This window comes from Periplaneta americana, chromosome 6 (genome assembly GCF_040183065.1).
Source record: "Periplaneta americana isolate PAMFEO1 chromosome 6, P.americana_PAMFEO1_priV1, whole genome shotgun sequence".
Classification (NCBI taxonomy): domain Eukaryota; kingdom Metazoa; phylum Arthropoda; class Insecta; order Blattodea; family Blattidae; genus Periplaneta; species Periplaneta americana.
The window spans coordinates 137,691,397-137,813,292 of NC_091122.1; the positions used below are offsets into that span (position 1 = coordinate 137,691,397).

Genomic DNA, 121,896 nt, shown 5'->3' on the forward strand with positions numbered 1-121,896 from the left:
CATGTCTGGAGAATTTGGATGCCATATAATTAGTTACCACAACCTCACCAGTTATGTCGAATGTTATTTGCCAACTTCCTTTCCTCAATGAGCCATAATATTGGAACACCGTGTCCATGTTTTCCTGTTGCAGCTGTGGTATTAAAAAGCAAATGTGATCCATTTCTGGAGATCCACATCACATAATGCCTGAATGCATTGCATGTGGTAGAGGTAAAGTTTCAGATAATGTTGAAAAGTTGTGTTTAGCATAGCTATTTCTGTGGACAGTCATCTCAGACTCTCCTTGGGTCTTGCTGTCATACCAGCACTAACAGGAACTTCTGTTTCGAGAACACACCTATGGCCGTCAGTGTATGGCATGTTAACAGAGTCACTTTCTACAAACTTGCGGCACTTTAACCTTATTGATTTATAATTTGGAGCTCTCCAAACATAATACTCATGGTTAAAATGATATTACACTTTCAAATTTTGCAAACTGCAACACATATTTCGCTTGTTGGCTTGAAGTAAACGGTCTTATCAGCATATAGGGAATTACGTATAACTATGGACACTGTTCGTCGGTACCTTTGGTGTAGTAGTGCCTCATTTCAGTGACCTTCAAACCAGCTCTATCTGCATCAGCGGGAGGTTCTGCTTTTTTCTCTAGAGTTGGTGCTGATATTGCACCAGCAGTCGACAGCAGAAATACTTTTTAGCAGACTTGCCAGTGAATCAGGATTGCTGTTCCACCATTCACGGGTGCTCGATTATGCTGACCTCTAGCATTTGAAAGTGAAATTACATGCTAACGGAGTGCATGCACACAGAAAAATAGACCAGGGAAATTGCTCAGTGTCCATTCTGTATCATTCCTATTCGCTGATGTTTTGTTTATTCAGTCATTGCTAAGTAACAGTCTGACTTCTTTTGTTCATGAAAATAATGATACAAAAATCCCACGTGTTAATGTCATATTGGAATTAAAATAACTTTTGTATCAATCTTGATATAATTTTGTAGCAATTTTATTTTATATCTTCCCAAATGAATCAGACTGTATAATATTAACATTTTATTTGAATGTAATATGTAATCTTTCACTATAGTGATCAGTATTTGATTATTGGTACATTCTGTAATAATTGTGTGATTCATAAAATGAGGCTGTGAACAGATTGAAGGACTAGTTCTTAAGTTTTCTCTTCCAATGTAATTACACCATTATTTCTTTATAATTAATTACAACTAAGTATGCAGCATGTTTTAGACCTAAATTCAGCCGTAAAATAATATTGGACATCATATCTATGTTATGAGGCTCGATGCAGAATAAAAAACGATATATGTACATGTGTTTGTGTATCTGCCTGCCTCTTCCTTTATATATAATTTTAAACAGTTCTTAATAATAGTAATATGGGCCATATACGAGCACTGTTCATAAAGTAAACCTCCATTCGGTAATTTAAAAATACGCAAATAAAGGTACAGAATATTTTATTATAACAACTTGAAGCTGCAGACTTACACTACTTTTCGACATAGTTGCCCTTCAAATTGAGACACTTATCATATCTTTTAACCAACTTTGAAATCCCCTCTGCATAGAACTCTGCCTCCTGAGACTTTAACCATCCTTCAACATTACTTTTCAGCTCTTCATTTTCATCAAACCATTGAGAAGCAAGCCATTTCTTCATGTGTGTGAAGAGATGGTTATTACTGGTAGCCAGATCTGGGCTGTAGAGAGGATGATCGAAAACTTCCCACTTTAACTGCTGAAAAAGTTACTGAGTGCGAGCAGCAGTAGGGGGGGTAGGCATTATCATGCAAAAACAACACACCCAAACTCAGCAAACTTGTATGGGTTCTGTATAGCACTTCTCAATTTCTTTGAAGTTTCACAATAGACTTGCGAATTGACTGCTATGCCTCTCTCCATAAAGTCCACCAACAGTACCCTTCGACTGTCCCAAAAAAGAGTTGCCATGAGTTTTCTCGTGGAGAAATTCTGTTGACACTTTCTTGGTTTCATGGTGAGAATGTGCGATCCCATTCAATTGACTAGCTTTTTTTTTCATCGTTTACTTACGAAACCCACGTTTCGTCACCAGTGACAGTCTTGCTCAGAAGTACCTACTTCTCCTTCAATGTTGTAACACGACAGGAAAGTTAAAGCAAATCCTATCCAATGTGACTTGCTTTGTTCAGAAAGCAATTTCGGAACGTAATGAGCACAGAATTTCCAGTACCCTAAATTTTCTGTAATGATCTCATATAGAAGAGGTCGAAAAATTTGAGAAAATTGTTCGGAAAGTGCTGATATGGTGAACTGACAGTTTGCACGAGCTTTTTCATCAGCTTTCTGAATAAGATCATCATTGACAACACTCGGCTGGCCACTTCTTTCTTCATCGTGAATGTTTGTTTGTTCATTTTTTTAACATGACACCACTGTCACAACACCCTCATTCATTATGTTTTGCCCATAAACATTACAAAGTTCACGATGAATATCTGACGCCTTTAAGTTTTCTCTAGCAGATATTGTATCACTGCTCGCACTTCACACTTGGCGGAATTTTGTATTGCAACTCATTTTGAATGACACCAGCAGACGATTGGCAGCACGACCTTCTCCCTCATACTGCTGTATGCATAGTGGCATCACTTCCTCCACTACTTTACACACTACACGGAAACGGAGGTTACTTTATGAACAGCCCTCGTAAATATTTGATACCTGCATATAATGGATAAGAAAAGTGAATTGTTAAAAAAATATTAATATTAAATATTTTGAACTACTGTACTGCGAACTGTAAATAGAATAAAAAATGATACCGGTAAATCTTGTTCCAGATGTAACACAGAATTTCGATTGTGTTTTCTGGTGTGGAGATTTAAACTTCAGACTGTCACAACCTCGAGATGAGGTGGTTCAATGGGTAGCAGAACAAAGATTTCCCCTTCCTCAGCCTCTTAGTTTACAGAGTGACCAATTACGCAATAGTCGTATTGAAGGTAAATATCTTCATTATATACGATTTTTTATAGTAAAGTAGGACCAATCTTAAATCATCTATAAACTTGAATCCTGGATAACTTCAGGAAAAGACTTGAAGAGTGCATGGAGAGGGACTTAATTTTGAAAACAGCCTAAATGTATGTACAAATATTCAAATGGCATACATAGCCAGATTTTTTGACATTGATAAATTTTTGTTCTGATATACATAACCACTGTGTTATTTCCATTTGAAAACCGTCCAACACCTTCGCCGCACTTTGTATGATAATGGTTGGTCTGGTGTAAGTGAGTAATTATTATGTTGAAAACATGGAGTGTTCTAAAAGTAAATAAATTAAATAATAATTGACAATAATTTTAGGGTCAGTGTTTCGTGAATTTGAAGAAGGGCCGATCACATTTCCACCTACATATAAATATGATCCTGGCACTCAGCGATTTGACACCTCACATAAGCAGCGTGCCCCTGCTTATACTGACCGCATACTGTTCAAATCTAAGAGTACTTCTCACCGTCGGGATTCAGCAGGAAGCACTAGTGGAGGGCCTCTGGAATGTCTAATGTATACATCTGTGCCCTCCATATGTACATCGGACCATAAGCCTGTGTGGGGGTTGTATCGTAGTACAGTGCGTCCTGGAATAGACACGTGAGTTCTTTCTGTTCGATTTATATATGTATATATTTATTATAATATGTTCTTCTTTGCACATAAAAACAATGAACATAGCTTCTTGCGTGCAATTCTTTGTTGCTTTCTCACAATATTATGTCATACTTTATCTTAGGTAAGGTTATTCCTCTTGTAAACACTTGCTTGATATTATTAAGATGTACACAAGTGTTCAATATATACAGCAGTCTTTTCCAAAGTGGGGGTCGTGTAAAGAGCTGAGGGGACTCGCGATATGATTTACAAAACAAAAACACCTTATTAACATGTATTTGTTTTGAATTTATAAACATGAACAATGTTGAACATAAATATAAAAAAAAGTTTCAGTATTTATAAAATAAAAAAATGTTTAATGTGATAAATGTGCTAGTTTTTCAGAAAATAGCTCCTCAAATCTGGATTCTCTATTCAATGCACACACAATGATATATTCAAGTTCAAGACGATTTCTCGCTTTTATTTTATACTAGCCATATCCATGCGCTTTGCTGCACTTGTTATAAATAAACACCATTGACTTAAATCTGTTATATTTCCAAATACAGCTTTGTTATTGTTAGTGAATAATTAATTTCTGGAGTATGCCTTTCTTAATTCTAGTTGCCTTATTGTACACAATTTGCCTTAATCATCTGCTGTAATCTCTAGTAATTCATTTCCACGTTAAATTTAACTTACACTTTCCTGTTCAACAAATTTAATGTTAAAAAGTAGAATCGTTTCTATGTTAAATGCATACCTTTGTACTGAATCTGACGTAGCAGTACAATACCTGTCTGCTACTAGGTGAGTCCATCACAGTGATACAGTACCGGCACTAACTTCGATTAATATAGTTTTTCTGAAAGGAAATATATTTTTAGAAGTTGAAAAATGTGTTTATAAATAAATTTCGATGTTTATAGAGTTTAGAACATGCCTCTTGAATGTTATTCTATTGAAAGTAGTACAAATATTTGTTTAAACTATATCTATGTCATTGTATTGTGTAGAATTCCTCTGGCAGCTGGACTCTTTAATCGTGAAGTGTATCTGGAAGGCATCAAGCGTCGGGCAGCAGCAATGGACAAGAGGAAGGGAACATCAACAATTTGCTCTCTTCAGTGAGAAAAAGCCTTTAGATATTTATATTGTGGTTTTCTTCTTTTAATAGAGTAACAAATAAGAAAGGTAATTTTATAGATGAACCTCTTGCATTAGTTGCTTGTTTGTTGTCTATCTTTTGATTTGTAACCTGTGTTCAGTGACAGTGCCAACATTAATCCATAAATACTAATAATTAAAGTAGTTTTATAATGGAGATAATTGAACTATCTGTTCAAGTGTATGGTATATTTTTTTAAACTTGCCTGGTTTCTAATAGGTGTAATAGACTTTAGTTACTTTTAAATTTGATTGGAAAAATCAAACTCTTTGAAAGTAAACTGTCACATTTGCTGTTGATTATAAAATTAAATTCTATATAAACTCATAAATGAAGAAATGCATTCTGAGATTATTAATAGAAAATATTTTAACATTTGATTTCTCATCCTTCATGTTCTCTTCTACAAATCCAATTAAAAGAGCCTTCTGAGTCAGGAATTATCAATAAATAGTAGAGTCAGCATGTGCGTATACAATTGCATATGTTCGCAGAGGTTGGAATTGAAATATGTAGTCATTAGCACTTAATCATTAACACAATTCACTGTCATTTGTCTCGAATGATAGGTCTTTTACCCTTTCCATACCCACTGTCATGCGATTTGTTAATTTATAACAAATATTCAAGAATTGCAGGCCTCCTTGATCACGTGGTAGCATGTACAAGGCCACTCACTAGTTGAGCCAACATAGTGCAATGCAAGACGAAAGATACCCAAAACCTAATGGGAAGATAATTTTCATTTTCTCGCTAGGATTCAATGTGGGACCATGGTGTGTTTATTGGATGATAATATGAATTATTATCAACGCTTATATACATATATACTAGGCGTTAGTAATGAGAGAGGGAACATTTTATAAGGGAAGTTGAAGTTTTTATGAATATGTACCATTTCATGAAAAAGGCTGAAGATTAGAACTTCATACTCTCATAATCTTGACATAAGATGGTGTTGAAGTATTAGCATAACTTTAAATATAAGAGTACTGCAGCGAATTTAGAATAATAGCAAAGTTAAAGAAGTTTTGACTCTTTATATTATAGAATCAAATACGTTCAATCTGAAGCAAGTCACAAACTAATATAACCTTTGAGTAGTTGATAGAACACAAATAATGATACATTCCGTAATCCGTTAATGTAGCCTACTGATAATATTCTATAGTTTTAATTTGAAATGGAAACAAGTGGTATTCACTTCATTATTCATTTTTGTATAGTTATATACCACTATGTGATAATTTTGTTCACAAATACCTATCATATTGCAAGAGATCAAATTGATTTTATTTATATCAGCATAAGTCATAGGCAATGTATTTCAGTATTGTTCAATTGCTAGAGTCATAAGTCAAACTTGTTTATTTAAATAAGTATGTGTATATCCAATGCCTAACCATTTCACTTACCTGATTCAGGTTTTTAATTAAGTATAATTTGAGGCTTTTCCCAGTGTTTATTGTGATGAGAGACTTCAATTTTTCCACTGTCATAGATGCAAAAACAAAGTTTCGGAACTTTGTATCAGCTCCATATTAGGGAAGGCAGAGAAAGGAGGACATATCTGTTGGATTCGCTATCAAAAACTATTTTCCACTACCATATTAGAAATGATCCATAAGGGAACAGAACAGTTTCACATATTGCATAATAACAGTTCTTAAACAAATCTACAAGTTCGTAAATATCAAAATGTTAGTTGCATCAGTAATATTTTTGGTTATCATTTAATTTTATTAAAAGTAGACTGTCTCTTCTCCAGCAACAGTTTTAAGTGATGTACTTTATTTCCTTTAAATTCAGTAAGAATTTTGTCAAATTGAAAATTGCATTGGCATGTTTTTTTTTTCAGTTGTATATGCAATTAACTAATACAGCATACTGAAGCACTTAACAAATATTTTGAGGTGATGCTGTACCAAAAATAGTATCATACATTTTTATTGAAGTTCCCATTTAAGAACCCCTTAAAACTTTATTTTTAAGATGAATATTTTTAGTTTCGTTTTACATTCAAACGTTCATGATTCGTAAAACAATCTATAACATAAAATATAAGAACAGGCATAAACCTTAAAAGGCACATTTCCAATATTTATAACACATTTTTGTATATATTAAATTTTTAGTTTAGTTTATTCTTAGATATACGCTTTTTTATTGCAGTGAATTCTCGCATTTTTCTAATTTATGTAAGTTAAAGTTATTAACACGTAATATTTGTATTGATACAATGTAGTCTAATTGTCCCCTAAATTAAGCATTTGCAGTACTTCAGGAGACATTAGGAAATCAGTTTTAATGCCTTCAACTAATTGAGTTGGAAAATTCTAATGTTTCTAAACGGTGTGCAATATCCCATTAATTTTATTATCATCATCTTCATCGTTATCATAATAGTGATATCCTTAGTACTGTGTTCAGTATTGTCTTCAAGTATAAACCTTTTAGAAACCAGGCTTTTGTATTATGTGTATATAATTATAGTCTATATATACATACACTAGTGAATTGAAAGTTTAGTTACATGTAGGCCTACTTCATGTGTACAGTCTCTTTTACTGTTTCTAGGAGATATATTTCTTTTTCTTCAGTGTGATTTTTTATTACAGACTTATTTATGACAGTATTTATAAAATACTGGTACCTAAATGTTAGGATTTTATTAGCAAACAGAACAATAAAGTATTACATTATGTAGAGCGAAGTACTTACAAATACAAGAAACAATGAGTATTCGTGTATGTATGTGTGTGTGTGTGTGTGTGTGTGTGTGTATATATATATATATATATATATATATATATATATATAAAATACGTGTTCTGTCTAAAAAGTTCAGTGAATGCTATCAGAAAACAAACAAAACAGAAGATACAAACAAATTTCCTTTATTGCCTTCAAAATAGTCACTATCCTCTACAACACACTTTTGATACTGTACAGTTTCTGAAACTGTCAGCAAAGGGCTCCTAAGTTATCAATCGCTGAATGGCTGTTACATGATCTTGGATGGCTGCCATGTCCGCAAAACGTGTACCTTTGATGACCCCCTTCAAATGGGGAAACAGGAAGAAATCCCAGGAGCCAGATCAGGGGAGTATGGTGGATGATCAAGCACAGGTACACTGTGCACATGGATCGCACTGTGTGCAAGGGCATTATCATGTGGCAGCATCTATTTTCCAGTCCTGTACAACTGGCCGAACACGCCTAATGCGCTGTAGCAATCTGTTCAAAACTTGCTCGTAAAATGCGGCATTAACAGTTGACCTTCAGGAACGAATTCTTTATGGATGATTCCTTTGTTGTCGAAGAAGGATATCAACATTGTTTTGACCTTGGACTTTTGCAGATGATTCTTGTTTGGTCGCAGCCAACACCATGCTATCGATTGCCGTTCGGTTTCTGGATTGAACTGGTAGCACCAGTTCTCATCCCCGGTGACTATGGTTTGCACATGGTAACGAAGTCTCCATCAGTTTTGCTTTCTGAGTCAGTCGCCAATCTTGTCCCAGCATTTGTCGCATTTTCTCGATCATTTCTGGGGTTCTGCTTATCAATGGCCGACTCGAACGTGGTTCTTCCTCAGTTGTTTCCTCCCCTCCGCAAAAGCATTTGAACCTCTCATAAACACATTTTCCACTCACGACTTCCCTTCCGTACTTGCACCAACATTTCATGTGTCTCCGTCGCCATTTTCCCCAATTTGTAGCAGAATTCGATGTTTACATGTTGCTATAATGCACTGTGACGCCACCTCTCACACTGACTATGTTCAACTGGTCGCAGCGTATTTACACTGCTGGTCACATGCAGTGTATGCTATGTGTCGCTTCTCCCCATGTCTCCGAATAACCATGCACTTGCGCCATGTTGCCGTTCAGATATGGCATCATACACCGAACTTTTTAGAGATATATACGAGGGCGTCCATAAAGTAACTTTCCCACTCGTCCCGCAGCTAGAAAATCATATATTGCGCGAAGCGACTGCGTATACATGATAGAGTAATGTCCTGGCGCATGCGCTAGCAGAACTTCCCAAGTGCTCTCAGTAGCTTCGTTGCATTGGTCCCGCCGCTTGTGAAGTGTGGTCAGTGATAAAGTTATTGAATGCACAGGGCATAGCGCCGATTGAAATTGATCGTCAGCTGTGCCAGGTCTATGGGCTTAACGTCATGAGCAAGCAGATGGTGCGTTGCTCCACAAGGTCGTCTGTGATTATGGTTGGCCTTCCACTGAGCTCCTCGTCATGCACATTTTAGCGTCCTGCTGAAAACTGTCTACAGCAGCAACGCACCATCTGCTTGCCCATAGACCTGGCACAGCTGACGATCAATTTCAATCAGCGTTATGCCCTGTGCATTCAAAAACTTTATCACTGACCGCACTTCACACGCGGCGGGAGCTGGAATAGGAACGTCCATCCTCAACCAATGCAACGAAGCTACTGAGAGCACTCGGGAAGTTCCGCTAATGCATGCGCCATGCCAGGACATTACTCTATCACGCACACACAGTCGCTTTGCACAACGTATGATTTGCTAGGTGTGGGACATGCCTCGTGTATATATATATATATATATATATATATATGAAACATACATACACATACACACACACACACACACATAATTGAAGAGTGTGATCCCAAAACTCTCTCAGTTCATTTGGCCATTTTTATGATGTATACATATATACAGTATATGATTATAGTTTAGATCTCTATTATTATATTTGAGATCTCTATCATTATATTTTAGCGGCCGGGTAGCTCAGTTGGTAGAGCAGCTGGCTACGGACTGAAAGGTCTGGGGTTCGATCCCAGGTGGTGACAAGATTTTTTCTCGTTGCCAAACTTTCAGAACAGCCCCAGGGTTCACTCAGCTTCCTATAAAATTGAGTACCGGGTCTTTCCCGGGGGTAAAAGGTGGTCAGAGCGTGGTGCCGACCACACCATCTCATTCTAGTGCCGAGGTCATGGAAAGCATGGGGCTCTACCTCCATGCCCCCCAAGTGCCTTCATGGCATGTTATGGGGATACCTTTACCTTTTGTCATTATGTTTTAAGCTTTGTTTCTTCCAAATCAACGCACATTCTTGTCTAAAAGTTTGTTATTATGCATACCACTTGAAAACTCACTCAGTCCGTAGACCAGTGAATAAAAAACTAGCTCAGTTCTTTCATAAAAATGGACTTAACGCATTTTGGGACCACACTCTTCAATTGTTTTTATTACAAACTCACAATGGCGCATTCAGGCTAAACTTTTAATTTTGTAAGAATGTGATACTGAAATAATAGAGATCTATAATATGGTATTATGACAGACGTTTTCCCTTTTGTGATGCTAAACTGGCCTTATACTTCATATGTATAAAATGCTCATACTTAACATGTTTTCTACATACTGTCTTTTTATAAATCATTATCACATTGTTTCTGGATACTGCTGATGTATATTTATGACAACATGGATTTTGTCGGCTTGATATTGCAGTCATTGCCATGAACATTTATTTTTAACCTTTTACATTTGTCAGCACTACAATACTATACATGTTGTTATCTATTCATATTTTCACAGTGAAAGATTGGTTGTACGATTATTGTTCTTTACGATAGGCACATACACAAGAACTTGAAAAGACGTGTATTGGTCTTTTCACCATTCAGAGTTGTGCATATTAAGTATTACAACTTTTAATACTCTATAGAGTTTTAGATGTTTAGTCTTATAATCCTACAGCTTATTCTTAAGAGTCCGAGTTTTTATTCTGTATTAGTATTTACTGTGTGACACACAATCAGTTGTACTGTTGTCTGAGCAAACCCAATTTTCTAGTAAAATCAAATTTTACTATGATATTAATTATTTATTCAATGTAACACACATTATTTATTTAGTTAGTTATAATTAGACTATATAAAAATGTCTGAACTCTTCTTATCATTAGAAGCTGAATATTTAATTGCAATTAAAAAACTATATCTATATAAAACTGAATTCATGCTGGAAAGTGAAGTTTTTCGTTATAATGCGAAGAACACCAGACACACTTGTTTGTTTAGATTATTCTATGGTTCACAGACTTGGCGATTTAATTTGGATTTATTGGATTTGGAAAGTTAAAAATATATAATCCTGATGTTCCTTGAGTGATGGATGCTATTTGATATGAGAAAAAGTATCATATTCCGAATTCTTGTAGTGTGTGCAATATGTTGAAATGCTGCACAGTTTATTTACTATATTCCAAGCATGTTTTTCATAGCCTTTCAAAAACAGTAATATATACGTATTTTACTTTATCCTGAAATTAAAGGTTAGTCAGTTTTGTATTGTATCAACTGTACGACATGGAGATAGGTTTTACATTAAGAACACATTGTTTTCTCTTTTCTTAATTTAAGACACTAAATGTGTAGTTAATCGGTATTTAATCTTCTATTAGGTATTTTCATTGAACTTTTCCAAAGTTCTGAGTTTATACTATGAATCAAAAGTTTTACTTAATTGTCACAATAATTCTTAATTCTGTTACAGTGTTCCAGTATTATAACCTCTAGCCTATCTAAAGCAAAAGTTCAAAGTTGTATTAGATGAGGAGACATAGACGTGTTGAAAATCATAGTATTTTTTAATCTCAACTTGCGGTCATGAAGACAAAGAATTAAGTTAAATATAGCATCAATATTATATTAACAGTCTGGAATCAATATTTCTACTGTTTTTAGAAAAGAAAAGTTGCGAATTAGTCAGCATCAGAGATGAGACATTTTATTATCAAATAGTTTAGGCTTTTGCGTAAAGCTCCGGATGTATGTGCATCATTCTCTTCTCCTTCCCCCCCCCCCCCACCCAAAAAAAGTCTGCATTTAAACACGTCTACTAATTTATTCATACTTTTCGGGCATTATACATGTATGAAAACATGGTTTCGATTTTTCGGCATCTTCCTTCAGGCTGTCTTACATGCTGCAAGAGATCACAGTGATAATATAATCAACACCTAATACGTAAACTACGAGTATAATAGAACTATTCTTAGTTTGAGCCATTGCAGTGCTGAATCTACACGAACATACTTTTAGATAGATTTGGATTCAGTTGCTTTACCGTCAGGATAGCAGGAGTGAATAGCAGATGTTACATTGTTAGTCCATATTCATACAGGGTCTCCATTTTCTTTTCTTCTAAAAACTGTATGCATTAATGTTTCCATGAAACTGGTGGTGCATTGTATTACTTTCCGAAATCTCTCATCTTTGTCCATATATACCCCTAGTTTATCTAGTCATTGCATATCTAATACCCCTGAGCCCCTATCAATATCGTTTATGTAGACAAAACATTTTTACGATCTAGATGTCAGTAATGCAAGCTGTCATAATTGAAATGTATATTTCAGTCTAGTCAAAGAATACGCATATATACATATTAATTTATTTGTATTGTGGAAATACAAGAGTTATTCGTATTTTATATACCCATATTTATTTTCTGTATTTTGTACATTATGTATCTGTTTCTTTGTTCATGTTTAGTTTGTAATTTATTTCTCTCATCCATGTTAAAAGGTTAATGCATTGGTACAGAAAGTAATGAACCCTGAAATTCTTTTTCACATTAGTAACTTTAAAATAAATTTACATGTTAAAAGATAGAATTACCTGTTTCATAAACAGGTTTTCAGGCGCTCACATCTTACTGAACTGCATAATACAGATGTACAGTAAAGTTACTTCCATGCTGTCTTACAGCCAATAGTTTCTGCATGCCACCAACACAGCTCATGTGGTAGTGTATTTGTCTGCTATTCTGGAGTTACATTCAGGCGAGGGTTTGATTTCCACTTGGACTGATTACCTGGTTGAGCTTTTTCCGAAGTTTTCTCCAACTGTAAAGCAAATGTCGGATAAATCATGGCAAATCCTCAGTCTCATTTCACTATTGGCAATTCAGTCAATGCTAAATAACTTAATACTGTGCTGTACAGCATCGTTAAATAACCGACTAAAAAATTTCCTGCACAGCTGGTAGGTTGATCAACACACTCGAAAACATCAGCTGTGTATTCCTTGAAAATTGAGAACATAGCCTGCGTGATTGACACTTACCTTTAGATTTTGCTGAAAATTTGCACATGTGCTGTTAGTAGTTTTGTAAAAAGTTACTTACAGTGCAAAGTTCATAATTGAATATTGATGCTTTAATTCTCTGAATAATATTGTTTACATTTCTTCTTGATACATAAAAATTACAGAGAGTTGGATCAGGGAGCATGGGTGGCTATAATCCAAAGCTAATAATTGTTTCTCCAAACAGCGTTTTATTACCTTAATGTGTGCTTAGAGATTATCATTATTAATAAAAAAATTAACTCTTCAACAAATTAACATGTGTAATAAAATTTAATGACCTGTAAAGATGAGTTATGGATAGCGCAAGATAGACAAGAAAGGAGAGGCCAGAGCCCAACATCATGCTATCACACCAGAAGAAAGATGGGTTATGATCATTAAAGGTTACAGACTGCAGCGAATCAAAGATATGCAGTATTGCTAAGTCAGATTGTCGTGTCTCTTACTATTAAAAGCAAACACTTGGCACTGAAGCATAAGCATTGTATTCTGAAATAATTTGTAGCTTACCAGATGTGAAGAGGATGAATTTCTAAGTAAAAAAAAAAAAAAAAAAAAAAAAAAAAAAAAAAAAAAAAAAAAAAACAAATTTTAGCTTAAACCATTTCTTCTTTACATTTATTATAAATATTTTTTTTTACATACGATGGAGTGAAAGAACTCAGTTTGTGACGTAAAGAATCTTATTGTGCTCTAATGTACGTATCATTATCACCACAATAGTCAAAGCACATTGCCGTGAATTTTTATTCATATGCTTCAATATAATGCTAATATTCATGTATCACATTTCAAAACGAGAGAAGTGTTCTTCAGCTGTTCTGAATCTTGACATTGCCCAGACACATGGTTATTAGAAATCAACACACTTGATCGTGCTTACTCACTGGTGCTCTCAGCTTTCCCTTCTATTTTATTGCACCACAAGAAGTTCTTGATTCTTTAGATACCATATCTGCTTTTCATTATAGTGGACTAACGATTCTTAGCATGGACAGTGGAAGAGATTTATCTTCTGTTCAAGGAACTGGGTGTTCGTATTTTGTTGTGTGCTGTCCTGTATTGTTTTAGCGTTGGCTCTATGTTGAATTGACCACATTACCAGGAGGCCCACGATGTGAACTTGTCTTCAGTAATAGTCCAGAAATACTTGCTATTTAATATCCCATGATTGAGAAACGTGTTTCATATGAATTCACCACGAATTAAAATGTTAAGCTACTTCAATTCATTTATTTATTTTCTGGTACAGAAAAGTTGTTCATAAGTCATGTCATTTATGTCATAGCACATTCAGTTTTATTTTTTCCTGGAATAACTCAGTTTTTTCTTGTTTTGGTCCTACAATTTATTATCGATTTATTAAATTTCTGATTCATTATAAGCCACATCTCTCTTTCACGTTTTCATTTTATTTTATTTTTATTCCCGCTCATTTAAATTATTGTAAATAATTGTAAGTTAAACTGTTCATTTATATTTATCTGAAGAAGGTTCTTTGATGGGCATCTAGCCAGCGTAATACTTTCATATGAGTCATAATAAATAAATATCCTTCCCTACACCACAGTGGATTGTAAGTTATCATTAAGAAGAAGAGGTAAAATAGGCAAAGAAAGAAAGATAATAATAATTATTTCCAACATGTATGAATGAAATATATTATTGCATGAAATGAATGTGTTTTACATAGTGGCTAAAAATTGTTCAACCATCCAAGCTAAATTCAACCCTACATTAAAGGATAAATCACAACTTTGATTCCATTCACTCGCTTAAGAAAAGTTGAATCACTATTATGTGCATAGTAGTGTTTGTAATTATTTTCTGGAATTTTTTCTGTTGCGGTAGTTATGATGAAAGATTTCGACAGAAAATTCCAGGACATTTCAGTCAGTGTCTAGAACTCGGGACAAACTATTCCATTCCAGGAAAATCTCTACCAGTGTAGGATGGGTGGCAGTCCTATATGATATCCCATGTATCCGAATTTACAACTTCATATCAACATGTTTCAGCACATCATTACAGATGCTTTCAGAATGTGATGGCGAACTGACTTCTCTCTCTCACTCATCAGAAACAATGATATGGCTATATCACTACTCTGCCATTGGCTCTTGCAATGTGCAGGGGATTTGCAGTATAGTTCAATACAAAATTACAGTTTAGATATCTCTTAATACACATTGCAAAAACACATACAAACTTTCTTGGTCAGCATCCTTGGGAATATTAACTGTTGTCTGCAATACATCATGGAAGTAACTTGATTGTAGATAGGCAAGTGAAAATATCTTTGTTTATCAAAACCTAATACACAACATAAAAGAAATTGAGATGATAAATTAATTTGGTATACGATATTTTATCGCATATGTTCGTCCCTCGTGTAATTCTTTCCTTAAGTTTTTAACTTTAAAGAAATTAAATCAAATATGGTATATTTTCCTCCCCTAGTAACATACTATTAAAAAAATACTGAATTTTTCCCTTTAACCAGTTTGTGGTGACAAGTTTTCTGTTTGTTTCTCATCTTATCTTTTTCGTGCACAAAGACCCAGGGTCAGCAAACTCACGTCTAATAGTAGACATTTACCTGGTCCGTCTAAATGTTTCCATCTTTTATGGAAGACACTGAAGGCTGAGTTATACCTGTTTGATGGTTTCAGTGTGTTAATGTAAGTCACAATGGCCAAGTCTAAGTACAGTAACTAAACACTGATGACTGCTTTATAAAAATCCCTCAGGAAAAACACTCTCATTATTGTCCCCATAGTGCTTTTCAGTAAAAAATTTCAGAAAAAAAGAGGAAAGTATTATGCAAACGGTTTCCACTTTTTACTTTCAATGTTTGAGAAGATTGCAATGAATGTATGTAGTTGGGTTGCACTTCAAGTGAGAGTTCAAGAATATATCGCTTTTATTATAGTTCAAGAATAGGTGCATTGGTATTTAATGTAAACATTTTGAACAGTCACTTGTTATCATAAACTTCAGTGTAAAATCAAATGTTTAATGAGAATCAAAATTGAAGTATAGGAAGGAGTTAAAACGTTGTTGTGAATTATTTTAATTTAGTCTGTCCATTATTCATTGTTTATTATGCACTAAGATTGTTTTTTATGAATACTTTGAATTTTAGTTTCAAACATTATTATGTTTTGCTTTATGTTTTCATTCTAAACTCAGATATTAATGTATAAAACAGGGGTTCTCAACCTTTTTAAGATTGTGAGGACCACCCACATGTAATACTAAGTGAGCGAGCACCATGATGTCAAATAGGTTTAATATATGAATACATAAATAAATTTAGTAACAAATAAAACACAAATTTTTAAAACACTCATAAGGGTAATGAAATCCTTGAACTTCTTATGTTATTCAAAATGTCAGTGATGTCCAAAGAGAAGACGCTTAGATGTGAATCAATTAATCGTAATCGTGCTTTGTTCTTAAGATACCTGTATTTCATAACTGATTTTTTTTTTTTTTTTTTTTTTTTTTTTTTTTTTATAGGTAGGATGTTCCGAACAAAGCTAGATATTTGGTAGAAACACTCCGCAGTATTTGGAATCTTTTTATATTTTCTGCTTCCCAAAGGTTATGAATTTCTCCTTTTAAAGCAAATATTACATCACTAAAAAGGATTTGAGATCTATCAATTCAGTTTCTCACGAGAGTCATATTATTCTCTTGAATAGCCTTGTTTTTTTCTAAGTCCACACTTAATTGAAAAGAGTTATACACCATGAAATACAGAAAGGTCTATTTGACGCTAAAATAGTATAATACATGGATAGGAAACTATTTCTTCTAGCTCGTATAACGAAGTTTACATTGAAAAATGGACCTCATGAACGTTCGTGCTCGCGAACACATTTTTACCCGCATAACGAGAGTACTAGATTGAGAATGCCTGGTTTAAAAGGTATGCACCCAATAAATGAAAATTATGTCTACTTACCTCATTAATGTAGATGATTTATCATAGTCCCATACTCACTAGAAAGTTTGCAACAGTTTGTCTCTTAATAATACCTGCGTAAGTTTTCTCACAAATCATTATACTCGTTTTTTTTTTACCAAACAATAGAAATGTGTGATAAGGTATTACGCTACACACCTCCATAATAGCAATTCCATTACTCCTTCCACGACTTTCTCGTGAAAGAAGAGCCCTAAGTATGTTTCATTAGATGCAAGTATGTCGGTTTCAAACTGCGTATTTAGAATCCCAATGCTATAGAATAAAGAAATGTAGTTGAGATACGATTATTAAGTTTACAGAATGTGAATATTGAGGTGATAATATTTCGAGATTGCAAAACTTCCCAGATGTGTCATCCAGATTAATACTTTAAATCCGGAGGTATTTAAATATCCAGCAAACTCCTGTGCAGGCACTTTTAAATGTTCCTGCTATGAAAAATTTTTGTGAAATGGAAGCATTTGACACCGAGACATCTATTTTTACCATGATGAAATGGAGTGTCGAATGGTTAAGAATTCACATCACTATTATAGATAGTTTTCTCGAAAAAAAATTGAATATGGGTGTGCTGGTACTACTGCCGGGTTCTTGGCAATTTAAATGCCAGGGATACTAGTACTACCATCGGATTTAAAGTGTTAATTTTGTTTGTTTGTTTGCAGTGATGATAGCGTGTATTATTTAGAAGGGAACTTTTTAACTTGAATAAAAAAACTTTGGAATATTGGGCTTGTGCTTATGTATAGTAAATTGTATAATGTAAGTGATATTATGAATTCTGTTCACAAGACGTATTTATGAATATTGACTAGTGACTAGATAAATATTGTAGTTTATAAGTTAATGGGCTGACAGTACACCATCTCTGTCTAAATGAAAAGCCTCACAACTTATGTCTTAGGTTACACATGGCTATTTCTGCACATAAAATTGGGCTGTTACTCTTCATGATTCTGGGATTTCCTGCCTTTGATAATGTTTTTATTTAGAACATTATTATAAAATGTATATACATATATATATTTAGTCATGAAAGAGTTGAAATATATATATTATTCTTTATCAGCATTTCCTTATATCACAGTTATTAATATAAAATTAGTTCTAAATGTATTAGGCATATACATCTTATCATAGTAGAAACTTTAATTTTATGCTGTGATAGAATTTCAAATAATTTTATGATATGTACAAATTGTAATAACTGATCTGTTATGGTCGCAGCTCATCTTTGTCTCACTATTTATAAGAATAAGTCCTTAATTTTATTATTAATGTACTTATTTTATGTTATTTTTATACCAGATATTTTGGAAGAAAACAGCAAATTACAACTACCTATTATTTTAAAATGGCATCATAGCATCATTTCACTATTCCACGTATGCTAAATTCTGAAAACACAAATCATACATATATAGGGTTCATATATATTAAAAAAAAATACGGGACACTTTCGGTTTGAATAAACCAACCAAATTTTATTGCTTTTCTTATTTACTAACATCAGCAACGGGAAAAGAACATACATTATTTATAGGGTACCAGTACCGGTATAGCAATCTTAAAACTGAACTTTAAACAATACTAAATCATTTATCTTTCTCTGCGATATACTTCTCAGATGAATGTATTTTCCTAAGTAAAGAATGATTACGTTGTACCAAGTTATAAAATTCTACACAGTCCTTAATTAAAACACTTTAACAATGAGCATAGCTTTCACAGTTTCTACAGATAACCTGACCTTTTCTTTTGTCCATAAGAAGTTCATCCGGGAAAACAGACTTTCAATACTAACATTGTTATTACCACGTCCACTAGTGGTACCAGCGTATAGATTACCAATTGATAATACATTTTTATGAATGAGAGCTATCAATTTCTTGGCAATTACATGTTTTAAGTTTGAGAATAAAAATGTTAAACACAAATTCACAAGTTTATCAGGATGCTGGGACAAAACCTCGTAATAAGGGATGATCCTGTAAAATACAGGACATATACAAACCCTATGCATATAGTATTCTAAAAAAAAAGACATTTTAAATAAACTAATGTGTAATTTGAAGGAAAAAGAAACATATAAAAGAATGTTAGATCAGTACAAAATTAGTAGGAACTTTTTAAGATATCCAGCATTATAGTTACCAATAGATTGGTCTCATAGTGATGTAAGATATGTGTATGAGGTTTTTCTGGGTTACTTCTGCTTGTCTTTTGATGATTCAACTAATTATTCATCATATTTACAATAACAACCAGGAGGAAATGCCGAGTCTTACTAGCCAGTACAATTAATATCTTTATCATGATAGTATTATTTTTTTACTTCTCTCCATTTATTTAGAAATGGTATGTAGAGTCCAAATCATATATTGTTAGAGAAAATTATATTAATTTTTCCTGAAATATTTCCCATTTTCTGTTGAATACACTTCGAATAAAAATCAGAAACTACTAATTTAAGTTTCTTATTCCTCTTCTTAGTTTTTATTATTATTTATTGTATAAGACATTGTGACACTGCAGTCTGTTTCGTAATTTTCACGAGAACACACACTCTCCATCATTATGATATGGAATTGTTAATTTTCAGCTAACTGTGTGTATATTTCCACCCAACAGTCCAAAATAGTATCATTATCATGATACTTCCAAGCATTAAGCCTTTTGACCTGTTACGATCACTACAAAGAATTTTCTTTCTGTCTTTTCTTTGGACGATCTACTGATCTTCCAGCTGGGCGATAATGGAACATGGCCTTCATTATTCTGTATAAAGACATTCTGTATAGGTAACTGTACTAATTGACTTGATATTTCTGGATGTAGTTGCATTATGTAATCAAATTTTAATTTTTATAACACATCCTCATTCTTTTTATGATCCAACTTTGTAGATCCTGCTGTTCTTCTCATGTAGATCATACTTTGATGATGACATGAGGGCGATATAGTCGGCAAACAATACTATCAAATTGGAAACTCAAGATAGTATAATAACATAAAATGCTGAGTTTCTCAAATTAGTAAGTCTTTTAAAAAATAACAAATCGGTATCAGTTTTAGATCGTTTTAAACTTTGTTAACTCACCTTTATGACAAATGTCTTTCCATTGTAAATTTCAAAATTACCTGTCTACTTCGAAATAACAAATGTAATTTTAATCCTTAAAAATTTGTTTTTTAGTTGTTAAAAGAATACCAATGTTGAACAACAACAAATTCCCCTCCCCCACCACATTGGATATACTTTCCTGTATATAGAAACCAGTCACTAAACCAACTCTGCCACTTCTTCTCAGGTAGATTTCCAAAATCTCCTCATCAAATGTAAAGTGTCTACCTTTCAGCTTAATCTTCACTTTTGGGAAGAGTCCTAAATCACACAGGACAAGGAAGGATAATCAAGCACACTCAGCCCTGACCCTTCAAGAAAGCTTTTTGTTTGATTAGCATAATGAGCTGGAGCATTGTCGTAGTGAAAGAACCAAGTGTTGAGCTGTGAACTTGGAGTCCCTGAGAACCTGTCTTGTGGCAGACAAGTCTTACTGTATCACTTGGCAATCACTGTATGCTGAGTTTCTACCATAACCTGAGTCACAATGCCCCATGCAGGAAATAATACTGTGATAATCCTCTTCTTCACCAATCTTGATTTTCTCACAGTTACAGAAGCATACTCATCTTCGAATAACTACACTTTGTTCTGGGCTTTTGCTGTAATGTTATAATAATAGAGCGAAGTTTCGTTACCTCTAACAATGCTCTTCCCGTTGCAGGAAGTTCCATTCTCAAACTGCTTTAGCATTTTCTGTCATCATTCCACACAGTGTGCCCTTCGTTCCTCCGAAAGTGAGTGGGGCACCCAAAGACAATAAACCTTTCTAACATGGAGATGATCATGTAGAATTGAATGAATAGTTGTTGCAGGAATGTGCAAGGTCTCTCCTATCTGCTGATATATCAGCCATCTTTCCTGCTGCAATATTTTCTCACTGCCTTAATATTTTCATGGGTGACCGATTGAGAAGGATCATCTACAATCTAAAATTTTCCCTCTAGAACTCTCTTTACCAGCAGAAAACTGTTGTCCAATGTTGAAGTCTCTCCTCAGCTAAAGAGTCGTTTCCTCCAAATACTGATTGACAGTTAATTTGCGAGCAAAATTTTAGTGGATAATTGAACGAATAAAAAATAAATTATGGTTTATTTAATGACGTTCGCAACTGCAGAGGTTATATCAGTGTCGCCGGTGTGTCGGAATTTTGTGCCGCAGGAGTTCTTTTACATGCCAGTAAATCTACTGACGTGAGCCTGTCGCATTTAAACACACTTAAATGCCATCAACCTGGGCCGGGATCGAACCCGCAACCTCGAGCATAGAAGGCCAGCGCTATACAGACTATGCTACCGAGGCCGACATAATTGAATGATATTCACTTTGAACCACTCTTGTATTTTAACACACTGACTGCCAGTGCTTCACAAGAAATGCTGTCAAGGTCGCACCTTATTATCTACAGAATCAGTTTTCACCTTCTTTTTCATCCCTCACAATGGCAGAGGTATTCGGTCACATGTTTCTGCATATTGCGAAACTTTATCAGTGACTTTTATAACTTTTGGTCGTCATCCACCTCCTCCTCCTCCTCATCATTATCATCATCATCAGGGACAACAAACTCACAACAGAAGCTTGTATATTCTACTCACTCCAGTACATCTTGACCACAACTGAAGTAAACACTGATTCACTGTGCATACCTGTTTATTGTTGCATGCCACTAATGGGTGTGCGTTATATTGATAGTACTTATGTCAGTTTATTTCAGTCAAGTATTGTAAATGATATTAATATTAAATTAAATGCACATTAAGATCATCACACTAAGTATTATGTACCTAATTTAACTAAATTATTATTTCATAGCTTTCATCTCATTCAAATTTTAACATATTGTTTCAGTTATTGTTATTAACAATAAAGAAACAAGATTTTCCTGTGAATTTGTAAATGAATAAATAAATAGATTAGATGGCATGCTGAAGATTTCTATCATAATCTCCTCTTTGGCAGTTTGGCAATGTCCAGTTGAAGACTACATGAGCTCACTGTCAAAACAATATTTTATGCCATTCATTTTATAAAATAATGGCTCACGTGAATAGATTGAGCCAGACATACAAAGTAGACGTCTTGCAAATGAATGCAGGTCAAGAAAAGCCTTGTCTCATTAAAATCTATATAAATCATAGAAGTCCTACCTTGCCACGATACCTAATTAATGTATTTATTTTGTACTTACTATTACTTTTAAATGTGGGGAATAAGGATTTTCTGCAGGATTGAATGAAAGAATGCTACTAAAAAGACATAGTTTTTTCTCCATAGATTTTAATTGAAGAAACCTCTCATGAAAGGCCTCTTAAAGTTGTTCAGTTATTTGTTTATATTGATGGTAAATGTTCATATGTAAACAAAAAAAAATAATCTTCCCATTTCTTGCGGAATTTATAAGGAAAAACACTCATTTCAATCAGAATGTAATACTACCACACCAGTGAAATACAATATTAGAATGCAATGTTGAGATGTTTGTTCACTTTGCTCACAAGAAGTTGGTAGGTGTGGTTGAAGACATATCGCTCAGAATAGCGACAATTTTCCGTCCCTGAACATCATCATCATCATCGTCCAGTGTTTGTGTTATGAACCACAACCATCAAATTCTGAGCTCCATCTGGTCAGTACGGAATCCACAACAAGATATTTTTACGTGAGGTGAGCCTCATGCTCAGTCCTCAACCTGAAGGATCGGTTGACCATAAGGATAGATCCTAGAGCAGAATAACCCAGATACAGCCTAGATAATGAGTACTTATTTTAGAAGCTTCTTGCTACATGAATGAGTTATGTTAGGGTATTCTTGTTTCTACTACCACACGGAAATATCTTTGTTATAAATCTGTAATATTAAAATTGTGTATATTTTTCATATTAAATCACATTAGGCATATTCTCAAGTCAAGTTTATGATTTCATCAGGTTAGCACCAACATTCCGCATAATTTAATGTATTTATATAACATTAAAGGAACATAGTCCAGTTGCTTATAATTTAAAATGATATTAAAAGCTCTATTTCAGTATTCAAACATTTCATTTGATATGTCTCACACGAAAAACAATTACAGAGTTTATTGAGAAAGACAACTATTTTAAGACAGAGATGATCTGCACCATGTAACTTCACTTCTTGTAATATATTAAAAACATCTTACGAATCAATCAATATTGAGCAAACTTCAAACATGAATGTGAATGTTATATTTAACGATGAAACTAAAAAAATAAGAATTGGAGCAATATATTATTATCAGTCAAAATGTGTGACACAGTGTCTTCTTATCATGCCTTACATATGACACTTAAATCTGTGCCATGTTGTAGCCACATTTCTATTTCTCATTGCCTTACTAGAATTACAAGAACAAATGGGCCGTGGCTGTGACTTGATCTCATTTTAATCCCACCTTAAGGACTGATTTCACAAAATTTATATGCACCATGCCATACTTCGTAGTAAAAATGAAGTGTTTGTGTTCCAAATTGAATTCAATGGATTTGTTTTATAAACATAAGCTATTTCAGAGTTAAAATAGAGTAGATATTCTTTTAAATATACGTCATTTTAAAGCAATAAAGGTGAACAATATGTTCTCCCTACTCATGTGATAGTATTGGTAGACTTACCTATTTCACTAGAAATTGTTATAGAATTTTTGTTTCTCCACTGTTGATGTTGGTTGAATGTTTGTGTTCTTTAGTAGACTTAACTTTAATTCACTGTACTGGCCAGGGTTTCTTTTTTCTTCGTTTCAGTTACGCATAGACAGTATAATCACATTCTGTACTATGGATTCATAATATAAATCAACAGTGTTTCAGAATTCAACGCATCTGATAACGATTCATATTTACTAATCCTTTGTTGTAATACTAGTACTTATGAGGGTCACAAAAAATAATTTTGAGAGGAACAAAATCTCTACTAAGCACGGTTGTTATTATTGTTTATAAATTCCGAAACATAGAAGGCATTTTGATTCTCGTTTATTTTTTTAAAGGGCTTCTAGTCTATACAAAGCTAACAAAAGTAAAGAACCTCGGGAAAATTAATTTTTTTGGGAAGAAAGATTGAAATAAAGTGACAAGTTTTAATTTGTGTAAAATACTAAGAAACTGGTCATTTCCCATCACACTTAGAATAACCCCACTGGAAGCCTACATTTGTAATTTTAACTCAATACAATTTGAGAATAGACCAGTTCATGAGTATGCATTTAATACAAGAACTGTTATATTTCACAACACTGTCTAGATGTTGGGCAAATTGAATTGGGTGTGTTTGTGCATTGTATCTCTGAAGATGCATATTCACTCATTGAGGTATCCATCTCACTCTACCTCCCAGGCAGTTGGTATGCACAATAGAAGACGATATGTTCAGATTGGTGAAGGACTAGAGTCCTCTCTGTTGCCAAAAAGAAAGTACGCATATTTAAAAAGATGAAAGCTGTTTCTTGTTAGTATTTCTGGGTTGTATGAAGGATAATAAATTTGATGTGCTGACAACAGTCCCTCTAGAATAAGACCTTTAATCTTACATTCAAGGAATTGAAAGAATTTGTTTCAGTATATGACCATAAAACAATTAAACATATAATTTTTCAGTATTTTTAGGTCAGACCGTAAAGAGTTATTGCTGAAACTATTTCACACAAAGAATCACTCTATTAATATTTTATGTAAGAACACTTTCTCCTTCTTGCTGTACCCTCAGAATCCCATGGCAGTACTGGTATCATATGAAATGCAAAAATAAGCAATGATTATTAATCCATGTGCATATAACACAACTGTGGTTGTGAAAATAAATATTAATGTTGTTATTAATTAATTGTACGCATTATGTTAAAAACAATAAGCGAATATAAATATTTCGACTACAGGTGCGTAAATTAGTGAAAACAGTCCTTTATACATGACCAAAAACTAACTACTAGACAATTTGATGGTATTCTTTTGAATGTTTTATGTTAATTTACCCGTGTGTATATGTCTCTCTGTTATTATACTTAGTTTCTTTTTACAGCTTTCATATGAAATTATTTTATTTTAGAACCACATTTGGAGATAATATCTTACATACATATATATTTAACTTGTTTTCCTTCTGCTGATTGTACATGTCTTTATTCTGTGATAATTGTTACACTATTGTGAAACTGATGCAATAATATGCTATAATATTGCCTTCCAAAATGTTCTTAGATTATTCGGATAGGTATGGTATGAGTTAATTTTGGAATTAATTTGGAAAGAAATATTTCATCTCAAAGCATAGTTATATTACCCATGTGGTACTGTATTATACTATGTAATGTAATGTTGCATCAGTGGAATATAATTGAATGTAAATCTTACAATTTTCTTCTTTAAATAAAACCTATGTTTGCAATAGAAACTGTCAAATTATTCTGCATTTCTAAATGTACTTCCTACAAGAAGTGATATTTATAATGTTGCATGGTCATATTTCGATGCACAAATTGATAACAAAAGTAAAGATATCGTATGTACGTAGTTGCGAGCTGGAGAGATCGAGATACATGAAATTCTTTTGTTATTGGATGAAGAAGCAAGTGGCCAAGCAGTGTAGTTATTGTGCTTTCACAAAGCATTCTTCGTAACATTAATTTATTTAAAAACAAATAACAAGAAACAATGCTAAAGAATTAAACACACTACACATATGACTGAACAACACACCTGTATGTTGCAGAATGATTAGTTGTGAGCTAATGATGATAGCTAGATGATTGTTGATTACATCATTGGTAGCTAGGGTTGCCAACCCTCAGTATCCCGGGATCTCCCATATTTGCCCTTAATTTGTAACAGTCTCCCAGCTCCCATATTATTCTTCTCTTCAAGCATTTTTCTATCTTATTTTTGCATAATGTAAAAATTTTTATTTTAAACATTTGATTTTGCTGTGAATGATGATCGATTATATGATGAATTATGTTATTCAAGAGATGCATTAAAGTGTGCAATCTTTATAGAATGAGTTTTAGTGCTCACCCATCTAAAATCAAGCCGTGTTAATGTTGTAAATTTGAAAAAACTAGCTAGTTTTGTTCTAAACATACCAAGTAATAATGCTCATACAAAGAGGGTGTTTCACCTCATGAACAATAATTGGACAGATGTTCGAAAAAGGAACACGACACATTTAATGAAATCAGAGCTGAAAACTGCAGCCGACTTCAACTATTACGCAAGACAGAATCTGTCTCAAAATACTCTTAATTTAAGCCTAGCTACCGAAGTGTAGAATAAAGTTAATTTTTTGTAACTGAACCGAATAATTTACTATTTTATATTTGAAATTTTGTCGATTCCTTAGTCTCCTGTATTTGCTTCAAAAAAAGTTGATAACCCTATTGGTAGCAATAAGCTTACTCTCCTTACTCCACATTTTGTCTCAGACTAACAATTTCTTCACCTCCCAACAGTATAGAAATGAAAGCTCTGTCGGAATAAGGTAGGAAAAAAAGGAACGAACCCTAGAGTCATTCTGTGAGTTGAAAAAAGCAAAGATAATTTTTTGCCTCCACCAAAAATTGAACATGCATCCAAATTTGGTATGTAGCTAGCTATTGTGCCACCTACGCTATCAATAACAAATAATAGAAGAGGGATATCATCCTCAGACTGGACGAATGCCATAAAGATGTCCACAAACATCGCAGCAGTACTATCTGTGCCAGGTTGTTCCTTCCAAGATCAAAACTGTCGTCATTCAGGATGCAGCGAAGTAGAAACCCTTGGGCATATCTTGGGTTATTGCCCTAAAGGAGAACTACTGAGGAACAATCGCCACCATAAAGTGAGCAGCTCCATCGCAACCACTCTTCGGAAGGCAAAATGGGAGGTTTACGAAGAAGTGCACTGTTTGGTTGAGAATGTGTCAACCAGAAGAGCAGATATTATAGCCATTGATCCCTGGAATCAAAGAAGCCTCATTCTTGACCCTACTGTCCATTTTGAGAAAAATGATTAACAAGCCAATAATGTTAATGATGAAAAGAAGTCTATTTACAATCCATGTATTCTTCATTTCAGTGCACATTAACAAAATTCGCCTAATGTTATTGAGAGATTCATTATCCATTTTACACAATCACTTGTATAACACTACGTAATATTATTTACTTCATTTCATTATTCTTCATTGTACTTTCATCTCATGTTTCTCCAAAATCAAATTGTACTTTATTTTATATTTATCATTGTTTTGTATTCTCTCCGCAAATCATATTGTATTTTATTTTTAAGTTAACCTCTGCTTTGTATTCTGGATCCTAGTGGTCAGCCATAGACGTCGGCCAGATGTCCCAAATTGTGGAATTAGTAGTCTAAGAGACGTATTCATAGACTTTATGTTAGCCCATGCTATGAGCATGCTAAACTAGCCACAGTTATCACCACGTTACTTTACATTTATCAAAAACATTTTCTTACTTTACATTTATCAAAAACATTTTCTTTTGATAGTTTTCATTTTCTTTTAATACTGTTTTATACTATTTGAATGAATCCAGTGTTCTGTAAGAAGATTCTTTACATCTTGAAGTTTTACCTCTTTCATGGGGACACCAATTTGTTGTGGGTTCACTTCTTGAAGTTTTCTGACTTTTGTTATAGGTCTGTCTACATCTGTTTCTGTGTTGCAAGCGAGCTCACCTTTCACAGCAGTGCTACTTTTCCTAGTCTTTCTCAGTGTTGTTTTCTTACATCCAGACAGTTTGAAATATACGTAGCTGATTTTTCTGCTGTTTTCCAGTCAAGTGGAACTCAGTCCTTAATAATCACTTTTAAGGAGCCATGTTTTAAACAATTTCATGGTATTATTTTTATATATAATAAGCCTATGGCTTTTCTTTTCGTGAACGTATTTTTGGTGAGCCCAAAAATTCTATCAGAGGGCAAGAAGGAATGGTAGCCTATATGACTGGATAAACAAGTTCAACTTTGGAAATAGATGGTTGGCTTGATCTGCCAACCAATTGGTAGACATGGTTATGATGCTGACATTTTTATTTTGTTGTTTGCTTTCTGGGTCTGTCTGCCGGCATCCCCTCTATTTAAATATCAATATTCAAATGTAAATGTATTAAATAACTTAATACTTTTTAAGATAAAAAATCAACTAACATCAAACGTTTCCATAGAGATCTCAATATGTGGAAACTTCAACAACAGTTTTGAGCTTTGATCACTTGAGGAACATCTATTGGACCACAATTATTGTCTGCGTTTGATGTAAACTTACTATTCACATATCTGATAATGAAAGACATGATAACTTTTAATTATAAAATTACTAGAATTTAAAATTTCTCATTAGAGATCTTTCCTTCTCCACTCTGTCCTAGAGTAGTGATCGACAGAATTTTTGTCATCACATTCTCTAGCTGAAGAGGTGAATTGAAGCCGAAACAGAGAAAATGCAAAAACAACAAATAGAGTTTACACTCTTTAACACAAGTTGATACACCTCCACAAATGCTACTGCTTTGCCTTTTGACTTTGCTTTGCAAATGTAAAAATTACTAGCACATTATTTATGTGAGCCCAAAAATTCTATCGGAGGGCAAGAAGGAATGGTATGCGACTGGGTAAACAAGTTTAACTTTGGAAATAGATGGTGCAGTGTAGCTTGATCTGCCAACCACTTGGTAGACATGATTATGATATTGGCAGTTTTATTTCACTGTTTGCTTTCTGGATCTGTCTGGTGCAAGAGGAGTAGAAATATTCTACTCCTCTTGGTCTGGTGGCACCTCCTCTACTCCTCTACTACTTGAATATCCATATTCAAATGTAAATATGTTAAATATCTTAACTTAATACTTTTTAAGATAGAGATCTGAATATGTGGAAGTTACGTCAGTTTTGAACAGTCACATGTCAGATAATGAAAGACATTACATATTTTAATTATAAAATTACTAGTAGGCTACATTATTTATGTTCATTTTTAAAACTAAAATAAAAAATCATTGCTTTCCGAGCAAAAAGCTCTGTAAGATCTAGTTAAAATCTCATTTTTGACCAAATGTATCATGTCTTTGATCTGAAGGTAGGATTATACAGGGCAATTCACGACTAATAACCCGCGCTTTTTGAACAGTTCTATAGACCATTTTGAGAAAAAATTGTCATATGGCCATGGGTCCAATTATCGACTGTTACAGAATTACAGCTGATTGAATCCTACAAAAGTAGCAGTGGTTTTGAACAGAACTAAGAGTTATTCACTTAAAATACACGGACATATTAATTCAAAATAATTTATTAATCCTTTCATTCACTGCGTCCTCTACAGAGGACAGCAACTTCAATGCTGCTTCATGTACAATGAGTTGTTGAGAGTGAGTCCCCTCAAGTGGACAGTTCATATCTGGAAATCCAGGCATCATGTTGTAAAAATGAGACTGTGGGCAATTCACAAAAACTTAAAAGGAGTCAAAAACAAACAATTAGACTTTTCCAAACAAAAAGATAATTCGTGACTGAAAGGGTTAATCATAAAGTAAGCATACTTCAGTTTGGAAGCAGATTTTAAAATATCCCTCCTTCCACTTCAGTGCACTTGGCTGCACTAACCCACTTGGCCCGCACGGATGTGAATGGTGCCTTGCCAAGGGTGTCCCTGAGAAGCACAGCTGATAATCACCAGAGCTATCTTCCCCTTCATCCCCATACTTCACGTCACAGCGCAACCTCGTTTTGTACGTAATCAGGGACTTAGTTTACGTTCCAAAGTTTGTATTGCGATGCAAGCAACTCCAACCAACTTCACAGTAATGATATTTAGATTTTTACGAATAACTTTCAAACTAATGCTAATTGGACCTAGAGCTTTTCTACTGGGGGAAAAGGTGGGAAACTGTGTAGAATATATTATAGTAAATGGGGAAATGATTACTGTCTAGTGCACGGGAAAATTTGACGTTTTTCATTTCATTTATTGTAAGTGTTCCATTTTTATAGATCTCAAATTAGCATTCATCAGACTTTCCAAGCTTAAGCAGAGTTCAAGAAAAAACATAATTATTAACACATTTTTCGGTTCTATAAAAATATATAACAAAAAGGTGTCGTTCTGTCGCGATCTGCCAGAAAAACAATCACTGATCGGACCCATGTTCATATGAGATTTTATGTTCAATGGTTCCCAAAGAGCAGATCATTAGTCGTGAAGTTATGTTATGTTTTATTTAACGACGCTCGCAAATGCCGAAGTTATATCAGTGTGTGCCGGAATTTTGTCCCGCGGGAGTTTTTTTTGTATGCCAATAAATCTACTGACATGAGCCTGTCGCATTTAAGCACACTTAATGCCACAACCTGGCTCGGGATCGAACCCACAACCTCGGGCATAGAGGGCCAGCGCTATACCAACTGCGCCAACCAGGTCGATATTAGTCGTGAATCAGCCTGTATATAAAATTTTGCATGTGCAGATCATTTAACCCGCATATTCGATGTAGAAAGCTGAGACAAAAATAAAAGTAAAAATAATAATAAAAAAAATATCGTATAAGTAGAAAGTAATTTATGAAGAGCAGAAAACATTCATGATTTTAAAAATATATTTTTAATTTCATATAATGCTGACAGAATTATATTATTTATTTCAATACATTTTAATGCATATAGTACATAATATATTCATTTCACATTCTGCAAAATTCCCTTCTTTTTCCCTATATTCCCACTTTATTGAATATTCCAGTGCATTCTGGGATATACATCTAGCGCTGTCTATGGGCGGTACTAGCATTTACATTAAAATGTTCACAGCAGACTTGATAATTAAACGTTTTTGATCCATGTAAACGGAGAGCGAGTCTAACCGTTGCTATACGGCTGCTATCCACCATTTTGTTTATTTTCCTGTGAAATCGGTGGATTGTGATTCAGTGTAACTTTTAAGTTTTTGTATATTTGAAGATCTGAGAATATATAAATTACTTGTAATATATATGGTTCGGTTGTTTCCCCTGGAAACAGGGGGTGAAGAAATCCGCAGACATTGGGCGCATCGCGAGTAAACACGTTAAAGTGACCGTGTCCGGTAAAAACTCCTACAATACAGGGAAAGATCGTGCGGTCACTCTCAGTCTCAAAAAATCAAAAATTCAAAGTCAAATCGCTGCAATTGAAAATATGAATCACGTGAATGACAAAGAAAATCAAAATAATGACGTGGAAGAAATGGACACTCAGGAAGGTAAGAGTAATGTTCACATTAATTGTTATATACGGCGTCCATTCTTGTGAATTCGCATGGCGGTGACTAGTTTTGATTAGTGTATATTGAATGTATTTATTTCTTTCTTGACAGTGAAGTCTGTAGTTTGTAGTGTATTCAGTTTTATATGTAAGAATGTATTTGTAGTATCTTAAAAATGCTGTTGTTTTCGAAATGTCGTTCAACATCGTAAATGTTACATATGGTGTAGTATTTTTGACATTTTGTTAGTGTGTTGATTTTGTTAATAGTTGAGACTGTGGAGACGCCAAACGATGCAGGCGGAGGGGACGGTGGTGGAGAGAATAGACAAGTGAATGGTGAAGCACAGGATCAGTGTGTATCACAAGACGCAGACATGGAAGAAGGTAGGTAAAACGTCTGTTAGGTTACAATAGATTAGATACAATCATTTCTTGACCCATTGCCTTACATTTCAATGTTTGTTTTAGACGAAGCTCGGTCGGAAGCAACATTTCGCTATACAGTGAATGGCTTCAGCAAGCTAAAGGAATCTCAGTTATCTCCGTCGTGTTATGTGCGAAATTTACCATGGAAGATAATGGTGATGCCTCGAACCAGCCAGACACAAGATAGGCAAACACAGAGAAGCCTAGGTTTCTTCTTACAGGTCAGAATAATTGCTTAACATTTGTGGATTGTAGGTGCTTTTTAAAGAAACTTGTTTTAAAATATCGCGTTAATATTCCGCACTAGAATTGCATTATCCTTTATAATGTAGATCATAATGTGTACTTAAATTAGGCTACATGTACGCATTAATGGATCAAACCATAGATTTATATACAAGTCAACGGACACTGACAAGAGGTAATTACTGTGTATACTGTGGAATTTGTGTTGCACAAAGCGTCTTGTGTTGCATGTTGTGAAAACATTTTGCTTACAGCCAGACAACAGGCAAGAAGTTTTGATGTATCATGTTGACGTCATTGAATGCATTCCGTGTAGCAGATATGAAGATAACATTTGTTTATTCTTTCTGCCTCAGAAAACTGAACAAACCCATCTAATTCGGTATTCATTCATTTTCGCTCGATTAGTAATTAAAGTACATAAATTTCTCTAAAACTGTTCAACATTATGTTGTTATCCTTAACATGTTTATTACAGATGCATGCATTTCAGTAGTCTTTCAACAGAGTGATAATCGGGGGAGTACTATACGTCCCATTGTATAATGTTGCGTAATTTTTATAAAGCTGATACTGTGATTACAATACATTTTATGGTTTGGTAACTATTTAATAAGAAACGAGCATACTTCATGATTAGTAGTATTAGAAGTGGATGGTTAGTATACGATAACGATTCAGATAGATCAGGGGTGCTCAACCTTATGAATACTGCGGGCCAATATTTAAAAAAATGTTCTTTTGGAGGCATCCTTCAATAAGAAATAGAATTTACATAAATGTCTTTCTAATTAGTGATTGCTGTAATTTATTGTAATTCGAAACTTTACTATCGGGCCACAGCAAACATAGTGGCGGGCTGGGGCCCGCGGCTGCTCAGTTAGATTATTAAGGTCATTTGGAAAGTAATATATATCAGCATTTTAAAATTTGACGCGTTTGTCTAATTCAGTACTATTTTGTTATGATAGATCTTATGTTACTTTAGTTTATGTCCACACTAATACTTCGGTATTTGTTTCTCATATTGTGACATGAGTCTTCAGCATAACTTTGTTTTGTCTATTTAATAATTTCTTGACTGCATTCTTCAGTAGGCCTACTTAATTAATCACTTCAATATCTCGTGTGCAATCCAAAAATGTCTTCAGCTCCAGTGAAGAGGTAAAAATTATTTATTGATTTTTTATCTTGGTATTAGCATGCCTGTATGTATCATACTGCAGAAATTCCACACTGTAAGCTTTGATACGAGTTTTGAATAGCCCTCTATTGTGTTGTGTAATATGCATATGGATTAATCATTGTGCTTTGAGACATGACTCAGCAAACAAAACGTTAATTTGATATCAAATAACTGTGGCGAAACTTTCTGACTGAAAAGTTTATTTAAGCTTCCCTGATCTTGTCGGGGAATTGAGGTTAGTGCCACTCCAGTGATTGACACTGCCAGGGGTGTAATACGAAACCCAAGTTTCATCCCCTATGATAATAGGCTCAAGATCCCCCCCCCCCTCCCGTAAAGTTCAAATAATGTCAGCATAGCCTTCATGCTTTTTAATTTTTAAAAAAATCATCATACAGCATCTGTGCACTCAAAAATTTTCTCATGCAGTCTTCTAAAGCTAAGCACAAGCACCTGTCATACTCAATAAATTCCTTAGTACGGCACTTCAAATCTTCAGTAATGAGATAGAGATGCTCAGATTATTCCTTGTCAACCTTTATCATCCCCATGTTAAACATTTGACACCACCATGTTGCAGATAATTGTTTCATTAGGCCTATATCTTTTTCATGTACTGGTGCAATTTGACAAATGTCAGTAGACCTACATTTTGTTTTTAAGAACTGAATAACAGATCATATTTTACTGTGATGGGATTACTGTTTCTTTTCATGTTAAAATGATTAAATGTTAGTGGAATGAAGAGAACTTCGTATTTAAGAACTTCAAACTTTCTGTGATGTTAGATCTTTCAAAGACATTGTAATAACTGAGCATTTGGACTGAAAAAGATGATGAGATGAGAATATCCTGTTGAGAAGACTTAAACGAAATTGGAGAGATAACATTGTCAGAAGTTGGAGATATATAGATTATAAACGCAATTTGGTTCAGTTGTATTTGAAGGGTCTTGTTTGTGAGTATTGGTCCTTAAAATAGTTCATTATTAAACTGAGACCTTGTTTGATTTTTGCCATGAGAAAAATTGTTTGGCAGTCCAACCATTTTTCATGTTACTTATTTCAATTTTTTCCCCCCATTTTTTTCTTGCATAAATAATGTCAAAACAATATAATTCACAAGTCATCAGTAGAACCCAAATTTTTATGTAATATCAAATTGAGAAATATGTAGTAAAATATAGTGAAATATGTAAGTAAATAGGCCTATTTAATATTAAATATGTAATTAATAATTAGTAATTGGTAATTACATACAAATCCGGGCTCTAACAGTTATTATAAATGGAAAATATTAGATAATTTCACTCACCAGTCCTCGTCTTTATAATATTTATTGCTCCCATTTCTTCAAAATGTGCTCCAGAATAGTAATTTCCGATTATTAACCATAGTTTGATGTTTTAAGCACTGCACAAATTTCACTTTCACAGTTTTTATAACATTTTCTGAATTTTTGAAATGTTGTTCCTAATACACTTATAATGTTGCAGAAGCTGCTATAACTTTATATATACATAAACAAAACAACACAACAAATCAGTTTCTTTATAAACTATTAAAGAAATTAAGAAAGAGTAACACACACACATTGTTTACTTCGTAGCACAGTGCATTACGAGATACTTTCTCGTATTTTCTGGTGTAAATGAGAGACATTTATCAGATAAAATGTTCTTGTATGAAGAAAATGATCTTTCGACATCGCAAGATGTCACAGGACTGTACTTAAACAAGACCATTTTTCCTGGAGATATATCCTCTGGAGATTATACCGCTTTTCCTTTCAGGATCTTGCATACAGTGAGGAAAGTAGAGTTTTTATCAATTACTGCCTGAAACTTTTCGAGAAATGTTGATTCTAACTTCTCCTTTTACAGTAGACAGTTTTTGTTTCACATCTTCCATAATGTCTATGGATTCCTGCAGGGAAAGTCCTGAAGATTCCAATTTTGTAATCTTCTCTGAGAGTCAACCAAAATTGCTTGTAATATTTGCAAGTGAGCACTCCATTTTAGGTTCCCTGAAAGCAGCTTGAGCTTCATGCACTGAAAGAGTAGACTATGGTGAGAACATTTCAACTACAAAGTTTACAGATTCAAAATGTTCATTGTAGAAGTTCACGGCTCATATCCAAGTATCCTACCTCGTAAGTACTGGCTCCAGAGGCAGAGACACATCAGACAATTGCTGTTCGTAACTGAACTCTTTGAGGAGCTTTCACAAAAACCTTTTTTTGTGGATGCAGTAAGTTTATTAACTGGAGGAAAGTTGGTTCTTATTTCTTCGGCCACACATTGCAGAGCATGAGTGAGACATGTGAAGTGTATTAGCTTCTGATAGAACACTTTGAGAGCACTTGCAGCTTTCAACATATACGTTGTAGATCGGAGAACAAAACTAGTACCTTTTCTTCTTGGACTCTATTGGGCCACAATACCTTCAAATCATCGTTAACGAATCTGGCTACTGTAGAATGATTCGTATGTTCTAGGGTTTTGGAGGCAATCAAGAATGGCTTGGTGGGGGCTTCAGGGTCTAATTTTCCCATAATGAGATTCGCTATATAGCAACCTATTATGTCTGTCGTCTCATCAATGGCGATCCATATGCAGGAATCTTCTATTTCGCTTTTTATTCTTTCCATTGTTTCTTGATAACAGACATCAAGGTAGTTCTTCCGGAGTGTAGAATCATCTGGAATTTATTGTTGGCAGTATTTCTCCAAGAAAGAGCGATATTCTGGTACTTGCAGTTTGTACCATGGTATTTCTGCAGCTACCATCGCAGTTCATATGTCTTTAAAAAACATTTTTTGGAACAGTAGGCTCATGCTGCATTTGCGTCAGTAGGACTTGCTTTGTAGAAGAATGACACTGTTTGTTTCTTTGGTGTAAAGCACTTCGTGTATGTTCCAGTTGCAACTTCATTGAACAGCCTATCTTTTTCTCACATACTTGGCATACTACAATTTTACCGTCGGCCGTTAACCCCTCGTCTATCGCAACCCATGGTTTTAATTTTTTGGCTAGTGAAGATGCTATTGATGCCATTATAGAATCACTTTCACTTGAAGTAGAAGTTAAGATTAAGCTTCTCTGGTCTACAGTGCACAACAGACGACTTCTCAGAGAAATCTAAATAAAGTAATTATTTCAGAACACTTGTGCAGTCTTCCCAATGCTAAAACAAGGTAGTGCACCGGTATAATTGCGTCGCTATCATCAGCAACATTCAGGAAGCAAAGACGACCTACAGGCCTTTTAAGTTCTCCCGCACCAATCACATTGTTTTCCAATAGTCAAAGTTTAATTATGTATGTTACCTACAATTTCATTTCATCTCAACTGTCGCCCACGATATCGACACAATCACGACATGTCAACAATGAACAGAAACAGGAAGCGACGGACCTCAAAGGTCCCCAAAATAGCGAAGTGGAGATCATGTTTCTTAAACTGCAGGGTACGATTATTGTATCACTCGGATACTTTACAAAGAGTAACGACAATATCAGTTAATGTCAACTAACACATCACAGCTATGCAGAATCAACAACTTTTACTTTATTTCAATACTAAAGGGAAAAAAAATAGGTATAGATGAATTTATAGAAAGAAAGAAAAGGAAAAGAGAAAGAAATTGAGCATAAAATGGCAAAATATTTATCTTTATGTAATATTGTGTACGAAATATTTAATATAGGCCAACACTGAAATATGTAAAAATACATAAAATGAAACTTGAATACCGCAATGTCCATGCTTCAATTTGTAGACATTTTTTTTTTTGTTTCTGTGTGTCTACATATAAAGGAATAGAATATGTAATTACATAAAAATCCGGGCTCTAGTTATCAGTAATTATTTTTATTCTGAACAATCAGTTTTAAATGTGAAAATACCATAACCTAGAAACTTCTTCTAAAAAGTAATAGCACTTAGATGTTTCTGTGTGACTGATTATTCATTAGAGAAATAAATAATGGTTAAATTATTAATACAAGCAAGAGTTGGACAAGGCTTGATGTCCTGCATCATCAAGAGTAGATTAGCTTTATATTACACTCAATTTAGGAAGAAAGTAAACAGTCCTAATTTCTGTTCGGCTTAGGAATGAAACTGCATACAACTACATGAAGCAGTACTTAGCATAGTTACATGATTCTCTGCTTCGTTATGGTCGTGAGATCATTTTTCACTGAAACAGGAAATGGTGTGACATTGAATTCTCTATGGTTGTTGTATAATGGTTCTTGTCAGTAAGAATTTATGATTACAATTAATTGTATTTTAATTTATAATATATAAAATAATTCTACTTTTATTAACAAGAAAATAAATATCAAATAGAAAAAAAATAACATTCCTTTATCGTGGCAGCACCAGATAAAATGCTAGGCCAGTCAAGCAAAAGTTGGGAAAACTATTTTAGGATCTCTGGCTCAGAGTGATATACCTACAAAAAATACTTCTTTGTGAGGTTTCATTTTAGAACTGGGCACATAATAGTTGCTTCATGCATTTTCTTACATATTTGCAGTAGTCATGTAACGTTTATTGTTGAAAAAATAATTCTGAATTTGCAAAGAAAAGAAAATTTAGAAAAAGATGGTTTTCAGCAATTCATTTTTCACATGTAAGGAAAATAGTGATTTTGTAAGAACTCTTAACATGAGTATGTTTGAATAACCTTACTCCAACCTGTTGTTATTGCAACTTATTTAGTTCAGATGTGTTTTTCGCGTTTGCATACCTCTTTTCTGTTCGTGATATGGAATACTACATCCGAATAAAGAATTGACAACACATTAAACAAAAGTCTCAGATATTCATACATTTTTACAATTGCCAATTTATTTTACAAACACAATATTACTGTGTGTACTCAAATAATTCTCGTATTTTTTTTTTGCAAAAATTGGCAGCTGAAAGTTACAGTGCTGATATTAATTGCAGCAAGCTTGGTATTGATTGGTATCCCAACCTTGGAATGATAGTGTGCGTTGCACATGGATCAGTTAAGTGGAAAGTGCTGAGTTAGGTGCTGTAGGGTGTTTAATCTTAGCTTCAAGAAGTTTGCACTACAGATCATTCACCGCTAAAGAAAGGTTCCAAATTGTTGAAGAAGTGGGACAAGTTGGTAACTGCACAGGAGGAAGAAAGTACCACATAGATGAAAGCTGCATATATGTGATTGGCATAAAAACAAAACACGTCTTGAACAGATCAATTTTAATTGTCAGACATTTTGCGAGCAAAGTTTCCCAAAATTGAGAGAATGCTTTGTAACTGAAAATACACAGTTCGATTGCGCCATTTCAAGTGAAATATCAACTTAAAGCATTGGCTGTTGCGAAGGAACTTGGAGTTACAGGATTCAAGGCCAGCCGCAGATGGCCCACATGAGCATTTCTGTGTTGTTTGGGCAAAGGGATATGTCATAAAAATGAGTTTGAAGATAAATGAAAATTAAACTTAGAACCCTTATTGCAAATAATTTTCTACACAAATAAAACATATCAGCTGTTAGTATTCTTTCGATTTTTGCACACTCACTTGTATAATTTAACTTTCGTTCATTTGGGAACAAAATTTCATCTGCACAAAAAAAAAAATGACTTATTCCCCTTTACCTGAACACCACAGATTTAATCTCAGTGGATTCAGCTTCTGCAGAAAAACCATCGTTCAATGGCTGCCAAGCAATTATGAGGAGGTGATGACTAATTTTCACAGATATATGATCAGTTTGTCAGAAAAATGTATATTTACTGTTACAAATTGGTTATGCTGATCAGACCCGAGTGTATTTTGAAATGCCATTTGACTATACGGTTAACAAAATGGTGAACTCTAGCATGTTAATGAGAATGAGAGGTTGTGAAAAACAAGAATTTGTGTAACTGCATGTGGAAGTTGTCTCCATATGTGATTTTTAAACAAAAGACAATCTCCAAAATTGATGTCCCAGACATTATTTTGAGAGTGCAGCCGAAAGCTGGATGGAAGTGACCTTGTACGAGATGTGTTCAAATTCTAAGGTCTCCTAATTTTTTTCTCAGGGCTGGGAGCAGATAGGAATATGAGATACAGCTTAAAAGACACGGGAACTCTTTGTGAATGTGTGACACAGATGACAGCACCATACAGCTTACTGAACTCGAGTGGCTGCAGTGAGAGTTAAATGATGTTTTAAATACTTCAAATGGCGACGCTCTCATTAAAAGATAAGCATGTTATCATCCGCTTTTATCAATATTCATCAGTTCAGTGAGACACCATCACCACATATAAGTATGTCACCCAACTGTCAATGGGTGTCACACCACATAAATGAAGAAACCGAATGATATCATGCTGGTCTTGTAATCAGAAGTCGCCATTTGAAGTATATAAAACACCTAACTCTCACTACAGCCACTCAAGTTCCGTTCGCTGTATGGTGCTGCCATTTGTGACACCCATTCACAAAGAGTTACCTCATCTTTTATGTTCATCATCACATGTTCTATCTCCTTCCAGTCCTGAGAAAAAAAATTAGGAGTAGGAGAACTTGAACACACAACGTACTGGACTGGGTTACGAGAGTTTGGCAACATTGCTCTGGAACACTGCTAAGCTTGTGGAACATACTTGTCCTGGTGGACAGCTTCTGCAGCCACACCACAGAGGAAGTCTGAAAATCTTTGAACAGGGGAAACATGGACCTGGTAATAATCCTGGGATGTCTGAATGAATGAATAGAAATGAGTTGGACCCTTTCGGTTCCATGCACTTAGGCCACTTAAGTGGGTCCATTGTGCCCCAGATATTTGGAAAGTTTACCCAAGTCCCGAAGTCTCCTTGAAGGCCAGGATTGCTCTTGGGTCTGCTTTCCTTGTATCCTCTGGCCCTAGCCTATTCAAGCCCAAGAGGACATATCTTATTGTGGACAAAGGCTCATAGTCACATAATATGTGTAGAGAAGATTCCACTTCTCTTCCACACTTCCTGCATGTCGGGTTTGTAGTCAATCCCATCACATGTAGGTGTTTCCTTAGAGTGTTGTGTCGTGTAAATAGGCCCACTACTTCTAAGCTGTGCACGGTTAAAGGATGATAATATCCTACCAATCTTACTGCTAGACCTTCTATCAATGTTCGAGCTTGTCTAGCGTTAGTGAGATTTCTCTATAGTGTGTCATGCTGTTGAATCACCCATTGTTGCATGATCTCCCATCTGGCCCTCCATAGAGTGATACAAAGGACAGGTTCAATTTCGTAATCCCCGTATGTCCTGGTATCCAATATAGTGTTACAGGACATCGGGAACTGAGAAAATCCAGTGTCCTCTGGTATTGCCATACCAATTTGGACACTGCTTTGACTGCACTTATTTGCCTTTAAAGCTGCCTGGCTATCATAGTAGATACAAATCCGACCCTTAAGCCAAGGCATTTCTAATAAATTATATGCACAGGCGAATATTTCGACCTGGAACACTAGTGTAGTAACCCAGAGAATAAGATAGGCTTGTCTTGGGTCTATGAATGCCAGCCCCGGTCCCCTCATTAGACTTGGAGCCATCCGTATATCAGTCCAGACCCTTGGCATGGTTAGGAGCCCTTGGGCCATGAGTCCACTTTTCCCTGGGTGGAAAAGCAACCGTGTATAACTGCTTAAAATTATATTTAGGCCCCATAAAGTCACATCTCATCACAAGAATTGGCTGTGACTTCTGAAGTCTTGTGAGAACTGCCAAATATTCCTTCAACGGATGTTTAAAGGACCAGCAGCCCAAAGTCCAGAGTCAAACATGCCAAGTGTTGGATTTTATGTAGCTTATTTTTGGAGGCCTGCCACACACCAGGCCACCAAACTAAAGATGCAAAGGTGGTAGAAGGCCTAATGATAGAGATATAGTCAACACACCACTTTCAGCCTGACACTTACCAAAGGTTCTTCGACATGCCCACAAAGAATTGCAGGATTTAGTCATCTTGTACTCATTATGCTCTCTCCAAGTCAGTTGTTCTTCAGCCTTTGAACATGTGCATTAATTGCCCATGTAAAGTGGCAATGGAACATTTTTACAAAATATGGATGCCAGAGTACTCCTGAGCAGTAAAATTAAGTGACTGGAATTAGGGTAAATCTGCATGTGGATCAAGAGTGCCTGATGACACTTCTGATGGTGGAGAAGAGCTTCAAAAAGTGTGGGATTTCTAATTCATTGGATAGAACAGAACACGATATGCTGTGCAAGATGGTGATGGTAATGATTGTGACACTGACAACTCTTCTGCCAGTGATGATGAATGAGTTATTGGTAAGTTATTGATGTATCAATATTTTGCTGTTCTCATTTACTTTTCTTGTAAAAAATATTTTTACAAGGTTTCCTTTCATAAAGTTAGGGTGTGGTGATTAGTTGATGATGGGGGTTATTCTAGTATTGCTATTTGCCACCATATTAATTTGTTTGTCAATATGGACAATAAAATTTCACATTATATGAAGCATTCTCTTGCATTATTTTAAGACGAAATATGGGTATGTTACGTCTTTCCTTTAAATTGTGAAACACAGTTCATATATACTGCGTGTTCAGTTCAAAGTGTGTCATGGCTCGCTGTATGTCGTCATGTGGCTAGCCGATGAGCCTAGAGAATTCAATCTTCCTACATTTCCGCAAAGGCGTGTTACCTATGTGACAGAGAAGTTGCCTAGCAAGTACGGTGTTCATTCAGAAGAGTCCTTACCGATACGTACCGTAACGCCGGTAGTGGCTGGAATGTGAACTGTTTGGAAACACATACTGAGGAGAGTTTTTTTCTTACTGACGGGATATGGGGAGAGGGTTAAGACGATTACTTACGTACAGTATTTGTTGATATTAACTTCAACGGTCAACATGGACACTGAGCATTTGATTTGTATTGTGGAATGTTGCCGTACGCAACCGATAACAAATACCCTGGGTACAACTTGCCCGCACAAAATACAGTTCGAAAGAGGTTATGGTAGCACACAGACTGTACAGACCACCATCTGTTGCTACGATGTTCAAGTTATACCGTACACGTTCTCAAGTTCAGATTGAATGCCTTGAATAATAGGCAACTTCTCTGACATAAAAGCTGGAACTTGCTTCAAATCGCTGACTCACAACAGTGACGTCATGACACACTTTGAAATGAACACCCAGTATAAGAAAACCTGAAAAGTAAAGATCTCTTTTCTTCCATTCTGCTCTGAGTGCTTTGGTTAGTGTTAACATTAAGGGCAGGGTCTGTTTTGGAGAGACTATAGTTATTGTAACAGTTCATAATGACAATGTATACAATTCTACAATGTATTGAAACTAGTGACCTAACCACATGTACTGTAACTGGACCAAATTCCACTGTACAGTCATACTGTTATACATCAATTTATTGATAGAAGAAACTCGGATCAATGCTGGAAACATTGGAAAGGCCAAATATAGGAAAACTTGGAAACTGAACAGTCCAGATGGCCTAATCTAGTACTTGATTTTTTATTGTAGATATGTTTCGTGTGATTTATCATGGGGCATTGATTTGGAGAGAGGACAAGTTTATTTTAAGTCTGTAAAACATTCATATTTGTAAGAAATTGTTTAATACAGAAAGGATTTTTATTTTCAGATTAATTTTTTTGTATAAAGTCATAACTTTGCAGATGCAGTTGGTTTTTCATAATTTATTTTTAATGAAAATCATATATCTAGACCAAGGATGTATTGATATAAATAGCCTTGAACATTTGTTACAAACAGAAATAAAGCTAATGTTGGAATATAGGCTTTCATGGCTGGCGTCATTAGGATTGGTATTTTCTGGGCTAGAGGACCGTGGTCTGTCGGTAATACAACCAAACGTTTCGTCCACTACTCCGGTGTACATCTTCAGTGACATGGTACACATGAGCGGAGAGATCTGCTGTATATATCAAGGACAACTGGTACTGAGACTGGTGGTAGCACATCAATATTTAAGATGTGGGAGAGTTGTGGCTTGTCGTCGCCGCAGTCCGCACCAGTGGCTTTGGTGTTCTGATTGGCTGTCATAGTGTCCAATTGTCGGAGAAAGGGTTTGGTATGTGTGCTTCTGAGGGTCGGGTACCAAGCTTTGTTGACCTTGAATCCTTCTTCCTTACGATTAAAGTTGTTTTTGTGTTTGTGTATTTGAGTAGCCTCCCGATGTAACCTGGCATAGAAGTGTTGCGTACTGCCTAGAATGTCAGTGTCCTCAAACGTGATGTTGTGATCCCCATCTTTAAAAGAATGCTAGGCTATGGCTGACTTGTCCACATGACCTAGACGGCAGTTCCTTCTATGCTTGGTGATTCAGATCTTGAAGCTACGCTGTGTTGTACCTATGTACACTGACCCACAGGAACACGGGATTCTACATATTCCAGCTGATGAAAGTTGGTCACGTTTGTCCTTGGTCGACCGTAAGCAGTTACAAGTCTGCCTAGTAGGAGTGAAGATTGTCTCCATGTTGTGTTGCTGTAGTATCTTGCAGTCTGTAACTTGTCTGTAGTATGAGAGAAAAACCTTGCCTTCTTTGGTTTGGCCTTGTCTCGGATCAGGTGGTGTTTGCCGTGATACTACAGTTCACAGCTTGTACCCGCACACACAAGATCATAGTCTTCTATCTGGAAATATGCCCGAAAACTTCACAATTCCAATAATACGACTTTATCACAGTTCATTCACCTCAAAAAGAAAGTTCAGTCACTTCATACTCTTCTGTTAGCATGTCATATCTGCGATCAGTGGAAATTCCAAAATGGATACAGTCCCAATCAGTGCACTTGAGAGGATGAAGCCCACTATACAAAGACAGATGGAATTCTCTGTTAACCATTGTATTCAAAACAACAAAAGACTAAAGGGGTAAAGACCGCAGATTGGATTGGTTTCTCTAGTGCAGAAGTGGATAAAAGTAACTTTCCTGAGGTCTCTGTGCAGTCTGTCTTATTCTGGTGTTAACAGTGAATTTGTATATTTCGTGTTTTGTTAAGGTATGCCAAAACAAATGAAATCACATTTATTACGACAGTGGATTGGAAATGATTCCAACTTTACCACTGAGGGAAAAGTTATGTTATTTAAAACTGACTGTAGGCATACATTTTTAACAATCAGGCAATTATAAGATGCGTGCATTGAAATCTCTTAACATATTTATATAAAACACAGAAAAATACATATTAAATATGATTTAGTTCTTAAGGTCTAAGATAGCTTTTTATAGGTTTAACAGAATTTACATATATGACTAGAGCCCGGAATTTTAGGTACTAAAAGTTAAGAATGACACTGAGTGTAGATGAATAGATGTGGTGCCTGTGAAGAGGGTTTAAGCCTAGTTCACAGGAGTCTGATATGTAATAATGACAACAGAGTCACAAGGATTGGGTAATGAATCTTGTAAACCGTGCGCAAATTTGTAAGAGGTAGTTAAGAGGATTAGAGACCTTTAACGGTACCAAAAGGAAAATACTGAATGACAAGAATGATGTGTTAAAGAAGTGGGGGCATGGCTTCTATGTTATAAACTATATCAAGAAACAATATTAACTTTTAGCATCAAAAATTCCAGGCTGTATATATGACTTTTGACAATAATTTGGGAAAATATCTAAGAAAAAAAAGAGAGAGAGAGAGTGTGTGTGTGTGTGTTTTTTTTTTTTTTTTCAAACCTGTCTCTGGACATTTGACTAAACCACAACATACCCTATTCCAATGGATCCAGTGATGCTATTAGAGATTTTCTCACATTTTTCAATTTGTGTGTCTAAAACATTAATATTTATGGCCCTGAAACCATACATGTAATTCTTAGTGGTGTTATGGTTACCATGCTGGCTGTATCTGAGGTTTGCAGATTCAAACCTGGCCTAGAGTGATTGCTCTTAAATGATGATAAAATCTTTAGTATGTCTTCTTCCAGAAGGAAAATAAAACTGCTAGTCTCCTTCTGCAGATTTATAGCATATAAAAAAACCCTCTCTCTTCCTCTGCCATTTGTCACCAATATTGAATTTCAGTGCAAAACAACCCCTTCAGTTGTGAAAGCATAATTAAATACTGCTGTTGTTGCTGTGACTATTACAGGAAATTATCCCAATATTGTTCTGGCATCCCGATACAACTTGCAAATATTTTCCTGTTTTTGCTGTGTTGTCGAGTTCTCACAATGGAGTAGATGTTCTTCCTTCATTCAGAGAAGTTCGGTAAATTGGGCACTTATTAGTCTGATAGATGTCTATTCTTTGAAAGTGTTCGGTCAAATAATCATGCCCACTCTTCATTCTGAATTTCGCGACTGCTTCCTTTCTGGTTTTTTCTTGTTAGCTTCCCAAAATTCATGGATGTTTTCTTATTTCTTTCCTTTCGATAACTGGCATACTTCGTTCTTATGTAGTTCAGTTGTTTATATTTTATTGATTTTTTCCATTATATCTGGAGTGAGAGATTTTTCGTTTGTGTGAATTTTGGTCCCTTTCTTGGCATTTCTCAAGTCACACATGGCCCATGGATGGTGTTAAATGAGTAACAGCAACAGCCAAACTACAGCTATGAAAGAACCGGTATTGAAGAGGAACATTTAAACTAGACTGTTCAGAAGTCAGTGTATTGAGTCATTGATATGAGTCTCAGGATTATTATGCTTTTAAAATATTAAAAACAGAAATTTCAGAAAAAATAGTACGGTATTATATTATTTCTGTAATATCATGCATAAAGTAGGCCTATACATGAGTTTTGCATTAGAAATATGACATGTAATGTTCTTTACTTGCACTTACTGGCATCAGTACATACACACATGAAACAAAAATACAGAATTTGAATTTTCGAGTGCATCAAGATCTTATATTATGAGAGGGTTATGTCTGAATGCAGTCATATTAGTTTTTAAAGAGGAATATGAATTGGATTTGAGTAATTTTACTTGGAGCCAACATGATTCCACAAATATGATTGATCTTTTTTTCTCCTCAGTGTAATGGCGAGTCAGAATCTTCGTCTTGGAGTTGTTATGCTGTTGCTGAGCTGAGACTTCTCAGCCAGAAAGAAGATGGGGAACCATTTAGTCGCAGTAAGTGGAGGCATTTGTATGTAAGATTGTACTGAATAAAGCCCATTCTCACTTTCTGCCATATTGATATCATGTTAAATGAACTGGGAATGTAGTGCTTTTCACAGTTTATAGTGTTACTGCTTCAAGGTCAAGAAAAGTCTTATAAGCGGACATTTGTATAGGCTGTTCAGATTTAAAAGTTTGTAAATGTTTTAAATACACTGACCTGCAAAAAAAAGTAGAACACTTGAAATAAATTACATTTGTCTATATAATTAGGAACCAAAAAATTCTCTTCCCATTTTTAAGATGTTTAGCGCATTAGAACATCCCTCTGAATTGTTTGTGAAAAGAAATTGAGGATATGACCATCTTTAGGGCAATTTATTGCATCCTAATCTCGGAAGTACTTATCGTTATGATTTTATTGAGGGTAAAGCTTTTAAGGTTTACAACCTTGTGGGACCCTTATTGATGATCTATGGAAAACATTTTGAACCATTCACTAAAATTTTACTCAGTTATTCATGTGCTGTTGTGAGCAAAACATGCCTCTTAGCTGTGAAGATTTGCAAGGACAGTTGCTTTGGTGAAGGCAGCCTTCGTTCTGTGGCTCGGGTCATCAGAGCATCACTCGGTAGCATTCACTGTGCAATGCAACGCTATGTGGAACTCGGAACATACAACAGGAGATGGGGATCAGGCTGTAGGAGGAGTACACGTGCCAGGGATGATAAAGTTCTCACACTGCAAGTTCTGCGCGAGAAATCGACTGGAAGACGTCAGACATATGAGTGTGAATGAGCAGACAGTGAGGAGGAGGTTTGCAGAAGCTAATCTTCTGTCCAGAAGACCTGCATACGGACTCCATCTCAAGCCACGGCACAGGGAAGCGCATCTTTTCGCGAGATGGCACCAAGGTGTGGACTCCAGAGCAGTGGGCCTCTGCCTTCTTCACTGATGAGGTCTGCTGATGGACGAAAAAGTGTGTGGAGAAGGCCTGGAGACAAATACTCGCCCATTGGTTTCTCCTCGAGGATTCCGTTTGGGGTGGCTCAGTAATGGTGTGGGCTGGCATCAGCAATGTGGTCTACACTGAGCTCGTGTTCATCAATCGCAGGACCCCTCAATCCACAAAGGTACATTAAAGAGATCCTGGAGAACCATGTGATGCCCTTTGCACCTTTTATTGGCCAGAACTTTATACTCATGCACAATAATGCCCGTCTGCATACCGCTCGTTGTGTTGTGCAGTACCTATAGGAAGTTGGGATACGAACCCTAGACTGGCCAGGCGCAGTTGAGGACAACATTGCTGGAAGAGTGGGATCTCATCCCCAAGAGGCCCTCCAATGGTTAGTGGGCAGTATGTCTCAACGCTTACAGGCTGTCATAGATGCCAAGGGTAGAAATACTCGTTTTTAGTGCTTATTGACCTCAAGAGGTGCAGTATAAATATTAACTTTGTTTTCATTGGCCTTAAATCGTGACACCAGGTAGTTTTCAAAATTTAGAGATCTGCGAAAATTACAGAAAATTGTGAGTTATATGCATGTTGCTAATAATGTTTCAGTATTTCCTATAATCAAATATGTTGTTTTCATAAATTGTCATAAATATTTGAAGGGAAATATTTTTTTATTGTAATAAATTGAGATTTTTATAAAAATGTGAAATGTTCCACTTTTTTTGCCAGTCAGTATACATTTTGTTAGGTGAATTTCAAGGCCAATTCTTTCAGTAAAGATGAATGTAAAGTTGATTTCACAAAACCTGTTAGGTTGGCTATTTCAAGATAGTGAAATATTTTAATATCTTAATGGGGCAACAGTTAAACTGTAATCTATATCTTAAGATGCTAGAAAATTGGAAATATGTGTTCATAGCTACTCTTTCTAAAAGTAACGGGAGTAGCGCAGAGATGTAAGCATTCCAGGTCTTTACTCTGAGATTAGTTTCCAAATATTGGCGACTTCAGATAACTGTGTTGATATTTCTCTTCCAGTGTCCATCTCAAGTAATTAGTCACATTGTGTATATAACACAAAAGTGTCGTCATTTGTCTGCAGTATTTACATAATAGCTTTAATGGTGTTCATACAAAAGGAATATGACAAAATTATTTATTATTATATTAAACCAGTGATTAAATTAATTCTTGTGTTATGTCTAGAAGCATATCAGTTTATGCAAATAAACATTCCAAACAGGAGTCAAAATGATCAATCTTAATAGGAAGTAGGATACGTAAATATTTACATTCATGTCACAGATTAGTAAAGATATTCGTGAAATTCGCGAGTTATGGTGATTTGAATTGATCTTATTATGCCAATTTTTTGTACCATTCTATACTTCTTCCCATAAACCAAAAAAACACAATTTTGAATCGCGAAATATTGCGAATTCTTATAATAACGTGAAATATCACAAATTCATATAATAATGCGAAGAAAACATAGTTCACATTTTTAAATGAATTCCAGCAATAATTATTTTATTTGCGAAGTTTAATAATAATGTATTTTTAAGTAACATAAATTCATATTTTTTTTCTCGATGGCACATTTTGTTTGACCATTTGGGAGCAAATGAATGCAGCCATGTATATATTATTTACAATGTATATAAAATGTAAAAACTGAAAATTGATGCTGAAAATGCTACATATATTGCTCTTACTATGTTTAATATGTCAAGCTAATATTATAAAAGTTGCATATACATTGCGTACGTTTTATCATTCTGCACTTGTGGGAAGCAGAGTGGAAGTGGCAGTGCACATCAAGCTGCCCAAGTACTTGGAAAGATAAAATGTATGCACTATATGTAGTATGTGCATATAATTTGCACAAATGTTTTCCAATTGAAATTCTTTGATATTATGTGCATATAACTTGCACAAATGCTTTCCAATTGAAATTGTTTGATATTCTTTATCTCATGGCAATCTGTAATGACAGAAAGATTGGTTAAATAAATAAATAAATAATTCCACCGAAATGGCAGTAACACTGAAATCTAGCAATTTTAAAACTAATTCCCCTTAAAAATAAAGCCAATTACATGGGACTCCACATCGGATCAAATTACAGATAGAATGTATAAAATAACTTTTCAAAATTACAGATTAGTTACAAAATACGAATTAATTTTACTCCTTCTATAAAATTGTTCTGTTGGGTTTTAGAGTGAATGTTTTGGGGTCCTTTTCTTTACAGGTTTGTACAAAGGGGGCATGTTTTTAATTCTGTAATCAGGAATTCCCTTCATGTGATCATACCATTTCTCCCTGTGGTTATGTATGTTATTTTCAACTACTTTCATGAAGGGCACCTCTTCTGCATTCAGACATTTGTTCAGTGTTCAACTTTATATAATGAATGACATTGGAAGAGCAAAGACTGAGATGTAATAAAGCTTCTTTTTGCCGTTTTCCTAATAGTATTTGTTTCAGTGTTTCGCAATATAGCTATAATTTGTCCCATTTGTTTTTGTGTCCAGGAACTTTCTAATACTACAACAGAAATAACTGAAATTCTTCACTCTCTCATTTGATTAAGACAGTTCGTACTCATATTGGATCTTTCAAAATGGATTTTTTATTTTTAAAGTTGAGATATTTATATGAAGAGTCCACTGCAAGAATGATGGATGTCATTTGGAATACATTTTTCAGGAGAAGCAATTGAAAGTTTGAAATGCTTAGCGCTCAAAGCTTAACTGTGATTTTCCGATAATTACTGGACAATGACTATCAGTGTTAATGCCATATAACTCTCTATGTACATTCTACATGTCTTAAGCTATGCATTGACAATCTCGATTCATTTTCGACAAGAAAGTCACATCCATCATTCTTGCAATGGACTCTTCATATTTCTTCTTTTATTTTGTACAGAGCTCAAATATACACCTCAACAAAAGTTTGGAATAACATGGATATGACTGTATTGAATTCTTACAGTCAATCTTTTGATGGTTTTACAATAACTAGCTATTTAACAAAATAGCATAATTCTTTCTGAAGCAAACATTTTGAACAGTATACACAAAAAATATACAAATAAAAAGATCTTCTCAACGTAAGTCCTGACAACAAAACATTGAAAATCTCTTTATCTCACGGTGCTAGCATCTTTAGTAATTGGTATGTTCACCCTGCATATGGATGAGTTCTTCCACCCTATGATGCATACTCCAAATGAGGTCAGCAAGTTTTTCCTGGGGCAAACGGTTTCACTTCTTTATTGCAGCTGCAGTAAGTTCCTGAAGATTGTCAGGTGGGTTGGGACACTCTGAAATGGCCACTTTCAGCATGTCCCATGCATGCCCAATTGCATTCATATCTGGGGACTCTGCAGGCCAGTCCATTCGAGTGATGTTATGTCTTTGGAGATACCGAAACACTGCCCATGACAGTGAGGTCGTCTTGCATTGTTATCTGCTAGGATGAAGTGATCGCTGACAACAGTTCAAAAAGGACCACACAATGGTTCTAGGACCTCTTGGATGTATCGAGGGCCATTCAATTCGCCCTAGATGGGAATTAGAGGGTCTGCCATCCCATCATTATTCCTGCCCAGAACATAACATTTCTGCCAGCATACAGATGGACTTCCTGACATGCCTACATTGAGGTTCTCCATACCCCTGTACGTCTGGTGTCGGATCTCAAACCAATCGTGGTCTCATCAACAATGGTCCAATGTTGATGAGCAAGAGCCCAGTTCCTTCGATAAGCTCAGTTCCATTGGTTCAGTGCAAAGCTTCTCATTGACCTTCTGGAATGAAGACCAACCTCATGCGGTCTTCTGCGCACTGTTTGGTCTGTGATACGAACTCTTGTTGCTCTTGTGAGGTTATATCTAAGAGCCCTGACAGTAGATATTGGACATCTGAAAGCCAACACTTGGAGGTAACGATCTGGTGTGGTATTGTAATGCAATGACAGCCAGAACGAGTTCTATTGTTCACATTTCCCATATCTCTGTACTTTCTCTACACCTTAGACACACTTTTTTGTGTGACACTTAACCGATTGGCAACATCTTGCTGTGTATGGTCTGCCGAAAGTAAAGCCACTACCTGAATTCTATCAAACGTTTGTATTTGTCTGTATGGCATGTCACTGCAAGGCTGAACACAAAATGACTGACGTGTTTGTTATGAGACAATGCATATAGCACTAGCGGTTTAGTCATGTGACTAGGATACGGACACAAAGCATGCCTGTAGTAAATGCTGCGAATATAAGGGCTGTGATAAAATAATGATTAATAAAGTGCCTATCTAAATGAGGCATGAAATATCTCTGAATACTCATTTCGCTGGCATTCCATACTTTCGTTGAGGTGTGTATATATGTACAGAATGCTTCAGTGCTTGTTTCCATCACTTATCCAAAGTGAATTTTGAGTGTATCTGAAATTGATTTCCTAATATTTTTTTTAAATATACATCTGGTGCAGTAAAAGAAAGTTTTTTTTTCCATCCATTTGCCATACAGTAATCTATAATTACACCTTCCTGTAATTTTCCTGACAACTATATTTATTCTACAGCAAAGAAAATAAATGGGGTTAGCCACTTCATGTGTTGGCAAGATGTACTTGATCTAGAGAAAGAATGTATTAAATACTGTACAGTGATCAGTAAATACATCTTTTTGTGGTTCTTTTCCTGACAGAAATACAACATCTGTTCTACAGCAAAGAAAATGATTGGGGTTTCAGCCACTTTATGTCTTGGCAAGATGTACTCGATCCGGAGAAGGGATTTATTAAGGATGATTCCATCACCTTAGAGGTCTGTTCATTTAAATAACCTGTGTGTATGCATGTGAATGTGTCATAAAGTACCATGTCATAAAAGAGAAACTAAATTGTAAATTGTTGTAATGAATTTTCATTGAAGACAAAACAATATGGTAACATTAAGATAATGATGATTTGAAATAGTTTGTAAATATTCAGTTTCAGTACATATAATGTTACATAGTAACTTTTATTGTTATAACCAGACAGCAAATTTTCGGTCCTGATACTGAATGTTAGGTGTATGTCAGTTGCAGGTAGGCCATTGAACTCTTTGATACGCTCCCTCCGATGTGACGTCTTGTCGCTGTGTAGGGACCAAAAATCCGCTTTCTGGTTATAACAAACTACATTGGATGCTTGAGCCCTGAAATTAACATAAATATTGCATAAGTAGGAAAATATTTACTAGCTTTCCTAGGAAAATATTTTACTGGCGACTTAACATTAATTATTTGTAAATCACATTGTCACATTATGAAATGCAGGAAAATAAAAGACGTTTTAATTTGTAATTAGGAGGAAAGGAACTGGCCACCCTACCCCATTATTTCCTGGCCTAGTTGCCTCATAAGTGGTGCCTTCTTGGTATCACTTATGAGGTTCAGACCTGTCTTAGGACAGTTGACTAAACAACAATTTGTAATTTAATGGAATGAAATTAAAATATATTGGGTCAATTGTAATCAAGTAGGGACGTAAGTAGTAGTTAAATAATGTATAATCAGGATGTAAAATAAATTGTTCTAAATTGAAGTGATTGATGGTGATTTGAGTAGTTCTGCTATTAACTGCCTGTTTAAGGATAAGTAATTTACTTATTACTTTAATACTCTTGCATTGTTTACAAAATTAATAAATGTAATTTTATTCAATTTTTTTTTAACTCGTGTACATTGTTAATCTAATGCAATCTCTTAGGTACAGGAGTCACTTTTATCCTCATGTTTTTCTGACAAGAAAATATATTAGTTGTCTCAAGCGAGTGACCTTACTCCTTACAGACGTGTGTACGGCACTTGCATTTCGTAGGCATATAGTGTTGGTTCTCAGGTATTATGGGAATTGAGAATGCTAACAATCATTAATATGTTTGATGTTTGGAAAGATAGACGTACAAGATGCTAATTAATGCGAATTTTAAGTTTAGGACTGTCTTACAAAGTTCTGTTTTCACGAAATTGCACAGTCGAAATCATTTTTATAAACAGTAAAGATATTGGTATGTGTTTGAAAAACTCAATAAAGGAATGGTCCAAAGAACTTTTTTTTTTCCAAGAAACTTATTTTGGTAGCAAAACCCCCCCAAAAATACGGTGATAGGTAAACTACAGTGTTTTGAAGATAAATTTTTTATTTTTTTTTATTTCCATTTTGTGTAAATTTACAATAGAAGAAAATAAATACACACCCTTGCAAAATTAATTCAAGCTTTAAGGAAATTGTAATCCAATGGATACCAGCACATTGCCAAATTGCAGGAAATGAAGCAGCTGACCTTCTTGCAAAAAAAGGAACAACTATTAAACTACTAATCCTAAATAATCCTTCCAGAATGCTAAAATCTGGATCAAACACAAAGTCTATCAAGCCTGCAGGACAGGACATTCTGAATATAGTGAGAACAAATCCTGAAGCGTACTGTTGAAGGATAAATCTATCATTCCTGATCTACCCCGGAAGAAATCTCTGGCATTGTTTTGCCTCACTACTGGTCATGACTACTTGGCCTCACACCTACATAAGATCAGTATATTCCCTTCACCACACTGTACTCTCTGCTTGGACGTGAATTCCATCATGAATAAAGACCATTTACTACAGTGTCCAGCTTAATGCTGATATAGCATCTCAGCTTACAAATTATTGCTGGGATGCCCAAAGGAGAATGAAGAAAATCCAAGTTCCATAAGCATTGGCAACAACAACAATAGAAAAAGCTTCGGCAGTTTCAAAATATCCAGTCTCTTTTTTTTTTATACAACCATTTACTTTCATCTCTAAAGAGAAACCCTGTAGTAGAAATGCGGAACTATTAGTAGTTTGACATTTAGCATAGTTTCAAATTCATGATTATGTGATTATTTATTAAGATACATGTAAAAGTTAATGGAGCAGAAGTGTTTAATATTGTCATGTTGTTCTTGATTAAATGTTTTGCCTTTTTTCAGGTCCATGTTGTAGCTGATGCTCCTCATGGTGTAAGCTGGGACTCCAAGAAACATACGGGTTATGTGGGGCTTAAAAATCAAGGTGCAACTTGCTACATGAATTCCCTCCTGCAGACATTATATTTTACCAATCAACTTCGAAAGGTGAGAAAATATTCACAGAAAATTATTGTCGCCATTTTCAGTAAATATATTTATATATTATGTTACTGAAATTTAAATAAAACGAACTATGAAACTAGAAATATTTTCCATTAACCCTTCTGAGTCCCATGTCGGGTGACATCCGCCACTGCCATATCCGCGTTGCAGTCCCATGGCGGGCAACATCCGACACATTTCTCGCGCAAAGTTACTGCGATATTTAAATCCATGTCCCATGTCGGGTGACATCCGCCATTGCAATATCCATGTTGCAGTACAACTGTAGGCAGCATCTGACACATTTCTCGCGCAGACTGACTGCGGTATTTAAATCCGACTGCTAAGGGTTAAGAAGAGTATAAACTGTAACATCCTAGTGAAGAATATACATTTTAATGAAATTTATACATGATTATTCAGGAAGTAAGTGCTAATGATGTGTTGATATGGTAAGATATATATATTTGATGTCAACATTTGCATCCATGTAATGTGGACCTCACAATTTTGTATCCGGTGCCACAGTTACATTTATTACAGATATACCTTTTGAAGATGATCTTATAATTTTACTTCTGAACCTATAAATTGAACAGTATTCCCACCTTCAAAACCTAATGACTTAATTTAGATCATTCAGAATTGACAATTTTACAACTTCATTCTTGTTTTCCAGTACACTTATATCGAACACACACTGTTTCTAATAATATTTGTTACTAAACCTTACTACTCCTTTGTCCAATATGTTCGTTATTATGACTGTTTCTAGTGTACATTCCATTTTCAGATCTCACTAATTTTCTACATACTATACTTTGCTTTCCTAGCTAGCCTCCCCCACCATACTCCTCACCTATTGTCTCACTTAACTTCCTATTATACTCTAATTTATTATTTGTTTTACTTACTATGTCCTTAGCCAGAAACATCCACTTCACCCTTTTCTGTTATAAACTCGTCTTTCTTTTTCTTCTCTTCACTTCTCCCCATTTCAGCCCTTGCACCCACAGAAACAATTTCACTTCTCCTCTCGGCACCAACCTTCTTTCCCACTAATCTCGTTAAATCACTTCCCGAATCACTTGAATTTTTACTCATGTCTCTAAACTTCATTGCACTTGTGGTGCTTGAGCCGTTCTTATCTGATTTCTTCACATATGATTTCTTCTTCTGTATTCTTGATCTCAGCATTTCCTGGTTCTGTCTCGCTTCCTCTGGCACAATTTGTAATTCAGCCAATTCTCCGTCGTCTACATGTACCTGGTCAACGATCTTGTTATGATAATTACTTTCCACCACAATTGCTGATTGAACAAATTGTCCATCACCTATCATGTATTTTTTGTCGATGCTCTCCTATAGGCTTATGGTATCCATTCTAAACAGTTCCTTCACCTCACTTAATGTTCAATTCAGCATGAATTTCGTATATTACTGGAGTTTGCTATGTAAGCAGGCACACTCACGGTCACTCAACATCTTACGCGTCTTGTTGCTCGTTGAGGCATGATGTGAGAGATTGCCAAATGGTTAATCAGTTTAAACTAAGAATTAGAAGTCATGTGCTTCTGTGAGTATTGGCTATTTTTATAGATTATTCTGTGTTGTTATAGACAATGTCTTTTAGGCCTAGTATAAAGTAGAATTAGGATATAAATTGTCTATTAACTCTGAAGTTATAGTGTTATAGTCCTACTTTCAAATCAAGCAACACATTTTATTGTAATTTGTTCCTTATGTCAATTACTTAATTATGTATAAGAGTATAAGGAAACTTTCATGTGCAGTCAATGTTTCATTGTATGCAAGTTCATCGCCTGCTAGATAATGATTTTACATTTAAGTATTACTATTAATATTATTACTTCTACTACTACTACTACCACTACTACTACTACTACTACCACTACTGCTACTGCTTGAATGCATATCTGTCATTTCTGGTAGAGTGGAAGAGAAGGTTTCATGGCCTTAACTCTGCCAGAGTAAATAAATAATGTATGATTTTGTTCTCAGTAGCATGATAAATATTGTGATAATATAAAGTCAGATATTCTTAATTATATTATGAAACGGGTAGTTACGGAATGTGAAGTTCTATAGTCGCGACGCTGTTATTCCTGGCCTGACTCGTCCTCTTTGCTTACGTCTAAGGAAGTCAAGGCTTTATAAAGTCTGGGTAGGTAGTATCGGTGGCCATTTTTGTTCTTTCGTTGCCGACCTGCCAGATGAGGGATCTATTTGCCACAACGTTAAACATTATCATGTCATAGGTCCTATGATAATAAATCAAACGCATTGTAATTCAGCAAATAATTGAGCGGCAAATAACGTCCTCGTGTGCTTTTTGTGAACACCAACGAAAGAGCCAAAATGGCGGGTGATTATTTAGAAGTATTTATCCAGCCTTAGGAAATGCTTAACATCTTCATCAGTGAATCATAAGACGCACACGTTTAAATGTAGCCGACCTACAACATGATTGGCTGCCGGAAATTAGAGCGACGGGACTATAATAATATTTAAAAGGTATAGATAAAATATAATTTTACATTTCTGGTAGTCACTATTAATGTCCATTTACCACTAAAAGAGGTAATTAAATTTAAATGCTCTCACTTATTTATGTGCTGTGTATATATGTAAAGTATGCACATATTCCTACAACGTTGGTTACATGTTTATTTTATACAGCAAAGTGCAGTGCATCCAGGCTCCACAAATGAGGGCTGATGTCTGTATACTCAATAGTAGATTCTCATGAATAACACTTGGCTGAAACTATTTTATTTATTGTTTAGGCTGTTTATAAGATGCCAACAGAAAGTGATGACTCAAGCAAGAGTGTGGCTCTTGCATTGCAGCGAGTATTTCATGAACTGCAGTTTTGTGACAAACCAGTGGGCACCAAGAAGTTGACTAAGTCATTTGGTTGGGAAACTCTAGACTCATTTATGCAGCATGATGTCCAGGAATTCTTGCGAGTGGTAAGTTTACAGCTGTAAATTATTATTCAACAGTCAAACTGTTGCAGGAAAATTGTATTTAATTGGTAACACATTGGTCTTTATCTTTTATTAAATACTCTTGTTTTGCCTTTTGGATATTACCATATAATCGTGTGAATCTACCGTATTTGTTGGTTTGTTTTTACTTGCTAATACCATGACACGTATGTATGTATTATATATCTGCGTGTGCGTGCACGCATGTGTTTATCCTTCATAGATTTGTATTGTATGAATTTTTTTTAACCAATATTACATTGGTCCGAGATACCCAAGCTACCCAGTGCCTAGTAGAGACAAATATAACAGGATCACCCAATCACTCTGCCCCAGTGGAACAAATTCTTAGGTCTGACCATCCAGGCTGGATGTTGGGCATACGGCTGGCAGTGTTACAATATAGCAATTGTAATTGCTGGAAAGTCTAAAGATTGAAGAATTCTTAAATGACAACTTGTGCAATGTCTAGAACATTGAATAAAATGCCCGGATAATTTAATACTTCAGTACGACGTTTCAAGAATTACACTAATGTTTAGTTGGGTTACCAATACATCAGTGGTTGGCAGTGTTTGCAACAATCTTAAAATATTTAAGTGAAAGATCACTGAAGATTGGAAAACCTGAAATGTTTTATTTGAGAAAGATAAAACCCATATTGGGTTGTGAAAGAAGGTGAAGTAATGAACTGAATTCTTCTAATGATATATCAGGATTTAACTACTTGTAATTATGACAACAAATGACAGATTGAGTTTTCATACAAAATATACATATGCATATTCTCTGAGCTCAGACATAAAACATATTGCTAGGAGCTCGGTTTTAAAGAAGTGAGTTTGTACATTTCAACAGGATTAAAACTTAAAATGAGAAGACACGCTGGAGAAACAAGATATTTTTTTAAGAGATCAAAGTTTGTAGGCCAGTCTTGTAATGTTTTTCAAAGCCACGACTTTTCTTTCCTGTATAGAAATGACTCCAAATTCATTTCTTTAATTGCTATGACAAAATGTAATGCAATGCAAAAGTCAAATCTTACATGTCCCACCTCAGAGTTTTAGTATTTGTTAACTCTTCTCGCTTAATTATTTTTGTTTGCATTGTGAAGAGTGAAAGTTTATCTTATTTGTAATCCAGTAAATTATATAATTTGTGTATACTTTTGAATAATATTTCAAGAAAAATTAATTAAGTAGGTATATTCATTCATGCGTAGTGTTCTGTCCAAGGACAGGTCTTTCACTGCAAACCCAGCATTCCCTAGTCTTTCCTATTTTTGCCTTCCTCTTTGTCTCCTCATATGATCCATGTATCTTAGCAAGTATATTAAAATGATAGAAACGTAGAAACGTGAATTATTGTGGAACTCGTAAAATGCGCAAGTCTTCTTTGTAGCACTGTTTATTTAATCCATTTTCTGTTTTAATACAATTCTTCTAATTTTTTTTTTTGTTCCCCACAAGTTTATCACAATTCGATGAACTGAGATATTATGTGAATTTTTTATAATCAGGACACTAGTACATATAGTCTATTTTCGAATAGTTAATGCATAAATCTGTTGTTACAAAAATATGTTTGTTATTGATCTGATTAACTTCTTGCCAGAATTTAAGCTTGTAATTCTGCTGCACATTTTAAACAAATCTGTTTCCTCATCAGTTTAAACTACTGTTAGACATAGATGTAATTGCACTAAATTAATGTAAATTATGTCGATCGTAACAATTCTTCTTTGCCATGTAAACCAGTATTGTCAATAAACATCTTAATTAGGTTCCTTATAAGAAGAAATAAAATATTTTCATGTGTTGTGCATTGTATGTATTTTAATTTTTAAGCAAAATCATGTGACATAACGAATGAATAATAATTTTGTTTGTATAAGCTGTGAAATAGTTGGAATAAAAATGAAAAAGTATGGTCAGGTTAACTCATGTAGCTGTAGTGTAATTTATGATTCTGATGTTGTTCTAGTTGCTGGATAAATTGGAAAGCAAAATGAAGGGAACTTGCGTGGAAGGAACAGTTCCTAAACTTTTTGAAGGGAAAATGGTTGTAAGTATTTGCTTTGTTCAGATTTGTGGAAAAAAAGACAAATTTATAATTATCTTTGCATTTCATATAACCACTGTATTTTTATTTTTCAGTCTTTCATAAAGTGCAAAAATATAGACTACACATCAACAAGAGTGGAAACTTTCTATGATATACAGCTAAATATTAAGGGAAAGAAAAACAGTGAGTAGAATCACCTTGATTTTTTTTTTATTTGCCTTGCATCTTTTCATTATGCTTTTAAATTGAGTGGCAATATATTTCACACATGGAAATTTGGAGACATGCCCAGAAAGCAAGTTTTATTTGTTGTAAATGATTGAAGTGACAGCATTTTCAATATTATTTTCTTATTACATAATACTGCTAGATGGGGCCGAAACAGGTCTAGAGAGGCCTAATTCGTGAAGGATGATGATGATGATGATATTACATGATACAACTGAAGAAGTTAGTGGAAAAGGGAACTATCCCCCATTTTTTTAGACAATTTTAAGATATTTAAAGTTTTAGTAGAATTCTTCTAACTTGTGTTTAAAATCACCAAAATCAAAACCAAGTTGAATTACTATTCTTCATTTATTAAAACAACTCTTTGCACATCTTGAAAAGTTTTTTTGGAAAAGAACAGGTAAAAAACAATAGTACATATGGAGCTATTACATTTCTATTTTCACAAGTCGTATGCCAGATCATGATCAACAATATCTTTTACATTGTCCTCATTTGAAATGTATTTCTGAAAAAGCTCGTAAAAGATTCTCTTCTGAAAAGACTAGCAGGAAAGAAATGGGGTTGCTCTAGAAATACTTTGAACACTACATACAAAATGTTTATACAGCCAGTGCTGACGTACTACTGAGAAATTTTAATTACTTCACCTTTCATAAACGAAATAGAACGTGTTCAAAACCAAGCTCTCAGGCTCATCGCTGGTGGAATCAAAACAACTCCATTAGATTCTATGAGATTCCTCACTAATATTAACAGCATCAAAATGATAATAGAAGAAAAAGCACTGATTCAATATGAAAAACTTATCAGATTACCAGGAAACAATTGGCATTCATACAGTCCTCTCCATAGATTAAAAACTCAAAAAGGTTTCATATCCATGGTTCAAGACTTAAAACAGAAAATCAACGTCCCGAATTTAAAAGAAAACGTACAAATTAAACCAAACCCTTTAACACTATTAAATATAGAGTATAATCTAAATTTAACAGAAGAAATGTTGAAATCAGAAGTAAACACTGAAATAATGAAACAATTGTCTTTAGAGACAATTAATATTGGGTACCCTCCACAAAATTGGCTTCATTTATACACCGATGAATCCTTGATCTCCAGGGAACAAGGTGCAGGTGTTATGTGCTGTCTCTTCTCACTTTATAGATCTCTTGGATATGGAACAACAAGTTTTGATGGAGAAATCACTGCAGTAAGTGAAAGTCTCAGGAATCTTCTCTCAATAAATTTAAAAATGCAGTTATATTGTCAGACTCCAAAGCAGCTATTCTATCAATAGTATTTAGACACACACCTTCATCTCAAATAGCAGAAATAAATGAAATACTCTCTCAACTAATAACACCCAATAAAAGAATTATATTCCAATGGATACCATCTCATTGTGGAATCCTAGGAAACGAGAATGCGGATGCTTTAGCAAAGAAGGGCAGTACTGCTACTTACAGACCTGTTACTAAATCTACGTATTCCTCTGTGAAAAGATTTATTAAATTTACATACTTAGACTTCAACAAACAAAATTTGATAACACAATCACAAGGGAAAAAATGGCTCTCTCTGCATCATAATCCACAGTTGATTCCTGATTTACCACGCAAATCGTCTGTAGCTGCATTTAGATTGGCAACAGGCCATGACTGTTTGGCCAAGCATCTGCATAGAATTGGAATATATCAGTCTCCTAACTGTCCATTGTGCAACTCAAATCAAGAAATGGATTCAGAACATCTCAAAATCTGTGCGTCAGTGGCTAACCATGACAATATCTTTGAAAAATATTGGAGTGCAAGAGGTCAAATGACTTTATTGTCAAATGCCTGGCATTAGAAAACAACAAGAACATTGTCCTCATTAAAGTTGTCTGACTTCAGGTTCAAATACAGTCCTTGGTATACATTTGTTATGTAGGGCCTACTTAAGAAGTGACAAAATAACCCTCACTTTTGCAGCCTTAAAAAGTCTTCTGTGAGGATTCCTAGACTCCACTGAAAGTTTCAACTTAGACAGTTTTCATTTCCCTTTCTGGAAACTGACTGTCTCATAGGTATTCTTTTCACTGTATATGTATTTTACATCAGCTTATGTCCAGCTTCGAACATCAAAATGGATGCTTTTTAAAGTCATGAACCTAGATTCGTGATACGTTAAAAATACAGATATGTTGTGTTACCACAACTCAATTCTCATAAAGCTAATACTGCTATTTGAAGTAGGTGAGCTTCTGTTAGCCCATACATCTGTTAGACTATACATCTTTATGTTTCAAGTACTTGTGAAACGTTAAATTGGTGTCTACCTGTGTCTCGTCCAAGTACAAAATCATTGTACCCACTTCTCTAAACTTTCTTATTGTCTGTAGGTATCTACACCTCTAATTTACAATATTTTCCTTTTCAATTAAAAATTTTCGTCCCCAGCCGTGGGACTGAAGCCGGATGGTCTATGGCAAGTCCTTGGCATCAACCCCTTTGATTTGATTACCTGGTTGGGTTTTTCCGAGGTTTCCCCCACCGAAAAGGCAAATGCCGGGTAATATTTTGGCGAATCCTCGGACCTCATCTCATCTCACTACATCTCGCCAAAATGTAAAATAATGTAAAAAAATTGTACAAAATTGTAGAAAATTACTAAATTGTAAAACTATAAAAATTTGTAAAAATTGTAATTGTAATATTGTAAAATGTTGACATGTTCCACATCTTAAAGCTTCATTGCTCATGTAAGATCTATGGAATAAAATAAATGAATGAATGAATGAATGATGCACACTTCCATCTGAAACCAATTTTCTTCAGTATCTGTCTTAATGTTGTCGCCTTTCATTTGAAATCAATTCTGTTTTGTAACACATACAAGTTTCTTGTTCAAATAAAATCGTCAGTTATATCTTGTAACACTCTCCAGTCAAAGTCATCTACATTTGCGTTTTGGTAGTCTGGACATTTTTGTTTTTCAACAGGTGTTGACAAAATACTTTCTTTGCAGTCTTTCATTTCTTTTCTTATATGCTATATCGTTCTTGTGGGTACATTACGATACTTTTTTGCCGTTGCTGTAGGTTTCATGAGAGGAATGCTAAGGCATTGTTCTTTTCTTTCATCACAACATTTTATTACATTAGCAATAATATTTCTTTATCTTCTATAGATTATCAATCCTTGTTTGCTCTTTGTCTACATTTTTACAATTAATAAACAAAAACTGCTATGTAAGCTTTAAGTATCACTATATAAACTTCACTAATTATTAACACTAAAAAAAGACGATAATTAAAGCTCTACTACTATATTACAAAGACTTGCAGAATATTGAAACCATTCATCCTGTTGAATCTAATAAAACTCATCTAAAACGCCACTATTACTTCACAAAGCCACAGACACTCAAGAACACATGCAGTAGATATTTATGAAATAGGAATACTGCCATGAACACTGCGATGCACATGCATGGTTGTTACACCCCCCTCCCCCCATCTAAATATTTCCAGCGACATCTCCTGATGTGATAACAGTAGTATTTTAAAAGAACAGAAACTTTGATTGAAATTTCACCAAAGTTGAGCCCAAAAATTTCTGTAACATTTATATGTAGTGTAGGTAGCAATATTAATGTAAACATACAGAATTGTTAATCAGTTGTAAGTTTTCTGTCGTTTCTTGCCTATTTCAGCTGTTTAAAATGCCTTTTTGTCTGCCTATTTTAAAGATTATTATTAGTGCTTGAACTTCCTGTCTCTGTTATCAACCTTTTCTTCCAGTATTTAGAATTTTCTTATGTTTACAAAATATAGAAAATGTTGCCATTTCATTTATTTACAACAAATTGGTACTTGATTGTGGGAAATGCCTTGTAACATGAGAAACTGTATTGAGAGAAATTGTGCTTTAGGACTCAATGTCCATGGTAATTATTATAGACTGGATGAGTCTGAAATTTTACGAGAATTAAGGTATAAATAGAGATTAAAAAAAAAAAGTTTCAGAGTTATAAAATAAATAATGCGAAAAAGTGCCTGTTTTTCAGAAAGTAGCTTTTCAAATCTTGACTTCGTATTCGGTACACATAGTGTATCATTCTCAGGTTCAAGGAGATTTCTTGCTTTTGTTTTGATGACAGTCATATATGAGAAACTTATTTTGCTTAAATACGAGGTTCTAAATGTTATCAAAAATTTAAGAGCTTCTTTTGCAATCTTGAGGTATCCTTTTGATTCAAAGTTGGTCTATGCTCTATGGAAAAAAGGTCTAGTTTCAACATTCCACCAGTAGGTATACCCGTATATTTCAATGAGTTATTAAATTTAAGCCAGTTGAATGCAACTGACTAAAAACAGTTTCATATCCATCTGTGGCTGTTATAATTGTGAGTTTCTTCCAGATACTCAAAAAACTCTCTTTGGGTATCAATTGATTTTTAGTAAAATTATAGTTGTTTGCAATTTTACAGGGATTTGTATTTTTCAAATGGGCCAAGAACTTGTACTATAGTGGGGAGTCGCAAACAATAGTCGTGCCCAAAAGTGGGTCGTGCCTTCAGAAAGTTTGGGAACCAATGGTGTAGAAAATAGTCTTATAATGTCAGTAACAAAAAGTACCTATTTAACCTTAATTCAGAAGTGCACATGAGATTATATGGGAAAATAAGATGTTACTTGGATTTAACAATATGTATGGAGCAACTGCCATAGACTGGAAGGTCCTGGAAGTTATGAGATTTTTGTCGTTACCGAACTTCCAAAATGACTCTAATATCCACTCATTCTCCTGTCAAATTGAGCACTGGGCCTGCCTTAGTTGTGAAAGGTGGTTCAAGAGTGATGTTGTCCACACCACGTTATTATAGTGCAGAGAGAGCTCATGAAAGTATGAGGCTCTACTTCCATAGGACCACCCTCCCCCTGTAGTCCTGTGGCTTCTAAAGGAAAAGCTTTGTACTATAAAGAAAGATGAGGAATAAAATTCGTCTTTAAAAGGAATTATGAGTCATAGTTTTGAAGTGACTCTTGTACATTTGCGATTATTTTTATTCTAGCATATGAAATGAGCTCTTCTCTTTAATATTTATTACAAGGATTTCTTCTTAATTATTTTTAACCTGAATGGTAAACTTATCATATGGAGGAAATCTTAATAAATGCAGTGTTATCAGATTCATCTAAAATATTTATTTGTTCATGCAGTTGATGAGTCTTTCCATGACTACATTGCAACCGAAGTCCTGGATGGTGATAACAAATATGATGCTGGCGAACATGGTCTTCAGGATGCAGAGAAAGGTGTTATCTTTGCATCATTTCCACCAGTGTTACATTTACATCTAATGAGATTTCAATATGACCCGATAACCGATTGCTCAGTGAAGTTTAATGACAGGTCAGTATGCAGGAATACACATATGGCATATGAAGTATAAGCCAAATGTTTGTAAAATTGGTATTCTATATGCAAGTGTTCTATCTCATAGGTTTGAGTTTTATGAGAAGATTAACCTAGAACCATACCTACAGACTCCTGAGCCTACACGGGCAGACTACACTTTACATGCAGTATTGGTACACAGTGGTGACAATCATGGAGGTCATTATGTTGTTTTCATCAATCCCAAGGGTGATGGCAAGGTGTGTTCTTTTTAACATCGTAAAAATAAGGCAATTTCATAACTTCATAGTCTCGGAATTCAGTGTATTTTAACTATATTTAAGAGTGGTTTTTATTATATTCTAACAACCTCGACATATGATCACAAGGTATTATGATTGTGTGTGTTTGTTCATAGTGGGTGAAGAGCCATATTTTACACTGAAGATTTTCTATTAGCAGGTGTATTCTTTGTTCTGTCAGTGTATACCAGTCAACAAAATTTGGGCAGTTACACGTTTGTGTTGCACTCGTCAGTAGACAAAGTTTTGTGTCATAGTATAGCAAAATTTCATTGAAGTACTTAGTTGTATGTATGTGTATTTACATAACTTCATTATTGTGAGAATTTGTAAAATTTAAGAAAAATCTTATCAAAAATGTACTGTACTTACTATCTGAAGGCCAAAAATATGATATGACCTTCAGTATATTATAATTATTAAAAACAGTTCTCAAATTAAGTGAACAGTTCAATTCGCAATAATAGTCTAAAGGTGAAACGAATTAGTTTTGAGTCTGATGACATCCACATTCGAATTTTCACCACCATAGGCATCAGCAATGAAAATATAAAATAGTCCAGATCAACTTTCTAATCTCGTTTCATATATATCCAGTGACACCTTCAATTGTTGATGATTGTAAAGATAAAGAGGACAGAAGTGATAAAATATGACAACAGCAGTGATTCTAGTAAAAAATCTATCGATATATTATGTATTGAAAATCATTGTAATGGTTATACATATGTAATATTGCTGTTAAAATTATAATTAATTAATTATTAGGACCAGAACTGAAGGACCTAAGTCTCCTTATTCACATTCAGTTTCTTAGATTTCGATTCTTCAATTTTCTCATGACACTTTTATTTATTTATTCATTTTAGTTTATTTTTTGTGTGCAGTACTGTCCACTTATTTTTCTGAAATGCATTTCAGCTTATTCTTTCTTCAGAAAACATAGTTACTATGAAAATTAGCCAACTTGCATGTAGCAATCGATTTATACCTATTGTTTGTTACGTTTCAAAATGTAATGCATATATAGTATTAACACTATGATTACATATCTTGAATGTAAATTTGTGAATTTCAGTGGTGCAAATTTGATGATGACGTAGTTTCAAGATGCACGAAACAAGAAGCCATTGATCACAACTATGGTGGTCATGATGACGATATGAATATGACAGTGAAACACTGTACCAATGCGTATATGTTGGTATACATCCGCGATTCAGAGTTGAAGAATGTGCTCCAAGAAGTTGCAGAGGAGGACATTCCACAGGAGGTGAGACTCAAGAGCTTTGAGAAGATGCAGCAGCATTCTATTTGATTGGCGTCCAAAATCTTGTGTTCAGATTATTTAGTATCTGATAGTTTAGCATTGATCAGGTTTTTGTTATAGTTGCAGAGTTTCGCATTTTTTTCTTCAAAATTTAGTTGTATTAATGTTTTGATTATGCTTTTTGTTTGACATTGATTTTCATCTGTTATCCACTTACAGTAGTGATAAGTGTGTATTAATTTTATTATTGTTAATTTATATTAAAATGTTTCACAACTAATTTTAATTGCTGTTCTGTTTTTTTTATCTTGATTTAATCAAGAGCTTGCTAAGTGTAAGTGCTAGGTTTAGAACCTTTGGAGAGACTAGACAGTTCAGAATTCTTTGAAGAGGAAATGCAATTGAAGCATCTCCGTGAAGATTTGTCTGTGTTCCTGTGTTTGATATATGTTGGATTGGGACAAAGAATGTTTCATAGCCTGATGCACCTCGACAAGAAAGTGTCTTGTTTTTAGTAAAACAGACATTTCTTGCAGGGATATACTCATATAGGTAAAATTGCTCTAAAATGTTAAGAATTATAAACTAGGTTGACATTGCAGAAAATTGTCCTTTTACTTTAATAAAAAAAAGTCCACCGAGTTAACTCTGTTTTAGCTCATCTGCCTCCAGACTAGCCAACCCGGGTTCGATTCCTGACAGGGTCAGAAATTTTCATGTAAAATTTCTACCTTGGGACCAGGAGAGATGGTGGTGCACAACTTCTAATCACTAAATTGTGCACCAACATGTCTGGGTTAAATCCCAAAATCTCTCTGTAGTGCATATGAAGAGAATGCATGTCACTGTTGATAGTGATTCGTTTGTCAGATGGGGATGTTAAGCTTGGTAGCCCCCTTGGTGCTATTCGATAGGAGCAGGCTATGTGCTGGCACCGAGTTTCCCCTTCTCCCTTCCTCACCATCATCATTCTCACTCATACCCTACACTACACTTACACGAACACTTAACATACACTCACCCTAGTACACGACATAACTCTTCGCAGATACACATCATGGATAATGTGGCCCACCGAAGTGGTGTGTAACTTGAAAATGGGGTCACAGTCCTGCCATCTATCCACAGTATGCGGAACCCAAATCACGCAAAGTGAAGTTGGTAGGCACTAGACACACACAATGGAAAAAGACTGCACGTAAACTATTATTGGATCTGGATCTTCCATTAACAGTTCCTATACTCCAGATATAAATTTAATATTGAAATGAAACTGTTTGTTAGACTTAGTAGTACTATTTCCACTCTTATATAAGAAATGCATTTTATTTATTTAGTATTTATATACTGGTGTCACAGATTGCAGTTTATGTATACACACTTTCGTTGAATTTTGACTTCAGCATGTTGCACTTTGAATGTTCATAATCATAAAGTGGTTTTTCATGACATCTAAGCAACAAAGAACAGGTTTAGTGTAGGTTGTGTTTGCTACCATTCACTGTAAAATTCGTAAGAGATTGTCATAGAAGCATTTGGATATTAGAATAATTCTGACAGAAAATCAGATCATCTGTCAAGTTCTGTAGTAAAAACACAACAATCCAGATGTGGATTTACAGGATCATTTTACAATTCTGTGATGTATAGTGATAATTCTCTTTCTCTCGATACACACACACACACACACACACTTATCTTCCCTTTCCACCATTGATTCAAGTTTGACTAATATAGGAGGTACATTGTGTTTGAGTGTGTCGGAAGAAAATCTGTATAGATAACATTCTTTTTATTTTGTTTTCAGTACTGATTAATATATTGAACAGAGTGCATCTCTTACATGGCAAAAAGAAATTCATTGCACTTGAACAAAAGATTATTCAGTAATAAACCCTAAATTTAATAACAAAATTCGCTGATTTTACACAGTCATTCAGAAATTATTAAAGAATCAGCATCATGTAAGTATAATGAAACACTGATTTACAAAAAGAGAATGTCTTAGATGCTGACAGTTGAACTCTGCAGAAAATAAACATTGTATATTTATTTTCAAATGTTTCTCCATTTCTAGCAGTTGCTTCCTATATCCTTCTCCATTGTTTACAGTCTTCTCGTGGACATATGTCCAGACCTTTTAACCTTGCATGGCCTCTATGAGATCACCTGTCCATGTAATTCGAGGTTGGCCCCTTTGTCATTGACTTGGTGACCATTATATCACTCTCTTAGGCCATCTTCTATTGGACATGCAGTGAATACTCTACGTCCAATCACTTTAATGAGTGTTCCTAAAACCTCATTGATTGATGGCACCAATGAGCCCTCTCATCTTACATTTTCAATTTTCACTTATTATTAGACGAAATATTAGTGTATATTCTGCTTTCTTATGATCTGTTCTGAATTGCTATATTTATGTTGGGTTGCAATAAGACAGACCTAAAAATTTATTCCTACATTAGTTAGTGCATTATCAAGTTGCAGAAGAGACATTTAATGGGTCACTAGTTACTGAATCGTTAATCAAAAATGCTCGGATTTCAAGTGTGAAACAATAGAACATGAATGAATAAGAAGTAAACATTGGTCACTAGACTGACTGGATTGTGACATTGCTATTATTGTTGTCAAAATTTGCAATTAATGTAATTATTGACCAGAAAAAAGGAGCAGAAATTTTAGTGAGAAAGATAAATATTTAATCTTAGCATGTAGGCTTTCATGGCTGGTGTCTTAATTGATATGGAGCTTCTGGGCTAAGATGCCATGGTCTTCTGGTGTAGATATTACCAGATGTTTCGTCTACTATGGCGGCAGACATCTTCAGTGAGTGATCTTCAAAATCTTTGAGAATATATTTTACTAAATCACTAATAACGAGAATATATTTTACTAAATCACTAATAACACCAATAGTATTATACCCAGATCTAAATCCAAACTGTCTATTAAAAATGATATTATGTAAGTAAAGATATTTACACAACTGATTTTTTACGATTTTCTCATAAACTTTGAATAGGACAGGTAATATAGAAATAGGTCTCTACTTACAAGGCTCATTAACATCGCCCTTTTTAAATATAGGCACCACCTTTGCAACCTTCAGCGATTCTGGAAATATGCCTTTAGTTATACTAATGCTATTTGTTAATGGTTGTACACAATATGGAATTATATCATTTAAAAATGTTGTAGTCCACACCTGTGGAGTAACAGCACATCTAGCTGCAAAACCAGGTGGGCTGGGTTCGATTCCCGGCCGGGACAAGTTGCCTGGTTGAGGTTTTTTCTGGGGTTTTCCCTCAATCCAATATGAGCAAGTGCTGGGTAACTATCAGTGCTGGACTCCGGACTCATTTCACCGGCATTATCACCATCTCATTCAGACACTATATAACCTAAGATGATGATAAAGAGTCGTAAAATAACTTGCTAAAAAAAATGTTGTAGACAAGCCATGGTAGTCCTTACATTTAGAGGAAGCTAAATTATTTACAATACCTAAAACTTCAACACAGCTTACTAGAGCCTGATCGCAAACTTGTGGCACCAACATGCGCGAATTTCTTTCTGAGGCTTTGGAGTGGGGGGTTCTGTGTGTGCAGGCGACTGCTTACTCATAGGGTGTACTGTTCAAACACTCCTACAGCAAGACTCTTGGGCGAGTCCATGTAAGTGGATGCCAATTCGTCATTCGCGGAGGTGCCACGAGTTTTGCAATCAGGCTCTACCATTAGTTTAAAAACAGCTTCTTGGCAGTTATTAATGTTTACAGTCTTTTGGAAACATGCTTCCAGACCTTTTAACCTTGCATGGCCTCTATCAGATCATATTTCCATATAATTTGAGGTTGACCTCTCTTTCATCTTCTCATTGGTGACCAATATAACACACTCTTAGGCCATCTTCTGTCAGACACGCACTGAATAGTGTAATTCGAAACACTTTAATGAGTGTTCCTTTAAATGATAAATCACATTTTCATATAAATTCAGTCTTTCCATAATAGTTCCATTACATATTCTTTAAAGGCGAGAGTACCTTGACACTTCAACAGCTCTTTTGTTTCACATTCGTCATCTATTTTCCTGTCCATGTGTTATCACTCTCCATTATCGAAATATTATTTTGGTATTCAGTTTTGCCTCTGCACTGGATAACATGTTAGGCACCTATCATTTGTTTAACAGAAATATGGACATAAATATTACATGTATACTGGAATTTTCCTGTCTTTGAAATAATAGATCGCAGATATTAAAAACGGTCTATAGCCTGATTCCAGTAACCATGAGATGTAAATCATCTCTTTCTTCATCAACTGGCAAGTACTCTTTTTTTTTAAATAATGTTTTCAGGCTTCCCATCTGTAAACATCCAACAGCTTGCTCAACATGTGTTTCCTATCTTGACTGATTATCACTTAGTCAACAACAAATAGTAGTATATGACTCATTGTCATCTATTTCATTTCTTGCGATCTCAGAATGAGTTCCACTGTGTAAATGCTGCCTCAAGATAGATTTATATAAGGTTGATGTTATCTCACTTACTTGTAATAGTCCCTTACTTGTTCTAAGTTCTGTCAGAATCAATTTTCCACACTTAATAACTACTCTGTTTGCAGTTCTTGTAAGTGCTGTAAAACTTCATGTGTACATTTTTATGGGAGTCTGAGGAAAAAACGTTTAAGTGAGAAAAACGTGTAACTGAAATGGCATTTAATTACATCTGAAATAGCATTAATAAATTATTAATATGTGATTATTTAAAAAAAAAAAAAAAAGAACGAAAAGTCGGTTACAACTACAACACACTTACTCTTTCTTCCACTCACTGGTATTCAAAAACCAATCAGCAGCCTTCTCGTCATATCAGGTTGAATCTACTGTCAAAATATTTTCAGTGTGAAGAAGTGTTAGAATAGTTGTATTCAGTACAGTCACAGCTTTGTACTTGGATTCTCACTGTTTAAAATGTTCCATTTCTTCTCTCTGCACATACTTTTCTCCCCACTATGAACAGATTCTTCCACTGATGCATAACCAATTTATTGAAGCTAGTATGTGCAGAGACAAGAATGGGCAGCTTCGAATTTCCAGGAATTTCAAAGCCAGCCACATCTTAACAATGAACACGTATTGTACTGTACTTACATGATTATAATATGCTCCTTTTTTTTTTTTTTTTTTTTTTTTTTTTAACAAAATGTCTTGAAAACTGGGCTGTGTATAATACACACTCAAACAAATTAAAATTAACGCTCTATTTATGTTACGAGATATGGTGGGAAACAACGGACAGAAACTGCCACTGTGAGTTCGTGTTTTCTCGTCTTTTGCGCATTTTTCATTCGTAATTTCTTGTCCTTTTTTGACAACAATCCCTAATGACAATAATATTTCCATCAAGCTTGTAAAGCAAAGCATATTAAAAAGACAGTGCAAACAAATCATAGAACATACTACTGGAGGACGGCACTTTTTAAGTTAACTACAGGCCACGACTGTTTGGCTTTACAGCTACATAGAATTAATATATAACTCTCACTGTATTTTACTCTATGGATGCGAATTCCACCATGAATAAAGAACATCTGAAATATCCGGCAAATAAGAAGATTGATGCTGACATTCCATCTCAACTTACACATTGTTACTAGGATGCCCATAGGAGTGGAGGAAATTCTAGTTTCATGGCAATTGCCAACAATAAAATATATATCTGTGTGTGTGTGTGTGTGTGCGTGCGTGCGTGCGTGCGTGCGCGCGCGCGCGCGTGATAGTCAAATAATGTTTTTCTGTAACTCTGAAGCTTTTCCTTAAAAAAACGTGTTATGTGTACGGTATCTAACTTTTTTTAAAATGAGAATAGACAGTCATTATTTACTTTGCCCTATACTTACAGTGAACCCATGTTTACTGGAACTTTTTTACCTCTCATTGCTAAATTTTTGACCATCACTTTTGAAGCAACCTGTATAGTTCCAAAACTTTTGATGTCTCTACATCTACGACATGATGCAAATACCCAAAAGAAAACCTCACGCCTCTTGATCCCTGTGACTGTCTCAAATTACTTTTCATAATCATTTATCTTATGTTAAGTGAATTGTTTAAAAATTTCAAACATTACTGCAATTAAGAATTGTATTTCAGTAGGTATTCTTGAATTTATTTGATGCGTTGTTGCAGATTCTCAGGGTATGTAATATTATTATTATTGTTATTATTAACCTGATTTTTAGAATACGTTTTAAGTTCTTTAAAAATCCAGTTTCAGAATTTTCATTTTTTTATGGGCATATTTTGAAAACAGTGTGAGACTTGTGAATTTGTTTCATGGTCAGTAAATTTCAAAATTTCGTAAGGCTTTTATTTTATTTTTTTATTCTCATAAACTACCATTGCAGGAAATACATTATTCCAGACTCAGAATTTATATCTCATGAAGTGATACACTCAATTCAATAGTGACATAATGTTTTCAGAGACCACGTAAAATATTTCTGGGAAAACTGAAGTTTCAGGATTGAAAAATTTGACTGTATATCACTAACAAGACGTTTTAGCATTGAAGACATATTTTAATTTGAAGACTATTAAAGTTAATTTTTTTTTTATCATTTCTGTGAGTTTATTTTATGTTGCAGTCAGTTATAGTACCGAAAAAACCACATTCTTGATATTTACTTTATTGTAATAGTAAAAGTAGTATAATCACTTCTCAAATTACACAAATTTTTGTTAAAAAATATGAGATGTATCTTTCTATACGCATACATACACTTATCACATAACAAACTATATTCCCTCATCATTGCAGGATTTCAGCAATGTTTATAGAATCTTGATTGAGACTGTATCTTGGCGAAAACAGTTCTCTTGTTTCTTACTTGCAGCAGACTAGTTTTAAAGGAAATCGTCGAAGTTTAAATTTAAAAAAATTGAGAGATCTGTGACATACCACATTCTTGCTAACACTATACTAACTACTTACAAGGATTTCTTACTGTTCGTTCTTTTTATTCCCAAGTAACCCTTGAACGATTTTTAAGCATTGCTGAACTTTTGTCAGCTTAGATTAAAACAATTGTATTTTAGAACTTTTCCTAACTGGAATTTAGTAAAAATCTCTTTCATTTATCAGTTGGAAAAGTATTTAATTCAAATAGCAAAAGCCGCATGCTCCTTCATCCAGTCCCTTAAGAGTTAATCATCAATCCTGATGCAATGTGGAAAGGAGCACCTTTCCAGGGTCTACTAATGAAATTACTGGAATAAATTCCTTCTCTCTTTTCCTAATTGCAATCCTTTTTTCCATAACAGCCGTGCTACAAACACTGGAGACAACAGTATCTGGTGAACTCTTCATGTTCTCCTGTAAGAAGCCCAGTCGCCATACAATTGCAAAATGTCTGCCAAGAGTATTGGGATTGTGATATTAAGAATTCCACACTCATTTCTTGAACCAATGGGTTTGAAAAATAAATATTGCTTTTGTGAAGTAAAACAGATTTTAAGTTTAATTTCTGTTAGTCATTTAATAATTGCGACAAATTATGATAATTGTGAATGTTTAATTCGTCTGTGAGGCCTTGTGACAGTCACTTACTTGTCATTCTTCTTTCATTAAATCAGTATGAGGAATTTATGTGCACCTTTTCAAAATATAATTATTTCAGGAATAAAATGTAGTTCCAAAATATTACGTATTCAATTTAAGAGAAATGTATGACTGAAGATACTGTTTACAATTGTCTTTGAAGCAGAGTTTTCTACTTCTCTCATCAAGGAATTTTATCAAACCACTTCATCTACTTTCTATGAGTATATGATAATTTAATTTTGTCTCCTTTTGTAGCTTGTTGAACGACTGCAGGAAGAAAAAAGGATGGAGCAAATCAGGCGGAAAGAGAGAAATGAAGCTCATCTCTATATGTCAGTTCAGGTATTACTTGAAGATAGTTTTGATGGACATCAAGGCAATGACCTGTATGACCCTGACCGTGCCCTTTACAGGATTTTTCGTGTACGGAAACAAACAACACTACAAGAACTCCTGGAACAACTTGCAGATAGTCTTGTAAGTACAATTCTTGTATATTTGTAGTTCTCATAATGTCATTTTCATAGTGGTCAATCTCGGATATGTCCATTGATTAAATTACATTGTTTTGTTTCTTCTCTTACAGAAATATCCTATTGAACAGATCAGACCATGGCCATTCAGTTTTAGATCAAACCAGACTTGCCGCCCTACACTGATTGATTTAGAAACTGACCTGCACAAATCAGTTTTAGATGTGGCAGAGAACCAAAACCCTTGGAATGTATTTGTAGAGGTTGTGCCGCCTGATTCAGGATTACAGGCCCTTCCAGCATTTGACAAAGACTCTGATGTCCTATTGTTTTTCAAATTGTATGATCCAAAGACTAAACGAATACACTATTGTGGCCACCATTATATGCCTGTCGCAGCCAAAGTCCGTAAGTAGGAGTATGTTGTGTTTTTCTTACTTTTATTAAGTGTTACTAATTTTACTGTCTCAGGATATAACAATTTAATTGGTAATTCATTATTTCTTTTATCATATTTTATTGGTCTTTATAACAGTTCACATTCAACCACACTTGCATATGCAATTTCACAATCACTTCCAAACTTTGTTGCCTCTTCAATTATTTATGTGCCGCTTTTTTAACTTGGCTGTTAAATATATCACCAAGAGAATTTTAAGCTTATCATTCATTGACTGAGTTCCTCCTCCCATGTTTATTAATATGCAGGAAAATTCCTGACCTTGAATAGTGATACAAAACAAAACACATGATCAATGGAGATTTATGTACATAGCTGAAACACTTGTGCCTGAAAAGTAATTAGATTTGTTATTCTGCTCTGTAATCTATAAGATTGTATGGAAAGAAAAATATACCACATAATATTGTTACATATATAGTACAGTTGTGAAATACTGTCTTCACACTTGAACAGTGAAATGAAAGTAATATTAAAGGGATGTATTAACAAATTTTACATGTTGAAATAGTCTTTTCCTATGTTACAGCTGTCATTTTCATTGATTTCAGTTCATTGTAAGATAATTTATATGGCATATTGATGAGCTTCTCAGTATTAAATTTTGACAGGTAATGTAGATGGAAAAAAAAAAAAAAGGGAAACGGAAATTTTCAACAAAGAAAAGCAAAACAATGACAACAAATAAAATATTACTTTGATGTAATTTAGAAACTTACAATACAATACTCTCGCAAGTGATTCCCCCCCAAATATTTGGAACTGGAATGTCAAGTTATGGCAACCTTTAAAATGAAGAAAAACTTCAGACAATAAAAGCCAGTAGGGTATCTGGATATTTCAGTAGTAATATGTGGAGAAATAAAGGACTTAAAATAAGAATGTACAAAAGCATTTTAAGGCCCTTTTGACTTACATAATTGAAACAAGGCCAGACACAGCTGAAGAAAAGTTAATGGAAACAGCACCAAGATAAATAACCAGCATTACTCGATTAGACATATTCAGAGCAAGACCATCTTAAAAACATGATAATATTAAAAAAATTGAAGAGTGGACAACAAAGAGAAGACAAAATGGAATGACATTATACTCCCATTTTTTCTCCAATATCTGTTGAATACATAAAAATCTGATCAATAGTCGATCTATTATGCCTAAAACCACATTGATGTTCCTCCTTTTTAAAGATAAGTGTAATTATGGATTCCCTCCATTGCTCTGGCACAATTTCCTTTCCCTAAATACCAAGTACAAGCTTATAAATTTCATTAGATAATGTGTTTCCATCCTCATATTAATTCTGCTGGAATTTGATTGGTACCTGGAGACTTGTATACATACATACATACATACATACATGTATACATAATTTAAAAGGGGCAGAACTTCACTGAAATACGAGAGGATTGGGTTTTCTGTAATGTCTGTGACTGAGTAAAATGTTGCTGCTGTGGAAGAAATGGTTCATGAAAACAACTATGTGACATTAAAGTACATTGAGACAGCCTTGCAGATTGGATCGCTGGCAGTGTCTAAAATCCTGCATGATAGTCTTTGTGTTAGGAAGATCTCATCCTGATGGATGGCTCACAATTTGACAGCTGTGCAATAGTGAAGAAATGCTGGTAAGGTTCGATGGAGAGAACTCCAGACGTGTTTCTGTGAGGAGACCTGAATTTACCAGTTGATCTCAATACTAGACGTCAGTTGGCAGTGTGAATCTTTTCAAACAACAATCCACCAATGAAAGTAAAGTAGCCCTAAAATGTCAACAAGAGAATAGTGGTCACTTTCTTCTCCAAAAGTGGCAACTGTGACTCCCGAAAACCAAAGGACTGTTATCACTCAGTGGTGGATTACAGTTTGCCTGTTAAAAGCTTTCGAGAAACTTGAAGGACAGCACTGGAAGAAATTCTTCCCCACAACAACGCATCTGCTCACATGGCCAACATCACCCTCCAGCTGGAATTCACAGAGGTGAAACTCATGATTCATCCGCCTTACAGTCCTGACCTGGGTTCATGCAATTAATTTCTGTTCCAAACACTGAAAAAGCACATGCACACAAGAAGGTTTTCCATGCCTGAAGAAGGGTGTTACAACATACGAAAGTGAGCTTACAGCCTTTGAAGAGGAGTGGCAAGAGTGCTTTAAAAAGTAGTTTACGAGAATGCGAAAGTGATGGTGAATACTTTGACAAAATGCAGCAATCATAATGATTTTACTTGTGTGGCATACCTTAAAACTTTTGTGGTGACCCTCTTACAGTTTATAGGTTGCATTACATTGTTCACCCTCCACATTTAACTGCACTATTTTATTAATGCAATAGAAATAATGATGACATTTGGCACCTTAAGCATTAACTTCATCATAATCAGTGGTAGAATGTTTTAAAATTAGTCAAAATTTATCCTATTTCACTGTGTGAAATGGTTGATCATTGTTATTGACTTCAGTTGGGTTGTCTTACAGAGGAACTCATCCCACTACTCAACGAACGAGCTGGTTTTCCTCCAGACACGGATCTAGTCCTTTATGAGGAAATAAAACCAAATATGGTGGAGCGAATTGAAAATTACAATGAACCTCTTGAGAAGGTACTAGAAGAATTAATGGATGGTGATATCATAGTATTCCAAAAAGATGAACGAGATGACATGTACGAGCTTCCAACATGTCGAGATTATTTCAAGTAAGTAATTTTTGTGTGTACATAAGAGTCTCATGAGTAGATTTCCATATCTACTTCACATCTTAAATAATATATTTGCTTAAATTTCTTATCATTTATGATAGAAGTAACAGGTTTGGTGGTCAGAGCAAGAGGATTCCTCTCGAAACAGTTTGTTAATTTTTGTAAGGCTTTTCATTTTCCATCAGCTTAATGATTTTTGTAAGCCTTTTCATTTGCTATGACGTATAATTAACAATGTTTGTTTACTTGTGTTAAAAGATTTGATTACATTGTTACGAAATCACCTGAGATAAGACATTGCATTGTAATTTCTTTCCTCTTTCTTACATTGGTTTACTATTCATAACAAAACTACCCATGTAATATGTACTATTCAAATTTTGTTTTGTAAATGGAATGTATTTAATAATAATAATATGTAAATTTTACAAGAGAAAGAGTTCATCCAAAGGGCTGGACTCGGGAAGAGCACCCAAAACGCTCATTGCATTTCCGCTTTGAATTGCAATACTTAAATGTTGACGCAAATAAGTAGTGCAACGACGATCACCAGTAATGGAGATCAAAATTTGGCCGATTTGAGATACCAAATCTTTACGAATTCGTAATTCATGAACCTGATGTTAATTACTAAAACAGTCATAAAAGAGATAGGAGCAATTATATTTTCTCTCTTAAAAAAAAACATAAAAAGCACTAAGTTGTGTTTGAACGCATAATCTCACGGATACCAGCCTGAAACGCTACCATTATGCTACAACTGTAGATATCAGGCAACGTGGTCCAACAACATGTAACATTGCCTGTCTCTGAATTATAGTGGAGATACCCAAAGGAACTTAGTTTCTAGAGAGCAGCCACTTTTCTTTTGACAGCAGTACATATCAGCCAGAATCTCAATTAGAGGACTTTTTTTTTAGCCTAAAAATTATCTAACATATACACGTGCAACCAACTTATTAGAGGGAAACAAATTTTTGGGGCTCACAGAACTTTTACAATCAATGCACAATGCTGTGCAATTTATTCTAAGCACCATATCTCATTTAGATTGTGTCATGCCTCCTGCATTCCACTGTAGAATTCGTAATGTATTGGAGTTTCCTCGATGAGATGTGTCTAAAGTTGTCCCCTGTGCAACAGTCAAGAGGAGATGAACGAGAGCCACTTGAAGACCTGCAATGCTCTATTTAAATTTATGTATTGTATTGATTAAGGCTGGTTGAGTGGAAGAGAAGGCCTTATGGCCTTAACTCTGCCAGCGAAAATAAAACATTATTATTATTATTATTATTATTATTATTATTATTATTATTATCTGCAGAAGACACTGTAGCCCAGAAGTATTGGAGAGCACGAATGCTAATGGCTTCATTGCTAGATGCAAGGCATTGAAACAACAACAACCATATCTCATTTTTTGTAAAAGTGGCGCTTACGATACTTATATTAATAAATGCTTTCATTTTATTGACTTGTTTTAACAAAAGATAACATTAATCGTGTCATGCATGTTTTACTTGGTCTGATGATTGTTCTGCAATAAATATAATGATAATGTATAGAATCGAGTTATATTATTTCTGAAGGAAAGTTCTGCACTACACAAAGAATGATTCACTATCTTATATATGAAAATGGATTACTCTCGTCTTAAATTGTAAATCTTGTAGAAAAATGGTAGTTTGGTCATTGTTCTGTAATTGTTACTTTTTTATTTATTTACCTATTTATTTTTGAAACACCATTTACATTATTAAGTAATCATCAAAGCAAGGGGGAAAGGAACTGGCCACACTACCTCATCTCCTGGCCTAGTTGCCTCATGAATGATGCCTTATTGGTATTACTTATGACGTTCAAACCTATCTTCGGACAGATGATTAAACAATAACATCAAAGCAAAATGCATTATATACAAGTAGTAATACACCAAATCAGTATGAACACTGGTAGTTTCAGAAAGAAAACAAAAATGTTGAAACATTTTAAATATCTTGTAAATGATAATATTTATTTGGTTGTTTGTTGCAGGGATTTATTCCATAGGGTGGAGGTTACATTCTGTGATAAGATGATTCCTAATGATCCGGGTTTCACGATTGATTTGTCTCAGCGGATGACATACGACCAGATGGCACATGCTGTAGCGCAAAGAGTTGGTACAGACCCTTACCTCCTACAGTTCTTCAAATGTCAAAAGTACGTTGAGATATTTTATATTGTTTCTCATTGAATTAGCATACAGTGAAGTTCACCATCTACATGGAATGGATATAGTTCAGACGTAAGTTTAAAAATATAAGTAAATTTTCTTTCAACACAATATGACCTCACTTAAGAATATATAGAGGGTGACCCAGTGGAATATGGTGGTTGTTATTGCCTTGTGGGACACTTAAGTCGAATTAAAAGAAAACACTTAAACTGAAAGCATTGTACAAACTTGCAATTTATTGATCTGTGCTTATTTCTTAAAAATTACATTCTTTAAGTATCCTCCATGACAATGAACACACTCTTGCAGTGTGACCTGCAAGTTCATCGTAACTGGCTGCAATAGACCAGTATTAATTGCTGTAATTTACGTAGAGATTTTTCTTTTAATTGCATGATGGTGCGTAGCCTATTGCAGTACACTTTATGTTCCAAATAGCCCCATAGAAAGTTGTTGGGTGCTGTAAAATCAAGGGATCGTGGCTGTCGGGCTGTCTCCGAATTTTGAAATTATGTGTCCAGGAAACAGGGCATGCAGGCAGTTCATTATTTCACGAGTAGTGTGTGCTGTGGCATCACCCTGTTGGAACTAGAACTCACCATCCTCCATCTTGGGCAGTTCCACAATTGCCAACATTTCTTGGTATGCGCATTGATGGTCCCAGATTGGCCACGTTCTTCAAAAAAGTATGGGCTGATAATACTGATGACAGAAACACTACACCACACTGTTACCATTGCACTATGCAATGGTTGTTCATGCACTTGCATCAGTTGTGTGGCATTCCAGTACCAGAAATTCTGTTTGTTAACCATTCCAGACAGGTGAAAATGTACTTCATCTGACATAATTAATTTGTCCAGAATATCTGGATCTGCATGCAACATTTCAAGAAACTGTCACAAAATGCAAATTGAGCAGGTTCATCAAGATCATAAACACGATTCACAATTTGAATTTTGTACGGGTGGAATTTTAGGTTTGCATGTAGAATGTTGCAAATGCTTGCGCGATAAATTTAATGCAGCTGCCTGATACCTTGCAGAATGATGTGGACTTAAGAGCATTGCTTTTCTAATTCTTTCGATGTTTTCCGGCCGTTCTGAGTGAAACAAGACTGTATTGTAGCGTGCAACTAATTTTTCCTTGAACCTGTGTACTCATAATTAACAAATTTTTTAACATAATGTCCATTTGTTCATTCCAACTTCATTATAGTGATATACAAGGTTCTATTTCGAAACATAAATATATATATATTTGTGTGGAAAGTGGTATTCATTTTAATGTTGAAAAATGTTCTGTTATGGAATGTTCTTCAAAGTGTGGCCATTCCCAGAACTCTGTGTCTGTCATTGGTAAAAGAATGAGTGCACTGCATTTTTTATGTCAGATACGTTCTTATAGGAGGCAAAACGTTTGGAAAAGATAAATTTGAATATACAGTTGTTATACCTACCAACACTTTTTGTTTTTAATATTTTCAGAAACATGAATTTGTGTGTATTAATTATCACCTTTTGTCATACACTAACTATAATTCCTTGCTTTGCTAAGTTGGGAGATTCTTTGTTTATTTTAAGTAGTTCCCTGTTTAAGTTCTTTGTATAAAAACTTTTGTTTTGCTGGAAGTATATTCAGTATTATAAGGCCCAATTGTATAAAACTCCCTGACTAAAGATCAATTTTGATCGAAGATCGAAAAGTAAACCGAGTTCAGACACTTCTTCTATTGTATAAAACTTTTCTGCGATCAAATTAACTTGGTTCAAATGCAATCTAAGTTCACGTGAAATGGATTTGGCAACATCGCATAAACAGGTGAAATACGTGATGCGCGGACCATGTTATACAGGTTTGTTCAGTGTTGCCAATCTAGCGATTTTAACTCTTTTTCAACAACAATTTCTTTTAACTTTTATATTGCTTAAATAGGGATTTAGTGACATTTTTAGCACCCCATACTGACCAAATTTAATCTTTCTTTGTTGATAATGAGAAATCTAGCGACTTTAACAACTACTTTTTGGCGACTTTCCGTATACTCTGTTGGAGACACTGGTTTTTTTTTGCAATGTAAATAATGGCGGACAATAAGAAGAAGGTTGACTGTTCTCCAAGTTGTTATCATGTTATGGTGTTTGATACTGCTAAACATAATAAACAATTTTCGTTTAGTAATACAGTTAATTGAACATTTATGAATGTACCTATCATATCCATTAATAATTAATGGTTGTTATAAACATAATATAATTATAGGTTATGTTATTTGATACTGCTGAACACGATAGAGCCTTATAAAATATAAGATTGTTTGTGTATTAAGGCAAGAAATTGAAAGAAATATATATAAATGTACGTAACATATCTATTAATATTAATAATAATGGATATTTTATTTGCACAATCTGTCACTCGTATATTTCAAACAGAAAAGAAATAACTGAACTTGGATCATCTAACTTAATCGGAGAAATTTCTTCAGTCAAATTTGACTTTAGTTTGAGACAAATTAATCTCAGATTAGACTTTATACAACACAAAATTCCAAGTTCAGGTGAAACAAGGATCAATTTAACCTCTGATCTAAGATTAAATGGTTTATACAATCGGGTCTAAGAGTTCTAACGTGAATTTGAGGGGGAGGGTGATTTCCTAATAATGATATTCATAAGGAAGTAAAATGTATACATTACTTAGGCCCAATTGTATAAAACTCCCTGACTAAAGATCAACTTTGATCGAAGATCGAAAAGTGACCCGAGTTCAGACACTTCTTCTATTGTATAAAACTTTTCTGCGATCAACTTACCTCGGTTCAAATGCAATCTAAGTTCACGTGAAAAGGATTTGGCAACATCGCATAAACAGGTGAAATACGTGATGCGCGGACAGGTTTGTTCAGTGTTGCCAATATAGCGACTTTAACTCTTTTGCAACAACAATTTCTTTTAACTTTTATATTGCTTAAATATGGATTTAGTGACCTTTTCAGCACCCCATAGTGACAAAATTTAATCTTTCTTTGTTGATAATGAGAAATCTAGCGACTTTACAACTACTTTTTGGCGACTTTCCGTACACTCTGTTGGAGACACTGGTTTTTTGTGCAATGTAAATAATGGCGGACAATAAGAAGAAGGTTGACTGTTCTCCAAGTTGTTATCATGTTATGGTGTTTGATACTGCTAAACATAATAAAGCTTTATAAAACGACAATTTTCGTTTAGTAATACAGTTAATTAAAAATTTATGAATGTACCTATCATATCCATTAATAATTAATGGTTGTTATAAACATAATATAATTATAGGTTATGTTATTTGATACTGCTGAACACGATAGAGCCTTATAAAATATAAGAATGTGTATTAAGGCAAGAAATTGAAAGAAATATATATAAATGTACCTATCATATCTATTAATATTAATAATAATGGATATTTTATTTGCACTATCTGTCACTCGTATATTTCAAACAGAAAAGAAATAACTGAACTTGGATCATCTAACTTAATCGGAGAAATTTCTTCAGTCAAAGTTGACTTTAGTTTGAGACAAATTAATCTCAGATTAGACTTTATACAACACAAAATTCCAAGTTCAGCTGAAACAAGGATCAATTTAACCTCTGATCTAAGATTAAATGGTTTATACAATTGGGCCTTAGTGTAATATTTGACTTATTCCATTATTTTGTTGCATAAAATAGTACTAAACATTCATATTTTGGTAGTAGAGTTGTGTTAAAAACCAGAATATGCTTATCATACATTTTATGTTAACAGCTACAAAGACAGTCCAGGCCATCCTCTTCGATGCACATTTGAGGGTACACTGAAAGAATTACTTGTCTATTGTAAACCAAAAACTCCTAAGAAGATATTTTACCAACAGCTGAGTATACGAATCAATGAGTTGGAAAATAAGAAACAATTTAAGGTAAAAAAATATGCACTTTGTTCTATTAAATTTAATCTCTTCCATATTATATTGCTTCATCATTGCATGTATTTAGGAAGTTTTTATTATAATATTAATGGCTGATTTCTTAAGGAAACTTTTTTACTGAAAATGATATAGCTTCTTACATTTTAAATTAAAGATGTTACTGGTTTTTATGAATTATATTAAATTTGCGATCTTTTCTTCCAAATCAGAAATATACAGCTATGCATATGCACAACATACATTGTGCTAGTAGTACATTATACATTGGAAATATGAGTGCTGTTGGAGTAAGTGTGTGGAAGATAATGTCCAGAATGAAACTTTAGTCTCACTGTACACACAAAGTTCTATCTTCATCTAATTTATATTACTATTGTATTACAATTATATTTCTGTTATATATTGTATATAATTTGTATATATTATGCAGTGTATCTGGGTTGGTCCAAAATTGAAGGAAGAAAAGGAATTGATACTTTATCCCAACAAAAATGGAACAGTAGCAGATCTTCTAGAAGAAGCTAGAAAGCAAGTTGAGCTGTCAGAAAATGGTTCAGGAAAACTTAGGTATTTAACATTCTTCTGTTCATGGAAAATATCATATGTTATTGTATTTTTGTACTCACTATATTAATCAGATAGGTGTAAATGTATTCAGCAGTGATACTATGTTTTCTTTTTCAGGATATTTGAAATTAATTGCAATAAAATTGCTTATGGACCAAAAGAGGACGCACCTCTGGAATCGTTGAATACCACAGGCACAAAAATCTATAGGTAAGTCATTTGTCTGTCCTTAATATAACTTTTGTAAAGTTTTTCATGCATAGTCCTGGTATTTAAATAGCTGTATTTCCTCACGCATTGAAAATTGGACATATGTTTATATGAAGACATTGTTACAAAAACAGCCCTAGTCATTTTTAATGAAATTGAGTTAAGGACACATTTGCTACTATTTTAAATATTTACAGACTCAAAGAACGGTCCATGTCTAGTGCAATAGACACAAGAATAAAACACCAGGGGTGCTATTCATAGACATTTCGCTAGCCCGTGCTACGAGCGTGCTAAACTAGCCCAGGCTATCGACTGGTTACTTGTACAGGATTCATATCATATATCGCTAACACTGGTTTATGAATGCGAAGAACGTTAGTTCGCTGATCATCCAGCGGAAGCCCACGCTAAGAATGTCTATGAATACGGCCCCAGGTGAACGGAAAAAGCTGATGTGCTATTCTTTTATTTTTTTTATTGTTCTTCTGAAAAATAGCAATTTTGACAAGGGTTGTTTTTGTAATAATGTCTTCATATGAATATTCTTTTACTTGGAATAGTCCATATACTACCACCTATTAAAATATTCAGTCCTGTATATTAAAATAACAGTAAACTAATGGAAGAATTACTTATCAAGCCTACTTTCCTCTTACAAATAATTCAGTTCTTCTTCCAAAATGCTAAACGTCCGTGCTTGAACTGATTTTTTTTTTTTTTTTTTTTTTTTTTTTTTTTTTTTTTTTTTGTAAGTTATAGTGAGACATTCTCCCCACTCCTCTCACGTTATCGGAGCACACAGATAAATGTCACAGATCTCGCTCATTTAATGCATTTTGTGAAAGATTTAATATGAAATGTGTAAATAATATTTGGTAATTTCTTTATCGCTGATTTGTTGTGTGCAGTATTAGCTCAAATGGGCAAAGTCCATTCTGAGTTAAATCATTCATTAGTGTACCCCGTACAAAAGCGCTCTTTGTAATGTAATAATGCATAACTGTATTTCCAAAATAAACCACATGAAGAATTTAAGTAATTAATGGGAGAGTTCATTAATAGCGATAACATTAAAGTAGTAAATACTTCAAATACTAAATATGGAAAACATAATGTAAATTGTATATTTATATGCATTTTATATCCTACAGGATAGAAGAAATACCAAGAGATGAATTGAATTTGGCTGATGATGAAATGCTAATTCCTGTTGCCCATTTCTACAAGGACATCTTTTCCACATTTGGAATTCCTTTCTTCCTTAAAGTGAAACATGTGAGTTTCATAGGAGCTTACCTAATTGCTGAAAATTACAAAGAACATAATATGCAAATGTTTAATTTACCCTTTTAATACACTTGTGGGATGATGTGCAGCTTTTATGCATTAAGTCCATGTTCTGCCCGCACTTATATTTTCTTATGTGAATCCTTCATAGCTGAAATGGATCTTATTTCTTGTTATGGTTTTGACATTAACCACTTCCCTTATTAACCGGAGTTAACTCATTTGAGTCCCATGGTCTATTTCATAGTGATGTACAGTGATTCTGCAATATTAAATGACATCTTTACGAAAATAAAAAAATATGACACTTTTTTTCACAAAACTTATATTTAGTCAAATTACCACAGCTGTACTTTAAAAGAAAACATCAACCATTACAGTTTACTGGAACTCGAATACTCTTGTTTTTCTTTATGCTGTCTTCTGCTTCTGTAGATCACTCAACTTCTCCCCTCCCTTTCTAACAAGCAGTCTCCAACATTCTGTATGACACATCAACCGGATTTTGCAAGTGCATTGTTAGTATCGGTTGCCGTTGGGCACCTGCACAAAATATGGTAGACTGCTTTGTAGAATAAATGATATGCTAGTACCTTACCAGTATTATTCTCTTAATTTGTATTCGTTGTTTGATTGCAGGGAGAACCATTCTCCAAAGTAAAAGATAGGTTGCTGAAGAAATTAGGCATACAAGAAAAAGAATTTGAAAAGGTTTGTAAATTTATATACGTTTCTTTGTCCTGAACTTCCAAATTTATTTAATGTATTTTATAATAATTCTAATCACACTTACTCACCTTTACTTTTACCTTTTACACTTACTCAAATGAAAGAAGACTAGGTTCTTTTTGGAATTAAGTATACATTGTTGCTAATATTCATAATATGGAATTTAATGCCCTTTATAGTTCACAGCATTTGCTAACCATGATTAAAATCGGTGTTTTTGCCACTTGTTCATGAACTTATCACATGATTATTTCATTCAAAAAAATTATGTACAAATATTTCAGTGAAAGGCCTCACATCTGCATTTTGCAATTTAATGACTCTCTCACTTCCTTAAATTTTATTTTAGTCCATATTGTGGTACTAAAATAAAATTTAAGTGGAAAAGAAAAGTATCATTACTTGTTTTACTACAGTATAAGAAGATAGCATATTTATGCTGATATATTAAGTACAATAAATTTCTCTCATGAATGTCGTTCGAATGCATATTTTTGCTGATATATGAAGTACAATGCCATGTATTGTGGGTCCCTATCACCACGGCATGGCACGTCCTCAGGTTGCGGATAGAGGAGACGGCCTCCAGATATGGAGGGTAGCTGCGAATATAGAATAAGCAGTCGTGGACAGCCGATAAGGGGTGGTCCTCCAGCTTGGGGGTTGGGCGAAGGGCTAACAACCCATCACCGTAAAAAACAACTTGTTACGAAACCTAACAGTAAGCCTCGGAATGGGACTGATTCTCCGGCACGACCATTGGGGCTAAGAGGGATGAAGTTACAGGAGAATGGAGAAAGTTACACAACACAGAGCTGCACACATTGTATACTTCACCTGACATAATTAGGAACATAAAATCCAGACGTTTGAGATGGGCAGGACATGTAGCACATATGGGCAAATCCAGAAATGCATATAGAGTGTTAGTTGGGAGGCCAGAGGGAAAAAGACCTTTGGGGAGGCCGAGACGTAGATGGGAAGATAATAATGGATTTGTGGGAGATAGGATATGATGGTAGAGACTGGATTAATCTTGCTCAGGATAGGGACCAATGGCGGGCTTATGTGAGGGCGGCAATGAACCTCCGGGTTCTTTAAAAGTAAGTAAGTATATGAAGTACAATAAATTTCTCTTACAATCGTACAATCTTAGAAAAAAGTTTTGTCATACAGATACTATATAAGTTCCAGAAAGGAGGCAGTGTGCATGGTCAGACATACAACGAGACAAAACTGATTTTATTACCTCAACTAGTCGTTCTCTTGTAAACCAGATCACTTGTCCTGTGATCATGCACACTGCCTCCTTTCTGGGACTTATATCTGTGCAACAAAACTTTTTTCTAAGACTGTAAATTCGAATGGATAGCTCAAAAGTAACATTTACTGTTTTCATTATATTAATTTTAAGACATATCCCTTTCTTAAGATGCTATGAGAGTGGAGAAAATTCCTAACTTTCTTTTCTAGTGAATTTATTTTGGTTGTAGATTTTCTACGTCAGAGATTTCGTTGTTGCTTTTGAATGCTTTCTTACTGTGGTGAAACAAAACTTGATGAAGTATCTTTAGATGGTAGTAAATTTTGTGGGATAGAAAATAATTGTGTAGAAATTTATGAATGGTAACACAGACCTGCAAAATTAAGGGCATAAAAACTTTCCTAAAAATATATGCTACATTTATAGTTTCTGAAGGAAAAATTTTACAGTCTGTACAAAAGAAACCAAATGACCTGGAAATTTACAAAAACTTGCCCAGACATGTTCAAATATTTTTAACAAGAGCCAGAACAGGTCACATTGTCACTCAATTGTACCTACACTGATTTCACATTTCTGATAATCCTACTTGTCTGTGGTGTAATAATCATGATGAAGATCTGGAACACATTCTTCTATATTGTCCATCCATAAACCACAAAAGAAGTAAATTAAAATCATCAGTACCAGTTGCAGAAGAGACAGCCCTGCAGTATATATTGACTACATCCCAACTTTGGCTACTAGCAACAGTCATCTATAATGAACACCGATTAAAATACCCCTCATTTCTCGTGAAAAACAACAACTGAATAGACTATAGTGGACTTAATGTTGTCAGCAAACAGCTGGAATCAATATCCCGAATTTAAAAGAAAACTTACAAATTAAACCAAACCCTTTAACTCTATTAAATATAGAATATAATCTAAATTTAACAGAAGAAATACTGAAATCAGAAGTAAACACCGAAATACTGAAACAATTGTCTTTAGAGACAATTAATATTAGGTACCCTCCACAAAACTGGCTTCATTTATACACCGACGGATCCTTGATCTCCAGAGAACAAGGTGCCGGTGCAGGTGTTACGTGCTGTCTCTTCTCACTTTATAGATCTCTTGGATATGGAACAACAAGTTTTGATGGTGAAATCATTGCAATAAGGGAAAGTCTCAGGAATCTTCTATGCCACATCAATAAATTTAGGAATGCAGTTATATTGTCAGACTCCAAAGCAGCTATTCTATCAATAGTCTCTAAACACACACCTTCATCTCAAACAGCAGAAATAACTAAAATGCTCTCTCAATTAATATCACTCAATAAAAGAATTGTATTCCAATGGATACCATCCCATTGTGGAATCCTGGGAAATGAGAATGCGGTTGCTTTAGCAAAGAAGGGCAGCACTGCTACTTACAGACCTGTTACTAAATCTACGTATTACTCTGTGAAAAGATTTATTAAATCTACATACTTAGACTTCAACAAACAAAATTTGATAACACAATCCCAAGGGAAAAAATGGAACTCTCCGCATCAAAATCCACAGTTAATTCCCGATTTACCACGAAAATCGTCTGTAGCTGCATTTAGATTGGCAACAGGCCATGATTGTTTGGCCAAATACCTGCATAGAATTGGAATATATCAGTCTCCTAACTGTCCATTGTGCAACTCAAACCAAGAAATTGATTCGGAACATCTCAAAATCTGTGCTTCAGTGGCTGGTCATGATAATATCTTTGAAAAATATTGGAGTGCAAGAGATCAAATGACTTCATTGTCAAATGCCTGGCATTAGAAAACAACAACAACATTAAGAAGATTGATTATTGATGTATAGTTTCTTGTGGTGCTGAATCCAAAACTGAGTTCAGATTTTTTTCTACAATGTACCATTTTTCCTCAACATGCATTGGCACTTTTAGCAATGTGAATGTAGCGGTATTGAATTTAGTATGGAAAAGTGGTGATTGATGTGAAACATGTCCTGTGGCAAATATGAAATATATATTTTACAAAATTATTAGATCGTCATAATTAACAACTCACATTTAGTCAAATGTTTTATTCTTCATTTTTCTCTTCCTGATGAAGTTGCGTTTGTTGCTTTCCCTCTTGTGTGAGGTTCAAGAGATATACTTAGTAGACAGTGTTTTTGTTCCCAGTGTCTGCTTCTTGCTCTACTGTCCCATCAACAGAGGAAATAAGGAAACTTAGTATACCCAGCCTGCTAACCAAGAAGCATGCACAACTCTCTCAGATCTCCACAGATCATCCAGTTGTGATCTATATTTTTTATCTTTCTAATGGCCGGTTTCTCCAAGCTTCTTTAAATCAGCACAAACGACTTGTCAACAAATAGATCGTTTAATTTTAACGAGACCTTTAAACGTTGACTCTTTCATCAAGCATCGTTTCTTTAAAATTAGTATGCGTTTACTAACGTGGGGATTTTGTACTTCTATCTTGCATGTTTTATTTCTCATACGACCATGGCTTCGAAATCACAAATTTCATTGGTTACATATGATCATGGCTGACTTTGTTTGGCATGAGGAAATAATCATAGGCAAACGGGTAAGAGGCAGCAATTTTAAGAACATCTAAAAGTTCTTAGTTCTTGATATTCTTCCTAAATACAGTATGTTGTCATAACGTAATTAAAAACAAAAAAGGACACATGTTTCCAAATGTAAATAAGAGGAATGTAGAGCAGTACAATTTTGCGGACGATAAGGTTGACAGCTTCAGAATTGATGCCACAATTAATTATATCAAAGCATTCTAAGCAGTTGTTCTTAGGCCTAAATTTAGGACGGGAAATCGCCTCTTCCATAAATTGCATACTACTTTTCCACTGTATTTCATGCAGATTTATGTACTCTGTAACAATTTTACCATGCTTATGTGGCAGAATTCAGGACAGCCGTCATTAAATTGGATTTTAAGGGGTATCCATTTTCTCCCAAAAGAAAACCTCTTTGCATCCTTTTCATTAAAAAAGGCATCCTCCTTTGGAATGTTGTGCTAACCATAATATTATCTTAAAGCGAGAAGAATGTGTTGAAGAGGCGTTAAGTGGGTGATTCTTGTCTGTCGTATTCTAACCTATTACAATTTCAATAAACTAGCGCTGAGGTAATTCTGCTGGTTTCGGAAGTGAAAATCGTTGAATTTATAAGATATTTTTTGAGGAGATGCAGTTGACGTATATGCAAGACTTAACAAAAACCTAAACTAACCAAACCTAATCTGTCACGGAAGGTGTATAAGCAGAGTACGAAGGAAACTACCACAGCGCTAGTTTAGCCACAATTTTTATATGCGGAGCTTTACATAGGCCTATGAAATTGTTTGAATATTGAATGGAAAATAAGATCTTCTATTGCAGAATCTTTTGGCCATATTACTGCCAGGAGAGATGATTGGAACATGTACACAATCTATCGTTGTCAGTAACGACAGGAAATTTAGCTATAAACCTATTATAAAAATAATGACTGTATTGTGGTCGTAATGTTGATAGTAGGGATACTTTATTTACATATCTAAACAATGCAGCTTTTGACACTCCGTCCATATCACCAATTACTATTTCAAAACTTCCCGTAACATTATCGTAAAGCGAGAAAAATCTGTTGAAGAGGCGTTAAGTGGGTGTTTCCATCTGTCGTATTCTAACCTATATTCAGTTTCTTCTAGAACCATTCTTACTGCTTATTTCCTTAATGTGTAGCTTTCGTGGAATTCTTTATCACTTAAATCTTCAAAATGATTATTCCGAGAGTTATTACAACATATAAGTTCGCCATTATATTGAAGTACTAAATAAAGAATTTCAGCATCGAATACGCCCGCCATGTTGTTGACTTCTTAACGCATCGTTACTGTTTTAACGCGACGAATTGGTCCTAATAAATTAACGACGAGTTTAAAGATGCGTTAGCAATAATGATGCTTGGTGAAACGCAAAAACTGACTAATGTTTAATTAAATTATTTAACGAGACGTTATAATAATAACGAAGGTTGGTGAAACCGGCCATAAGAACCAGTTCAAAATTCTCATAAAGTTTTTTAAGGTGTGCTGAATGACCAACAGATAATGGAGTATACTTGTTGCCATTGTGCAAAAGCACTGATCACTGCCTTCAGTCTTCTTTTGGAGGAATCAATCAGTCTATCGTACTGAACATTATACTTTTATACCAAACCAGGAATATAATATTACTCCAGTATACTGTCACCGCCTTGTGAAAAGTGGGAGTAAATTCCTCTTCTCTACTCCTGTACTAACGAAGAAATGTTCCTGGTATCAGCAGTAAGAGCTCAATTTTACCTTGGGTAATCCTAAATCTCTTATTAAATCATTGAGTTCAAACTGGTAAACTCTTCAGGATTTTTACTTTCTACATCACACAGCTTTCTAGATTATGTTCCTGACGCTCATCAGCAGAGTACAAAATTTTACATTAGAGCACTGGGTTATGGATGCAGTAAAATCACCAGCATATTAATACTGTTAAACATAAAATATAGTTCTGTGTAAAAATGGTGCGTGATGTGCCATTTTTTATGTCATTTCTGGCTTCAGCACACAAAAATACATGAAGGAGAGCTAAAAATTTTTTAAAAGTTTTTTCATTGCAGGCCTGTGTATTGTTATATGATAAAATTTTAATTCAAATATAAAAGAAACTTAAAACCATGTTAGATAAATCATTGAGAACCTTCATGACAACCCATTAAGGACGAAGGCCTACTGTAGACAATATTGTTCTTTATTCTTTTATGAAGAAAGAGAGTTCGGACGCTATATTTGTTTAATTATTCTCTTAATTGAATCATATATCTGAAACTCTCGGATAAAATGTTACATCTACCACTTTATTTATTCATAATTTAGTTTCAAAAATTTGTGTAGACGATTTATTATAAGTACTTTTGTTATGAAATTAAAATATTTATTTGTTACAGTTTAAGTTTGCTCTGGTGTTAATGGGTAGACCACAATTTATTAATGAGGAATCCGAATATTTCATGAATCTACAAGAATTCAAAAATCATCCAAATCAAGGTAGGTAACTTATATATTTTTCTAAAATTGCATAACATTCAATAACAGTTTGCTGAACTCTATTGAATTATGATGTAAATCAAAATGAATTTGTAACTGCTGAAATTAGTTACTTCATATAACCATGATAAGTTAAACAGTGTAATATAGCAGTAAATCTCCTAAATAACATGTCAACAGTGGTGATTCGTGCCTAAAATGATGAGGGGTTCACCACTTTTAAGATATTACATGGTTTTCCAACAATTTAAACAATATCTCATTTCTGAATTATTGAAAAAATACTACAGTTCTTTAAAGTAGATAATTGCCTTAAAATGAGCCTGATGATGACGATGATGGTGATCAATTATCTTCGAAAGAACATAGCGAGTTTTCCTTGCGTTATCATCTGTCTTTCAATATTCTGCCTGAAAGCTGAGCTAAGCTGTTGTCTAATTTCTGTTCTTCCAAGGACTGATAAATCAAGGCAAGCATTCTTATGAGCTATAGATTTCTCATGATTCTTAATTTTCTGTGTCAAATGGCTTAAATCCGACATACCAGTGCATGTCCAGTTCGTGTCTCTACCCTTAGCAAATAGCGGGCATGGGAAACAAAATAATTTATTTGTAGATTTACAACCGCAAATCCAGTCGTTTCTTTCATATATTTTTACATTAAAAGCCTTGCAAAATGTCTTATGTCAGCTTGTTTGTGCTTGCTTTAAATCAAGTTGAGGTAACAGCCTTCCAAGCTTCTTTATTTTACACTTATCTTTCAAGATTAAAACTGAAAAATTTGTTTGTAAAAGATATTGAACACTATTCATTTTCTTTGGAAACAAACCCTGGTCACACCCACAGATGAATAATATATTAAAACTAAAATACCAAGAACAACCATTCCTACATTTCTGCCATAGCGTGTCTGCTGTCTCACTATTACATAACTGGTCAGCTGCTGGTCTTTTTTACCAGCACATGGAAATATTTCCCCTGCAGCATTCCCCCCCCCCCTTATCTTTTGCTCCGCACGCAAGTCCATAAGCTGGCTTGGCAAGGTTCAGAGAAGAAATTGAACCTTGTAAGCATGTATTCGATCTCTGTGATTCGTAGGTTTTCATATGACAAAAATACATTAGAGCCACAAGTAAACTTATTAAAGATGAGCAAGAAACAAAGAATGATAGTATAAATTATAAATAAATTTATTTAAACAATTAAATTGTTTTTCCTGGGTGTTCTCTGAACTGTTGAATGCATAAGACGCACTGCCACTGCATGTCAGATGATGATGATTGTTGTTATTGTTATTTTATGAATAGATAAAACAGAACAAATTGTTGAAAATAATGCATTTACTATCCGGATGGCTCTTTTGAACAGAAAACATCCCTTTATAATCCAGTTAATCCTCAGATTCGAAAAGTTTCCTGTTGCTCCGTGTACTCAGCAAAGAAAAATTAGTATTGAAGCAAGCAGTGAAGCCATCGTTTATCACTCCAAACAACAATAATAATTATTTAGTTGATAATGGATTACTTGTGAATTTACAAACAGAAAAGAATGTTTAAGAAACTTAAGATTTTATATGTAACTCAGGGCAAAACAAATTTTCAATGGATCCAGCTTTAAAGTAGGAACCAAAAAAATACAAAGTTAGGTCTTTCACTTCCATCAACATGCCATTTGATTTTGCTGGTGAAGTACAACTGAATCACTGATTAGAATAAGGAAGAAAGTCCAATTTTTTCGAAAATAGACTGAGATATACATTTTTTTCTTGAGCCATCCACCCATCGATTAGTGGAAAAAGAAAGAGTCTACCAGCAATAACAATGAAGTAACAGCCCAGTAAAATTTTCAATTACTGGAATAAGGAAGAATGTCCGGACTTTCTTCCTTTTTCCAATCAATATTGTAAGCATCACCACCAGATATCAGGTAGGAAGTCTGTCTCGTTTAAATTTGCTAATATTGCTGTCAGTGTGGTTGTAAGTTCGTTGTTTGTAAATCATCCATAGCAACTTGAGTGAAAGTAATTCTGATAGTGAACAAATACACTGGAGAAGAAAGGGAGTAAGAAATATTAATGGATATGTAAAAGAAAAACGCAAGAGATCTAGATCTTTAGGAAAAGAATACGTAACTTCAAAAGGAGGAGTTGTGCCAGCAAAACTGCCTGGTCCATCATGAAGGAAAGATCTGGTATGTTTTATGTGTTATTTGGATATATTTCTACTGCTAAATATTTCTGTGAACATATAATATATAATGCAGATTGTTGTTCCAGAAAGTGTTTTGAAAATTTTAAAGACGGAGACCAAATGGAAATAATCACTACATTATACGATGGTAAAACTAAAAAGAGGAAATATGTGTATCTAATGGCACTGATAGAACATTCACCTGTACAAAGACGCCAAAATTAAATCTTTTTTTCTTAATGAAAATACAAAACGATGGCTTTCGCAGAATTGTTAGTTCACAAATGACGAGCATCAAAATTTGATAAAATAAAACAAGAGGTAATAAAATTACGTGCTGAAAGAAATGACGCAGTCGACCTAGTGTTCGACTTATGCAAAATGTTCCCCTTTCTTGTCTTCTTGTACAGGAAACTTTCTATTTAAGAAAACTGTGGCTTTTTGTATTTGGAATCCATAACCAGGAAAATAATACAGCACAGTTTTATAGCTACCATGAAGGACAAGCTAATCGAGGCCCCATTGAAGTCTGTACATTTCTCAATGACTACATAAGTGAACTTGACTCAGTGAAAGAACTACATGTGTTTAGTGATCCTTGTGGGGACAGAATCGAAATAACACTGTTTTTTTAGTAGGTTGTTTTACGACGCTTTATCAACAGCTTAAGTTATTTAGCGTCTGAATGTGATGGTGATAATGTCGGTGAAATGAGTCCGGGATCCAACACCGATAGTTACCCAGTATTTGCTCATGTTGGGTTGAGGGAAAACGCCGGATAAAAACCTCAATCAGGTAACTAGTCCCGACCGGAAATCGAACCCGGGCCACCTGGTTTCGCGGCCAGAGGCGCTAACTGTTACTTCACAGTTGTGGACAATAACACGTTGTACTGTATGTTGCCTCATGTATTGAACAATGACTGCCAAGTTTCAGGTAATTCAGCACTATTTTCCTGTGCAAGGTCACTCCCGTGCGGTAGGGATTTCACCGTAATAAAAAGAGTGATACAAAAAAAAAATAAGACAGATTCTACTCTGTGAAACAATATGTTGAGATGATAGTTAATTCAAGAAAACCACAGAATTCCTTTCAAGTCAAGATTATTGGACATCAAGATATCATTGATGTTAAAGAATGGTGGCCACGCTTCTTAAAAAAATCTTAAATTGCTCTAAATAGTCACATAAGTAAAAGTTTTCACTTGCTAACTGCCGGCATTTGACCTATAAACAGAAAACCCCAGGCTATGTCGTTTCTTCGGAATGGATAGATGGATTGGACCGCAAGACATATAGACTTTATTAAGGGAAGAGAAACACCATCTGCTCCTAGAAATATGACATACGACTCCAAAGTTCCTATACATCCCAAGAAGCTGCAAGACGTTAACAAAACAATTAAATATATTCCATCAGAGTATCAGGAGTTTTATAACAACATTATTCAATGGCCCACAAGAAATCCTATCCAATCTGATGAAGAAGATTTTTAGTTAAATTGTTAATTAAAATTATTTTTAATACAACAGCACAATTTATTAAATTCTTAAAATGTTTGACTGAAATTAAATAATATTCACACTGTGTTAACAGTAGAAATTTAACTAATAATAAATAGCAGATTAAACCTGTATTTAATTGAGTTTCTTTGCTAATTACCCATGAGAATTGTTAATTTATTGGAAAAAGGAAGAATGTCCATCAACTTCAAAAGAGGATGGATTCAAAAATATTTATCGAATGCGCTGAAACGACCCACCATACAGTTCGCGGGAACTTAGTTCTACTAGTTTGTAATGCATCACAAAGCTGTAGGAACAATATTGTAAGTGTTAATAAGTTTTTATTAGTTTTCTCAAAACATAGGTGCATGGACATACTTCCCTTTTCCAATCAGTGATGCTGCATAGCTTTTGTCGTATCAAAGTCTGCAGTGATAATCAATTCATGTTTCACGTCATGAGATAATTTAGACTCTCAGATTGCATAGAGAATTTGAATTTATTCTTAATGAGATTCATCAAACTGAAACCTCTTTCACTACAAGCTGTAGAGACTGGACGTATGCAAAACTCAAGTGCTAGCACGTGTTCAAATTATTCTCTGAGTATGAGAGTTTGGAATGTCAGCTATCACAATAATAATAATAATGCTGAGATGTATCACAGTTTCACACACAACTGTAATGTCTTTGCATGGCATCTCTAAATATCACGGTTTCCAATGTAAATGGAAGAGAAGATTTTTAAACTCAGCATTTGTGAGGGTGGTGATGGCTGTTTACCATGACACTCGATGCATGGAAGTTACAAACAGTTCGATTGTTAACAGGGATTTGTAAATGAGGTGCCAACACAAATATTTTAGATGCCATGGGGATCTGGTGCCCAGTATTTGTTCTGCCCTGGTGTAACTGGTTTAATTTTTTTCTGTTTTTACTCCAGTGTTTGTTAGTTGCCATGGCAATCTGGTGCCCAGTATTTGTTCTGCCCTGGTGTAACTGTTTTTTTTTCCTCCAGTGTTTGATTATAAATGTATTGTTAATTATTAACATTAATTATCTCTTATCATTGTATGATGATCATTTATTGGTATAAACTGTAGAATCAACAGATAATCTCAATAAAAGAATTGTTACTGTATTGCAGCAAGTGCAACACCAAGGCCGTGGTTGGGTCTAGAGCACATCAACAAGGCCCCAAAGCGTTCACGGTTCAATTATCTGGAAAAAGCCATCAAGATTTACAACTGAGCCCAGGTTTGTGAATGGATAAACACGGCACCTTGGCAGCTAGTTGGAGAAATCTGCATTTCTTGAAATGAACTGAAGAAATAATTATTTCAGGTTTGTGGCCAACTCTGCCCTGGACACATGAAACTGAAACCATGCACATCAGCAACCATGGTGTATTTGTTGAAGTTAAAGAATTCTCTGGGACTGTACTAGTGTGAAGAGTAATGAGCTGTGCAGTGACAGGCTGTGCATTTGTTGGGTACTTTCCTTTAAAACAGTTTTTTCTGCCTCCACCTGTCTGCTTCCCTTGAACCTTGCTGGATCATCGGAATAGGAGTCACAGAAAGAAGGGGACAGTGCATGTGCTGGTTGACGAGAACTAAGGAAAAGAGTGCAGTTTGTGTGTCACAGCAGAGGGCGGCAGCAGCAGCATATGGTTACTGGAACTGAGTGCCACTCGATCGAGTGGTTAATTATGATGGTAGCTCCGCATGCTTTTTGCCCTTAGTTGCCCTTACTGTTGTAGTCCAGTAAACAGATTTAAATTGTAACAGAGAAATGTGATCTTTTCACATGAGGATTGAATGATATTGCCTCATGGAAAGAACTGTAGCCGTGGGGTACAGCGATTTAATGCAGGCCGTAAAGAGTGTGTGTTTGTGTGCATGCCACTTTATAGTAAAGAACGAATATGTGTATGCATGAGTGTGTCAGCGCAACTGAAACCGAAGGAAACCTGATAGGGAAAGAGGGTTACGTTTGGATCCGTTTTTAATTTGTCTGTTTAAGGAAAATAAAAATCATGTAATTATATGTAGTTAGCATAATGCTATTCGCCCCACTTTTTTATTATTATTCTTTCCCTTTTGTTTGGAATAAAATCGCCTTTGGATTTAATATGGAAAGCTTACCCTATCCATCAGTATTATATGAAGAGAAAGAATTGGTTTAAGAATAATTCACATAATTTTGTACATAACAATACATATTTCTGATTTGTACATAATTTCTAGAATATGATTGTTAAATTAAATGGTGGTAAGCAGAAGTTCAATTTTGCATACAGTATGCCTCAGCTGTCTGCGAAAATGTGTTAGGCATTGTTCTGAGCAGCCATGATGTAAGAAATTATAAATGCACTGAAGCATGTAAGATGATGTCAGCAATTTGACATAGTCTTTAGTGTTTTGACTGCACAGATACTCTTGCTCAAAGCATCTTATAAAAAATTTCTTATTGCGATAATATCTGTTATGTGGAAAGGGTTGCCAGGTGTGTGGACTCACAAAAGCTACACTGGTTTGCGTTTCATTTTTCATCATTATTTTAAATTTGACCTTTACATAACAATGGTATTAACATTTAAAATTACTTGTATGTTGTCTCCGGTTGGTGTAGTAGTAGTAGCAGCAGCATTAGAGTTAGTGACGGTAGTACAAACCATATGAAAAATTGTCTCAATCTGGAGCCCCACGTTCTGTTTGATTCTATACTTTTCTGTGATTCATAGCCTAAATGGTGTGTGTCTTTGTGTTCTCTGACATTCAAATATTGAAGTTATATTTTTGTTACTTTTGCTATTAATTTTATGACTGATTGGATTTAACTACTAATTTAAAAATTGTATGAAGATTTTGAATTAATAATAATCATTATTATGTGAAATATTGTACCAGAGTTTGGTTCTGATCTTTCATATTAACAGCTTATCATTCTTCATAGACTGAGTTAACATCGGTGTTTAAGAGACCTGGCAACCCTGTTTTGGTAGCAAGCAGAGTATATTACACACATCCACTTCCCTCTACCTTGAAATTTTGTCTGTTAACCCCAAATATTAAATTAACCTGTCATTATTTTATTTCAGAGAACTTGACCTAAATTGCTAGACACTTTGTTGAATATGTAATAAAAATAACCCTCTGTATCTTAATAAACTCTGGTTAATCTCTGGAACATAATATCTACAGTTATTAAAGGATGTTAGATGTTGATTAGAACATGTGTTGCTGCTGTGGAGAGTGAGAAGAAAATACCTATTTTATATCGAACTACGTACAATGGCCAACTGGTACTGTGGATGATTATTTTGCTTGCATATATTTGTAAGAGTGTTTAAATTATCAATATAAAAATGTATGCCTGGAAGTATGAGCGCAGTGTAGTGTGACAAGCTAATATAATCTGTGTGATAATTTAATCATGACCTTCATAACTTGTATTTGTTGATTGCCTCACTAAATTTGTGGCCATTTTAACTTGGGATTTGCCAGGAAGTTAAGACTGTGACGTTCCAAAGCAAAATAAGCGTAATAAGCAATGTGTATACTTACATTTTGTTTTGAAAATAATATAAGAATTTAGAATATTATTTTAGTGGAAGTTAATATGAATGCAAGAAGTGCTGACTGGATAGGGTAAAGAACACCAAAGCTGCATCAAGCCAGTGGTGAAGAAAGATACAGTCTGTAAAACCAGTTGCTGTAAGGTTTTTGGTTATTTTACTTTGTATGGTATAATGATAATAAATAAAACTGATTCTTGGCAGGCTAATTTAAATATGAATTTATGTAATTGCAGTTAGCATGATTTTATTGAATATTAGCCTTGTCTCAAATTGTATATGAATATTTTGTTTGTCATTATACCTGCCAACTTATCCAGTTTTATCCTAAATTGTAGAATTTTTAATATATTTGTGACATTTTTAAGAAAGGTTTATAATTTCCGTATTTTTTTTTTTCAAAAATCAGTATTTATGTATTTAAAATAATTTGATTTTCACATGTTTTAGAGCAGTAATTTTTTTGCTTTTGTTCTCTTATTTCATTCAAAATCCTTATAAATCCTCTTTTCCACTTCCAAGCAAAAATCCCCCAACCCTCTCCTATTGAAGAATATTATACGAGTGCTGTATGTTCAGTAAGAACTTACGACGATGACAAATTGTAAATATTTTAAAGTCCTTTAGAATACCATATTTGAGTAGATTATCCTCAGTTTGTAATTTTAATATTTAAAAATGGATCACTTTTATCACTCTTTGGTTTGAAAGAAATTCAATACTGAAATCTGATTCTGTAAGAGCCATCTCAGAAAATCATTCTGGAAATGTCATTGCTTGTTTATGATCACTGGGATTTGTATTCTTATTTACTGTTTGAGGTCTAACAGGTGTGGTATTAGCAAACTCATAAATTGATACTTAAAATTGCACATATATGTTTAGCAGAATTATAAATCAATAATGAAACGGGTAGTGTGACAAACCGAAACATAGTCGTCTTTCTCACAAAACTGACTGTTTTGTATTAGACTCTTTTATTTTGTCTTATATCACCATAAAATTTTTTAATTATCTGCTCTCCTGTCTCGTGGCATTGGAAAGTTTGTCTCTCTAAGATAATTTGAAATATGCTTGAATTTTCATTTGTTCCCAATTTATTAACTTAGTTTGAAATGTGTACGTGTTCATTGATTTTTCGGTAACTTTTTTTCCTGTCTCTTAACTGAATATTAGTTGAACATAAGTTCATCTTCATAATACCTTTTTATGCTGTTTTCAAATATGCAATCATATTTGTTTTCTATTTCTGAAGGTTATAAACTGAATTGCAACTATTATTAAGATTTAAATTGTGACATAATCTTCTTTAAAATTTAATTGTGACACTATCGTATTTAAAATTTAACTGTTCATGATGCACATCAGAGTGGTCCAACCTGCAGCCCTCATACTAATTTTGTTGGCTCTCAACTCTTACATATTTTTAAAATGCCTATATTATAATCATAATGTATAAATGAATAAGAGAAATTTTAAGTTAGATTTCAGTACGAAATTTTACATTCAAATTTTGTAATTTCCATTAGCAGTTCATTCAGTTTAAGTTTTAAGATGTACCAGGCCACTTCGGACAGAAGAACAATGGATATTCAGTCCACATGGCAAGAGAGAGTTTTTTTTTTTTTTTTTTTTTTTTTTTTTTTTTTTTTTTTTTTTTTCCCCCCCCCAGCACAATGTGTTATGTTTCTCAATCATAAGCGTTACAACGGAGTAAGTCTATAATGTAAGCAAACATACTAGCTTGTATAGAACAAAATGCGACAAATACCAAGGAGTTGTGTATTAAATGATTTGAGGCTGACCAAGCAGAAGAATAAACATTCCTGGAGCTAGGAAGAAGTGTCTTAGATGTAGTGAGCTCATTAAATGATATGCTATAAAAATCAGATCTGCATTTCGGGGCAATAAGGTAACCAAAAAGTTTGGAATAGTGTCCTTGTGCCATCAAACAGTAAGTAGAAGAGTTAATGATGTGAGAAATGATGTTTCAGCCTAGATCATATATGTAACATATGTCGGGCTTGTAGGCTTTGAGGTTAACAACTTTTGTCAGGTTTACTACGTTGCCATCTAGTTGTTACATAAGGAGTCTCGTCATTATTACCATTTGAATTGCATTAGCGACCGTGTTGCCATCTCGTGTTCGTTTACGGCGGACGGTGGCGATCCTGGCGGTTCTCTTCAAAGTGCTGCCGATTTTAACGTAGAGAGGAGTTGTCTGTTACATATATGATCCAGAGTTTCAGTTAATTCTACTGTGTAGCTCCAAATGAAAGCATAGATATAGCTGAATATCTTCTTTAGAACAATAAACTCTGCATTTGAAATTCACGAATAATTTAAACTACAAGCTTTAGAAACCAGTACTGAAGGAACTGACATGTTTTGGGCAGTGGATATTGCAATTTCTCATAAGTCCATCACAACAAAGAATTTTCCGTTTATTCACGACACTTCAAACAATCAGCTGCTCCCTACATTCTACTGTTAAACGAAATACACGTGCGATTCGCAACAGGATCATCTTGGCTATCTGTAAACAAAAGAATTTTCAGTTTATTCACGGCCATTTAAAACAATCAGGTGCTCGCTACATGCTACTGTTGAATAAAATACGCACAAGTTAGTGCAAGATACCCACTGGCGATGGGTAGTTTCCAATATTGCCGCATGCGCTCTCATTTTTGACAGAAAAACATGCACAATTGAATGCGTTTGGTTCATTCTTGCATGCATTGCTTGAATGCTTAAAGTTGAAAGAACCGTATAGATTCATCTTGAGAGGCTTCTGCCATATGTCTCCCACTCAACTCTCCATCCTGAAATGACTACCAACAGTGAACTTAATACATATCGGAGATCGGAGTGAAACCAAGTGTTTATTACAAACTTATAGACCTATTGTTACCATTCCTCTATCGCTGTTGTTACTACTCAATCTTTTTTTGGTAAGCTGCCTCAAAAGCCTCGTAAGAACTTCGCCACTGTTTCACATGTACCTAATCCGTTTAGAAGGGCATTTCCTACTTAAATGTTAACATTGGAGAATTAAACGTCAAAATCGTAGGGGACATAGGGGAAGGATTACGTTCTCGGACCCGAAACTGGTAATAACTTGTTCCATACGTACGTACATGTCAACAACACAAATATCTTCTATCGACACGATTAGATCAAATAAAGACTAGGGAGGGGGTGGTACAATGATAACTATATAAACTCTATACTTTACTGTTAGTCAGTAATATCTACGGCAACATAATAGCAATAATTGTTTTTTATTTTATAATCAACATGACGAATATTACATATTTCATGTTTATCTGATCATACGCAAATTATATAACCTTGCTACAAGTCTCTCTGCCAGCAATGGCAGCCTGCAGTTACGTAATGACATGCGTCTGATTGGCTGATCTTATAATAAAATAAATTCTGATTTGACGAGTTGCAAAACCGGCCACAGGAGTGGCTCGTAAACAGAACAGGTTGTTTGGCGGCAAGTTGTATGTTTTGTATATCTCCGTGATTAGGAGCTTGGGAATATTGTTAAGACAAACGTAAGTAGCTTTAAAAGCATAGACAGAACCATTGTGTCTTTAGTACTGACGCATTGTTATTCTTCTACTAAAATAAGTGCATCCTTTCATAATCCTAATCTCAAAGGTCAACTTACAAACATTAATGTACGTAGTTACGAAAGGCTATCTGATAGCCCTGACCTCGAGAATTTAGATATAATTATGTGTTACAACGTATTTTGTAGTGAAATTCTCAAACATATAGTCGCGTTGTACAGAGTTACCACTACCTTGTGTGTCATTGTGAAGTGTTACTAAAGATTTTTTTTACACAAGCACAAGTTCCTGTAATATTTCAGTAGGCTTAATTAAAAGTTATTCATAATTATTACAGACAGAAGAAAGAATGAGTGGAGATTCTCAAGCATTGAACAAGACCCTATGGGATTCTGATCCCGAATTGTTCGATTTAATAAAGAAAGAGAAACGGCGGCAGCTACATGGCTTAGAAATGATTGCTTCTGAGAATTTCACATCTCTTCCTGTTCTACAATGTCTAAGTTCTTGCCTTCATAATAAGTATTCAGAAGGACTTCCAGGACAGAGGTAAGAAAATTCAAGTAGGCTGTAGAGTTCCCAGATTTTGTAAACCAAAAAGGGGACACGCTTAACATGACATAAAGCTTTTTATTTCTGCATAGGCCTATTTACCATTTTCGGTGGTACTGCGGGTTGTAACAAAGATTCTGGCTTATCTGAGTGTGAAAATAGTGAATTGTAATTTGTAGTTCCATGATTGTGACTTAAAATCTTACATTTTCCAACACAAATTTAGAGTAATAAGTTACGTGCATGGAAATTTTGGTGAAACGAGCGTTGAGCGACTTCCACCGATTTTGGAATAGACACCGACGCAAAACGATTTCATCCTTTTGTCCATAACGGCAATTCAACAGAAAGGGGGCATTTTTATAGTCACTTTCTGGAGAATTAGGCCTATTATACTTGTCAGAAATTTTGTATTTTTCATCATAACAGACTTCAGGCACAAATTTTTACCAGCATTGATTCTAAAAGTACAGACTTAAAAATACACCAAAAAAAAATCATTGTTTTCAACATTAAACGTGAAATATTGGGAGTGCGAGACGACAAATGCTTTGTTGCCAATCGTCTGGCATTGAGCAACAATATTAAATGTGAAAAGAAATAAAGATTAAATTAGCACTGATGTAGTTCCCTTCGTACTCCGTTTGTACACCTTGCATTATAGCCTACGAATCGGTGACAGGTTAATTTGGTTGGTTTAGGCTTTTGTTATGCCTTGCATAGGCTTATGATGAACTGCATCTCCACCAAAAAAAAAAAAATCCAGTAGGCCTAATTCGGTAGAAAACGTTGGTCAATATAACTGATGTCAGTGACATCATCGAGGATCAGTGACAGGTTAGGTTTGGTTTGTTAAGGTTTTTGTTTTGCCTTGCATATTATACGCCTTTTGGTGGCATACCAAAAACTTGAACAAACAAAACCTAACCTGTTGCTGATCCTCGATGATGTCCGCCATATTGACCCAACGTTTTCTACCTAATTATCAAAAATCCTTTATAAATTCAACGATTTTCACTTCCAAGATCACCGGAACTACCTCAGCGCTAGTTTAACATTAAAGAATATAGGAAAACTAACACAGATTATAATACAATATTAATGATTGTTACGAATAATGTTCGGGTTGAGCTTCTAAACACGGAAATTGTCCTAGTCTTCGAAATTACCAGCTATGTTTGACAACCACACAGATTGACATTGAGAGGTATAAAAAAAACTAAAACTGAAAATTATAAGAAAAATTATAACAACATAGTCTACCTGCAGTAATAAAGTTAATGTTACATATAAGTTAAAGTATGAATACTATATAGGTATATTAATCATTACACCTTCTTTCCACAGGACAGTATCGTTCAAGTGACAATACAGTTTGACACTGTACGAAACGAGTTTTCAAACCATATCATAAAAGTAGAAACATCAGCATTGTGGCGCTGTGTATTGGCTCCATCAGGAAAGGAAGAGAGACCTATCTGTAGAATTAAAGACTGTGAAAAGTTTTAAATCACAGATTCCTCGATTTTGACAGGACAGAACCGATTTACAGATCTTTGTCTCTCGTCCCCATCACAAAGTCTCGTGTGAACAAACATTTATACTGTAAATTATATTTTCCTATTCAAAACACATCCATTGTAATATTATTGAAATTTCCTACCAGTTGCCATTCTTAAAATTATTGGCCTACTTAATATTTGATCGCTATATAACTTTTATACAATAGAATATCGGTTCCCGCATTAACGTTCACCGACACGACAATTGAGGCCCCCGGCATTTGCCTGAACTACTGTATGTTCCCGTCGCTTGTACTGAACACGTTCAATTATTTATTGGCTTGTCCTTCTTAACTACCAAACCCTCGCTGACCCACCACAATATGCTAGTGTACTCTCTCAAGCTGAAGTCGCAGGATATGTTTCTTTTTCAGTACATTGTATGTTTCGTGTCGAAACTTTCGTCTTTTCGTTATCATTTGTCTAGTAAATTCTGTTCATTAGTGTTACTGGTTATAGTTTAACTGCACAATGAACAAGTACAGGCATAAGTCGGGAGCTAAGAAGCACAAGGAGAGACAGAAAAAATTGGGAGATAGTAATATGGGTGCTAGACTGCGTGAAAAATATTATGAAGATATTAATAAAGAAATCAGTGATAAGCCTCTAATTTAGGGCCAACCCCACTAAAACCTATGAATCTTCTAAATAGTCTGGGGGAATTAAAACTGGATACTTTATTTCCAAATATTTGTATAACCATTAGAATATTCTATACAATTCCTGTGACAGTTGCTGATGCTGAAAGATCCTTCAGCAAAATGAAGGAAATAAAAAATGTATTCAGATAAACAATGTGTCAAGAACGACTGAGTAACCTTGGCTCCTTAGTCTGGAGAGCGATCTTGCTAGGTCTTTAAATTTTGATAACATAATTGATGATTTTGCATCAATGAAGTCAAGGAGAGTTGTTTGTTGACATTGGATTGCAAGTTAGAAAATACAGGTGTTTAAGAATAATGTTTTATGAATATAATATATTGTGCTAATATGAAGTTTGGCTAAAAGTTTTCAACGTAATAAAAGTGTATATTTTTAAGTTCGTATCTGTGTATGAGATTATCTTTTATTTATTTTGCAAATAATTATTATGGTTAGAATAACTAGTAACTTGTAATTGTTACTTTTTTTAATGGGGATCAGAGTACAGTATTGCATAGGGGCCCATAAATTCTGTCGGCGGCCCTGCTGCTTTCTTTCGCAGTTCATTCTACAATAACAATTTTAAAATAACTTAGCTATATAGCTGGTCTTCTAGAGGGCTAAGCTATAGTGAGCTACAGTAGTACTATAGGCTTAATTCAGTTTTTTCACAAGATAATAATAGAAATGGAGCAAAAATATTTTCTGCGAACCAAATTTGTGGTAAAACGGTTTAAATAGGCTTACCCGTTACTGGGGATCACTGTAGCTGTTTTACTGTGTGAAAAAATAATTTAATCTTCGATGTCAGTTACACCACAATGAGGACTGATGTGTGAATTCTGTTCCAGTATTTCACAATCAAATGAAACTGAGAGATGGAATAACTTCACAAATATAGAAGATGTAGACTGCATATATGTATACATACTGCAATCTTTATTTCCACAATTCCACTCACGATGATCCATTTCAAAATGGAGAAGCTGCTTTTGGAATATATAGTGAAGACTTCTCTCAGTACACTGTTAGGACAATATGCTCACAATTTCGATGAAGAAATTCTAGCCATTGATGCTGCATTAGAAACTATATTATACAGACATTCTCTAAATAAAAGAATTGTCTTCCTAATTGATTCAAAAGCATCACTCAAAATTATCATGAACTAGACCTATATCACCCCAACAACACAAACTGTCGATGAAATAAGAAAACTGTATCGAGCAGTTCAGATAAAAAATTTAGTAGTAGTTCTTCAATGGATTCCAGGTCATGTCTGATTGGTGCGGAATGAATTTGCTGATGCTCTGACAAAAAAGGTTTCCAGCATAACAGCAGAAGCAAATTTTGAACTAGAGCTTCCTTCCAAACTGAAACTCATGAAAGAGAAATTAACTGTACAAGAAGAACAGAACATGCAACAGGACATGATTGCCTCTCCAACATCTTAGGATGAAAATAATCAAGGATGACTATTGCCCTTTTTGCAACTATGAGAATATAGTTTTAAACAAGGAACATCTAATGATATGCAACCAACTTAATAATAATATAATAATCAAATGAATAATAATCTAGAAGCTTTATATTGATGACGTGTCAACATCTCAAATGGCCACTACCAACCAACCAACCAATTTCACTCAAGAAAGAAATATTCCACACACAATTGTCCATTAAACATACACAATGTCCCTAGGAATGTGTATTACAGTGCTGCCAATATATGGAAAGATAAAAAAGCTTGTTTTATTGAAATCTATCACTGATAGGTTAGGTTTGGTTTGTTCAGACTTTTGGTACCGGTATGCCTATTTCTTGCATATATGTGCGTTTTGATAGATAGGTAACTAGATATATTTAGACTGGAGCATAACAAAAAAGAGTGCTTTTGTAAGCTATATAATGTTTATCAAAGATTTATCCTAGACCCACGCACTGCTAAATAATGATGGTACCACTGAATTACGATTATATCATCATTGTGTGCGTGAGAATGTTTGGTAATCATCAGGCAACAGTATATGAGTCGAAGGTACTGATAGGCCATGTTTAGTAGCTAATTCTGAGAGCAGAGAAGTGGGGCTAGGAAAAGGTAACCTCACGACCTATGAGTGTGATATATTGACCTGAGATAACATTCAGTATCATCTATTCAAAAACTTTACCGCTCCATAGCCTACAGATCTTTTATTAAATCTCTGCCTCTGTGCAAGTCACAGTTTGCATTTAGCAGGAAGAGGCATAGCAAAAGGTTGTAATGCTTTTTAATACTATGCTAAAAAGCATGGGATTTCTGTGGAAGAGATTACAGGATGGATTACTCTTTCGAGAATGACCGAACATTATTGATTGGAATTGCAGGAATATCACAAAAGATCAGAACAAAGACAAAAATTATCTATATGAGTCTTGGATAGACACTGATTTGACTTCCCAAAAATGGTAGCAGAAAGGAAAAGATGTTAGAAGGAAACAAGTCCAAAAGGCTTATAATAATAGACATAGGTTCCGAATCTGGATTTCTTTATGGTGGTCTTCTCATTTATAAAGGTAACTCAACTACTGATGACTGTTATACAACAAACGGATCTGAAACCCTGACCCAAATATCTTGGTGGTAGTGTCGGTTTCTGCCCTTCGCAAACTTAACCCACACTACTCACACCCACCCTGTCTCAGCTCATTAAAGAGGTCTAAAGCTCTCGTCAAGGGAGAAGACAAGGACACCAAAGAAATAGATGTTGCCACATTTCATAACTTCAAATATTCATAGTCATTCTGAGAAATTCTTAAATAAAATTAATTGTTTTATCACTAATTATAATGTATTTTACTAATATTATATACATATGCACACACACCACGGATTCATAAATGATATGAAAAACAGAAGATTTAGCAAATTGGCAACTACGAACTCTCACTAGGTAGTACCTCAATTTGTGAGTGAAGTAGATGGTCAGGCTTGGGGAGGAGGGGGTGGTTCAGGAAGAGGACGGGATCAGGAGAGGGAATGGTTGCAGATAAGGAAGCGGAATCAAGTAATTTCGTTCACATATTTCCTGGGGTTTCAGATCTGTTTGTCATATAGTAGCACCGAGAAATGAACTCCATCTTCGAGAAATGGTTGAGGGAGCGAGTAACTTCTATCTTGCCACCTGCCTCTGTAACAGTGCGAGTCTACTATGGACGAAGTAATTCGATTGAGTGGAGATGATTAAAGTGGTAGTGATGATTTCAGTGGTGGTAGTGGATAGTGGAATGAAAGTACTCGTGCTAGTGAATAACTCTGTCTTAGCTATGCCTTTGGAGTGAAAAACACACTGTTCTAAGTGAGAGTAGTAACAATTTGTGTATGTTATACTGTGTGTATATTTACTTACAAATGTACTGCTATGCCATGTGCAGGTTCAATCAGTGGTGTACTGGTCTAAAAGATATTTCATGCCATTACATGCAAGTTTGAATCTGCAGACCCCCTAGTTTCCTATGTCAAAGTTCTTGCCTAGGACCCTTCCCCAACCTCTTCTTCAGTTTAATTCTGAAACTCTCTGCATATGCACGTATTGTATTGAATATATAGTACTCTTCCTACAGGTATTATGGTGGTAATGAGTATATTGATGAAATTGAATTACTCTGTCAGAAGAGAGCACTAGAAGCTTACAAACTTGATCCTAATGAGTGGGGTGTTAATGTCCAACCATATTCCGGTTCACCAGCAAACCTAGCAGTATATACTGCTGTTGTAGAACCACATGGAAGAATCATGGGTAAGTATAAATTATATTATAAGACATAACTAACAGTCTCTCCCCCCTCCCTATCTCCTCAATCTCTCTCTCCCTCTCGCTCTCCCCCTTCCCTATCTCCCTCCCTCCCTCTCTCTTTCTCCAAAATAGGAAATTTTGTTGTGATTTTGTGCAAAATGACAATTGAAGGGGTGAGAATGATACAGTCCTAAGCCACACAGACAGAACTTTACAGAAGAGTGTGTTAAAGGTTTACAGTCCAATGCTGTTAGGTGTGGTATCATAATTTCTTCGGCATATAGGCCCTACTTACGTCGTTTGTTGAGAATTTTTTATAATATATTAATAATAGCTTCCCAATATGTCTAAGAAATTAACTCGCACAAAAAACATTTTTGTTAAAAGTGTGGCTTTGGACTATCTCATTCTCACCTCTTCAATTATATATTATGTGTTTGCCATAGTTGAAGGCAACGAAGAGCCTGAATAAATTATTTTTAAACAGTAAACCTTTACACATTTATACCACATATTTCTTTGGTTCCATTCTGAAATGCCTTTAATATATTTTACGTTAAACTAAATCTATTAGACTAATTGACAATAACTATTTGGGAATAAACGAGTGTTTGCAGGAGAACTATAAATGTTTACATTAGCTATAGAAAAACTTTACTTTTGCTGTAGATTTTGTAATTGGATATAATGATTTATCAATAACATAGAAAAAAGAAATCTGTCGACTAAGGTAGTACTTCAAACCGAAAAAAAAAAAGAGAGAGAGAGAGAATAAACAACGAATTACACGGTATTATAAAAAAATACGCGGATGTTAGCAGAATCAAATCACTATGTGATCCAGTTTAAGGAATGCTCAGTGGAAAGTGTACCTCTGTGCCACAGCACACATACGGCCTCCTGTCTTGTCCAAAGGAAAGTTGTTGCAATATCATTTGGAGGTAACTGGAAGTTTCTGATTGAGATTGCGCAAACAACTGCTCTTGGAGACTAACTACCTAATCATGCGCAGCACTGATTGTCACACACTATCATGCTCACCTGACCACTCATTTCTTTATTCAGCACAAAGCTGTTGTAATAGGTTTTGCCCTATTTTTTACAACAACAACATTGTATTTTAAATGCTCTCGTAATCACTGTTTCTTTTATCCTGCACATAGCTTTTCTGATTAATTTGGTTTATTTTATATTTTTTAGTTAATTTGAAGTAGCCAGTGCTAAGTAGGAAAATAAATTCAGAAATGCCAAAGCAAGTTATCACTTGCAGCAATATGCTACAGAATTGCTCCATGTTTAAATTACAACAAATATGTTTCCACCATAGAAGTTTCTTTGTAGCATTTGAAAGGTAGGTTTTCCTTAAAAGTCGACTTGTCAACCTTTTTACTTACTGAGGAAATTAATTATATGGGTATTTAATTCATGAAGAGATACATCAACTGAAACATAGTCTCTACACTTGAATCATTAATGTGAAATATAAGAAGTTGCATCATCATTTACTCATTGAAATTAAGAAAGGGAATTTTAAAACTACATGCCTTCTTGTTCGAAATATTTTTAGCATGTTATCTAAGAGGAAATTTAAACAAGTGTTAAAAAGCAATGCTCAAAATTTTATCTTAAATAAGACTTCTTCATATTTCGCTTTTTTTTTTTTCCTCCCCTATTTCGAATGGACACCAGCCATATATATAACACTGCACTGCATTCTAAATTTCAAGTTCTGACAGCAACTAACTGTGAAAGTAATAACTTATTTTTAATTCAGACGACAATGTTCAAATTACACTGACTAATAAGCATACTATAACAAACATTATTTTATTCATTGCAAGCTCTTAAGAAAATAAATAAATGCATTGCATTCTTGACCACATGCTCCACTGCTAGTAATCATACAGACATAACCAAGTTTTCTTCAGTTTCACGTAAATGTAAATAAATAAAAATAAGAATAGTATTATTAGTTCAAGAGCCAGAATAAATGAGGCCTTGAAATAACAAAGGAGCTAAGTGCCAAAAATACGGAACAGAGTTATTTGAGAAAAACAAACTACAAAAAAAGGCCCGTGAAGTATTGTCTAGCATCATGTACTGGTCATGACTTGAACTGCGTAGAGGCCTCATGATCCTTGTCCAGATTGATATGTAACCTGAATGGTACATAAAAATGTGAAGATCTTAATTTCGAAAAAAAAAAAAAAAGTCACTTAGCACTTGTGATGTTTCAGAGCTACATGCTACCTACAGGTCACACAAGGAACTCCGATAATCTAGAAAGTGTTTCTAGTGCAGTTGCATAAAATTCCGATCACTCTTCCGTACTTCTTAGTGATTTTTTAATATATAGAAATAAGTGTACCGGTAACTTATAAAAATTTATTTTTAAGGTCTTGATCTTCCTGATGGCGGCCATTTGACTCATGGTTTCATGACAGCTACCAAAAAGATATCTGCAACTTCAATATTTTTTGAATCAATGCCATATAAAGTGAATCCCAGTACAGGTCTCATTGATTATGACAAGCTCGCAGAAACTGCAAAGCTCTTTAAGCCCAAACTGATAATTGCTGGTAAGTGATGTTTTGAACATGAAATGTTTTTGGATTGAAAAAATAATTGTGACTGAGTGGAGCTATGATGTGAGGGAGGAAAGTTCATTTGAAAGTTGTCTGCTGTCTTTCACTGCATCTGAAGTTATTAACTAATAATATCATTATGTGTAATTTGTTTTTCTCTTTATTAACTTTACTGATGTCTTTTTACACAAAATATTTGTCTGTAAGGAAAAGTAATTGAAGTATATGAAAGTTACTTATTATGGGCTCGTATGTCTAATATGTATGTATGTATGTATGCATACAGGTATCAGTTGTTACTCCCGGTGTCTGGATTACAAACGTTTTCGTGAGATAGCAGATGAAAACGGTGCCTATCTCTTCTCTGATATGGCACATATTTCTGGCTTGGTGGCTGCTGGTGTTGTACCTAGCCCATTTGAATACAGTGACATTGTGAGCACTACTACTCATAAAACACTTCGTGGTCCTCGTGCAGGTGTCATATTTTTTAGGAAAGGTAGGTTTTATTTATTATTTCTGCCTATATGTGTGCATTTGTCCATCCGAATTACTCTTGTTATGCAGATACTAATGTGCTTTTATCTTCTTCTCCTCGATCTCTCATCTATTCATCTATACAGTGATGCTATTTTTTTTAACACTTCTAACTCACACTGGCCATAATTCGTCACATACGAATACACATATTCACATTACTTTCCCAAAGATAAAATTGTTGATTAATGTTGACAAGTATTAGCAAATATACTGTAGGTACATTGACAGAAAGCCACAATTTAAGTCACCCAGAATTGTGTGCACTCAAAGTTAGGTTTCTGGCATCTTGTCAGCCCATTTGAGTTGTGTGGATATAAAGGAAAGAATTGTGACGGTGTCTTGTATAGTTCCTGGTGTATCTCAGTCGGTAGAGCATTTTTGCGCTAAGCGAAGGGTCCCGGGATCGATACCCGGCCCCGGAACAATTTTTCCCTTGAAATTATTCAAGCCTGTTTCACAGGGAGTGTCTACCTTAAAACCAGATTTGCATAATATATTCATTACTGTAATTAACAGAAAGCCACAATTTAAGTCACACAGAACTGTGTGCACTCAAAGTTGGGTTTCTGGTGTCTTGTCAGGCCATTTGAGTTTTGTGGATATAAAGGGAAGAATTGTGACAGTGTCATGTATAGTTCTTGAGGTAGCTCAGTCGGTAGAGCATTCGTGCACTAAGTGAAGGATCCTGAGATCGATACCCGGCCCTGGAACAATTTTTCGCTTGAAATTATTCATTAATGTGATTGTCGGGCTCCTGTAATTTATGGTCGGTCATCAACACACGTTGGCATGTTCTCATGCGTATGTGTGCTTTCTGCACCAGTTACATGTTGACTTGTTTGGACTTTGCATAATGCTATGGCGAATGTCTGCAGTAACTTTGGCATGCGAACTAAAGGGACGCTTTGTTTTGAGGAATTATGCAGACATCCTGTAGGGCGCCACTTTTTAATCAATATTTGTATCACTCTCTTCATGATTGGTCTCTACCTGGAAACTTGTTTGCCAAAAATATCGCGATTTTCCCTAATCGAACCCAATCTCACATATGCCTCCATAATTACCACTCCTTCCTCTGTTGCGTATGTCATATTGCACAGTGTGGACAGAAATGTTTGACTCGACTAATGTGATGAAATGTTCACTCACTCAATATGATACGATACTGGCGCCATTGTTGTCAGAGAATGTCAGTTATTATTATTGCAGCGGTTCACTGTCTAAAATAATACTAGTGCCATTATTTCAAGCAGTTAGAACATCACAATTGCATGTTCAAAGAGAAGGCAGGCTATGCTTTCATGTGCGACCCAGTATAACACTAGTACATTTCCATTACTGATTATTTAACATGTAACATATTGATTCACGAAATTGCTCTGTATTGACTATGTACAGTACCTACTAGCTGTTGTGAACAACACAACCTCTCTGTTACAAAGGTTCGACTCTTATTGAATTGTTGGAAAATAAAATTACAGATATTTAAATAAAGAGCCTTGCTCTTACCTTATGCAAAGAGGTATGCATAATGGTGTATTTCATTACTTATTTAAGTGAAGCAGAGTGATGTTATTGTATTGTCTCATAGTTATATTAGATTTGGAAAGGGGATAGTAAACAGCTGGACAGCACAATAGTAACAAAGACGAATGCATGTTTTATTCTGTATTATTTTGTATGTTATCATATTATTCTTACTGACAAAAAAAAAAAAAAATAAAAGAAATTCTACTTTCTTTTATGACTGGTTACACAGGAGACACTTATAACGGACTTTACCATTTTTTTATTTAATTGAATTCAGATTTTAACATCTAGCCAGTGCAAAGTGACAATAAAACTTCTGTATTACCTACATACCTACCCATACCTGAATAACAGGTAAGTATTTTAATTTTAAGTGATATAGGCTTTGTTTACTGGTACTAAAATACTCATTTGTTTCTTTTAGATACATCTTTGCTTGACGTCACTGAAGTTTCTGTAATGAACATATTTTGGTTAATGGTATTTTGTTATTTGATAATCGCAGGTGTGAGGTCTGTAAACAAGGCAGGTGAGAAGATTTTGTATGATCTGGAGAGTAAGATCAATCAAGCTGTATTTCCAGGCCTGCAAGGTGGGCCCCATAATAATGCCATTGCAGGTATTGCTACAGCAATGCTACAGGCAAGGACTCCAGAATTCCTGAAGTACCAGCAGCAGGTAACTCAAATTACATTTCCTTATGTCTTTTATTGTACAGATAACATTATGGGGGTAATTATTAATATTAGAGGAGAAAATATGCTCGAACCCGGGTCCTTGGTTCTATGTACCAAGCGCTCTAACCATTGAGCTACGCCGAAGTTTAATCCACAGCACCAGATCGAATCCCTCTCCTGCAGTGTTTTTCACTTTGTGGCCTGACTCCAAGTTCGGCAAATATGTTCACATTTTTATATTAAGTCAACTGCCATTATACAGGGAGCGCATTCAGTCGAGTAACTTGGTACGTACGTACATATTTATTCACACTGCAATGGGTATATACCCGGTGGCAGTGGTAACTAATTACACTCAATAATGACAATAATAAACTTATTAATTAAAAATACAGTTAATATTAATACCAATAATTAATACTAACAATAATAATAATAATAATAGGGAATATCCTAAAATTAAATGAAGCACGATCACTTGAAATAACATTTAAAATAAATCTAATTTGTATCTTAAATCTAAGTTCGAACTAAAACTCACGAGTATGATATGTTCATATCTGCACAAGTACCTTTCCACATTACACTCATTTCGCTGTCAACTCACTCACTGTACTGGAACTACGACACATTTCACTGATTCTATCCTGATTTCACTAACACTTCAAATACTTTGCACTGCCACTATAAACTATAAAGCTTCCCTGACAGGAACACGTTTCACTGACACTTCACTGACACAACATAATTCTTCACTGATACAACACTTCAATAACAAAATATCATTTACATACTATGTATAATTACCGTCTATTAGTAAAGTCCTTAAGCCTATTTTTAAATACGTTTTTGGTTGTTGGTAAAGCCTTTAGTAAATCTACAGGTAAAGCATTCCAGTCCCTGATAGTACGATTGAGAAAAGAAAACTTTCCAGTGTCCGTCCTCTGTCTTCTTTCCCTCAATTTATATGAGTGGTCGTTCCTTGAAGAGTGGCCGGGATTCCACAGTAATATGCACTGTTGCTCGAAAAATCTATGTAAAGATTAATTTTTTGGTCCTACAGAATACGTCTGTTATGGTAACAATTAATATTAGGGGCAGTTGACTTAATATAAAAATGTCAACACACGTCGAACTTGGAGTCAGGCCACAAAGGGAAAAACACTGGAGGAGAGGGATTCGATCCGGAGCTGTGGATTAAACTTGGGCGTAGCTCAATGGTTAGAGCACTTGGTACGTAGAACCAAGGACCTGGGTTCGATCCCCAGCACTGGAGTGAATTGTTCATCTGTAATATTGTTACCAAAACACGTATTCTGTAGAATCAAAAAATTAATCTTTATGTAGATTATGGGGGTGATACAGTAGATGGAAGGAACATCGTATTCTGGTATAAAATGTATGTCACACAGTATTATATTTAAGGATTTGAATACATTTTTGTTTGGTATTAATTCTCTTTAATAGACTGTTGTTAATGCACGACGACTGAGTGATGGTCTACAAAAATATGGATACAAAGTTGTAACTGGTGGAACAGATGTTCATCTGGTGTTGGTGGATTTAAGATCAGCTGGGATCACAGGTGCACGGGCAGAGAAAATTTTAGAGGATATTTCCATAGCTTGTAACAAAAATACAGGTAAAAGTGACTTTCCTTCTTCATATCGACTTCTACTAGAACAGCTTTTCTTTAACTATGATTTGCATATCTCCAGTAATTCATGGACAGCTACTAATATGTTGACAGTAAGAACCAGAAAATTTGAGAATGATTTTACAAGATAAACGTCTTAACATAAATTAAAAAACTGTAACTTGACAACTTCAAGTGAAACCCCGAAAAACACGCCAACTTCTGGTGTCTCTCTTTCTCTTTCCCTCACTATACATCCTTCAGACACTAATCACCCGAAGTATCTGAGAGGGTGGGTGTAGGCATCGTAGCCAATAGAAGAAATCACCCTACAGTAATACCAGAATTGCGGATTCTTAATTTCTGTCTTGACTATAGGCTAAGAAGGTTCCATTAAGCTAGCATTGAGGCAACTACTGTCTGTGACACAGATCATCTGCCCTGAACCTTGGAGAAGTTAGGGGTGATTGTTTTGAGGGGTGTGAGGCTAACCTTGGAGCAAACAGCTGGCTAACGGTACTTTTGGGGCGAATATACTCTGCTTAATCCTCTTTTTATTTTCTTCAAAAAACATTTCTCTCCATTTATACTTGGAAGATGGAGGTGAACATTTGCTTTCTCTAGTTAATAGAGTTGCTGATGTAAATATATATTCAAAGCTAAGACGTAGCAATACAACTTTCGTGTGTAGTGTTTGCGTATATATATATATAGAGAGAGAGAGAGAGAGACGAAATGTACAGTAGTGTCAAAAAAACTGGACCAACCCTTGTAGCTGATTTCAGAGCCTTGTTCGCTCCAGAGCATGATAGACTGGTAACTAAGACATTCGTGGTTCGAATCATGCCTGGGAAAGAAACTTTTTTTTGTTCCTTATTCAAATTTATTCCCAATACTTTTCGATTGCAGCGATATTTTACTACTTAATTAACTTATTATTCCCAGAACATGAATTTTACCAGCAATCGAAATGCGTCATAGATGTATGACAGTGGGACCATGTCCACACACACGTGCAGAGGTGCACTCGTTATGAGTGACTAAGTGCCCGGGATCTGATGGAATAAGCGCCGTCTTAAATCACTAAGTGATTATTCGCATATCATACATTATTATGATATACCGAAGTACATATGATATTTCCGTGCATGACGCAATGCATGAGGGTAGGCCACTAGATGGAACCCAAGAGGTGGAACTTAAACTGAGAGGATTCAATCCGACATCGGGATGGAAATCTGGTGTGGCTTAGTGGATAGAGCATCAGCATGTAGAGCTGAAACCCCAGGTTCAAATCCTGGTGCCGGAGAGAATTTTTCTCCATTCCACCCATCTTTCATCATATGATGACGCAGAATATCTGCACGGAAATATCATATGTACTTCGGTACATCATAATAATGTATTTATTAACAAGAAATACAAATGCTTAACACTTTCACGTTGATTTAATTTAATAAAAGAATTGTGAAATCCATTACATTCATGCGACTTATCAAAAAGTTTAATAAATGCTGTAAAACTCAGAATAGTTATTTACAATACATGTATTAAAAATGAAATTTTATTTTGCTATCAGCACTTTTATGATACAAGGTAGAAGCATTCTTAATTTTGTCTCGGCAATAATAAAATTGGAAATAATACCTCGTAACTACAAGGAACTTTTATTTGCAAACATGTAAAAGGTAAACATGCATGGAAGAAATGTTTTAAAAGTTTAATAATGACGATAATAAAAGCTACAGTTTTTAAGTCTGTATAATATTTCTGTCATTTTGAAGATTATGTTGCGGCCTAATGTTACAGCTTGTTGAATTATTACATACCATATACAGCACATCTTTAATGCTATTCTTACTGCTAGTATGTGTGTGCCATGTTGTTGTTAAGAAATGATTGCTTTCCACTGAACCAACTTTAAAGGATATCAGTGTTTCATTTACATTCAGTGCCATACTTTCTTTAGAATGATAGTTATTACTATTATTATTATGATTATTTATTATTCCATCAGTACCAGGAGATAAGAGCGCATTGAATCCAAGTGGTATTCGCTTGGGTACACCTGCACTGACTACCAGAGGACTCAAAGAACAGGACATTGATAAAGTGGTGGACTTCATACATAGAGGTGAGTGTTTAATGAGATTTTTACAAAACGTATATATTTTTCACTTAACTTTGAAATAAGTAGTGAGTGTCTTGATGCATATATCATTCTTAGGTCTGTAGTCTTAAAAATGGTCTTTTTAAGGAACATGCACTAACTGATGCTTAGTGTAGAAATTAAATTAACATAGCATATTTTATAAGATAAAAGTAGTTGAATTATGTAGGGAATAATGGACAGTTTCATTAAGCTAAAATCTCTGTTTACTTAGTGGGACTGGTTTCTGATGGAAGTACACATTTCACCCTCTTTGTAACATGACATCTACTCATTCAGTAACTTTATGCATAATTTTATCGACTCTGTAATTTGATTCATTAAAAGACATTTGGTGCAGTGCGTATGATTCAATGCTAAAAACCGTGCAGAGGCATTTGGTACAATACATATGGTCGGCACAGTATACAGGGTGTGGCATTTAAAACAGGCCAACTGAATAGCACGGTCATTTATAGTGATAGAAGACAAATCTTCAGACAAAAAGTTGTCAAGTCACAGAGTTTGTGTGCTCTCAATGTTGGGTCTTTGACATCTTGTTAGCCCACTTGAGGTATGTGAATATAAAGGGAAAAATTGAGTCTGTGTCTGATATGTTCCTGGGTAGCCCAGTCAGTAAAGTGTTGGTGTGCTCAGCCAAAGATCCCAGGTTTGATACCTGGCCTTGGGACAATTTTTCCCTTGAAATTATTCAAGTTACTCAAAAAGTTGTTTGGCTTGAAGGCGGACATATTGTGGTATAGTTATTTTTTTTATAGGTGCAGGTGTAGAGAAGATAAGGAAGCCAACTTCATTATTTTAAATGAATTGATATGATTTATTATTTACCCTTTAATAGTGCGTTTGCAGACTCATACAACAACTGTGTTTTGATGGCCATTGATGATAGTTGAAGGTTAAAGATGAAGAAAAATTAGTTTAATTCAATGAACCGATGAACTACTGGGTTGCCCCATTATACAGTTTGAACCGTACAAATCGAATGTAAACAAACATTCAACTCGGACTGTTTCCTTTGTGTTTCTGTATGCATGAAGACCATTAGTCTGTGGTGTGCTGTAGATTCGATCAGACGACTTCTTCCTGAAGTTAATCAGTTGTTCACAATTCTCCAAATGGTGTCTAATCAAGCAATCTTCTTAATGTATCCAGCTGTTTGCTGACAACATAAAGTCCACTATAGTCTATTCAGTTCTTGTTTTTCATGAGAAATAAGGGGTATTTTGATCGGTGTTCATTATAGATGCCTGTTGCTAGTAGCCAGAGTTGGGGTGCAGTCAATATATACTGCAAGGCTGTGTCTTCTGCAACTGGTACTGCTGATTTTAATTGACTTCTTTTGTGGTTTATGGATGGACAGTATAGAAGAATGTGTTCCAGATCTTCATCATGATTATTATACCACAGACAAGTAGTAGTATCAGAAAGGTGAAATCAGTGTAAGTACAATTGTGTGACAATGTGACCTGTTCTGGCTCTTGTTAAAATGTGTATATCTGTATTTTTCAGGTCTTGAATTATCAAAGGAGGTAACGAAGATTTCTGGCCCAAAACTGGTCGATTTCAAGCGTGTTTTAAAGGAAGATACAACTATTTCAGAGAAGGTGAAAAATTTACGAGAAGAAGTTGAAGCATTCTCTCGGTCATTCCCTCTCCCTGGTTACTCTGATTACTAAGAGAAGTAACTCCTTTTTCAGATGGGTAATGGTTCTGTTTGTTATGTGCTAACAAACTAGAAATGCTGATAGTTTCTAAGAACAAGCTATGTATTCATGAATCTTAAAGTAATTTCTGAAAGAGATAATGTGCTTATTTGTTGTAATACTTTTATATATCAACAGTTTTAATAGAAATATTTTTATATTTTCTTGATACTTTATTCAAATCTCCAAGATGAGTGAGTATATGGTAGAATAAGTGTTTGGCAGACTACCTTTCCTGCTTTTACATTCCTTGCCACACTTTTTTTTTCAATCCCTTCAATATTCCTATGCTCATAGTATATTTCTTACCTCGCAATTTACACTAATCTTAAAAAAAAATCTGGTCAGTGCAACTGCTTCAACTTTTATGGTTGAACTACGATGTG

The 121,896-nt window shown here is 34.7% G+C and overlaps 3 protein-coding genes across 4 annotated transcripts in view; all 3 read left to right on the forward strand.

Annotated features, from left to right (window-relative positions):
- The window catches only part of INPP5E (Inositol-3-phosphate synthase), a 20,366-nt gene extending 11,494 nt beyond the window's left edge, over positions 1-8,872 (forward strand). The window contains exons 5-7 of the mRNA XM_069829040.1: positions 2,851-3,012; positions 3,381-3,669; positions 4,689-8,872. Coding sequence (XP_069685141.1) covers positions 2,851-3,012; positions 3,381-3,669; positions 4,689-4,803 — 566 coding nt within the window. The 3' untranslated portion in view covers positions 4,804-8,872. The remainder of the gene's footprint in view (positions 1-2,850; positions 3,013-3,380; positions 3,670-4,688) is intronic.
- Positions 8,873-30,973: 22,101 nt separating this feature from the next.
- Usp7 (Ubiquitin-specific protease 7) lies at positions 30,974-100,834 on the forward strand. The gene is made up of 24 exons (XM_069829041.1): positions 30,974-31,366; positions 31,639-31,755; positions 31,840-32,018; positions 46,254-46,350; positions 52,022-52,140; positions 54,320-54,463; positions 57,268-57,453; positions 59,455-59,535; positions 59,628-59,718; positions 64,970-65,162; positions 65,254-65,407; positions 66,528-66,722; positions 74,592-74,813; positions 74,923-75,217; positions 77,748-77,967; positions 80,005-80,172; positions 83,981-84,134; positions 84,574-84,710; positions 84,828-84,920; positions 86,075-86,198; positions 86,850-86,921; positions 93,189-93,288; positions 98,127-98,236; positions 98,324-100,834. Exons 1-23 carry the CDS (start codon positions 31,303-31,305, stop codon positions 98,228-98,230), a joined length of 3,309 nt encoding a protein of 1,102 aa, XP_069685142.1. The 5' UTR covers positions 30,974-31,302; the 3' UTR covers positions 98,231-98,236; positions 98,324-100,834.
- A 3,147-nt stretch (positions 100,835-103,981) lies between these two features.
- LOC138701785 (serine hydroxymethyltransferase-like) lies at positions 103,982-121,674 on the forward strand. Of its 2 annotated transcripts, none has more exons than XM_069829042.1 (9): positions 103,982-104,119; positions 104,475-104,686; positions 110,497-110,672; positions 113,066-113,248; positions 113,541-113,753; positions 115,830-116,002; positions 117,469-117,643; positions 119,655-119,771; positions 121,317-121,674. In XM_069829042.1, the coding sequence occupies exons 2-9, from the start codon at positions 104,487-104,489 to the stop codon at positions 121,481-121,483; spliced, it is 1,404 nt and encodes a 467-aa protein (XP_069685143.1). In that variant the 5' UTR covers positions 103,982-104,119; positions 104,475-104,486; the 3' UTR covers positions 121,484-121,674. The 2 variants fall into 2 exon arrangements, with proteins under 2 accessions (XP_069685143.1, XP_069685144.1); XM_069829043.1 differs by lacking the exon at positions 103,982-104,119 and adding an exon at positions 104,227-104,245.
- Positions 121,675-121,896: the final 222 nt, after the last annotated feature.

What these genes read in the sequence shown, in the direction of transcription:
- LOC138701785 (XM_069829042.1), top strand. Translation starts at nt 104,487, where the DNA reads ATGAGTGGAGATTCTCAAGCATTGAACAAGACCCTATGGGATTCTGAT. An exon ending in GCCCAAACTGATAATTGCTG is followed by an intron (nt 113,249 to 113,540) that starts GTAAGTGATGTT and finishes GTATGCATACAG; the next exon opens with GTATCAGTTGTTACTCCCGG. An exon ending in GGTGGACTTCATACATAGAG is followed by an intron (nt 119,772 to 121,316) that starts GTGAGTGTTTAA and finishes TGTATTTTTCAG; the next exon opens with GTCTTGAATTATCAAAGGAG.
- Usp7 (XM_069829041.1), top strand. Translation starts at nt 31,303, where the DNA reads ATGAATCACGTGAATGACAAAGAAAATCAAAATAATGACGTGGAAGAA. An exon ending in TTTTTGAAGGGAAAATGGTT is followed by an intron (nt 59,536 to 59,627) that starts GTAAGTATTTGC and finishes TTTATTTTTCAG; the next exon opens with TCTTTCATAAAGTGCAAAAA. An exon ending in CAGTTCTTCAAATGTCAAAA is followed by an intron (nt 80,173 to 83,980) that starts GTACGTTGAGAT and finishes TTATGTTAACAG; the next exon opens with CTACAAAGACAGTCCAGGCC.